A 144179-nucleotide genomic window follows, 5' to 3' on the forward strand; every position below is an offset into this window, starting at 1 on the left:
ATCCACCACCACACCAGAGTAGGGTATCACACCACAACGGTGGCCCGAACCAGTATAAATCTTGTGTCTTTTGTGTTGTGAGTTCGTCGAGTTCGTCCGCGAGATCTTAGCGAGCTAGGGCGTGGATCGGTAGGGAGGAAATCTTCGCGCGCACCCCAGTGTTAGAACCTTGAGGGTTTTGCCGGAACCCGTGATCTGACATTTGGAGCACCATGTAGGGGTGCGCCGGAGCTTCCTTTCTGTCGTTTCACGTCCAGTTGCTCCGTCGTCTCCATGGCGGACGCTCGTCGTGCTCGTGCTGAGCGCCGGGCTGCCCTAGCCACCCGCGTCGCTCAGACGTCTCCCGTCGGCGGGCCACCTCGTCGTTCTCCGTCTCCTGCCGCCAACACCGCCACCGGCCCGGCGGGGAACGAGCAGCAAGCGTCCTCGCTGCACCCCTGATGCGGCGGGACGGCCGCACCGCCACTCCATCGGTGACCCCGGCCGGTTCCTTGTCCCACGCTCGTCACCCTCCCATGGACGCACGGGCCGCACTCCTCATGGCGCACGAGCTCCTGCGCTACCGCCCGGTCGACGACCTCTACGAGGACTGGCTCGACCGCATCGCCGAGCTCGTCCGCGCCGTAGGGGGCTCTCCTGCGCCGTCCCTCTCTCCGCCTCATCCTCCGCCAGCTATAGGCGACGTAGCTCACTGAGCACCTCCACCACCTCTGCCCCAAGACGGCGCCCTGGCACCAAGGCGCGCAGCTCCACGACGCGACCCGCCGTGTCCGGCGCCCGCGCGTGATGAAAGAAGTTGCCAAGAAGTCCCTCGACCGCGAGAGAACGCTCCGCGACTCCTCGCACCGCCGCGCCAGGATCGTCCGCCGCGGCCTGCCCCCGCGCAGCTTGCCGAAGGGGCGCGTGGGCGCCAAGACCAAGCTCCACCTCCAAGGCGGGCCCCGGCGACCACGGCCGGCTGCCGCGCCTTCACTCCCGAGCTGCGTAGCGTCGCCTGGCCGGGCAAGTTCAAGCCAGATCTGCCTCCTCGCTACGACGACACCCCCGACCCCGCGGAGTTCTTGCAGCTCTACGAGCTAAGCATTGAGGCGGCCAACGGCGACGAGAAGGTCATGGCGAACTGGTTCCCTATGGCGCTCAAAGACGGCGCCCGTTCGTGGCTCCTGAACCTGCCTCCGGGCTCGATCTCCTCCTGGGACGAGATGCGCGACCGCTTCGTCGCCAACTTCCAGGGCACTCGCGACCGCCCGCCGGCCGCGGGTGACCTGCGCCGCGTCAAGCAACAACCAGGAGAGACCCTCCAAAAGTACATCCAGTGCTTCAACAACATTCGTCTCAAGATCCCCAAGGTGACGGACGAGGCCCTGATCTCCGCGTCCTCTGATGGCGTCCGCGACGTCAAGATGAAGGAAGAGCTTGCTATCCACGAGGTGCTGTGCACATCTCAGGAGTTGTTCAACCTGGCGACCAAGTGCGCAAGAGCTGAGGAAGGGCGCCTCTCCCACCTCGAGCTACCGGCTGCGGACCCGGAGGAGAAGAAAGCCAAGGCCAAGGACGTGAAGCGCAAGGGAGCAGCCGTGCTGGTGGCGGAACCGGACACCAAGCGCGGCAGAGATCAGCCCGAGTCATCCAAGAGCAGCCGACCGTTCTGCACCTTCCACAACCTGCATACCCACAACACCAGCAACTGCCAAGAGCTCAGAGCCATTCTGGAAGGACGCTTCGGCCGACGCCCCGAGCCCAGCGACCGGGGCTACGGCCTAGGGGGAGGACGTGGCGGAGGACGCTGGGACGACCATGGCCCGCGCCAGGAGTGGCGCGACCGGCCTCGCGAGGACCGCTGGCAGGATCAGCCTCACGAGGGCGCCTGGAGGGACCAGCCTCGTGAGGATCTTCCTCAAGGCAACACTGGACTCCCTCCGCTGCCAACACCGCTAAGAAGGAATGATGACCGTCATCAAGACGAGGGGGCTAGGGGCTTCCAGGAGCCACGTGCTATCGCCTGCATCTTAGGCGGAGCTCAGGCCCCAGCCTCGCAGAATATCTTCAAACAGTTTGCTCATGAAGTGAATGCAGTCCTCCCCAAGCTCGAGGCCACACGCCCGCTCCGATGGTCCCAGTGCCCCATCATGTTCAACTCGGTAGATCAGCTCAAGTGCACAGCTACCGCTGGCGCCCTCCCGATGCTTTGTTCACCAGTCACCAGCAACGTGCAAGTTACAAAGACCCTCATCGACGGCGGCGCGGGGCTCAATGTCCTGTCCGTCCACACGTTCGACAACCTTCAAGTGCCATATGACCAAGTTCAGCCTACAAGGCCTTTCTCAGGAGTGACCGACGGTTCCACCACACCGATAGGGCAGGTCCGCCTCCCTGTCACCTTCGGAGAACGCAAGAACTACCGCACGGAGCTCATCGACTTTGACGTCGTGCACATCCGTCTGCCGTACGATGCCTTCCTTGGGTACCCAGCCATGGCGAAGTTCATGGCGGTGACCCATCACGGCTACAATGTCCTCAAGATCCCGGGAAACGGCGGGATCATCACGGTCCCATGTGAAGAGAGAGACGTGGTGTGCTCCCTCGAGCGTGCCTTTCAAGCAGCAACAATCGACGACCCCGACAGCAAGGGCGAGGGCCCTCCAGAAGCCGTCCACAAGAAGAAGAAGCAGTTGCACCGGGCCGGACCTCAGGAGGGTGCCGTCGCAGCTGGAACCTCGTCAGGATCAGTGCCCGCTCCAGGGGCGCCTCCCTCCATCGCATAGGAAGGCGCGCCCGGCGCCCTTCTCGGGCAGGGCTCGGGGTCTCTCTTCTGGAGGGCCTCAGACCTTGCCAACATCACGAGGGAGGCGCTTGGGGACCACTTGGAGGCGTGCTTCAGGGCACGTTTTCCTCAGGAGGGCACAGGGCGAGGAGCGCCCACCGTTCAGGAGTTCATCACCAAGACCACGCAGGAACTGCAAGACGCAAGGGCCATGTGCGGCAACCGCCGCTCACGAGGCGCGGCTCCCCATCCAGGCGAGGATGTCGGGCTGCGCGTCTGCATCGATGTCCCAGGGCTCAATAGGGCCGCTTCTCAGGAGCTTTTCTGGCCTTCGCGCGTGGGCCGCTGCGAGGGTCCACCGCACAGCTATGTTCACATGCCTTTTGGCTTGCCGAGCGTGTTGTCCGCCTATCAGCGCAACTTGCAGCACATCCTGGCGGCTCAGGAGGCCAGGCACCACGCCGTCCTAATAGAGATGGAGACGGTCCTCAAGGAACCACCTGAGCCCCCAGAGCCTCCCGAGGCTCAGGGCCCCGGTGGCTCGTGAGGAGCAATCCCTTCGCCGCGTACCTTCAGCTACCCCAACTCTCCTTTGCCAACAGAACCAGGTGACATTTTCCAAGTTCATTTAGCTGGGAGCGCCCCTCGGGCTGCATCATTCCCCGGTCGCGTGGGTCCGTCCCTGTGGCATGTATCCCTTTCTATGTCTTTAGCTTACCTTGTTGGGGGCGCCCCTCGGGCTGCATCCTCCCCAAGCCACTCAGGCCTGACCAAGTGGCGTGTATCTCCCTTGCATTTGCTTAAGCCGGTATGCTTTCCATGCTTAATCTACCTATGATTATTACCTGCTCGATCGCCACCCATCATGGGAGCCGCGCGTCGGCCGTCTTTCTTCAGGACCATTCGCGTGAGTAAGTTGGGCACGGCGTCTGTGCTCAGGCCCGTCCCTGCAGCGTCGATAAATCCAACGGCTGAGCTCTATCTGACGGGCCGGCCCCATTCACGTCACCTCCTGGGGCCGTTGGTGCTTGGCTTTCTCACGCGATAACCTTAGGAGATTTGTTCGGCGCAGGTTGTCTGACCACCTTGCAGGACAAACACAGCGAACAAGAACCAAGACTAGGCGCAACCCGCCTTGAGGTAGGGCCTTGTGAGTCCCGCGCTGGCTCACCAGTGCCCAGATACACCTCGTCTAGCCCTGTCGTGCAAGCCACGTGTCAGGGCGGGGCTGTACACACCCCGGGGGCTCTCCGCAGAGGAAGCCCCCCTCCCACGCACAAGTGGAAGCACCATGCTCCGCGCTGGCTGTCGACACTGCCGAGGAGAGGCTATGCCCGTGCACAAGCAGAAACACTATGCTCAGCGCTGCTGATAAACAACTAAGGGCGGCCTCACAGCCGTACCAACCTCAGGGAGCCCCAGAGCTCAGTGTCAGCCTCGCTGCAACGCCTCCCCTCGGGAGAGACGCGCGAGGGGGCTGGGCACGGGGGCTGCGCTCGGGTCATGCCCAAGCGTACGCCACCCAACCAGGTGCCCCGGACCTGGTCGTCGCGTGCCCCTCTCGAGCCGAGCCTCGGCGAGGGCAGAGGTATGGAGATTGTTTGCACGTCAAGGGGGACTCCTGAGCATCGCGACTCAGGAGCCTAACTGGTCACGTAGCCCCTCACTCCTTGGTCCGTCCTGGTCTCCGGTCGGCCCAATGGCGGTTGAGGTATGCGCGAGGCCGGGCTCTGTCGATGTAGAACATTAACCTATCCTCGCGTACTCTTCCTATAAGCTGTTTGCGCGTCAAGGGGGACTCGTGAGCATCGCGACTCAGGAGCCAAACTGGTCACGTAGCCCCTCACTCCTTGGTCTGTCCTGGTCTCCGGTCGGCCCAACGGCGGTTGAGGTATGCGCGGGGCCGGGCTCTGCCGATGTAGAACACAAAGCAGATTGGAAGAAAATCGCAAAATCTCGAAGCAAATATTACAAGACATATTGTTCTTACAATATCAAACAAAAGTTTAACGCCTCCACGAGGCCTGATGCATGCTGTAGGAATAAAATGGGAAAGCAGTCGGAGGTCACCCTGGACACCGTCATCGCCCGCAGAAGGTGCTCCTCCCTTGGTAGCGTCGCCTTCACCTGCACCGCCAGCCGCAGGATCGGTGGCATCGCCGGTCGAGGGCGCGAGAACGAAGCCGTGAAACTTCGCCAGCAGGGCCTCCACCTGACCTTTCACGGCTGCGGCGGCAACTGCGTCGCGTTCACCAGCTACAGGCTCCAGCAACTCGTCGAGACGAGCATTGGGGTCGCGAAGGTACATATGGCTGAAGACACGCGTCAGCGCAGCTGAAGAAAGGACGTGAGCCTCTGCCGCAGCCATGGGACCGATGCCCTCCACGACTTCCTCAAGCGCCTTCACCAAGTGGGGAAGCAGCTGAGCAGGGCCATCCTCGTCGGTGGTCAGTGGCTTCTCCAAGCCCTTCTCGTACAGTGACTTCAGCGCCACGCTGGACCTCTTCTCACGAAGCGAGAAGGCCACGCGGTCTTCGGCCACGACCTTCGCCTTGGCGTCAAGATCGGCCTCCCTCGCCTTCGCCTTCTGCTCCAGCTCCTCCAGCCAGCTGCGCTCCGCAGCCTGCACCTTCGCCAGCTCCCCCAGCTCGGCGTCGCGGCTCTTGATGGCGTCCTCCCGAGCCTTCATCTCCTCCTCCTTCGCCTGGCAGCCACGGGGTTTCTTCGTCGTGCTGGTCACACAGACTCTTCAACTCGTCCTCCAGCACCCGGCAGCAGTCGCGAGCGGCCTTGTCGTCCTTCAGCGCTGCCTCACGATCGGCCACAGCTTTTGCGGTGGCCCGCTTCTCCTCCTCGGAGGCCGTCGCGGCCTGGTTCAGCGTCGCTCGGACCGCCGCGTCAGAATGAAACCAGCCGGAGGCCAGCTCCAGGCGCCCGGCCACCAAGCATGGGTCCACGCCCAGGAGATCTTCCCGCAGCTGGGCCATCTCTGAAAGGACGCGCTCCAAGGCGGGAGATGAGGCAGAAGAGCCTGGGGCCAGAGGCGCAGCAGGAGGAGGAGGCGAAGTCGTTACCAGAGCCTGGGAGATCAAGGGCTCCAGAGCCTTTGGGACCTCATCAGCCGAGCCAGGCACCGGCACTTCCAGAGCCAGCGGGGCCACGGGGGCTGACTCCTCCCGATGATGCTCCTCTTGGCCTCGCGAGGGTGATCGGGCCGGGGAGGTGCGAGTGCTGTCGCCCCTCTTCTCCACAGAAGGGGGGACGGCCACAGCATCCTCCTTCCTTTTCTTCACCGAAGACATCGGCCTGATCAACCAAGGGTGAACGTCAGAAAATAGCAAGTACAAGAAGGAACAAGACGAAGCTCGAAGCACTTATTGATCCACCGTGACATAGTCCACCTTCCGCTTGGGGAGCTTGAAACCCGGAAGCTTCGGAGCTTGAGGAGAGGGCACACGGGCTCTGGGATCAGAAGACGGTGCGGCAGGAGGGCTCGAGGCGGCTCCAGGTGGTGTCAAGGCGGAGGCAGCATCTTGGGAGACCAGCGACGATCTGCCCCTTGTCGAGATGAGGGGCAGCTTCCCCCCTCCTAGCGGGTGTCGATCTCGGTGTCGTCTGGCAGGGCACGGAGGATGTCGGCCTTACTCAAGGGGGAGGTTTCTCCATCTCCTCGGGGGTATCCTCCGAGTCCACCTCCTCTTCCTCCTTCTCACGGGACTCGTCAGAAGACAGCTTCACCGGCTTCGGCGTGGCAGAGGCCCCAGTGGGCGCCGGCGGCACCAGCCCGCGCGCGTCAAAGGTCGCCTGGAGGCCACGATTGGCTCCCAGTCCTTGCAGTGGAACAAAGGAACGCAGGCGCTCAGCGGGTACTCCTGGTTGTCCCCAACCAAGAGGCGCAAGACAGCAGTCAGCTCAGCGTCAGGCAGGGCCCCCGGCCTCAGGAGAATCTTGTCTTCTTCATCAACAAGCCTCCACAAAGGACGCGTGTGCGCTTGAAGTGGAGCAACGCGAAAATTCCCTCAGGAGCATAGCCCCGGTAACTTTGGCCGCCTTCGCGTTGCCCGGCTTCAAGTCGGTCGCCATCTGCTCCAACACCGATGATGCCCGCTCGTCAGTGAGCTCTGCATGAGGCCACCCCTTGTTAGACTGGGGCGCCTCCGTCAGCAATGCCAAGTGCGGGTGGACGCACTTGGCGTCCATCATGACCCATTTGGCCCGTACGTTGTCGGCCCTCTTCCCGGTGTTCGAGATCGAGTTGGCCTTGCCGAATGTGATGAAATTGGCGCACCCAGAGACGTGCCCCTCGCTGACGCGAAGAAAGAAGAAGTGGCGCAAAAGAGCCACAGACGGCATCACGCCCAGATACGCCTCGCAATAGTAGGCGAAGATGGACAGGAGGAGGATGGAGTTGGGATGAAGATGTAGCACCTACAGCCCGTAGTGGTCAAGGACCTCATAGAAGAAGTCAGAGAAGGGGGGAACCAACCCGGCAGTGATGCTGCTCGTGAAGAAGGGGAAGAAGGTGCTTCCCTCAGGCTTCGGCACGTCAGAGGCAAGCCGAAGCTCCGTCTTCCCCCATTCGTTGCTCTCACCCGCCGTCAGCAAGCACGTGGAGGCGAGGCTCTTCTTCGAGACGTTGGGCGCGTCAAGAGCAGGCTCGTACACCGGCGACGCAGAGGGCTTGACCTTGCGCGGCGCCTGTCGGTGTCAAAACTGGTGGATCTCGGGTAGGGGGTCCCGAACTGTGCGTCTAGGATCGATGGTAACAGGAGACGGGGGACATGATGTTTACCCAGGTTCGGGCCCTCTCTATGGAGGTAATACCCTACTTCCTGCTTGATTGATCTTGATGAATATGAGTGTTACAAGAGTTCATCTACCACGAGATCGTAATGGCTAAACCCTAGAAGCCTAGCCTATGTGAATATGGTAATGAATATCCCCTATCCGGACTATGCTCTCTGGTTTATATAGACACCGGAGAGATCTAGGGTTACACAGAGTTGCTTACATAAGAAGGAATCTTCACAGCTGGTCGCGTAGCTTGCCTTTCACGCCAAGGAGAGTCCAATCCGGACACGAGTATGGTCTTCGGTCTTCATCTCTTCACAACCCATCAGTCCGGCCCATGGATAAAAGGCCGGACGCCCGAGGACCCCTTAGTCCAGGACTCCGTCAGTAGCCCCTGAACCTGGCTTCAATGACGAGGAGTCCGGCGCGCAGATTGTCTTCGGCATTGCAAGGCGGGTTCCCTCCCTCCGAACTCCGGAATAGTCTTCGGGTGTAGTAGATATATTCGGACCTGTGTATATAATTGCAGAAAATACAATATTCCACGAGTCTAATTTGTTGATAACTGTTTATGACATCGCATCACGCCTGCCCGGTTACTATTTCCAACCGTTGGCTGGCACGTCGCCCCACGTCTCAGGATGCGGTTTTACTGGCACGTCTTGCCAAGGCAGAGATCGTGTTCCCTTATTCATGGGATTTCCATTAATGCAAGTGTGGGTAACCCAACAGTTCCCTGTGTACAACTCTCTGGGGATAGGTAAGTTTCGAGACGCAGGTGGATATGCTTAGTATTTGGGGTCTTTATATAGGGTCTCAAACTCGTCTTCTTCCTATGCGCTTGCTTCTTCCTCAACCCTAGCCACCCCAAGTTCCAACCCTCGGGTTCCCATCGGCACCAGCCCTAATCTTGTCCGGATCCAGCCGTCAAGGCCGGTGGGTGGCTTCTTCTGTCACAGAGGGGGCTATTGCGAAGCTCCGCGCGGCGAGGTATCTTACCCCGGAAATCCTTCATCGGCTTCCAAACAAGCACACACGAGAATATTCACCCCACGCTATTGCTCCCCGGCAACGGCGCCAGAGAAAGGTCTTGATAACCCACAAGGTATAGGGGATCAATTGTAGCCTCTTTCGATAAGTAAGAGTGTCGAACCCAACGAGGAGCTAAAGGTAGAACAAATATTCCCTCAAGTTCTATCGACCACCGATACAACTCTACGCATGCTTGATGTTCGCTTTACCTAGAACAAGTATGAAACTAGAAGTACTTTGTAGGTGTTTTTGGATAGGTTTGCAAGAAAATAAAGAGAGCGTAAATAAAAAGTAGGGGCTGTTTAGATAAAGCCACAACTAAGTTAGTGTTCGTAGAGAGCTTTTTGTCACTAGAAAGTTATTTGTCCCTAGGCAATCGATAACTAGACCGGTAATCATTATTGCAATTTTATTTGAGGGAGAGGCATAAGCTAACATACTTTATCTACTTGGATCATATGCACTTATGATTGGAACTACTAGAGATCATTAAGGTAAAACCCAACCATTGCATTAAAGCATCAAGTCCTCTTTATCCCATACGCAACAACCCCCTTACTCGGGTTTGTGCTTCAGTCACTCACGCAACCCACTATAAGCGAATCATGAACGTATTGCAACACCCTACAGCGGGGATCCCTCACGCTTGCGTGACGCCGAGAGCACCATAGGACAGCACCAATAATAAAACATGCAACTCAAACCAATCTTGATCATCAAATAACCCATAGGACAAAACGGATCTACTCAAACATCATAGGATAGCCATACATCATTGGGAAATAATATATAGCATTGAGCACCATGTTTAAGTAGAGAGTACAGCCGGTAAAAGAGGGGTTACACCACTGCATAGAGGGGGGAAGAGTTGGTGGTGATGGCGGTGAAGTTGTTGGTGAGGATTGCGGTGATGATGATGGTGGCCACGGCAGCGTTCCGGCGCCACCGGAGGAGAGGGGGAGAGGGGCCCCCTTCTTCCTCTTCTTCATTGACCTCCTCCCTAGATGGGAGAAGGGTTTCCCCTCTGGTCCTTGGCCTCCATATCTCGCCCCTCCGAGATTGGATCTATCTCTCTGTCTCTCTCTATTTCTGCGTTCGGGTCTGCTGCCCTTTCACCGTTTCGTATAAATATGGAGATCCGTAACTCCGATTGGACTGAAATCTTCGCCGTGATTTTTTCCTAAAAATCAGCTTTCTTGCGGCCGAATTAGGGCATCAACCGCCTTACGGGGAGCCCACGAGGGTCAGGGGCGCGCCCAGGGGGGTGGGGCGCGCTCCCCTGCCTCGTGCCTCCCTCGGGCACCGTCTCGCGTGGATTTTTCTTCCCATATTCTCTGAATATTCCAAAAATAATCTCCGTCCGTTTTTATCCCGTTTGGACTGCGTTTGATATGGATATTCTGCGAAACAAAAACATGCAACAAACAGGAACTGGCACTGGGCACTGGATCAATATGTTAGTCCCCAAAAAATAGTATAAAAAGTTGCCAAAAATATATGAAAGTTGTAGAATATTGGCATGGAACAATCAAAAATTATAGATACGACGGAGACGTATCAGCATCCCCAAGCTTAATTCCTGCTCGTCCTCGAGTAGGTAAATGATAAAAAGATAATTTTTGATGTAGAATGCTACCTAGCATAATATTGATCATGTATCTAATCATGGCATGAATATTAAGACACGAGTGATTCAAAGCAATAGTCTATCATTTGACATACAAACAATAATACTTCAAGCCTACTAATAAAGCAATCATGTCTTTTCAAAATAACATGGCCAAAGAAAGTTATCCCTACAAAATCATATAGTCTGGCTATGCTCCATCTTCACCACACAAAATATTCACATCATGCACAACCCCGATGACAAGCCGAGCAATTGGTTCATACTTTTTAACGCGCTTCAGCTTTTTCAACCCTCACGCAATACATGAGCGCAAGCCATGGATATAGCACTATAGGTGGAATAGAATATGATGATGGGGGTTATGTGGAGAAGACAAAAAAAGGAGAAAGTCTCACATCAACGTGGCTAATCAACGGGCTATGGAGATGCCCATCAATTGATGTCAATGTGAGGAGTAGGGATTGCCATGCAACGGATGCACTAGAGCTATAAGTATATGAAAGCTCAAACTGAAACTAAGTGGGTGTGCATCCAACTTGCTTGCTCATGAAGACCTAGGGCATTTGAGGAAGCCCATCGTTGGAATATACAAGCCAAGTTCTATAATGAAAATTCCCACTAGTATATGAAAGTGATAACTCAAGAGACTCTCTATATGAAGAACATGGTGCTACTTTGAAGCACAAGTGTGGTAAAAGGATAGTAACATTGCCCCCTTTTTTGCGAGCTTCTTTGGCCCCTTTTTTTATTTAGGCTTCTTTGGCCTCTCTTTTTTATTGGGGCAATGCTCTAATAATGATGATCATCACACTTTTATTTACTTACAACTCAATATTACAACTCAATACTAGAACAAAGATATGACTCTATATTAATGCCTCTGGCGGTGTACCGGGATGTGCAACGATCTAGCGTAGCAATGGCATCAAAAAACGGACAAGCCATGAAAACATCATGCTAGCTATCTTACGATCATGCAAAGCAATATGACAATAAATGCTCAAGTCATGTATATGATGATGATGGAAGTTGCATGGCAATATATCTCGGAATGGCTATGGAAATGCCATGATAGGTAGGTATGGTCGCTGTTTTGAGGAAGATATAATGAGGCTTGTGTGTGATAGAGCGTATCGTATCACGGGGTTTGGATGCACCGGCGAAGTTTGTACCAACTCTCGAGGTGAGAAAGGGCAATGCACGGTACCGAAGAGGCTAGCAATGATGGAAGGGTGAGAGTGCGTATAATCCATGGACTCACATTAGTCATAAAGAACTCATATACTTATTGCAAAAGTTTATTAGCCCTCGAAGCAAAGTACTACTACGCATGCCCCTAGGGGGATAGATTAGTAGGAAAAGACCATCGCTTGTCCCCGACCGCCACTCATAAGGAAGACAATCAATAAATACCTCATGCTCCGACTTCGTTACATAACGGTTCACCATACATGCATGCTACGAGAATCACAAACCTCAACACAAGTATTTCTACAATCCACAGCTACCCACTAGCATGACTCTAATATCACCGTCTTTATATCGCAAAACTATTGCAAGGAATCAAACATATCATATTGAGTGATCTACAAGTTTTATGTAGGATTTTATGACTAACCATGTGAATGACCAATTCCTGTCATCTCTCTAAATAGATATAAGTGAAGTAAGAGAGTTTAATTATTTCTACAAAAGATATGCCCATGCTCTAACAAATATAAGTGAAGCAAAAGAGCATTCTACAAATGGCAGTTTTCTAAGTGAAGAGAAACAGGCAATCCAAACTTCAAATGATATAAGTGAAGCACATGAAGCATTCTATAAAGCCATACTCAAAAGATATAAGTGAAGTGCAATGAGCATTATATAAATCAACCAAGGACTATCTCATACCATCATGGTGCATAAAAGAAAAGTGAAAACTAAATGCAAAATACGCTCCAAGATTTGCACATATCGCATGAACGAAACGAATCCGAAAACATACCGATACTTGTTGAAGAAAGAGGGGATGCCTTCCGGGGCATCCCCAAGCTTAGACGCTTGAGTCTCCTTGAATATTTACTTGGGGTGCCTTGGGAATCCCCAAGCTAGATCTCTTGCCTCTCTTCCTTCTTCTCACATCGAGACCTCCTCAATCCTCGAACACTTCATCCACACAAAACTTCAACAGAAAACTCGGTAAGATCCGTTAGTATAATAAAGCAAATCACTACTCTAAGTACTGTTGCAAACCAATTCATATTTTGTTTTTGCATTGTAGCTACTGTAATATGGCTTTTCCATGGCTTAATCCACTGATATAAATTGATAGTTTCGTCAAAATAAGCAAACTATGCATAAAAAACAGAATCTGTCTAAAACAGAACAGCCTGTAGTAATCTGAACATTCACCATACTTCTGATACTTTAAAAATTCTGCCAAAATTAGGAAAAATAAAAAACATTATATAAAGACAGTGCAAAAAATTTCAGAACCATTTGACTTTCCAGTAAAAAATGTAAAATCGCGCACTACAGCCAAAGTTTCTGTCCTGCACCGCACAAACCAACAAGCATTGTAAACATCCTAAAGGCAAACCTTGGGACATTATTTTTATAATAAAATGGAATTGTACAAGGGGATAATTATTTTTGTTGAAAATTTTCTTGAATTAAGGTTCACAAAGTTTCCATGGGCATGAACAAAGTTCAAGGACGTCCCCCACTTTCACAATGCTCGTCTATCTCACATTCACTTTTCTTTTAGGAAAGTTTTGGGTTCCCCTCTATTTTTTTTAAACTATAAGAAAGCACTCAACAGAAATAAATGACTCTCTAAAACTTCTGGGTTGTCTCCCTGGCAGCACTTTCTTTAAAGCCATTAAGGTAGACATATAGTGCTCAATTAATGGATCCACCCGGATCCCAAGGTACATCAAAGCCAATTTTAATTAACAATGATTTGGCATTTAGTAGTGAGCACAAAGTAACATATATCAAGCAACAACGAAGTCTAACTCTCTTCCTATGCATCGGCATGCCATAAAAGAACAATTCATGCACACACAGTAAAGGCCAATGCATAGTATAAACAGTTTCTTGCAATTTTACCATGTTGGAAACATAGAGAGGTGGAGATATAGTTCCTCTCTCATAAAAATTGCAAGTAGGAGCAGCAAGCACATGCATATTATATCTATCAAAATCATCATGTGCAACGGTAAAAGGCAACCCATCAATATAATCCTTAATAAGCACAAACTTCTCCAATATAGTGTAGTCGGGAGAATTCACAAAGATAATAGGACTATCATGCGTGGGTGCAATAGCCACAATTTCATGTTTAACATAAGGAACTATAGCAAGTTCATCTCCATAAGCATAATTCATATTGGCATCTTAGCCACAAGCATTGCAAGCATCATCAAAAAGGGATATTTCAAAATAATCAACGTGATCATAACAATCATCATAGCAATCATCCTTCGGTAAGCACAAAGGGAAATTAAACAATGTATGAGTTGAAGAGTTACTCTCATTAGAAGGTGGGCACGGGTAGCTAATCCGCTCATCCTCCTTTTGTTCTTCGCTCTCCTCATCATCTTTTTCATCCAATGAGCTCACAGTTTCATCAATTTCTTCTTTCATAGACTCCTGCAAAATATTAGTCTCTTCTTGGACAGCAGAGGAGTCCTCAATATATGGTTTAACATAGGCATTAGAAGCATAATTATCATAACAATATTTAAGTATGGCAAAAATTTCAGATTTGTAAAGAGTAGCATCATACTTTTCAATCAAAGAAGCAATTTCATAAGCACCCTTAAAAGCAACAAAATCTTCTATTTGTTCCACATCATAGTAATCATATATACCATTAGCATAAGAAGCTTAGGTTTTATTATCATTAAATTTGCATGAAAAGGGAAGGTGTGGAGACTTCATCCTAGAGCAACAAGTATAATCATATCTCAAGCATAGTTGCCTAGCATACCACTTCAACATATGAATTTGATCCCATAATAGTTTCCCCTTTTGAGTCAAGCGATAATCCCTAAAGTATTCACGTTGATCCAACATGTCTCCCATAACATAATTGAATGGGGTTTTCTCAGGATTATCATAGTAGTACATAATATCTTTCACATTATGAGCATCGAGGGTTTTAGGAGGTTCCCCATCTCCATGAGTAGCAAGTAAACCTAATTTTTTTGGTATTTCGTGTTCCATATCCACAACTAAAGATAAAGAACAACTAAGAACAGCAAATAAAAATTACTTAGTGATAAAGCAAACAAGCACACACGAGAATATTCACCCCACGCTATTGCTCCCCGGCAACGGCGCCAGAGAAAGGTCTTGATAACCCACAAGTATAGGGGATCAATTGTAGCCTCTTTCGATAAGTAAGACTGTCGAACCCAACGAGGAGCTAAAGGTAGAACAAATATTCCCTCAAGTTATATCGACCACCGATACAACTCTACGCACGCTTGACGTTCGCTTTACCTAGAACAAGTATGAAACTAGAAGTACTTTGTAGGTGTTTTTGGATTGGTTTGCAAGAAAATAAAGAGAGCGTAAATAAAAAGTAGGGGCTTTTAGATAAAGAAACAACTAAGTTAGTTTTAGTAGAGAGCTTTTTGTTACTAGAAAGTTATTTGTCCCTAGGCAATCGATAACTAGACCGGTAATCATTATTGCAATTTTATTTGAGGGAGAGGCATAAGCTAACATACTTTCTCTACTTGGTTCATATGCACTTATGATTGGAATTCTAGCAAGCATCCACAACTACTAAAGATCACTAAGGTAAAACCCAACCATAGCATTAAAGCATCAAGTCCTCTTTATTCCATACGCAACAACCCCCTTACTCGGGTTTGTGTTTCAATCACTCACGCAACCCACTATAAGCGAATCATGAACGTATTGAAACACCCTACAGCGGGGATCCCTCACGCTTGCGCGACACGGAGAGCACCATAGGACAGCACCAATAATAAAACATGCAACTCAAACCAATCTTGATCATCAAATAACCCATAGGACAAAACGGATCTACTCAAACATCATAGGATAGCCATACATCATTGGGAAATAATATATAGCGTTGAGCACCATGTTTAAGTAGAGAGTACAGCGGGTAAAAGAGGGGTTACACTGCTACATAGAGGGGGGAAGAGTTGGTGATGATGGCGGTGAAGTTGTTGGTGAAGATTGCGGTGATGATGATGGTGGCCACGGCAGCGTTCCGGCGCCACCGGAGGAGAGGGGGAGAGGGGCCCCCTTCTTCCTCTTCTTCCTTAACCTCCTCCCTAGATGGGAGAAGGGTTTCCCCTCTGGTCCTTGGCCTCCATGGCATGGGAGGGGCAAGAGCCCCTCCGAGATTGGATCTATCTCTCTGTCTCTCTATGTTTCTGCGTTGTGGTCTGCTGCCCTTTCACCGTCTCGTATATATATGGAGATCCGTAACTCCGATTGGACTAAAATCTTCGCCGTGATTTTTTCCTAAAAATCAGCTTTCTTGCGGCCGAATTAGGGCATCAACCGCCTTACGGGGAGCCCACGAGGGTCAGGGGCGCGCCCAGGGGGGTGGGGCGCGCTCCCCTGCCTCGTGCCTCCCTCGGGCACCGTCTCGCGTGGATTTTTCTTCCCATATTCTCTGAATATTCTAAAAATAATCTCCGTCCGTTTTTATCCCGTTTGGATTGCGTTTGATATGGATATTCTGCGAAACAAAAACATGCAACAAACAGGAACTGGCACTGGGCACTGGATCAATATGTTAGTCCCCAAAAAATAGTATAAAAAGTTGCCAAAAATATATGAAAGTTGTAGAATATTGGCATGGAACAATCAAAATTATAGATACGACGGAGACGTATCAACAGGGGCAGGTCGTTCCTACCCCCAAATCCGGCGAGAGGGTAGTGTTTGTGTCCCACTTCCTCCATGGGTTAGGGTCTGCGCTTAACCCCTTCGTCCGGGGGCTCATGTTCTACTATGGGCTAGACTTTCACGATCTGGCCCCGGACTCTATTCTCCTCATCTCGACATTTATCGTCACGTGTGAGGCCTTCCTCCGGACTCCTCCGCACTGTTGTTTATGGCTCAAGACCTTTGACGTGAGGCCGTAGGTGATAGAGGAGGAGCAGGCAGAGTGCGGCAGCGTCACAATAGGCAAGCTTGCCAGCGCGGTTTGGTTTGAATGATCTTTCGCCAAGTCTTTCGACCTGTGGCAGCAGGGGTGGTTTTATATCAACGAGCCGCGGTGCTCCAAGTGGGCGTCTACGCCTGTGTTCCGACCCGGCCCTCCAATTCAGCTTGCTTCATGGATCAATAAGGGACTGGACTGGGGATCCGTCAATGAAGTGCAGACTCTGCAAGGTCGCATCCGAAGCCTTACCGAGAAGGGCATCGGTCTTGTGAACGTCGTTCAAGTAATGCTAGTCTGCTGGACCCTGCCATGTCAGCGGCGGCCTCTCCATATGTGGGAGTTTCATCCAAAAGGGCGCCGGCCTCTTCAGCACTTCTTCGGCACCACGCACGAAGGAATGTGGAAATTATATTTCGGGGAACGAGAGCAATGGCTGGACACCACCGAAGACGTTGGCCTTGACTGCAATCATCCTGACACTGCGGTAAGTATTCAAACTCTGAACACCTTCCATTCAAGCATCTCTTGACAAGATACTGAATAATCCATCCCTATACAGGACTGGATAAAGAAAGCGGTGTTAATCTGGTGTCCGGCGCCCCTTCCCGAAGACTCTGCGACCGCCCTGCTGACGAGAATGCTGATTCCCACACCGTACCAGGTGTCTGCAGAGGGGGGCGAGAACGGGGAGCCCGAAGGTGATACCCGCCCTGAGGACGAATTAGACGTTGTGTTCGGGGAAACTGAAACTCTTTTACCCAAGGGCAAAGGTGTGGAGGAAGCTCTCCATGGCAAAAAGAGGGCTGCTTCCGAAGATCAGGAGGGGAAGCCTTCCAAGAGAGGGAAAATGCCATCATCGGGTAGTTCGGGCCGGGCGAGCGATGCTGCCGTAAGGCTTTCTGGCAAGGACGAACCTCTGGCCAAACCGTAAGTGAGCTGGGGCACTCTAAACGTACCTCATTCTTTTCCTATTAGTGAAGTAATCATCCGACATATCCACGCAGGTTAACGCCTGGTGTTTCTCAATCGTCCTCCTCCTCGGGAGACCTTCTTCCGGAGATGATGGAGAGTGACATGCTATCTCTGGCTTCTTCGCCCAACAGGGGGGATGATACCGAGGTATCGTCCCGAAGAGCTCCTCCCCATCGTCAAGCGGTGCAGGAAACGAAGAAGGCGTTACCCGAAGGTGGTGCCTCTGTCACCCAGGGTTCGGGAATCAAGAATGACGGCCCCGAACCGTCCGGTTTACAGCCGGAGACGATTCTGGGGGAGAATAGGCAGATTCCTTCAAAGGAATGCCGTACTCCGGCGGCGGTTTCCGAAGACCCCGGGGCGCCGAAAAATGTTGACGGCCATGCTGTGGCGAGCGTCCATTTCAGAGAAGCATCGTGCCTTGATGGTTATGGTGGTCGAAAAGGTTCTATCCGCGAAAAGCGGATTGAACGAGGCCTTCTCGAGCCTTCTAAGAGGTTTTGAGGTTTGTGATGTAGTTTTGCCAATTGAATGATATTGACAGAATGTTGTATATGCAGTAGCCCCTAAGACTCGGATTGCCTTCCGAAGGAAGTGATCGGAGGATCAAAAAGATATGTTCAGTTACTAACCTTGATCTTGGAATACAGGCTGCCTCCCCTCCTGCGGCTACCCGAAATACGGAAGTGGCCAAACTGCAGCAAAAGCTAGATATTGCAGAGGATGATGTTGCATTGATCAACAGGCGTCTTGACGACTCGCAAGGTATATAGTTCGAGCATTCCTTACACCAATGTTCTTGTAATGTAGGCCTGACGCCGAAAAGGGTTTTATATGAAATGTGCATGGTTGCAGATGGTGCTGTCGCCGTTGAAGCTCTTCAGGCGGAACTAGTCCGGGACAAGGAACAAGCCCGTTGTAGTGATGTGGCTGCCGAGAAGGCATCGGCTGATCTAAGAGCCGAACAGGCAGCTTGGCGCCGAAGTGAGGAGAAAATATCCGCACTGGCGCTTGAATTGAAGAATACTGCCACCCGTTGTGAATTCCTTGAGAAGGAGAATAAAGCCAAAATGGTTGAACTTGATAAGGCCGTACGAGAGGCGATTGAAGCTCGGTCTGAATCTAGGGCAGCTCGTGAAGAGATTCGGCAGGCTAACGAGATAGCGGCCGGTAAGCCCTTTTTGCTTTAGACTAAGTTTGGCGATCCGGACTATGCTCAGCTAAACCAGGTCTGAAGTTCTCCGGCCGAATTTTTAGACTTGCCGAAGAGTTCTTTCGATGCGGCGCAATTTTACCAAGCGCAAGAGGGGTATGCAATGGAGAAGCTTTTCTGGTCACAATTTGGCGCATCAAAGCGCCCTCTGTTGCTAAATGAACAGATGTCCCAATGGGCCGAGCTTCATAGGGTATCCGGCGACGCAATGAAGAACGTCATAATCCGGTTGTGGCCGAGTGAGCCTATTCCCAAGAGCTATTTTGGCCTGGTGCGGCGTCTTGTTGATGCGGTGCCGCGTATCGATGCTGCGAAGCGGTCGGCGTGCATTGAGGGTGCACGGATGGCCTTTGCCCGAGTCAAGACATTCTAGGGGAAGATGAAGGCTGTCGATGTTGCGGTGAAGAGTCCGCCCAAGGGCAAGGACCGTAATGAGCCGGAGCATTATTTTGAAGACGTCCTGGAAGCCGCCCGCCTGATAGAGGGTCAATGCTCGAAGAACATAACGTTCGTGTGAGGTGTATTAGAATTGTAAAAGACAATTTTATAATTGATCTATTTTATATTTTTGCTCCAAAGCTTGAATTCCTCCTGTGCGGCCGTTTTTTAATATAATCTGAAAGTTTTCCAGTCGTCGGCTTCAGCCCCCTCGTAGGAAGTATGGGGGTGTTCGGAAAAACATTTAATCACTCTTTATCCAACGTCTTGGTCCGTAAAGGAGGTGATAATACGGCGAACCAGGCAATCGGACTATAAGGCGTTAACACTTTCACTTAGCAATAGGAGTTTTATGGTGGGACTACGACATAGCCCCTGGTATGTATACGGCGCATAGTGCCTTACATATGTTGATCTTAAAAAAGATCCCTCGTGTGACACGGAGAATCACTAAAGATTTGAATAGGTCGTCAAGTGGTTGACCAGCTCTCGCCACATCATGACAGTCAGTTTTCGGCTTTCTCTACTGAGGTGCTCATCCGGTCTAGGACAGGGCACAATCGCAGTAGTTCTCCCTTTACTACCCTAGCCGATAGAGCGGAACATAGGGTAGCAAGCACAGGAGCCGGGCAACCCAACTATTGACCAAAGACAATGATTCAGAGCTGATGCATATAAGGCCAAACTTGCGACGCCGAAGTACGCTATAGAGTTGTTCGGACTTTTACTAGCTACTCATTTGTTCCCATACCGGGCCCCTTGCAAGTTATGCCGAGGCGCGTCTTGTAAGGCAGCCGTTACGGCCGGACTCATTATAGAAAGAGCATGAAAGATTAGTTCAGATAAAGTTTACTGGGAGCGGAGCAATATGCCAATGATAAATATATATAAAGAGTAAAAACCACAACCCAGCTATTTGACATGCTCGGGGTTGGGAACAGAGGAGAAGGGCATGGTACAGGCTCAAAAGAAAGAGTGTGGTCTACAAAAGCTTATTTTGGACCTCCTGTCGCACGTCTGCGCTGCCCGTCCTCGGAGAGGGGAATCCTTAACGGGAGTGGCCCCTTAGGTGAGTGTGCGGATCCGAACTTCGATAGAGTCCGATGTAGATGCTGTCCTGATGGTCACCTGTTTTAAGAAATGATACAGAAAAATAAGAAAAACGGATAAAAATGTTACGGGGATTCTTGCAGGGTTGTCCATATTGTGCTTCCGCCGATGCCCATGGTATCTTGAGTGTGTAGTTATGTACGCGTGGTGTAAACTTTGCCAGTACAGTAGGTGGGTGGCGGAAGCCAAACTGCTATTTCCGTTCTGCGAGTGGTCGAACTTCAGAGGGAAAGTGTTTCTGGCCCCTGGTGTTCGGCTTGCGAGCCGATCCGTCGTCTCTATCGCCTGGTGGCCTCCTCCCCTTGTGATCGGCGTTGAGCTTGCCTACCTGCTTGAGGACCCAACAATTTCTGTTGGTATGATTAGCTGGCCTATCAGGGTGACCGTGAATCTGTCAAGGTCGGTCCAATATCTTGTCAAGGGTGGATGGTCCATCCTGGTTTGCCTTTAGTGGCTTCTTCCATTGAACTGGCTTCGGATTGTGAAATCCGGCATTCACCGCTGTGTCGCATATATTACTGCGACTGTCGTGTTCGGTTCGTTGTGGCTTACCATTGCCGTCTCGAATTTCGGAAGTGCCCGGGTCGCTGGCGTTGTTGCTTTTATGAGCGAGCCAGTTGTCTTCTCCCGCACAAAAGCGAGTCATTAGAGCGGTAAGGGCTGTCATGGACTTGGGTCCTTCCTGGCCAAGGTGACGCGCTAGCCATTCATCCCGGACGCCATGTTTGAAGGCTGCGAGGGCTTTTGCGTCTGGACAGTCGACAATTTGGTTCTTTTTGACTAAGAACCTAGTCCAGAGCTCCCTGGCTGACTCGTCGGGCTTCTGGACAATATGACTTAAGTCATCGGCATCTAGTGGCCGGACATATGTTCCTTGGAAGTTGTCTCGAAAGGCGTCTTCCAAATCTTCCCAGCTACCAATAGAATTTTCTGGTAAATTGTTTAGCCAGCAGCGAGCTGGCCCTTTAAGCTTGAGAGGTATGTATTTAATGGCATGAAGGTCGTCTCCGTGAGCCATGTGAATATGAAGGAGGTAATCCTCAATCCATACCGCGGGATCTGTTGTTCCATCGTGTGATTCGATGTAAATGGGTTTAAACCCGTCTAGGAATTCGTGCTCCATTACCTCGTCGGTGAAGCAGAGAGGGTGTGCGGCTCCTCTATGTTGGGCCACACTGTGGAGCACCTCCGGCGGACTCCGCTTACGGTTTTCGGGCCGAGCGTGGTCGGGTCTGTTGTGTCTGAATAGATAACCGTCGTTACTGGTCGGGGCATGTCCCCGCGATCTGGGTGTCGGTTTTGTTTGTCCTGTTCTACCCTCCAGGTCTTGTTGGATGTCGCAAGTGTTCCCCTGAGCTGTTTTATTCTTGCTCGGGTGGTCGGATGGGTTGGTATGGTGCTCTGCTTGGGCTGCTGCTTTGTCCAGACCAAATTGTGGTCGGCTCACCGCTTTGTTTGATGGTGGTGTGGGCTCCAACGCCCTGCCATCATACCGAGGGAGCCACCTACTCTTGGGGTGGCTTTCGTCTGGGCCACTAAGGCCGTATTCTTCGGCAGCCAGGACCTCGGTCCATCTATCATTGAGCAAATCCTGGCTTGCTTAAAGCTGCAGCTGCTACTTCCTTAGGCTCCTTGTAGTGGCTATAAGCCGGCGTTTAAAGCGTTCTTGTTCGAGAGGTTCCTTAGGCACGATAAAATCCTTACTGCCGAGGATCTCCTCTTCCTCGAAGAGTGGGAGATAATTACTGTCCTCCGAGTCTCCATATGTGGCCTGTTCATCAGGGCTATCTTGCCCGCTTTCCTGTTCCTCCTGTTTGGATTCTACCTCAATAGGGTCTTCATTGTCCGTAGTGTTGTCTTTTCTGATGCTAGCAGTGTTTTCTCTTGGGCGATGTGACTTGGAGCGGTGCCGTGGGTCCCGGTGTTCGGACTGTGTGCCAGGAGGTTTATTCTTGACTGGATCCTCCTTGTCATTGTCGAGAGCGTCGTCGAGTGTGTCTATCATACACACATCATACCAGGAAGTGGCCATCACGTGTCTAGCGGGGAAAACTCTGGCCCTGCCCCTCATCGTCATCCATACCGGCGATGTCTTCGAAGCGGGGTCAAGCGTGTTGGTTGGGTCTTCGACGGTGGCTATAGAGTGGGTGGAGGGTGGGAAGCAAAATTCTCCATCGTCTGCCGTAAGTTCGAACCGAACATGGTTCGGCGACGAGCCATCTGCCAGGGATAGGTTTTTTAATGAGTTTAGTAGGTCGCCCATGGGCGAGTGTTGGAAGACATCTGCGGCGCTGAACTTGAAGATTGATAACCGACCGAGTTCGGTATCCACGGGCTCGCAGGGTTCGGAACTCGACACCGGAGAAGAGTCCGGGGTTCTGTTGATGCAGACGCCGTACGCAGTGGAATCTGCGAGCGACTCCAACGCCGCAGAATCGGTAGCCCCCGCGATGGGGTTGAGCTTCCCATCTTCGGGGGACTTGATCTGCTCTGGATCTAAGGCCAGAGTTGCTGCAGGAGCTCTCTCCTGGATGCGGCCTGATGACAGGTTTAAGCCATGTCCGTCAGGGCGGCGGGGAGCGATTGCCGCGGTCTCGAATCCGTCGAAGATCAAGTCTCCATGGATGTCCGCAACATAGTTCAAGCTTCCGAATCTGACCTGGTGTCCAGGGGCGTAGCTGTCGATCTGCTCCAGATGGCCAAGCGAGTTGGCCCGCAGTACGAAGCCGCCGAACACGAAGATCTGTCTGGGGAGAAAGGTTTCTCCCTGGACAGCATCATCATCAACGATTGAAGAGGCCATCAAACCTTTTGTCGACGGCACAGTGGAACTCTCAATGAAAGCACCAATGTCGTTGTCAAAACCGGCGGATCTCGGGTAGGGGGTCCCGAACTATGCATCTAGGATCGATGGTAATAGGAGACAGGGGACACGATGTTTACCCAGGTTCGGGCCCTCTCTATGGAGGTAATACCCTACTTCCTGCTTGATTGATCTTGATGAATATGAGTGTTACAAGAGTTGATCTACCACGAGATCGTAATGGCTAAACCCTAGAAGCCTAGCCTATGTGAATATGGTAATGAATATCCCCTATCCGGACTATGCTCTCAGGTTTATATAGACACCGGAGAGATCTAGGGTTACACGGAGTCGGTTACATCAGACGGAATCTTCACAGCTAGTCGCCTAGCTTGCCTTCCACGCCAAGGAGAGTCCAATCCGGACACGAGTATGGTCTTCGGTCTTCATGTCTTCACAGCCCATCAGTCTGGCCCATGGATAACAGGCCGGACGCCCGAGGACCCCTTAGTCCAGGACTCCCTCAGCGCCATCGGTCGCTGGTGCGGGAGGAGATGGAATCAGATCTGAGGATTTCAGCAGCAAGGAGCGAGAAAGGGGATCTGGAGCAAGGCGAGGGGGAACAGTGAAGGCAAGCGTTGCCGAGGCAGCGTGGGGAAGCGGAGACGCCCGCGTCCAGTCAACCGCCACACGTCGACCAAGGCCGCAGGCTTTTGGGGCCCGCGGCGCTCCGTACTTGACCTTTGGCTTCGCCTCGAAGCCAAGCCGAGCGCGCCTTGGGCCCAGGGGCTACTGTCGGCGTTCTGGGAATGGGGGTCCCCAGACATGCCTACATGCGGCCCACGGCGTGGCTATGAAGCAGGCCTGTACGGCCCATCTCATCAACAAGGCATTCAAGACCCTCGCGAGGGGCCAAGCCTCGCGAGGCGGACGACACAAAACCCCCTCAGGAGCGGCCTCACCAGGCTGCCTCGCGAGGGGCGGAGAGATCAAGGCAAGGCAAACATCGCGACGTTCTCGTGACGTGAGCCATGACGACCGAGACCAGGCGGGCGCCAGCGCGCACAGTGTCCTTGTTTCCCCTTTAGTGCTAAGGAGGTTGTTGACGCTCAAAAGTGGCACGTTTATAAAGAGTGGCTTGAAGCTATGTCAAGATTAATTCAAACTTACTATTGCAAGTCACCATGAGATGGCTCTCTTCGAGAAGATCAAGATGAATATGAAGATGGTCTAAAACGGAGCTCGGATGTAAAAGTTATGACAAGTTCAGAGATGCTCATGTCGATACCAGATTAAGGAATGGCTAGAAACCCAGTTAAGATGGCTTCAAATGGAGAAAGTTTCAACATGAAAGTTGTGCGCCTCTTCAAAACGATCGATTTTGATATAAAGACCGTCCCAATCCAGGGTCGTATGCAAAAGTTAGAGCCGACACAGCGCGACCCTCCTGTGAGCAAAATATGACGCCCGGAACCAGACACATATGTGGGTATGTCTAATGAGCTGTGTGAATAATTAGCTATTTTGCGCGAGAGATTTGACCCTCAAGATGACCTCTGATGAAAAAACGTTCAACACGAAAACTGTTCGACTCGTTGAAACGGTCAAGATCGCTTTTGGACTCATTTCCATCCGAGGTCGTTTACCACCACAAAAAAGACCCGCAAGGTGCAGCCAGTTTTAGACCGAACAGTTTTCGAAAGTTCGGATAAAACCAATCCGAATTTGACTAGGGTTTCGGACGTGAATCCAAACTTTTTCCTTGCACGGGAATTCCAGCCGCCTCTTATATACCTAAGGGGTGACGGCCGATTGAACAACACACATCAATCAAATCATCTACCACTTTTTATTTTTTTATCTTTTCTCCTTAACCCTAGTTCTTCTTCTTCCTCGTTCTTCGTTTGTTCTTCTTGTTGCAGGGCGGCGAACCTCGAGGCCCTAGGGGCGATCAGGTCGACCTAGGGCAGCCCATAGCCACCGCGCGCCCTGACGGGCTCCCTCCCGGGTGCGTGGGGTTTTGGGTCATCAAAAGCGCCCGCCGGATTGCTTGCGTACCGCGCTTCCGGACGGGTCTCCTTCGAAGTGAGCTGCGGTGCATCACCCTCGGCGTTGGAGGTACACGGTGACGTGTTCGTGTGCGAAAACACTCTTTGGCGACTCCGCTGGGGACGAAGCTTTGAACGGTCTCCAGCCCGTTCTTGCTACGAAGAGATCGTCATCAAGTTGCTGCAATCTACAAAGTTAATATGAATACCCAATTCCCCTTTGTACATGCAAATAATCCATATGTTGTTGCTACATCACCTAATGAGCATAATGTATCGGCTAGCCCTAGTTTTATCAATCATGCATCTAATTATGCGCAAGGGCCGATGCAAAACAATTTTCATGCTTCAAATTCTTATGATTTTAGCAACGTACAACATATGTATCCAAACTCTCATGCATCGGCAACCCCACAAATTCATATGCTGATGAACAACATGATGGGTTTGGTTAATCAATTTGAAACACCTCATTTTAAAATTTCCAATAGCATACAAGAAAGTGTTTCACCTTTTTATTCATCGGCAACTAATTTGCAATATGTGAATCCAAACTTGCCGATGGATGGGAGAATTGGCCATGCTACTACTAGCTATTCAGCCAGTTACTCTCAACCATCATATGCTACACCTCATGTTAGTAAATTTTCAGCACCGTATGCAACTGTAGATCTTCATAATTCGGCCCCGCATCTTCATGGTCATAGTCGAATAAGTGAAAATTTTCCAGGAACACATGTGCCGTCATCAAATACTGTAGCATATAATGCATACTCTACGCAATTCAAGAATTTCGGCAACACCCATGAATCATTGCCGAAAGAATCTGAAAGTATTGTGGAGCAATCCCTTCCAGAAGTGGTTGTGGCTGCATTAAAGAAGAGCTTGGCACAAAACAAGAGAATTAGTGCTCTTTGTCTTGAACAATATGAACAGGGGTTGTTTCCTCATTATGCTGCAATAAAGGCTAGAGTTTTGCAGGAAGATGAAACTTCATCAATTGATAGTATTGGTGAGAGACCATATGGTTATACAGTAGTGCATACACCTTCACCTTGTACCGCAACATATTATACACCCCCTGCACTATTGCAAAATTTCGGCAACACCCGTGTGTCATTGCCGGAAGAATCTAAAAACATTGAGGGGCAATCATATTCGGAGTGGGATGGAATTGAGAAAAAGCTTAAAGCCAACTTTGCCGCTCGCCGCCAGAAACAAATAGAAAAAGAATTGGATCAGATAAAAGAAGCATTGCCAATTTGTAGTATCAATGAAAAGAAGGATGATTCGGAACTTGAAAGTGCTTCGGTTGAAAAAGCCGAATCAAGTAGTATATATTCCGAATCCATCAAATCCAAAGAGGCAAGCATTATTGAGAAAGGGCATGGCAAGCATAGCAAAACAACCATGCTAGATTTTTCCGAAGTTAATAGAACCTACTTCCTGCCCTATGAGTTCCGTGTCGTAGAAATTGACAAGCCTCAAGGACAAGAGCAAGTAGCCAAACAAAGTTCGGCTGATAAGGATCTTCAAGGTAATGATGCACGGAATAAAGAAAAAGATGATGAAAAGGCGTTGGAGTCATCCAAAGATGAAACTAGGTATTGTTCAAGTCACACCACCATCATGCTCTCCAACGTATTTGAAGAGGTATGCATAGCGAGTAATTTACCTATTTTCAGATTTGGTCGCAACTTCATTATTGATGCACCTATAAGAAATATTCTCATAAGTAATTTGAAAGACCAATGAAGAATGGTAATTTACTTGTTAGCAATAAAATTGTTATGGAACATATCGGTCAACCCATTGCGCCATTTATAAAGAGCGATAATGACTTATTATTACAACCAAAGCTTTCCCCGTTGCTTTATCTAAAGTTCATATCTAGTTGGGTAGCTTTGCTTATTTCGTACTTGGCTTGCACTTGGTCTCAACTGAGACATGTATGTTCTAAATATCTTTGTTTCAGAAATTTAAAGCCAAGGTTAAATTCTATTGAGAAAACCGATGCTAATATAATAACTTATCCAAAGACATCGGAGATCGAGTGGAAAACACAATGCATAGCCGAATGGGGAGATTCCAAATCTGAACCATTCGTTGCTTATCTCCAAAGCCGTTCGCATAGCAAGATCGGCTAGAAAACAAGAAGTATACCTTCAATTCAAGCATGTGTGATAAAATATTTGATTTGTTGCTGAAAAATAATTACATTACAATTCTTGATCACCATGTTAAGCCTTCAATCCATGGACGAATGTATTGTAAGTTGCATGATTCGTCGAAGCATAATTTTGAGGATTGCAACATGTTTCGTCAAATAGTTAAATCGGCCATTGAAAAAGGAAGATTAAAGTTTGTTGAGACACCAAGAGATGATCAGTCTATTCCGATTGGTCCCGATGGCAAAATGTTTTTGCATCGGCTACTTCAAGCCGATCCATTTAAAGAGAAGGTAAAAACTGCAGGTGATGGGATCAAGCTTTCAAGTAAAGAAGTTGTTGAAGAGCATAATGAACATAATCTTTAGGGCGAGAATTCCATCGAAGCTACAATGGAGACGCCAAGGACTGGGGGGCAGCAAGCAAATCCAATGATCGACGAAAGCAAACCAAAAGAAAACAAAGGTCGAAAGCACAAGTGTAAGAGATCAAAAATCACCTTCGTTGAACTATTGGAAAAATATCAAAAGAAGAGTGAAGACAAGAATGCTTATCAGCCAAATCATGCAAATAAATCAAGATCACCCCCAAGGCGCAATTATGAGGATCGATATTGGCAAAGTGAGAATTTTAACGCAACATATTCATATCCTTATTTTGGGCCGCCAATGCCAATGCCGTGGATGCCTCCCTATGATCATATAGATCCATATCCATCATGGGACAGGTATGATACAAGGGCACATTTTCTCCATCTTATTTTAGACCATCTCACCAATATTATGTAGCTCCGAGAAGATCAACATTTGAACAATCACATGTTAAAGACCGTTTCAATCATAAGGAATCGGTCCAGAGCTCAAGGAAGAAGAAAGAGGTGGTCAAGCAAGTTTACCGTGTTAAAACAGATGGTCGTAAGAGTGCAACTTCATTTGATCTCAAATGAAAAACAGCCAATTAAAGTGTTGACATTGTCTACTAAAGGCAATGAGACAAAGCAACCAATTATTGAGAGCCGAAGTGCCAAATCTGAAGAAAAGAAGTTGAGAGTGCACAAGGCCAAAAAGGAATTGCCATTGGTCAAAACAGAATCACAGCCGAGATGCCCGCTCGGCTTATCGTATTGGCAAAAGAAGAAATTACAAAAACTTAGTGCACAAGAACTTGAAGAAAGGAACATGGCATGGGTTCCCAAAGAGAGTGCTCAAAATAAGAATTATGTGCAAGCTTCCAGTACAATAAGTGCGGCAAAGGTGAAGAAGGAAAAGGGTGAAAACTATGAAGGACCAAGCCGAAGGTTTCAACATCTTTGGTCTACACATTATCCATATTCTTCAACTATGCCATTAACACCTATGCCATGGAATTCATCATCAGGTAAGATTGGTAACCCTCAATGGGCTTATTTTAATCCATGGATGCAATATAATTTTTACGTCATGAAAGGGTATTACCAAATCACTATACATTTGGTTAGTTACACTATTGTTGATAATACAAAGGGGCTGAAATATTTTATTGCTATTTCATTTGTTTATTTCGGCTATACATACTTTGGTGGGTGAATTCTACATGGACCTATGGTAATGGCCGATATTCATCTATCGCCCTAAGAATATATCTAAGAATGGCCGGTGTGGCATTCTAACATCGTCCTTAGTTTGAGTAGAGATTGAGATAAGTGCTTGCATAGAAATCTGTCAAATTGAAGCCATTGAAGATATTATGCATAGACCAATTCAACAAAACTGCAAAGTGGACTTACGTTTTGATTTGGTGTGCTTTGGCTTATTAGTTTTCAGAATTTGTGTAAAGCCAAATCATGGTTGATTTTATTATTGAGCATCATATTGACATCATGCATAATACTGATGTTAGCTTTATCTCTCTAGTACCATGGTGATTATATATTGATGATTAAATTTGTAGCAATGGCCAAGGTCTTAGTGTTGTTTACATATCTCCTTATGGTGCTATTCTATGAAGCTTCATACCGCTTAAAATATTTATGCACAAATGATCAAAGCCGAATGTGCAATGTTATTCGGTTTGGAGCTTTTTGGTGCCATAGGTGCTAATCACAATGAGGCTTTCCGTGATTCGTTATGAGTACTGCAACAAATATCCAAGGGTTATCAATGTTTTGACGAATCACTTATAGTTTATCTTGGGGTATGTCTATATGCAAAATTTACCTTGGTTGGCTTTAAAATTGTTCATATATTTAGACATGACAATTCGAAAGAATTGGCACAGCAAACATCTGGCTACTGTGTTAATCATGTTGCATTGCATTTCTCTCAATAGCCGATGCTTAGTGTCGCAACATAGGTAAGGCCGAACCGAAGTCCATAGCTTCGGCCACTAATGAAATTTTTATGCAGGCGAAAGTAAGGATTGAAGAATGTTTATTGTTGATTATCTACAAAATCCTAGCAAAGGGTGAACAATATGGTTCAAAGGATGACCTTGAGATACATATCTATGGAACTTTGTCACCGGATTGTTAATGAAGCTGAGAAGGTTTCACCCAAGTTTGCATCAGAAAGTTCACACAAGATATGGCCGATATATACTTATCGTCCTAAGAACATATAAATGGCCGATGGAGTGTTGACATCGTCCTTAGAACAAACTTGGTACAAGTTATTTTTCGGCACGCTAGCTTTGCCGAAAAACAGGGGGGCATGTGTTGACGCTCAAAAGTGGCACGTTTATAAAGAGTGGCTTGAAGCTATGTCAAGATTAATTCAAACTTACTATTGAAAGTCACCATGAGATGGCTCTCTTCGAGAAGATCAAGATGAATATGAAGATGGTCTAAAACGGAGCTCGGATGTAAAAGTTATGACAAGTTCAGAGATGCTCATGTCGACACCAGATTAAGGAATGGATAGAAACCCAGTTAAGATGGCTTCAAATGGAGAAAGTTTCAACATTAAAGTTGTGCGTCTCTTCAAAACGATCGATTTTGATATAAAGATCTTCCCAATCCGGGGTCGTATGCAAAAGTTAGAGACCACACAGCGCGACCCTCTAGTGAGCAAAATATGACGCCCGGAACCAGACACATATGTGGGTATGTCTAATGAGCTGTGTGAATAATTAGCTATTTTGCGCGAGCGATTTGACCCTCAAGGTGGCCTCTGATAAAAAAACGTTCAACATGAAAATTGTTCGTCTCATCGAAACGGTCAAGATTTCTTTTGGACACGTTTCCATCCGAGATCGTTTACCACCACAAAAAAGACCCGCAAGGTGCAGCCAGTTTTAGACCGAACAGTTTTGGAAAGTTCGGATAAAACCAATCCGAATTTGACTAGAGTTTTGAACGAGAATCCAAACCTTTTCCTTGCACGGGAAGTCCAGCCGCCTCTTATATACCTAAGGGGTGACGGCCGATTGAACAACACACATCGATCAAATCATCTACCACTTTTTATCTTTTCTCTTTTCTCTTTAACCCTAGTTCTTCTTCTTCCTCGTTCTTCGTCTGTTCTTCTTGTTGCAGGGCGGCGAACCTCGAGGCCCTAGGGGCGATCAGGTCGACCTAGGGCAGCCCATAGCCACCGCGTGCCTTGACGGGGTCCCTCCCAGGTGCGTGGGGTTTCGGGTCATCAGAAGCGCCCACCGGATTGCCTGCGTACCGCGCTTCCAGACGGGTCTGCTTCGACGTGAGCTGCGGTGCATCACCCTCAGCGTTGGTGGTACACGGTAACGTGTTCGTGTGCGAACAGAGACAAGCGCAGGCACGGAGTACCGAGGTATCAAGCAAAGGTTTCTATATCGGTGCAACGCGACCAAGACCAGCAGGACGGCAAGACGGAGGTCACCATGGAGCCCAAGGCGACGTCACCATCATAGCTTTTAGCAGGCGAAGACCGCTTTTGTCAGGATAAGCTGTACTAGATGTCCCCTTTAAAATTGGCCGTTGTTGGCTCCCTTCCCGCTCATTATTTGGGGAGAGGACCAGGGCCTATATAAGTAGAGCTAGCCACCACAGTAGGGGCAACGGGTCTCGAACTCATTCAGAGGCATCGAGTCCTCACCCACACTAGTTGGCCAAGCACAAGAACACCTCAACCTCAGGAGGCTGTTCTTCCTCTTGTACTGTTCATCATCAGCCCAAGAGGCAATCCACCACCACACTAGAGTAGGGTATTACACCACAACGGTGGCCCGAACCAATATAAATCTTGTGTCTTTTGTGTTATGAGTTCGTCGAGTTCGTCCGCGAGATGTTAGCGAGCTAGGGCGTGGATCGGTAGGGAGGAAATATTCGCGCGCACCCCAGTGTTCGAACCTTGAGGGTTTTGCCAGAACCCGTGATCCGACACCAACCACATAAATCCTGATCTCTAGCCTTCCCCAAGTTGCTTTTCACTCAAATCATCTTTCTACCAAATCCAATCCTATGAGGGAGAGCTGAGTGTTGGGGAGACTATCATTTGAAGCACAAGAGCAAGGAGCTCATCATCAACACACCATCTATTACCTTTTGGAGAGTGGTGTCTCCTAGATTGGCTAGGCGTCAATTAGGAGCCTCTGTAAAGATTGTGGAGTTGAACCAAGGAGTTTGTACAGGCAAGGAGATCGCCTACTTCGTGAAGATCTACCCTAGTGAGGCAAGTCCTTCGTGGGCGATGGCCATGGTGGGATAGACAAGGTTGCTTCTTCGTGGACCCTTCGTGGGTGGACCCTCCGTGGACTCGTGCAACCGTTACCCTTCGTGGGTTGAAGTCTCCATCAACGTGGATGTACGATAGCACCACCTATCGGAACCACGGATAAAAAATCCCCGTGTCTACATTGCGTTTGCTCCCTCCAAAATCCTCCCTTTACCTTCATATGCAATTGTTTTACATTCCGCTGCTATACTCTTAGAATTGCATGTGTAGGTTGATTACTTGATTTGTGCTAAGTTGCTAAAATCTGCAAAGACTTAAAATTGGAAAAAGGCTAGATTTTTATTTGGTCAAGTAGTCAAATCACCCCCCTCTAGACATACTTTCGATCCTACAATTGGTATCAGAGCTTTGGTCTCCATTTGCTTTCATTTCCATAGCTTTTGGTGATCATAGCCTTGGTTTCACAACCTAGGAGAGTATGGCATCTAGCGAGGGAAATTACCACCGTACAGGTCCTTACTTTGATGGTACTAATTTTGCTAGTTGGAAGCATAAGATGAAAATGCATATTCTTGGACATAACCCCGCCGTTTGGGCTATTGCGTGTATTGGCTTGCAAGGTGAATTCTTTGATGGGAGAGAACCGAACCGTGAAGCTACCGCGGAAGAGTTAAAGATGCTGCAATACAACACTCAAGCTTGTGATATTCTCTTCAACGGATTGTGCCCCGAAGAGATCAACAAAATCAGCCGTCTTGAGAATGCAAAGGAAATTTGGGATACTTTGATTGACATGCACGAAGGTACCGACTCCGTCAAGGAATCCAAATTGGATGTGCTTCAAAGTCAACTTGACAAGTTCAAAATGAAGGATGGTGAAAGTGTCGCTGAAATGTACTCTAGGCTTGCTCCATCACAAATGAGATTGCCGGCTTAGGAAGTGAAGAGATGACCGACAAATTCATCATCAAGAAGATTCTAAGAGCCTTGGATGGAAAATATGATACCGTGTGCACATTGATCCAAATGATGCCCAACTACAAAGATCTCAAGCCAACGGAAGTCATTGGAAGAATTGTTGCTCATGAGATGTCACTCAAGGATAAGGAAGAGCTTCACAACAAGTCAAGCGGTGCTTATAAAGGCTCATGTGATGCTCTCACATCATCAAGTGAGAAACAAACCTTCAATGAAGAATTGAGCCTAATGGTGAAGAACTTCAACAAGTTCTACAAGAGTAGAAGCAAGGAAAGGAGTTCCAAGTCAAGGTCCTACAATGACAAAAGATCTTGGAGTCGTGAACGTAATTGCTACAATTGTGGAAGACCCAGACACTATTCCAATGAGTATACGGCTCCTTACAAAAGGAGAGAAGATTCACCCAAAAGAAGAAGTAGAAGAGAAGAATCACCACCAAGAGAGAGGAGGAGTAGAGATGATCGTTATGAACGAAGAACCTCCCGGAGAAGCAAGGATTCGGAAAGGAAGGAAAAATCATCAAAGAGCTACACAAAGCGAAGACATCAAGATCATGTTGGCGAATGGGTATCCGGCTCCGACTCCGACCATCACTCTGAAAGAAGTTATCACTTCGACTCCAAATATACTCAAGATGAAGGTGTTGCCGGTCTAGCACTTGTGTCAACCAACTCCTACAACATATTTGACTCACCAAATGAAGGAATTGCAAGATGCTTCATGGCCAAGGGTCCAAAGGTAACACACCCCAAGTATGTTGATTTTAATAGTGATGAAGATGATTTGCTAGGAGATGATGATTTACTTGTTGACAACTCTAGTTATGAGAACTATGATGAACCTGCTATTGATAATAAAGATAAAACGAATGACGATGATAAGAAGAAGATTGAACATCTAACTAAAGAACTAAACACTCTTAAGTTAGCTCATGAAACTACCTTGGAAGATCATCGAGAACTTTTAAAGACTCATGAGAAGCTACGCTTTGAAAAGCTCAACCTTGAGCAAGAGCATGAGTTCTTAAAAGCAATCAATGATGATCTTCGCAAGAAAAGTTCTTCTTACATTGCCAAGCATTTACTCGTGTCTACTTACATGCCACAAGTTAAATCTAGCAATAAGAACAAGAAAGATTCTTCTTCTAGTAGTAACAACAATCATGCTAAATCCAATGTTGTTGCTTCTAGTAGTTCTCTTGATTCCACTAATGACTCTCTTAGCCAAGTTCAACTTGAGCAAGAAAACAGCTTATTGAAGGGAATTATAGAGAAAGGTGTTTACAAGAGTCTTGCCGGAAGTAAGCAATTTGAGGAAATTGTACGCAAGCAAGGAAGGCACTGGAAGAATCAAGGTATTGGTTTTGAACGAAAGTTCAATGCCAATGGAGTTGAGTGGGAAGAATATCAATATCCCAAGACGAAGTTTGTTCCTCAACAAGAGAAGTATGATCCTACTTCTTTCCAAGGAACACAAGCTCAAGATGATCTTCCACCACAAGACCACAAGCTAAAAGGCAAGGACAAGCTTCAAGAGGAGATTGATGCATTTGAAGAAGCTCCTAAAGCCTTGGTCAAGTGGGTTCCCAAGACTACATCAAGTTCCACTTCATCAAGTATGACTACAACGCCAAGGATTCCCATCAAGATGGTGTGGATCCCTAAGAACAAGAACTAGAGAGTTCTTGAGGGTGACTCCGCCAACATACTTCACTCATATCATTTTGGCAAGGACAAGTGCAATCAACTTCCACATCTTGCACTAGTTCAAGGAGTCACAAACCCTCTTGTTGGTAAGACAAGGGACAAAGTAACCCAATGCTTTCATGGACATCATCTTGTGTGTGCATCACTCTATGTCTATGGATATTCTTGCTCGTTCCTTGTGGGACTAACCCGTGTAGGTATTCAAAGTGAAACTCACTCCAATGGATTGCTCCTAATGATCAACAACATTGAGCATTCACATCTTCAACACCTACCTGAATTCATCATCGACAAAACCCAAGGTTAGTTCATCCCTCTTAGGGGGGATCTCACATCTAGGGGGAGCTTTACTCTAAAGAATTGAGCTATAGCAACTCTAATGGTGTGAACACATCAATGCTTTATGTAAAAGTGGTAACCCCACTTGTGCTTAAACGATGAGTATGACCTATGATCAAATGTTCTCATTTGACTCCTAAGTCAATATACTCATATATAGATGACCTAGTCATCGCCAATTGTTTGATAGATGCTAGAATTGGTTGTGCATGCTTTGCCACATATTTCATTTGTCATTTTATTGTGTGAGCATGTTGGATGCGTATTTTACTCATTCGAGGACATCCATTTGTTGTTTTGTTTGTTTGGTTTTTCTTTTGCCAAATGGATGGACAAGAATGCCTAGGAACTCCCTCTAGCTATCTATGCTTTTCTCATCTCAAACTCTATTCATGCTACATCACAAAGTTTGATCAAGTCAGATTCGAACCACTCTGTGTGAGGAGCACTCGGAGTCCCCGATTTGTCATAGACTTAAACTTCCAAAACCTCTTTGTGCATTTCAGTCTGACCGAGAAATCCATTTCGGTCAAACCGAGTTCACTAAGTTGATCTAGGTTTTCATCTCGGTGCAACTGTTTTGAACACTTCGGTCACACCGAGTTGCAGTAACCGCTTGCGATTCTGCAATCTCGGTGCCACCGAGTTGTTCCACTCGGTCACACCGAGAGGGTCGGGATATAAATACCCACGGGTGAGACTTTGGAAATTTCTTCAAATTCTCTCAGCCCGCGCGTGTCCTGCTCTGCCTCCTCGGGTCTCCAGATCGTCTCCTCGCCGCCAACGACCTCCCGCCGTTGGACTCTGCCCCCGTCGACGGAATCTGCTCCACTGTCGCCGTTGTAGCGAACACTCGCCGCTCTAGGGTAAGTGTTCGACCCCTTGTGCTGTCTTTTTCACTCCGATTCCTAGCACAAGGACAATGCGATGTTTCTTGCCACGAATGTGATTAATCTATCCAGCTAAAACTTCCTTAGGTCTAGATTGATTCGAAAATTTTAGGGTTAGCTCTCCGCAGAACTCATCTCGGACCGACCGAAATGTAGAAATCAGTCTGACCGATTCGGCTTAGGCCATTGCACATGAGCTTTTCGGTCCGACCGAAACGTGCAAATCGGTGTGATCGAGTTCAAGATTCTGTGAAACCCTAGCAATCTTGGTGCCACCGAACTGTGACTCGGCCCAAGCGAGTTCACTAGTTTAGGTTCCAAGTGTTGCTTCGGCATCACCGAGTTTGTCAATTCGGTAGCTCTGAGATCACTTCTGTAGAGAACTAAAACTAAGATTTTTGACTCAATTTGTTTTGCAAAACCTCTGTACTTTGTGATGCTCATCTACTCTACCTCATCTACAACCTATTCATAGGGTCTGCTGTCAGCAAGTTTGCAGAGATGTCTAATCAAAGTGACAGTCAGAACAGGTCAGAGGAACATGTGCAGATGAGTGAGGGCTCAGATCCCTCTAGCACTTCTGATGATGGCAGCAGGAGCACTCCAAGCAACTTGCCAAAGGCAGCCACCAGATCTAGGAAGAAGAGAACCTCAGAATCTGAGGATGAGGACTATGTGGCCACTGAGGAGGAAGTAAGCTCCAAAAAGAAGGTGCTGAAGAAGGAGTATGGCACAGCTGCTGCAAGTAAGCCAGGGCTGAACAAGAAGGCACCTGCAAGGAGGATGCCAATGTCAAAGCCAAGGAAAGTTGCCATATGTGAAACTATGAAGTTCAGCATTGAATCTGAAGAAGAAGAAGCTGGTGAGGACAAGAAGAAGAAGAGGGCAAGAACTAAAACAGTTAAAGTTCTTGGAAAGTCCTCAATGGTGAGATCATATGATGAAGAGGAAGAGGATGCTGCTCCAGCACCTAAGGCACAGAAGCTCATGGGAGATGCTATAAAGTCAGGGGCTGCTGCTAAGCCCAAAACTGCTCCCAAAGCTGCTGCTCCAGTTCCCAAGACTGCACCCAAGAGGAGTACCAGGAACATACCTGCTGAGGAGAAGAACAAGGCCCTAGTGCCTGATACTCAAGAAGAGGAAGCTAAAGCCCAAGTGCTAAGGAAGCTAAAGCCAAAGATCCCTGACCATAATGATGCACATCCTGTTGTAGAAGATATGAGGATCAGGAAGGATTCAGGACTGAGACAGTGGAGAAAGGCTGACCCATATGCTGTCAGGAGGAGAACTGTTGTGGATTATAGGTTCCACACAAAGGAACAACAAGATTTCTATGAGACTATTCTGCTTGACAAGAAGCCCATAGTGTGTGACATGAGATGGGTGGAATGGACCTACCTAAGAGAGAATGAAGATCACTTCCCAGGTGTTTATGACAGCTTTAAGGCATGTGAGGTTGACAAGTTTGTTGGCCAAAAGCTCACCAAGTGGAATGATGAGCTGATCATGCAATTCTATTCTACTGCTCATTTCTATCCAGATGGCAGAATCGTATGGATGTCAGAGGGTACAAGGGTACCAGTCTACAGTTGATGAGTGGGCTAGATTGATCAATGCTCCAGAAGCTCATGAAGATGACTTGGATGTCTATGCCAAGAAGAAGAAGGATCACAACTCAATGGCCAGCATGTACAAGGAGATTCCTGATGCAGACCTGGAGACTCACAAGTTTGGCTCTGTGAAGCACTTACTGTCAGGCCTGCCTACAATCAATACCATTCTGAGGCACACTCTGTTGCCAAAGTCAGGTGATCACAGAATGATCAGAGGACACTCCATCAAGTTGTTGCATATATTTGATGTTCCTCAAAAGTTCAAAGTGATGAGTCTGATTCTGGAAACAATCAAGAGGACAGCTGCAGATCAGAAGAGATCTTGTGGGTATGCTCCACAAATTCAGGTGCTCATCAACTCCAAGATGGGCATAGGTACATATCTATTGGACAAAGAGAATTTACCCCTCAGGCCAGACTTTGAGGACAACATTGTTGTCATGACTGAGGAAGATCCATCATCAGTGCAAGCACATGAGAAGAGAGAGAAGGCAAGGGCAGAGAAAGCTGCAAGGATGCCAACTGCTGAAGTGGCATCTCAAGTGTTCTTGAAGAGTAAGCAAGATCAGCTTGGATATCTGATACAATCCACCTTGAGGATTGAGAAGGGCTTGGCCACCCTGACTCAAAACCAGGAGAGCTTGGAGAGGATCATTGAGCAGAAATTCTATGATCTTGATGTCAAGGTAACTGAGATTCAGTCAGTGGTTGAGCAACTTCAGGAGGAAGTGGAGGAGAAGAAGGGCAAGTCTACTACAGATGCTTTTACTAGAGTGCCCAGAAGCCAGAGGTCTACTGCAGTGCCTATCCTTGACACAAGAGCTACTACATCTGCACCAGCAGCCACAGCCTCAGTGCCATCAGCTCCAGCAGCCACTCCACCAGCTCCAGCTACATCAACAGAAGCTTTCATCCTTGGAGTCATCTCTACACCACCTCATGAAGACCAAGCTTGAGAGACGCATAGCACTATGCATATTTTTAACTTTTTGGTACTTGTTGCCATAGGGGGAGAAATATGTATAGATCATAGTCTTCGAGAGAGAGAGAGAGAGTGTTGTTTTGTCTCTCTTTGCATTTTACTTGCTTGAACTTTATTGTGTGTTTGCTTGCTACATTATGTCCTTGTGAGATACTTGGATGATCATGTGATTGATCATTTGCTACCTTAATGCTTGTTTGGATGATACTATCTTTTATATCTTATATATGATCATTCAAATTACTTGGTGATGAGTGCATGCTTTTAATTTCTATCATTTTGAACGCTCCACCAAGATGTATGTGACATGGAAGAGTAACCCATGATCCTAATCGATTGTGCATTTGCATTCAAAAGCAAATTTCAAATAATGCACAAATTTAGGGGGAGCTCTTGCTTATCACATACTTCTCAAAGCGACGATGTTTTTCAATCTTATGATCATTTGTCGAAGCTTTGATCTATATGTTGTCATCAATTACCAAAAAGGGCGAGATTGAAAGTGCAACTATCCCTGGGTGGTTTTGGTAATTCCTAACAACATATAGCTCATTGAGCTAATACTATTTCAAGATAAGTATTTCAGGAAAGCTCAGTGATTGGCATGGCATGGATTAGAAAGTGGACCCCTCAAAATGCTAAGGACAAAAGATTGGCTCAAGCTCAAAGCACAAGACTCTACATTTTACTTTTAGTGATCCAAGATCACACTGAGTCCATAGGAAAAGCCAATACTATCAAAAGGGGGTGAGGTGTTGCTTAATGAGTTACTTGCTCAAAATTCTTAGTGATGTGCTCCAAAAATCCTCAACTACTTTCTCATATCCACATATGTCCCAAACCAAAAGTGAAACTAGGCCCCACCGAAACTTTCTATCCGGCGCCACTGAGTTCACTTGACATAGCCACTGCCACAAACCCTAGTCACTTCGGTTTCATTGATAGGGATCTCGGTCTCACCGAGATGGGATTGCAAACTCTCTGTTTCCCTTCGTAATGTTTCGGTCCAACCGAGATGAGCGATTGTTCCCACCGAGATTGCAATGCAAACTCTTTGTTCCCCTTCATAACATTTCGGTCTAACCGAGATGAGCGAATCGTTCCCACCGAGTTTGCCTGACCAACTCTCTGTTTGCTATTACCAAAATCGGTCCCAGCAAGTTTGTGTAATCGGTCTCACCGAGATTATGTTATGGCCTAGCCCTAAGGGAATCGGTCCCACGGAGTTGACATGTCGGTCCCACCGAAAATCCTAACGTTCACATTTTGAACTAAATTAGTCTGACCGAGTTTTCTGATTCGGTACCATCGAGTTTGGTGATTTGTGTGTAACGGTTAGATTTTGTGTGGAGGCTATATATACCCCTCCACCCACTCTTCATTCGTGGAGAGAGCCATCAGAACATGCCTAAACTTCCAACATACATTTTCTGAGAGAGAACCACCTACACTTGTGTTGAGACCAAGATATTCCATTCCAACCACATAAATCTTGATCTCTAGCCTTCCCCAAGTTGCTTTCCACTCAAATAATCTTTCTACCAAATCCAATCCTATGAGAGAGAGCTGAGTGTTTGGGAGACTATCATTTGAAGCACAAGAGCAAGGAGTTCATCATCAACACACCATCTATTACCTTTTTGAGAGTGGTGTCTCCTAGATTGGCTAGGCGTCACTTGGGAGCCTCCGTCAAGATTGTGGAGTTGAACCAAGGAGTTTGTACGAGCAAGGAGATCGCCTACTGCGTGAAGATCTACCCTAGTGAGGCAAGTCCTTCGTGGGCGATGGCCATGGTGGGATAGACAAGGTTGCTTCTTCGTGGACCCTTCATGGGTGGAGCCCTCCATGGACTCGCGCAACTGTTACCCTTCGTGGGTTGAAGTCTCCATCGACGTGGATGTACGATAGCACCACCTATCGGAACCACGGATAAAAAATCCCCGTGTCTACATTGCGTTTGCTCCCTCCAAACTCCTCCCTTTACCTTCATATGCAATTGTTTTACATTCCGCTGCTATACTCTTAGAATTGCATGTGTAGGTTGATTACTTGATTTGTGCTAAGTTGCTAAAGTCTGCCAAGACTTAAAATTGGGAAAAGGCTAGATTTTTATTTGGTCAAGTAGTCTAATCACCCCCCCCCCCTCTAGACATACTTTCGATCCTACACCGGGGATACTGAAAATTTGAATCAAGGGACTGAAGCAGAGCGCAATGCAGAGGAGGGAGTTTTGGGGGAGCGAGCTAGTGTGCTTGACACGCCGGCTATGGACTGTAGCCGACGCACCTTCTCGCGAAAGCCATAGGCGTACTATACACCGATGGTGCTCCAAGATATTTTGTACTACATCTCACACGGTTGGTGAGAATAAACTGTGTGGGATCTACTTGATTTGAATTACAAAATGGTGCATACAAATTGGTTGAAAAATCAAATATGTGTCCTTCAGTGCATGCTTAGGTCCCATGGAAGAAATGGGAATGAATTTTTCGGGGTTTGTTTGGCCTTTTTTATACATTAACTGGGTTTTCTAGGCACTTTATGTGCATAATTCGAATTTGAACTACAAGCACATGCTCTAATGCACTAAAGTTGGTTGAAAAATCACATGTGTGTCCTTGGGTGAATTTCTAGGTCCCATGCAAGAGATGGAAATGAATTTCAAACACCAGGGCACTGTTGATTGCCGGCAAAACGTTGAGATACCTGGTATTTAAATTCTAGTAAATCCAAAACTCATCTGAAATTCATGAAACTTGGCATGCTATCATGGAGCAGCATCAACATGTCGTGGTGAAAATTTTGTCCTATTTCGGCCAGGTTTGGGTATGAGCTTCTCACAAACCAGAGCTTCTCACTACAAGCATGATGGTTTCGGTAGGGAACGTACCACCTTTGGGGACGAGACGATATCTGTTGCCTCTTATTGCATTCAAAAAATTTCTAGTGTCAACATAGAACAACAGGAGTTTTGTGTTCAATCTTGGAATTTTTTGGGGTTCATTTGGCCTTTTGTATACATTAAATGGGTTTTCTAGGTATTTTATGTGCATAATTAAAATTTGAACTACAAGCACATGCTCCAATGCACCAAAGTTGGTTGAAAAATCACATGTGTGTCCTTGGGTGAATTTCTAGGTCCCATGCAAGAGATGGGAATGAATTTCAAACACCATGGCACTGTTGATTGCCGGCAAAATGTTGAGATGCCTGGTTTTTAAATTCTAGTAAATCCAAAACTCGTCTGAAATTCATGAAACTTGGCATGCTATCCTGGAGCGGCATCAACATGCCGTGGTGAAAATTTTGTCCCACTTGGGGCAGGTTTGGGTATAAGCTTCTTACAAATAAGAGCTTCTCACAACAAGCATGATGGTTTCGATAGGGAACGTTCCACCTTTCGGGACGAGACGATATCCATTGCCTCTTATTACTTTCAAAAAAATGCTAGTGTCAACATAGAACAACAGGAGTGTTGTGTTCAATCTTGGAATTTTCCGGGGTTCGTTTCGCCTTTTTTATACATTAACTATGTTTTATAGGCATTTTATGTGCATAATTCAAATTTGAACTACAAGCACATGCTCCAATGCACCAAAGTTGGTTGAAAAATCACACGTGTGTCCTTGGGTGAATTTCTAGGTCCCATGCAAGAGATGGGAATGAAATTCAAACACCATGGCACTGTTGATTGCCGGCAAAACATTGAGATGCCTGGTTTTTAAATTATAGTAAATCCAAAACTCGTCTGAAATTCATGAAACTTGGCATGCTATCCTGGAGCAGCATCAACATGCCGTGGTGAAAATTTTGTCCCGTTTGGGGCAGGTTCGGGTATAAGCTTCTCACAAACCAGAGCTTCTCACAACAAGCATGATGGTTTCGATAAGGAAAGTACCACCTTTGGTGACGGGACGACATCCGTTGCCTCTTATTGCTTTCAAAAAAATTCTAGTGTCAACATAGAACAACAGGAGTGTTGTGTTCAACCTTGGAATTTTTAGGGGTTCATTTGGCCTTTTTATACATTAACTGGGTTTTCTAGGCATTTTATGTGCATAATTCAAATTTGAACTACAAGCACATGCTCCAATGCACTAAAGTTGGTTGAAAAATCACATGTGTGTCCTTGGGTGAGTTTCTTCGTCCCATGCACGAGATGGGAATGAAATTCAAACAACAGGGCATTGTTGATTGCTAGCAAAACATTGAGATGCCTAGTTTTGAAATTCTAATAAATCCAAAACTCGTCTGAAATTCATGAAACTTGGCATGCTATCATGGAGCGGCATCAACATGCCATGGTAAAAAAAATTGTCCCATTTGGGGCAGGTTCGGGAATAAGCTTCTCACAAACCAGAGCTTCTCACAACAAGCATGATGGTTTCGATAGGGAACGTCCCACCTTTGGGGACGAAACGATATCCATTGCCTCTTATTTCTTTCAAATATTTTCTAGTGTCAACATAGAACAACAGGAGTGTTGTGTCATTTTTTGTGATTTTTTGGGGTTCGTTTGGACATTTTATGCATTAACTGGGTTTTCTAGGCATTTTATGTGCATAATTCAAATTTGAACTACAAGCACATGCTCCAATGCACTAAGGTTGGTTGGAAAATCTAATATGTGTCCTTGGGTGAATTTCTAGGTCCCATGCAAGAGATGGGAATGAAATTCAAACACTAGGGCACTGTTGATTGCTGGCAAAACATTGAGATGCCTAGTTTTTGAATTCTAGAAAATCCAAAACTCGTCTGAAATTCATGAAACTTGGCATGCTATCATGGAGCGGAATCAACATGCCGTGTTAAAAAATTTGTCCCATTTGGGGCAGGTTCGGGTATATGCTTCTCACAAACCAGAGCTTCTCAGAACAAGCATGATGGTTTCGGTACGGAACGTCCCACCTTTGGGGACGAGACGATATCCATTGCCTATTATTGCTTTCAAAAAATTTCTCATGTCAACATAGAACAACAGGAGTTTTGTGTCAATTTTTGGGATTTTTCGGGGTTCGTTTGTACATTTTTATGCATTAACTGAGTTTTCAATGCATTTATGTGCATAATTCAAATTTGAACTACATGCACATGCTCCAGTGCATATAAATTGGTTGAAAAATCAAATATGTGTCGTTGGGTGCATGCTTAGGTCCCATGCAAGAAATGGGAATGAATTTCAAACACCAGGGCACCATTGATTGCCGGCAAAACACTGAGATGCCTCGTTTTTAAATTCTAGTAAATCCAAAACTCGTCTAAAATTCATGAAACTTGGCATGCTTTCATGGAGCGGCATCAACATGTCGTGGTAAAAAATTTGTCCCGTTTGGGGCAGGTTTGGGTATATGCTTCTCACAAACCAGAGCTTCTCACAACAAGCATCATGGTTTCGGTAGGGAACGTCCCACCTTTGGGGACGAAACGATATCCACTGCCTCTTATTGCTTCCAAAAAATTCTCGTGTCAACATAGAACAACAGGAGTGTTGTGTCAATTTTTGTGATTTTTCGGGGTTCTTTTGGACATTTTTATGCATTAACTGAGTTTTCAATGCATTTATGTGCATAGTTCAAATTAGAACTACCTGCACATGCTCCAGTGCATATAAATTGCTTGAAAAATAAAATATGTGTCCTTGGGTGCATGCTTAGGTCCCACGCAATAAATGGGAATGAATTTCAAACACCAGGGCACCGTTGATTGCCGACAAAACATTGAGATGCCTGGTTTTTAAATTCTAGTAAATCCAAAACTCGTCTGAAATTCATGAAACTTGGCATTCTATCATGGAATGGCGCCCAACATGATGTGGTATTTTTCGTGTCCATTTTGAGAGAAGGCGCACTCGAATAATGACAGCCAACAAAGGCATTTTGAAAAAATAGTTGCCACTTAATATCTCAAACGTTTGTATAATTCAAAACGTGTGCATTCTGTTAACCATTCACGTGACGCCACGTGTCTTGGTTTTAATGGCTGTAGGAGGTGCCATGCGGACATCTTCTTGACCTTGACTGAACGGGAGGCGTGCGAGCGCAGTCCGGTGCGCAGGCTGACCGAAAGGCGTGCAAGCTGTCCTCCAATGCGCAGGCTCACCGGGAAGTGGGCGAGCTTTACGCTGCGCAGCCTCACTGGGAAGCGAGCCCTTCGACTTCCATGGCCGACCGCCTTCCTCTCCATTAATGGCGCCCGAGCCGCTGTTTAATACGGGCGGCCTTACTGTTCGCCTCCCATTCCCCTCCCCCCTGCAGACCTCCACCGCCATGGCGCAGAATGATCATCTGCCACTAGTCTTCAAGTTTGGTGAAGTCGAATCCGAGCCAGAGGAGATAGAAAATAAGGAGGGATGGGGCCTCATGGACATGGCCCAGAACGAGCTGGCTGCGGCGGTTGCTACCCCCGCTCCCGTCCCAGCTCCCATCCACGCACCCACGCCAGCGACCATACCCCTAGCATTGACGGGCTGGTCGCCGAGCACTATCGCAGAGCTGGAAGCCGCGGGCGTCGGCGAGGTCTCTGCGGACCCGCGCGAGCTCGTGTACATGCCAGCGCCAGCGCCCGTGCCCGTGCGCGCCCCTCCACCCACCGCGCCGCCGGCCCCCGTGCGTTTGGCTGCATCCGCCGAGCCCGTGCGCGCCCCTCCACCCACCGCGCCGCCGGTCCCCGTGCGTTTGGCTGCACCCACCGCGCCCGTGCCCGTGCCCCCCCCCCCCTCAGCGGCATGGGACGCTCCCGTCGACCGCTACCTCTCAGCGGCTGAGGGAGTCCTGGACTAAGGGGTCCTCGGGCGTCCGGCCTGTTATCTAATGGGCTGGACTGATGGGCTGTGAAGACATGAAGGCCGAAGACTGTACCCGTGTCCGGATTGGACTCTCCTTGGCGTGGAGGGCAAGCTTGGCGACCTATTATGAAGATTCCTTCTTATGTAACCGACTCTATGTAACACAAGATTCCCCCCCCCCCGGTGTCTATATAAACTGGAGGGGTTAGTCCGGAAAGGATATATACATTACCATAGTCATATAGGCTAGACTTCTAGGGTTTAGCCATTACGATCTCGTGGTAGATCAACTGTTGTAATACTCATATTCATCAAGATCAATCAAGCAGGAAGTAGGGTATTACCTCCATAGAGAGGGCCCGAACTTGGGTAAACATCGTGTCCCCCGTCTCCTGTTACCATCGATTCTAGACGCACAGTTCGGGACCCCCTACCCGAGATCCGCCGATTTTGACACCGACATTGGTGCTTTCATTGAGATTTCCACTGTGTCGTCGACGAAAGGCTCGATGGCTCGCCTTGTCCTCAAAGACAACATCACCGCCGGGGGAGCTCTGGCCCTAGGCCAAACCCTCCGGCTGGGCGGCTTTACTATGATTGCCCGTTCGGCCATTGAGCCAACGATGACCTCTCGGGCCATCGAAAACCCCCTTCGCATCGACTCTAAGTGCTCCAAGCAGATGGATCCGGCAGAGTTTTCGTCCTTGAACGAACTCCTAGATCGCATCGCCGCTTTGGGAATCGCCACAGATTACGATCGGATCAGGCCTAAAACCGATCAAGGAGAAATCAAAACCCCACCGGTCACCCACCAGATTGCGGTAGTCGAGGAGCAGGACGGCGAGTCTTCTTCTATCTCGAAGACGGACTATGTTCGGATCGCCGATCAGGAAGAGCCGGATACTCACCTGCGAAAGGATGCGACCAGCCCTCCGGACATAGAATCGAACAACGGTCCTAAACAATCAGAAGATATTCCGGAACCCGGACTGTCAAGCCCGGAAGGTCGTCAAACTCCGGATAGTCGGTCAGGTCGGGGTTCGGATTTAATTCCACCTTCCCACCCGGACATAGACGCTCTCAGGAGCATAAAATAGCAGTCTCAGGAAACGGTCCACCACTTCTGGGCCAGATTCCTCCTTGTCAAGCACAAGATAAAATATTGCCGTGACAAAGGCGCAATATCAGCGTTTTGCAACAATTGTGCGGACGAAGGAATCCTCAACGCCATCAATCGCCGCCGCATACTGAAATTCGCTGACTTAACAACCATCGTACAAAATTACAGCGCGATGGAGAGCGCCTGGAAAATTCAGGTAGCTCGCTGGGAACCGACGGTCCCAACTCAACCCCCCCTACAGGCGAAGAGGGTGCACCCCCGTGGCACGCCCAGTCCAACAGTCAAGAAACATAAAACCGCTAAGCGGCACGGCACCGTTCTGGAGGGGTGGCTCGATGGCCCATCCAAAATACATACAGCACCAGATACCGCGGCAACCCACAGCCTTAGAGCATGTTGGATACTACGACAGGTAGCCAAGAGCGGCGAGGACATCCTTATCAAGGACGCCCCAGAACAGCATCCCCCAGAAGACGACAACTCAAGAGTATTGACGGTCTTCGAGACATTGGCTTCAAACAACAAGCGCAAAAGAGCACTTCGCGAGCTCGCCGAAGTATGCCAAATCGCCGCAATAAACCCTTGGAATGACACGGCTATAACATTTAACGCCGGTGACGAACCAAAGTACAGAACAGTCCGAGTGCCAGCCGCATTAGTCCTCAGTCCCATCGTGGATGCGTTTTGACTTACCAAGGTCCTCATGGACGGCGGCAACGGACTAAACCTTATTTATGAGGACACACTCCATAAAATGGAAATAGACAGGAGCCGCATCAAGCAAAGTAACACAACCTTCCGAGGAATTATTCCCAGTCGGGAGGCGCGGTGCGCGGGCAAAATCACACTTGACGTAGTATTCGGCACGCCAGAGAACTATCGGTCCGAAGAAATAACTTTCCAAGTGGCCCCTTTCAGCAGCGGATATCACACCCTGTTGGGGCGGGATGCTTTTTCACGCTTCCAGGCCATACCCCATTACGGGTATATGAAGCTCAAAATGCCCGGACCAAACGGTATAATCACTCTCGTCAGTGATCCGGACACAGCACTCCATGCCGAAAACAAAACCGCATCCCTGGCCCTGGAGGCGCTATCCGAAGCCCTCGCGGCCGAAGAGTTAACCGCACTACGCTCCACTGTGGATAGGGACGACGTGATTCTCGACAAACGCCCCAAATCCACCTCCTTCAAACCAGCAGAAGAAATAGTCAAATTCCAGGTCCACCCAACGGACCCCAGGAAGAGAGCATCTATCGGAGCTCAACTGAACCCAACAATTGACACCGCACTACGAGAATTCCTAGACGAAAACTGGGACATATTCGCCTGGCACCCTTCAAATATGCCAGGGATCCCACGCGAGCTGGCCGAACACATCCTCAATATATTAAAGGGATTTAAACCGGTTAAGCAAACACTACGGCGCTTTCCGAACCCAAGCGACAAGCCATGAGGGAGGAGCTGGCCAAACTCATCGAGGCCAGATTCATTAGAGAAATCAAACATCCGGACTGGCTGGCAAACCTGGTGATGGTACCAAAGAAGGACAAATCCTGGCGCCTGTGTGTCGATTTCAAAGACCTCAACAAGGCTTGCCCTAAGGATCCCTTCCCCCTCCCCCGCATTGATCAAATCATTGACGCCACCGCAGGACACGACTCACTGTGTTTCCTCGATGCATATTCCGGATACCATCAAATCAAAATGAAGGAGTCCGATCAAGCCGCAACAGCATTTTTCACCCCATATGGGCCATTTTGCTTCAACACCATGCCCTTCGGGCTCAAGAATGCCGGCGCCACATACCAACGCATGATTCAAACATGCCTAGAGAAACAGATCGGCAGAACGGTAGAAGCTTACGTCGATGACGTCGCCATCAAAACTAGGCATGTCGAAACACTAATAGACGACTTATGTCTTACATTCGACAACCTCCGGGCATATGACATTAAGCTCAACCCGGAAAAGTGTGTCTTCGGCGTCCCCGCTGGAAAACTGCTGGGCTTCATCATTTCCAATAGCGGAATCAAAGAAAATCCGGCTAAAATCCGAGCTCTGTCATAGTTGGCTACACCAACAGACCTCAAACAGGTCCAAAAACTAGCGGGATGCGTGGAAGCACTAAGACGCTTTATCTCCAGATTAGGAGAAAAGGCACTACCACTCTATCGCATCTTACGGCGCACTGATAACTTCGAATGGACAGACGCGGCGACTGCCGGACTAGAGGAAATAAAGGCCCTCCTAGCGAGCAACCCAATCCTGGCCGCACCAAACACTGGCGAGCCCATGTTGTTATACATATCGGCAACACATCAGGTGGTGAGTGCCGTGCTCGTCGTCGAACGAGAACAGGACGGACACAAATTTCTGCTCCAAAAACCAGTATACTACACATCAACTGTCCTCACACCACGCAAATCCCGGTACCCCCACTACCAAAAGGTAGCATACGCGGTCTTCATGGCATCCCGCAAGCTACGACACTACTTCCAGGAGTGTTCCATCCCGGTGGCTTCTGAGGTCCCACTCAATGACATAATAAACAACCGCGATGCCACGGGATGGATCGCCAAATGGGCCATAGAGCTACTTCCATTCGACATAACATACAAGCCACGACGAGCTATCAAATCCCAAGTACTAGCCGACTTGATCGCCGAATGGACAGAGGCCGAACTCCCTAAAGAGTACGGGGCATATTCCAATTGGGTTATGTATTTTGACGGCTCCAAAATGTTGGCAGGGCTGGGAGCGGGAGTCGTGTTAACATCCCCCACTGGAGACGTCGTCCAGTATGTACTCCAGATATTATACACAGACTCTAACAACGCAGCCGAATACGAGGCCCTACTGCATGGTCTTCGGATGGCCGTATCCATGGGCATACAACGAATGGAGGTGCGCGGGGACTCGAACCTCACCATATCTCAAATAAACGGCGACTTCGACGCAAAAGATCCAAAGATGGCAGCTTACCGTAATGTCGTATTAAAAATGTCGGCTCGGTTCGAGGGGCTTGAATTTCATCACGTCGCCCGAGAAAGTAACCAGGCGGCGGATGTCCTTGCTCGCATCGGCGCTAAGCGCGACCCCGTCCCACCCAACATCTTCCTGGAAAGGCATTTTAAGCCATCTGTGGTGTGGCAAGGGGAGGGCGGAAATAATAGCCCAGATCCGAATACAACTCCAAATCCCGAACACACCGATAGTATCGGGGGCTCAGCCACCGAAATAACACCGTCGGCCCATCTCATTATGGCAGTCATTGCTCCATGGACCGAACCTTTCTTGGCCTACATTAATAGGAAGGAGCTCCCCGAAGACCAGAATGAGGCTCGCCGCATTATCCGGTGTTCGAAGGCCTACAAGGTTCACGGCGGAGAGCTCTACAAGAAAAGTACTACCGGAGTACTTCAAATATGTATCTCCGAAGAAGAGGGGCGACAACTTTTAGCATAAATTCACGCCGGCCTCGGTGGACACCACGCCGCAGCTCGGGCCCTTGTTAGCAAGGCCTTCCGTACTGGGTTTCATTGGCCGACAGCCCGAGCAGACGCACAGGACCTCGTCCAACGTTGCGTCGGATGCCAACTCTTCGCCAACCAAAGCCACATGCCCCCAACCGCCTTGAAAACTATCCCCATCACTTGGCCTTTCACGGTCTAGGGACTAGACATGGTCGGACCCCTTAAAGGGGGAAGCCATAAGAAAAAATATCTACTGGTCATGGTGGACAAGTTCACTCAGTGGATAGAGGCTAAGCCGGTCAAAACGGCTGAGTCCGGCCAAGTGATAGAATTCATATCTGGTGTGGTGCACCGTTATGGTGTCCCACACAGCATCATCACTAACAACGACTCTAATTTCACAGCCGACGAGGTAAAAACCTGGTGCACTAATCTTGGCATTAAACTTGATTATGCCTCCGTCTACCACTCGCAAACCAACGGTCAAGTCGAACGAGTGAATGGTCTTATTATGAGCGGCATCAAACCCAGACTAGTGCGGTCTTTGAAAGAATCAGACAAGCACTGGGTTGAGGAGCTCGACTCCGTACTCTGCGGGCTGTGGACCACGCCCAACCGTACTATCGGATACACACCTTTGTTCATGGTGTATGGTGCAGAGGCTGTGTTGCCCTGCGATATTATACATGACTCACCTCGAGTGCGTATGTACAAAGAGAAAGAGGGCGAGTTGGATCGGCAGGACAGCCTAGATGCCCTGGAGGAGGAGCGCGACGTCGCCAAAGCCCATTCAGCATTTTATCAACAGCAGGCTCAAAGATATCAAAGCAGAGAAGTACGGGCCAAGACTTACAACGTTGGCGAACTCGTTCTATGCCTGCCAGAGAAGAAAAAGGACAAACTCAAGCCCAAATGGGAGGGTCCCTTCATAATTGACGAAGTTCTTACCGGAGGAGCGTACCATCTTCGCGATGCATCAGACAATCGCCTAGAGCCGAACCCCTGGAACGCGGCCAGACTCCGAAGGTTCTATGCCTAGCGCCGAACTCTTTGTTAGTCTCCTTCTCCTCTATAGTTTCCATTACTTTTTCTCTCTTTTCCACCTTTATTTCTTCGCTTTAAAGCTCTCATACGGCTCAACCGAACACCGCTGGCGTACACATTTTAATATGTGTACGTCCATTATACCTGGGGGCTTCTAGGACAGAAGCTTTTTTATTCACGGAGCATCAAGCTCTTCACATATGCATTTTCTTCCATATGTACCTTTTCTTCACCATTATATGCATCGATATGACTTAAGTTTTGGCCAAGATGGGTTGCCTGGCTCCTGTGCTTATGCCCTACATTCCCGTTAGTTCGGATAGGGCATAAAGGGAGCAACTCTGCGATTGTTACTGCCGGGTCATCCGGATGTGTACCTCAGACTGGGTGAAGCCAAAAGCTAGCGTTCTTAAGGGAATATTCGGTCGGTGAATTAAAGACGTCTTTTCATCTATTCCATTGCGAACCGCCAGAAGTTATATACACTGTGATTTTCCCATCACAATTAAGGACATGTACATTAAATGCATGCACACCCAGGGAAAGGAACCCTTAACGGAACTATTCTCTCTGGAAGATGTTTCTTATAATCTCAATGTAATATAACATAGCTAGCCGGATACAACTTGTGTATTCAAGCAACTATGACCCATACGCCTAGTTTTCCAGGCATACCCCGGCCTATTTGGCCGCGACGGTATTCGAAAACACTCAGCACCTTCGGGTCCGGAGGCTGAAGCGAAAAGGTCTGCCATGACAAATGATATACAATTCAGCTAGAGTTCCACATAATGAGGAAAGTACACAGTCACTTGGGCTCGAACACTTCCTCCTCTACACCTTCCAATAGGCAGTCTAACTTACAATCCTGTTGGGAATATTTAGCGGCCACCTCTACTTGGTCACATACTAAACTAACGGGAATTTCTTCCCCATTTGACCCAAACGGTCCAACCCGGGCCATGTGATTTGGATCCAGCTTGGTATATCACATTTTCACCATGGCCCAGGCCTCTCGTGCACCCTCTCGGCAGGCCGATATCTTCCATAGTCGGATACGCCGCCGCGCTCCCTTGAACAGCTCTACGAGCTCCTCCATACTTCCTGGAGGGGAGGCGGATGGCCATAAGGCCTTGGCAACGTTCCGCATGGCCAGTCAGGCATGCTCGTGAACTTGTGACAGTCGTTGCAGCTGATCACTTGATGATCTGGATACCTCCTCTTCAGGACGGCCTGTCAATATACCTGCAAACATGACTATATCAGTCCCATTTATCTCTGAGCTACTTCAAAAATAGTTCGGACACATACTGAAGATGCCGCCCCATAGCTTCTTGTTCTCCTTCACGGAATCGGCTAGCTGGGCTCGAACATCTTTCAACTCTTCACCCAATGTAGTGTTGGAATCCTGTAGCTTGTTTTTCTCGTCTCTGACGTGGGTCAGCACACGCTCGCCTACAGCGTGTTGCCTTTTCGCCTCTTTTTCTGCCTCTTGGGCGATCTTCAGCTTCTCTTCAAGTTGATCAAACGACCCTATTATGCGATCAGCAGCAGCATTAGCACAGTTGGTACACAATTATTGTTCCTCGGTGGAGGGGAACATTACCAGAAGACGACTTCTTGACGTTTTCCAGTTCGGAAGTAGCAGCATTTAGCTGCGCCCGGCACTGCTCCAGCTCTTGGGCTAGCAAGCCATTCTTTTCTGTAAGGACATGGTCGTACAACGATCCTTAAATCAGTTGTGCCAACTGCTTTCAGTCTCGGGGGCTATGGGCATATGGCTATCCTTTTTTGACAAAGAAAACTTACCTGCACATCCGTCAGATATTGCTTCGTGGCTCTTCTAAGCACATCTCGAGCAGCTCGGATGTATGCATCGCCCGAGCCAAAGGCATTAAATGCCTCTTCGAAGAACTTGGGGTCTCGTAAAACAGCCCTACAGCATCGATGATTCATGGCGCTCTCCACCTCCGAGTTGGTGACGGACATATTTTCCGAACCCTCGGCCGAAGGGCAGTCCGGCGTCGTTCCTACACCGGCCCCCGTCCCCCCGACTGGAGCTAAATCCTGGTTGTTCCGAGCGCGACCGGCCGGGTCCCCGGACACAGTTCGGCGAACCTTTTTCCTGTAGCCAAACAAACACACAAGTCACAGTCGGATGCCGCCGCCGAAAAGCATATTTATCCGTACCTCCTCGACAAAGGCCTGGTTGTGTCTTCACCGGTCTTGCTCTTCGAAGGCTTGCCCGGTGCAGGAGCCGATCTGTTTGGAATCGCCGAACATATCCCCTGTGGAGCACGATACAGTGTGGTGGGTGAGGCAGAATAAGAGCACTCTTTTAGAAAAAGTGTTTCTTGATTATTTACATGTGAAGCGGGAAGAAGGCCAGGGTAGTCGGCGGTGATGGCCACTTCTCTGCCGTCATAGCTTGTCTGGTAAAACACTCCCTCCGCGAGCACCACGAATATATCCGGATCCTCCTCAAATCCAAGATCAAGTTCCCGGTTGTGGTTCTCCGGCTGTGGGGCGGGACTATGAAGTCCTTCGGTGACCTTCCGCCAGTGCTGTCATAACAAACAGACTCGAGATTTATCAAAAGTAATCCGGAAGTGCAATGAGTGGAATAGAGGGGTTGAGGCTTACCCAACTGGGAGGATCATACATAGAATACCCATCTCTGTGCTTAATGCGAAGAAACTCCTCTTCCTCCCCTTTAAACAGCTCGGCCAATATTTTGGCCAGTGCGGCGGGGGTATCCGGACCCTTCCGGCCATAGCGGGAGGCGTCATCCTCTCCATTATAGTGCCACATGGGCAGCCCTCTGTATTGTAGCGGCTAAACCCCCCGCATTATGGAGGTCGCCATTACCTCGATTATTGTGAGTCCGGACTGAGCGAGCATCTTTATCTTGCTCATGAGCTGGCGAACTTCTGCGCTGTCATCCTCTTCAAGGCTCCGGGGACGCCAACTGTGGCGTTTCTTCAGCAAAACGCTCACAAATTCAGGAAGACCCTTTCGAACTGGGTCAGGAAGCATGACGTCCTCGATATAGAACCATTCGGAAGGCCATTCTTCGGGTGCCTTCCTTGGTGTGCCGGACAGATATCCGGTATCAGCGATACGCCATACTTCGACTCCGCCCACTTCAAATTTTGACCCCTCGTGATTACGCGGGACAAGACAGAACAACTTCCTCCACAGCTCGAAATGAGCCTCGATGCCCAGGAATAATTCGCATAAAAGGACATAACCCGCAATGTGCAGAATGGAGGCAGGGGTGAAGTTGTGCAGCTGGAGGCCATAGTATTCCAGAAGCCCTCGGAGGAACGAATGGATGCAAAATCCAACACCCCTTAGCAGGTAGGGGATGAAACATACTCGCTCTCCCCCGGATGGATTGGGAAAGTCCTCCGCCTGAGTCTCACCATTGAAGGAATCTAGCCCCGCTCGAACGGGAACTAGATCTGCGGGGGGGAAGAAATCCCTGCGTCTGCAACTTCGTCAATTGACTGTGGGACACTGAACACCTCTCCCACTCGCCTTTCTCTGGGCCGGAATGGGTGGAGGAGCTGGGGGCGCTAGCCATGCTGGAATGGTTTCTCCTAAACAGTTTCCGGGGATTTCCTCTGTGTGGTGCCAAATTTGAGAGTTCCACTGTGCCGTCGACGAAAGGTTCGATGGCCCCTTCAATCGTTGATAGTGACGATGTCCAAGGAGAAACCTTCCTCCCCAGATAGATTTTTGTGTTCGGCGGCTTCGTACTGCGGGCCAATCCACTTGGCCACCTGGAGCAGTTCGATAGCTACGCCCCTGGCCACTAGGTCAGATTTGGAAGCTTCAACTACGTCGCGGACATCCGTGGAGACTTGATCTTCAACGGATTTGAGAACGCAGCGATCGCTCCCCCTCGCCCCGATGAACATGACCTAAATCTGTCATCGGATCACGTCCAGGAGATGGTTCCTGTTGCTGCAACGGCCTTAGAACCAAAGCAGATCGTGCCATCCGAGGCCACAGAGTCCGCGGCGTTGGAGCCGCACACGGACTCGACACCCCGCAATATTTTCGCCCATGGAACTCCGGACTCGTTTTCGGCTATAAGTTCCGGACCGGGTACGCCTGCGGACACCGAGTTGGATCGGTTATCAATCATCGAGTTCAGCGCCGCAGATGTCTTCCAACACTCGCCCTTTGGCGATGTGCTGAATTCGTTGAAAAACCTGTTCCCGATGGGGGACTCACGGTCGAACTATGTCCGGTTCGATCTAGAGGCTGATAATGGAGAATTTTGCTTCCCACCCGCCACCCACTTCATAGCCACTGTCGAGGACTTAACCGACATGCCCGCTTCTGGCTCCGAAGACATTGACGGTATAGACGACGATGCCGACAAGGAGCAAGGCCAAGACCCGCCAGTCATCAGGCATGGGACGGCCACCCCCTCATATGACGTGTACATGATCGATACACTTAAAAAGTCTCACAGCAATGACAAGGGAGATCCAATTGAGAATAAAACTCCTGAGACACAGGCTAAGTTCCGGCGCCCCAAACGCCGCTCCAAGTCACGCCGCAGCAACAATGGCACTGGAGAAAATAGTACTCCGGACGGCGTCGAAAGCAATGAAGACCCTGTGGGAGCAATATCCGAGCAGGAGAAATAGGAAAACGGGCAAGCCAGCCCCGACGAACAGGCCCTGCCCAGCGACGGTTCGGAGGACGACAACTACCTTCCGCTCTCCGAAGATGAGGTAAGCCTCGGCGACGAACATTTCATCATACTCGAAGAGCCCCTCGAGCAGGAGCGCTTCAAGCGCAGGCTGATAGCTACGGCAAAGAGCCGGAAAAAGAAGCAGCAGCAGCTTCAGGCTGACCAAGACCTACTCAACGACAAATGGACCGAAGTCCTGGTCGCCGAAGAATATGGCCTTAGTGGCCTAGCCAAAAGCCATCCAAAGCACAGATTGCTATACCAGTCCGATGACGGGGCGTTGGGGCCCATACCATCGTCACACAATGCGACAGGTCGCCGACAACTCTGTCCGGATAAGAAGGCAACTCAAGCCGAAAACCAGACCGCACCACCTCGCCGTAAAGGCAAGAACAACGCAGGTCACGACTACCCAGATGACCTGCAGTGGGACTCGGACAATAGAGAAAGACATGCAAGACCGATCTATGGATCGCGAAAGCATGCTTCGACATGCGACGATGGCTACCTATTCGGACGTGTCAAACCTCGCCACGCCCGAGCCGAAAACCGCAAAGGGACTCCTTCGGAGTTATGTCGTAGTGTGGCCCAACATAGAGGCGCCGCACACCCGCTTTGCTTCACTGATGAAGTAATGGATCATGAATTCCCCGAAGAATTCAAACCCGTCAATATTGAATCGTACGACGGGACAACCGATCCCGCGGTATGGATAGAAGATTCCATCCTCCACATCCATATGGCCCGTGGGGACGACCTCCATGCCATTAAATACCTTCCAGTAAAACTAAAAGGGTCAGCTCGGTACTGGTTAAACAGCCTGCCTAAAAATTCCATAGGCAGCTAGGAGGACTCGGAAGAGGCTTTCCTTGATAACTTCCGAGGAACATATGTCCGGCCACCAGATGCCGATGACCTAAGTCACATTGTCCAGCAGCCCGGAGAATCAGCCACGGAGCTCTGGACTCGGTTCTTAGTCAAAAAGAACCAAATCGTCGACTGTCCGGATGCGGAAGCCCTTGCGGCGTTTAGACACAGTGTCCGGGACGAATGGCTGGCACGCCACCTCGGCCAAGAAGGACCTAAATCCATGACAGCCATCACTGCTCTGATGACCCGCTTTTGCGCGGGAGAAGACAGTTGGCTCGCTCGTAGAAGCAATAGCGCCAGCAACCCGGGAACCTCCGAAATCTGAGACGGCAACGGAAAGCCACGACGAAGCAAAAACAACAGTCGCAACGACAATGAAAGATCATGCGACACAGCGGTCAACGCCAGATTCAGCAACCCCAAGCCCGGTCAGTGGAAGAAGCCATTCAAGGCGAATCGAGATGAACCATCCAACCAGGACAGAATATTGGACCGACCCTGCCAGATTCATGGCCACCCCGATAAACCAGCTAATCATACCAACAGAAACTGCTGGGTCTTTAAACAGGCCGGCAAGCTCAACGCTAAACACAGGGGGAGGAGGCCGCCAGGCGACAGGGATGACGGAAAGGTTCACCAACGAAACACTGGGGGTCAGAAGCAATCTCCACCGAGGATCAACTACTCCCAGAACGGAAATAGCAACCCGGCTTCTGCCGCCCACTCCGTACACCTACAAAATTTGTACCGCGCATACATCATTATGCACTCAAGATACCATGGGCATTGGCGGAAGCACAATACGGACAAGCCTGCAAGCACTCCAGTAACATTTTTTATTTTTTTTCCTTTTTATTTTTTTCTTCCTTCGCTATCCTTTAAAAACAGGTGACGAATAGGATAAGCATCTGAAACTGGCTCTATCGGAGTCCGGATCCGTATACTCACCTAAGGGGCTATTTCCATCAAGGATTCCCCCACCGAGGACTGGCGGTGCAGATGTGCGACAGGAGGTCCAAAATAACTTTTTGTAGACCGCACTCTCTATATCTTGAGCCTGTACTATGCTTGTTCCTCCGCCTCCAACCCCGAGCATGTCAAATAGCTGGGAGGATGGCTTATATATATATCATAAGTAATCATTGGCATATCGCTCAGTTCCCAGTAAACAATATCCGAACTAATCATCTGTAGTGTTTCTCCAACAAATATGGCTCCTACGGTTATTTCACAGAAATACCTTGGCATAACCTGCCAGGGGCTCGGTGTGGGAACAAATGAGTTGCCATCAAAAGTCCGAACAGCTCTATAGCATACTTCGGCGTCAAGTTTGGCCTTATATGCATCAGCTCCGAATCCTTGTCTTGGGTCAATAGTTGGGTTGCCCGGCTCCTGTTCTTGCTACCCTACATTCCGCTCTATCGGCTAGGGTAGTAAAGGGAGAACTACTACGATTGTGCCTGGTCTAAACCGGACGAGCACCTCAGAAGAGAAAGCCGAAAACTGACTGTCATGATGCGGCGAGAGCTGGTCAACCACTTGATGACTTCTTGGAATTTTTCGCGATTCTCCGTGTCACACAAGGGATCTTTTTCAGATCAAATATGTAAGGCACCATGCGCCGCATACATACTAGGGGCTATGTCGTAGCCCCACAATAAAACTCCTGTGGCTAAGTGAAAGCGTTAACGCCCTATAGTATGATTGCCTGTTCGCCGCATTATCACCTCCTTGATGGACCAAGACGTTGGATAAAGAGTGATTAAATGCCTTTCCGAACACCCCCGTACTTCCTACGAGGGGGCTGAAGCCGACGACTGGAAAACTTTCAGATTGTATCAAAATGGCCGCACAAGAGGGATTCAAGCTTTCAAGCAAAATATAAATAGATTAACTATAAAATTGTCTTTTACAATTTTCATACACCTCACTCGAACATTATGTCTTTCGAGCACTGACCCTCTATAAAGCGGGCGGCCTCTAGGACGTCTTCAAAATAATGCTCTGGTTCCGGTCGGTCCTTGCCTTTGGGTGGACTCCTCGTTGCAACATCGATGGCCCTCATCTTCCCCCAGAATGTTTTGACTCGGGCAAAAGCCATCTGTGCACCCTCAATGCACGCTGATCGCTTCACAGCATCGATACGCGGCACCGCATCAACCAGCCTCTGCACCAAACCGAAATAGCTATTCGGAACAGGCTCGGTTGGCCACAACCGGATTACGACATCCTTCATGGCAGCGCCGGATATCCTATGAAGTTCGGCCCATTGGGACATCTGTTCATTGAGCAACAGAGGGCGCTTTGATGCGCCAAATTGCGACCAAAAAAGCTTCTCCGTGGCATATCCATCTCGCGCTTGGTAATACTGCACCGCATCGGTAGAACTCTTCGGCAAGTCCAAGAACTCGTCCAGAGAACTCCATACTTGGTTAAGCTGGGCATAGTTCGGGTCACCGAACTTAGTTTGCAGCAGAAAGGGCTTTCCAGCCGCAATCTCCCTCGCCTGTTGAACCTCCTCACGGGCTGCTCTGGATTCCGACCACGCTGCTCTAGCCCCTTGTAAGGCCTTGTCCAGATCAGCCGTTAAGGCTTTACTCTCCTCCAGAAATTCACAACGGCCGGTAGCATTCTCAAGTTCGAGCGCCATCGTGGATATATTCTCCTCATTTGGGCGCCGTGCAGCTTGTTCGGCTTTTAATTTAGCCGATGCCTTTTCGGCAGCAGCATTGCTACGACGGGCCTGCTCCTTGGCCCAGGCCAGCTCCGCTCGAAGAACTTCAACTGCGGCAGCACCATCTGCAGCCATGCATACTCCAGCATCTAAATCTCAGCATCATGCTTATACCACAAAAAATGTATGAGGATTGCCCCGAATACATACCTTGCGACTCATCAAGACGCATATTGATCAAAGCAAGATCATCCCCTGCCACATCAAGCTTCCGCTGCAACTCGGCAATTTCCATAGTCCGGGAAGCGGCCAAGGGGGAAGCGGCCTGTGTTCAAAGTTGATCAGGTTAGTCCTCAAACGATCCTTTTCGATCCTCCGTTTTGCTTCCCAGTGGAAGCCAACCCGAGTATCAGGGGCTACTACCTATACATAGGCGCATCTTTGCAAATAAAACAAAGCCGAAAAAATTATGTCACAAACCTCGAAGCCCTTAAGTAGGCTCATGAAGGCTTCATTTAATCCGCTCTTCGCGGACGAAATCTTTTCGATCACTGTACCCATCAAGGTACGTTGTTCCCTCGAGACATATGCTTTCCGCAACATGTCCCGCAACATATCCGGAGTCCCCGGGTCTCCGGAAGCTGCTCCAAGAGCACAATCATCCTTTGAAGGAATTTGTTCACCCGTCTCCAAAATCACTGTCGGCTGTGAACCGGAGAGTCCGGGGCCTTTGTTTTCATCAGCCCCGGAATCCCGGATGGTCGGAGGCCCACCTTTGGGTACTGCCTCTTTTGTCCCCTGGTCTAAAGGGACCCTCCGTGATGACACTTTCGAGTCATCCGCCTTATTGGGCGAGGAGGTTGGAGGAGGCGTCTCTCTCTCCATCATCTCTGGGAGGAGACTCCCCGAAGAAGAGGATCGCCCAGAAAAATTCGGTGTCGACCTGTAAAAATGCATAAATGCGTTACGTATATCTTCGTTAACAACAACGGAGTGGGACACTATCAAAGTACTCCGAATTCTCTTACGGTTTGGCCGAGGGCTTGTCCCCTTGTTGGAGCTATTCAACGGCGTCGCTTTCCGAACACAAGCCGCTCGACGGTGTTATCTTGCCCTTTTTGAAAGACCGCCCCTCCCAATCTTCGGAGGCGGCCCTTTTCCTCCTGCTTGGAGAATGGGTCCTTTTCCGCCTCCGTCTTCGGGCAAGGAAAGGTCAATTTCTTCGGACTCAGTGTCTGACTTATCTCCGGAACCAAGGTCATCTTGGGTCTTCTCGCCCTCCCCTGCTGGGGCCTGGTATGGCGCCGAGGCCAGCATCCTTGTTAACACGGGAGTAGCTGAGTCTTCGGGAAGGGGAGCCGGACACCTAATCCGTTCCACCTTCTTTATCCAGCCCTGAAAAAGGATGATATTGTTGGTATCTTGCCACTGGGTATCTGACTATAAGGTATTCGGTAAACGGGTACTTACCGGGGTGTCCGGATGGTTACAGTCTAGGCCGACATCTTCGGTGGTGTCCGGCCATTGCCTTCGTTTCCCGAAGAATAATCTCCACATTCCTTCATGCGTAGTGCCGAAGAAGTGCTGAAGAGTCTGCGGCCCCCCTGGATTGAACTCCCACAGGCAGAGGGGCCGTCACTGGCACAGCAGGGTCCGACAAACTAGCATTACTTGAACGACATTGGTTATGTTGATGTCTTTTTCAATGAGGCTTTGGATGCGACTTTGCAGAGTTCGCACATCATTCGTTGATCCCCAATCCAGCCCCTTGTTAATCCATGATGCAAGCTGAACTGGGGGGCTGGGTCGGAATGCGGGCACAGTCGCCCACCTGGAGCCGCGGGGCTCGGTGATATAGAACCACCCCTGCTGCCACAAATCGGAAGATTTGGCGGGGGATCCTTTCAGCCAAACGGCGCTAGCAAGCTTGCTCAATGTAGCACCGCCGCACTCGGCCTGCTCCCCCTCTACCACTCGCAGCTTCACATTGAAGGTCTTAAGCCGCAAGCCGAAGTGCCGAGAGTTCGGAGGAAGGCTTCGCACGTGACGATAAACGCCAAGATAAGAAGAATAGAGTCTGGGGCCAAATCGTGGAAATCTAGCCCGTAATAGAACATGGGCCCTCGGCCGAAGGGGTTAAGAGCAAACCCCAACCCGCGGAGGAAGTGGGACACGAACACGACCCTCTCGTCGGATCTGGGGGTGGGAATAACCTGCCCCTCGGCAGGAAGCCGATGATGGATTTCAGCGGTCAGGTACCTCGCTGCCCGAAGCTTTGCAATATCTTCCTCCGTGACACAAGAAGCTACCCACCAGCCTTGACGGCTGGATCCGGACATGATTGGGGCTTATGGCGACCGGAACTGTGGTGTTGGAACTCGGGGGAGCGGGGGCTGAGGAAGAGGCGAGCATGGAAGAAAAAGATGGGTCTGTACCCCTATATAAAGGCTGCGCATATCAAACGTCTCCTCTTAGGCCTCAAAAACTTGCTTGTTTCCAAGGAGTTGTACCCAAGCGACGGTTGGGTTACCCACGTCCGGGTTGACAGAAATCCCTTAAAAAGGGAGGCACGATCTCCGCTTGGATAAGACGCGCCAATAAGACCATGTCTTGGGACGTGGGGGCGACGGGCCGGCTAAAACGGTTCGCAAATAATGGTCCAGCACGCGTGATGTCATATTACCAAAAGGTCGTCGGTGGATTGAACTCGTGAAATATTATATATCCTCTCCAGTTGTGTATACAAGTCCGGATACAATCATCACATCTAAAGATCAACTGGGAGTTCGGAAAGGGGAACCCGCCTTGCTATGTCGAAGACAATCTGCGCACCGGACTCCTAGTCATTGAAGCCAGGTTCAGGGGCTACTGAGGGATTCCTGGACTAAGGGGTCCTCGGGCGTCCGGCCTGTTATCCATGGGCCGGGTTGATGGGCTGTGAAGACATGAAGGCCGAAGAATGTACCCGCGTCCGGATTGGACTCTACTTGGCGTGGAAGGCAAGCTTGGCAACCGACTATGTAGATTCCTTCTTATGTAACTGACTCTATGTAACCCTAGATTCCCCCCCCCCCCGGTGTCTATATAAAACGGAGGGGTTAGTCCGGAACATATATACATTACCATAGTCATATAGGCTAGACTTCTAGGGTTTAGCCATTACGATCTCGTGGTAGATCAACTCTTGTAATACTCGTATTCATCAAGATCAATCAAGCAGGAAGTAGGGTATTACCTCCATAGAGAGGGCCTGAACCTGGGTAAACATCGTGTCCCCCGTCTCCTGTTACCATCGATCCTAGACGCACAGTTCGGGACCCCCTACCCGAGATCCGCCAGTTTTGACACCGACATTGGTGCTTTCATTGAGAGTTCCACTGTGTCGTCGATGAAAGGTTCGATGGCGCCTTCAATCGTCCATAGTGACGCTGTCCAAGGAGAAACCTTCCTCCCCGGATAGATTTTTGTGTTCGGTGGCTTCGTACTGTGGGCCAATTCGCTTGGCCATCTGGAGCAGATCGATAGCTACGCCCCTGGCCACCAGGTCAGATTTGGAAGCTTGAACTACGTCGCGGACATCCGTGGAGACTTGATCTTCAACGGATTTGAGACCGCAGCGATCGCTCCCCCTCGCCCCGATGAACATGACCTAAATTTGTCATCGGATCACGTCCAGGAGATGGTTCCTATTGCTGCAACGGCCTTAGAACCAAAGCAGATCGTGCCATCCGAGGCCACAGAGTCCGCGGCATTGGAGCCGCACACGGACTCGACACCCCGCAATATTTTCGCCCATGGAACTCCGGAGTCGTTTCCGGCTATAAGTTTCGGACCGGGTACGCCTGCGGACACCGAGTTGGATCGGTTATCAATCATCGAGTTCAGCGCCGCAGATGTCTTCCAACACTCGCCCTTTGGCGATGTGCTGAATTCATTGAAAACCTGTCCCCGATGGGGGACTCACGGCCGAACTATGTCCGGTTTGAGCTAGAGGCTGATAATGGAGAGTTTTGCTTCCCACCCGCCACCCACTTCATAGCCACTGTCGAGGACTTAACCGACATGCCCGCTTCTGGCTCCGAAGACATTGACGGGATAGACAACGATGCCGACAAGGAGCAAGGCCAAGACCCGCCAGTCATCAGGCATGGGACGGCCACCCCCTCATATGACGTGTACATGATCAATACACTTAAAAAGTCTCACGACAATGACAAGGGAGATCCAATTGAGAATAAAACTCCTAAGACACAGGCTAATTTCCGGCGCCCGAAACGCCGCTCCAAGTCACGGCGCCGAAAACAATGAAGACCCTGTGGGAGCAATATCCGAGCAGGAGGAACGGGAAAACGGGCAAGCCAGCCCCGACGAACAGGCCCTGCCCAGCGACGGTTCAGAGGACGAAAACTACCTTCCGCTCTCCGAAGATGAGGTAAGCCTCGGCGACGAAGACTTCATTGTACCCGAAGAGCCCCTCGAGCAGGAGCGCTTCAAGCGCAGGCTGGTAGCTACAGCAAAGAGCATGAAAAAGAAGCAGTAGCAGCTTCAAGCTGACCAGACCTACTCAACGACAGATGGACCAAAGTCCTGGTCGCCGAAGACTACGGCCTTAGTGGCCTAGCCAAAAGCCACCCAAAGCACAGATTGCTATACCAGTCCGATGACGGGGCGTTGGGGCCCATACCATCGTCACACAATGCGACAGGTCGTCGACAACTCTGTCCGGATAAGAAGGCAACTCAAGCCGAACACCAGACCGCCCCACCTCGCCGTAAAGGCAAGAACAACACAGGTCACGCGCCAGCGGCGCCAGTTGCCGTCCTCCCGCGCCCCGCCCGTCGATCGCGCGACGACATGATGTTTGATTTACAAGTGAAGAACATTTTGTGATGCCTTGAAGACTTCAACAACGGCATCCCGGAGGACGACAACGACAACGACGGCACGGCACGCTGCCTCCGCCGCCGCCAGAAATAGTTTTTTTGCGGTTTAATATTGTATCTCGAATTCTCGATCATATGAATAGAAATTCGTAGTGTGACTGAATGAAAGATATGGTTTGAACGAACTTGTGTTTTCTCTCTTAATGTACAGACTTTTCAAACGATTTTCTTTTGAAAAAAACGTCAATGGTTTTTAAATATAAATCACTCATCGCAAACGTTTTAGTTAGAACACCCGTATGCAAACCGACAGCTTCCCCAGCAAGCCAAGGGAAAATGTGCCGAGCAGGATTTCTGCATCCCTTCAACGCAAACGGTTGTTTTGCATGACCCGTGTGCAACCACGTACAAACAATTGGGTAAGATTTGCATATCTGTCATTTTGGGTATGTTGCCATTTCTCAAACTGGAAAGATTGACATATGTTTATCTAGTAACACTGCCATTTGTCAACCATGTAACACTGCGATTTGTCAAAATATGCAGCTACAAATCACTAGCACTATCTAATTTTTGCAACTAAAATCACTAGCACTGTTCATATGGACACCACTAGCAGGCGTGAGTTCGTGGACGCATATGCAAATGTACCATTGATTACATACAACAAGTCATCAACCCACAACGACAACGAGGATACACGTTGGATTATAGATCATTTCCAACAAAACATTATAGTAAAGTTTTCCTCACACAACAAATAACAAAGCGATGAAATGAACTTCAGCTCAACCACTCGTCAGCGCTGGAAACGCTTGCTTTGAACCAGAAGTGATTCTCTGGGAAGGGCCAGCTACTGTCAATCTCGAGACCAACGCAGGACTGATCATCCATGCTGAAGCGGCCTATTTCAATACCCATATTGGGACGGTAGGGAAGCATAGTAATGTCCGAGGTATAGATACAGTTGCTTCTCATAAATGGTAGTAATGTTGTGTCAACAGCAGCTGGATCGCCTTCCACCGTCATTGGATAGTTTTGTCCAAGGAAGAGCGAGTTTCCTCCAAGACTTTCAATACTGAACCAGGGAGAAGGTGTTGGCGCTAGTACACCAGTATCCATCCTGAATACCCTACAAAGGATGTTGGAATAGGTCCGGAGAGTGCGACCATACGAGACAACACCTGCTTCCTTAGTAACATCAGCAGTGCCCCGTATACAGACAAGAAGAGGTGATCCATCGGAATAAGTTGACAGGCGCCATTGAGTATATGGGTCCTGCTCGTCCTCATGCTCGTGAATAAAATTTTCAAGTATAGGTGGTGGAATGTTCACAGGACCATGGAAACACAAGAAGGTTAATTAGTAAAGGGAAACTAGCTAACCCGCATGCATGTGGATGAAACAATTATAATTACAGTGGAAGACAAACGTACCGAAATCATGAGGATTCCATGCAAAAACAGTGCCACGAGTGGTAGCAGCAAACACAAGACCCTCGTATTGAATTGCATCACAGTACTCATCCGTGTATAGAAACTGATTTTTGAGCAATATCCATCCAGTCGAACCATGAAGGACGGCAACAAGCTTATCGAAGATAGCGACAACATAAGCATTCCTATAACCCCAAGAGCAGTTGGGAACTCTACAAATTGCTATCTTCCGTAGACGATAGTCATCATGATCGTATTTGAACTCACGTAGAATACCAGTGTACTCAACCTCTGGGCAGTCGTCTAAGATTTTTCAAAGTGGAACCCGGTGACGAGTGTACACATTCACAAGTTCCCACTCGCAGTTGTACCCAATATAAACAACCCAATCTCCGTTTGCGCCTGCCCAAGCCTTGCCCTCAAGCGATGGCATCTTAACATCATACGTATCATTATCAAGCGGCATCAACTTACATAAGGCGATGCTTCCCTCGCCCCCACGCCAGTCAGTAGGGTCACGGCGAAGAAGATAGGGGAGATAAAACCGCTCCAGAACCCTTGGGTTCCTTGTAATGATGTTATTAGTTGAGTCGAGAATGGTCTTGAACGAACCTGCCATGCGAGGCGAGGTGATGACGTCGCACCGATCAATGAGTTCCTCCACCGCGTCATCACTCAGATCGGGGCAAGAATAACGGGGTCATTTCCGGCTTGTTCCCTCCATGGAGAAGACGATCAAACAATGGCAGAAGGAAGGGTGAAGGCAAATGGAGGAGAGAGGAAGAGCTAGCGTGCGATGACAGTTCCAAATCGAGAGGGAAAGGCGAAGAGTCGGTGGACGGTTGCCACGGTACACGAAGAGGCGCCTGGGGAGCGAACGGTTGCCATAAAGGTCACACACTGACGACAAGGGCCGAGTGAACCACATGCAATCCCATCGCACAACACACACGTCTTGTTAAGTTGAACCGTTTATGTACTCTTGTGTCAACGCAAACAGTTCATCCGAGTGAACCGCATGTCGTATATCCCACACACCTTGATCTGGCTGGATAGCACACTAAGTGGTCCTCCAGTATTCGGGAGTTGCATAATCTCATAGTCATAGGAACATGTATAAGTCATGAAGAAAGAAATAGCAACAAACTAAACGATCATCGTGCTAAGCTAACGGATGGGTCTTGTCAATCACATCATTCTCTAATGATGTGATCCCGTTAATCAAATGACAACTCATGTCTATGGCTAGGAAACTTAACCATCTTTGATTAACGAGCTAGTCAAGTAGAGGCATACTAGTGACACTATTTGTCTATGTATTCACACATGTACTAAGTTTCCGGTTAATACAATTCTATCATGAATAATAAACATTTATCATGATATAAGGAAATATAAATAACAAATTTATTATTGCCTCTAGGGCATATTTCCTTTAGCAAGGCCCCGTGCCTGTGAAGGTCTCCGCTCGTGACACTCTCACGTAATAATGAGTTGGGGATGTACACGCCCCGGAGTCTCCTGAGTGCCGCCCGCTGGCCTCACGGGGGCTCCCACCCACGTCTTAGTGGCAGCACTTAGCTCCGTGCTGGTGAGAAGACTAGTCTAGGTGCCGGACTTGGCTGTTCTTTTGCTTGCTTTCTGTAGCTGGTTTGCAACTTCTTGAATGAAATTTGGAGTTTTCGCGTTTTTTGTTCGCCAGAGTTGGAATTTTTCTCCTCTTGCTTCGCTCGCCTCTCCTGTCTTGTCCCAGGAAGAGCGGCAGTTTCTCGTCGCTCCTCCTCGCGTGTCCCGTGCGCATGGGCTAGGCAGGTGTGTATGTTTGGGCTCGCCCGCACCGCAAACACACGTCGCCGAAGCCTCGTTGCCCTAGAGCTTTGGCATCCTTAATCCTCGCGAGACGCTCTCGAATGAGCTCATGGGCGTGCGCACCCACTTAAGTCCGTGCCTCCGGGCAGTGCGACGCGGTGTACTAGCCACAACCAACCCACTCCCGGGGGCTCGCGTGAGGAAGGACGAGACGCACTGTCAAGATTTCTAATAACTCTGCAGTTGTACAATGTCTCCTGAGGCCCGACGACTCCTGAGTCGTTAAGAAGGGAACTTCGCCAGATGCTGCTGGAAAGGCGCGCCCTCGCAAAGCGGGAAACTACAGCAAGCATATCAAGCTAAGTTACCCTAACCGCACCTAGTCGGCACATGGGTATCACAGCACAATATCAAAATAATAAACATAGCATAGTGGCATAAGTGCCATGGTTCATTACACACCCAGGCGGTGTCCTGTACTTTTTTCAAATGTAGGAGAAAGGAAAGGTTAAACAAAAGTGGGCCACACGGCTGCGGCAGCTCCAGCGGTGTTTCGAGCTCAGTCCGAGTCTTCCTCCCGCTTCACCGGAGCACGACGGCAAGACGGCTCATGGCCTTCCCCGATCTGAGCCCGGCGGTGGGGTGGTTGGTCATGGCCGCCGCTGCTGGTGCTCTCGCCGGAGGAGGAGCCGCCGCTGCTGGAGGAGGTAGCCAGACGACCAGGTGGGGCAACCTACTCCCCTGGCCACACCCCCTACCCATGTGGGGCCGTGGTGGCTTGCCTCCCGATTCCCTATGGCCATAAATTTCCATTTACCCTATAAAAACACAAAAAATTCTCGGGCTTTCTGCTGCCATTTGCGATGTGAAACTTAGGCGGAGCACTTGCTCTCCAGTGGAGCGATTCTATTGGGGAAACTTCCCTTCGAGAGGGGGAAATAGAAGACTTCATCATCATTAACACTCCATTCAACGTGGGGATCGTCATCTTCGTCGGCACCATCTCATCTCCAAACCCTAGTTTATCTCTTGTATTCAACTTTTGTATCAAACCTCAGATTGGTACCTGGCATGCTAGTAGTGTTGATTACATATTGTAGTTAATGCTTGTTGGTTTAATTGGTGGAAGATTGTTATGTTCAAGATCATGATCAATACGATGAGTTTGATTAGTTCCATTAGTTCTTGAAGACATGAGAAAAGTCTTATTACTAGTAATCATGTGAAGTTGATGCCTGCTCATGTTTTGATATTATGTTCTGGGGAAAGAAGTGGGAGGAGGAGAGGACGGAGCGAGACAGGCGGTGGCCAAGATGACGGAGAGGTTCAAGGACATCTTGAAGATGGAGGAGGCATACGTGAAGCGCTCCGACACCAAAGAGGGAAAAAGGCGGAGAGGTTTAACATGTTGATGGCGGCGACCGACAAGAAGCTCAAAATCAAAGAGAAGAAGGTCATGTTCAAAGATAAGAAGGTTGAGATTGCACCGCTTAGGAGGACATGAAAAAGTTGACCTTGAAGATGGAGGATTTAGATGATGACGCAAGGATGATCCTGCAAGCCGTCCATTTCAATATGTTAAAGAGGCAGAAGGAAGAGTTGGAGGCGGCGACGGACAAGGAGGATACCAAGATGGCGGAGGAGGCAAAGGTGGCGACGATAGACTAAGCGTGGAGGCTCGGATTGCCGGTCCGGCAAGGTAGAAAATCCAGTTTTCTCATGGACTAACATTCTTCTGTGATCAGGCATGTAAAAACTATGCACTCCTTTTAGGTTGTGATTTGGGGTTGATGTGATCCTGCGCTGGTGTCATCCGGCACGCACTATGCGATCGGACAGATTTCAATATCAAATTGATTGTACTAGTGGACATTTAGGGGATAGAGTTGGACCGGCTCCCAAATCCACGTCCGCTGACTGGTCCCCCCTGTCCACGGACGGATGCGGTGTCCAATTTGGGGTCGGCAATGGAGAGGCCCTTAGTGCTAGCAAAAATGATATAAGTTGAGAGATTTGCTCCTGCGTTAAATCCTCCCTAGCAGAGCCTTCTTAAGGGCATCTCCAAAGCCGACCCTGAAACCGTCTGGACTGCTACTTGTGAGCTGCGTTGGGATTTTCACCGAAGAGGAAGGGTGAAGCAATATAGTAGCGGATAGTATTTCCCTCAGTAGAGAACCAAGGTTATCAAACCAATAGGAGATTCACACAAACGAGTGTTGATGATACCTACACACAAGAGCAAATACTTGCACCCAACGCGGGCAAGAGGGTTGTCGATCCCCCTTGTACTCGTTAATTGCAAGGATCAAATCTGATAATAGTAGATATATAAATTGCAAAGTAAAATAAAAGTAAATAAATTGCAGCAAGGTATTTAGGGTTTTAGTAATATGATTAAAATAGATCCGGGGGCCATAGTTTTCACTAGAGGCATCTCTCTGAAGAACATAGCATATGGTGGGTAGACAAATTACTATTGGGCAATTGATAGAAAAGTGCATAGTTATGACGTTATTCATGGCATGGTCATGTACATAGATTTTACGTCCGTGACAAGTGGACCGAAACGATTATGTATCTACTAATATTACCCCACTTCGAGAGCGCTTCTATGCTTGCCTCTCTAGGTATTGAGTCCATAACAAACAGAGCAATGCATGAGGTATGATGACATAATGTAGACAGAATAAAACTAAGCAATATGATTGAACCCCATCGTTTCCCCTTAGTAGCAACAATACAAATGCGTGCCTCGCTACCCCTTCTGTCACGGGGTGAGGACAACGCAAGATTGAACCTACTACCATGCACCACTCCCACTGAAGATCTAATCATCAAGTTGGCCAAAGAAAACTCATAGTTCGGAAAGCATTACATAGTTCTAACAATCATACATAATAAAGTTCAGAAAAGACTCAATTACTTTTAATGAATAATATGATCATAAACCCACAATTCATCGGATCCCAACAAACACACCGCGAAAGAAGATTACATCGAATAGAACTCCAAGGAGAATATTGTATTGAAGATCAGAGAGAGAGTGTGTGTGTGTGAGAGAGAGTGTGAGAGAGAGAGAGAGAGATCTTGCTAATCACTATGGACCCGTAGGTCTATGGGGAACTACTCACACATCATCGGAGGTGTAACAAGGTTGATCTAGAAGCCTTTCGTGATGGATTCCCCCTCAGGCAGAGTACCGACGGAGGCCCCCGTATGGGATCGCGGAAGAACAAAGGCTTGCGGTGGCGGAATAATTGTTTCGGTTCTGCTCTACTGGTTTTGGGATTTTAGGAAATTTATAGAAGTGGAATTAGGTCAAACGGAGCTACGAGGGTCCCATAAGCTCAGGTGGCGCCCCCTGGGGGCGTGTAGTGAGCTTGTGGATCTCATATATCTTCTGGCCTCCTCCTGACGCTTCCTGGGTCCCTTCTTGTCTAGAAAAAATCATCGTAAACTTTCATCACGTTTGGACTTCTTTTGGTATTGTTTTTTTGCGAAACAATAAAATAGGCAAAAACAGGAACTGGCACTCGGCACTAGGTTAATAGCTTAGTTGCCAAAAATGATATGAAATTATAATAGCATGAAGCTATCAAAATATTATAGATACGTTGGAGACGTATCACCGTGCGGTCCGGATGTGTTTTGCCATCCAACACAGGCTTGTATCAGTCCGCCGACTGGTCTAGACATGATTTTTCCAGCAAATCAGAAGCAAACTAGGAGAGGTGGCTTTGTGGGCGTCCGGACCGATGCCACACTCGCTTCTGACTGCCCTGGCCCACTCAAAAAACCCTCCCTCGCCCGCGCCCCTTTCCGCCCAAAGCGGTCAGTGCCGTTCCATAGCACCAGTGCCGCATTCATGCCGGATCAGAGCGACACGCCCTCTCACTGGCGCTTCGACATTGAAGAGGCATGTCGGCCGAGGGCGCTGCCCACGTCATTCCGGTGCAAACGACTCCTCTGCATTCAAATGATAGCACCTTGTTCTATCTCCTCCATTAAACATGTGTGGTTGTCACAGAACCTACTACGGTGCCACCAGTTTGTCCATCTGTTGCCCACCATCAACCACCCATAGCTTTCCCTGCCATCCTTCAGCTATTTAAACTCTAGCCCCAACCATAGCCGCATCCATCCTCCTCCGCTCCCTTTCTCCTCTCTGCACCATGCCCGCCATGGCCTCCCCGAGCTCCAAAACCATTTGGGATAGCCTCTCATCCGAGAAGAAGACAGAGATGCCATTGTTGCCGGCTGGCAGACCAGCAGGCAGACAAAATCCAGCGCTACGGATGTCCTAATGGGGGACGCGGTCGATGATGAGCAAGCACCACCCTTCATGCCGCATCACCATGGGAGAGGCACGTGCTCACTACACCAAAATGGTGTTGGCTTAGTGGGCCGCCTTATTCCGGTAGGCGTAGGCTGACCAGGGGTACAACCTCCGCCTTCTCGACGAGCAGTGGCACACGGAGGAGCAACTCACCGCCGACACGGCGATCGCACAGGACATGGAGGTGGTTGAGCAAGAGGCGTTGGTCGACTCCTATCGCATCGCCCGTGAAATCCGCCACGACGGTACCGCCAACATTAAGCGGGGCTAGAAGCCGCCCTCAAGGAGATCAACAAGGCGGCGGACAAAGTCTACAGCAAGAGCGAGGACGAGGATGACATTGCCAGCTCCTGCATACCCGAACCCCGCCGCCATGACTACGAAGCCGGTACGTCCGTGGGCGCCAGCGGCGGCGAGGAAGGCATGGGAGGTCGCTGATGTTCGGGTCCCAGGAAGGCCACCGCTCTTTCATTCCTACTGAAGCCAAGCTTGGCAGGCTCATCATCGTCGGCCAATTAGCCGTTGGTAGGCTATCTAGGCGGAGACGATGCTTCATTTTCTGGGGCTCATGGCCGGCTGAAGAGGGGAACGGGCACCAGCCGTCATTTTAGGCGAGGTTAGAGTCTGGTCTAGTTCAAATATGTCAAAACCATCCGGTTTTTATGGAAAATTTATCCAAGTTCAATGAAATTCGTCTGGTTTGTTTAAACTTGCATCAAATTTGTTCAATTTCATTATATTTCGATGGAAATGCAATCGGACATATGTGGCTAGCTTTGGATGACCGGCTCCCGCATCAGTGTCTGCGAATAGATCCCTAGGTTCGTGGACGGATGCAGTGTCCGGTTTATAGGTCGGGGTTGGAGATGCCCTAGGTCCTTCCTTCTTGGAGCAGTTTCAAGACCTCGTCACAGAGAACCTTCCACTTTCCTCTTGGTTTGATTGAGAGTGTATGTTGAACCGAGTTCTATCTCCGAAGTCTATCACTTGGCGTGTGTTGTTACATTTCGTTCTTGAGCAGGCTACACTAGTTATCCCTACCAACTCATGAAGATCGGTGCCGACCCGTACCAATACCTCATAAAACTTGTCAAACGTGGCACCAAGTTCCAAGGATGAAAAATACCTGGCAGAAGGTTATGTTTTTTTAGGCTCAAACTGTAGAACAATAGTTCTAAGGTATTTTCCATTAACAAAATAAATATGGTACAGATATACAAAAAAGCAAAAAGAAAAGGAGCAGTTATCCTATTCCAGCATTTTCTAATATGATCGAGCAAAAACTGTACTATGTAGTGTTCATCCTAGATGATCACTGGTCCATCTTTGCGAAGCCTCCAAGCACTTTGCTTTGATTCCGTGCTCAAGAAGTTTGAGGTCCTCTCTTGATTTGAATTTCCAACAGTTTACACTCCGAACTTCTTTTCTGAAATTTTTTCCATTTCTTTGCCCTTATATGGCCCAACACCCTTGTACTATGATTTCCAATGCAATACAGCTCGGTAATTCAGCTCTTGCCAGGAGGATATCATCTAAGAATGAAATACCAAGTTTTCTTCTGGGAAGTATAATGTGCCAGCCGTCTTGAGAGAATCCACAGTCCCAAAAAAGATGTCGTGTTGTTTCTTCCGTGTCTTCATGGCAGAACACACATGTGTAACTTTCTAGTGTGAAAGATTTCCTTTTAAGTAAATTTCTGGTGTTTACTCTATCATGCAGAAGGAGCCAGAAGAAGAATTTGTGTCTCAATCTACATGAGCTCTTCCACAACCATTTGAAGTTCTACTGTTCTTGATGTTGAGGGCTTAAGTGATGATACATCATAATGGAGGAATATTTGTTTTTCTGTCCCTTGCAACTCCAGGAATCTTTCTGGTGATCATTCCTCTATGTCTGTATTAATCTTTGTAGCTCATTGAACTGAGAAAATGCATGAGTGGAGAGTGGAGTGTTGAACAGATGGATTTGATCCTCAGCATTTTTCCAGTCATTTACTGATAAAGCATCATCCTTTGCAAATGAGACAAGTTCAGGGAATTTGTCCTTGAGAGGTTGATCAGTCCAATTATCATGCCAAAGCAGAACTGCCTAACCATTGCCCAGTCTACATGGTGAGTTAGATTTGTAATCTTCAAGCAATCTTAGGTGAGTTCTGCACCAATGGGATCCAACTAACTTGTCACCTGGCATTGTCTGAGAATAATACTTCTCCCAGATCAGTTGAACCCAAGGTAGTGATTCCTTATTAAGGAACTTCTGCACATTGTTCATCATTAAGGCCTTATTGTGCAACTCACATCCAAAATTCCAAGCCCACCCTGTTATCTAGGCGTGCAGACTTTTTCCCAGGCAATTAGTGCTGGTCCAGCCACTAACTCTCCATACTTTCAACACAGAAAGTTTCTGAGGTATTTGTTGATCTGGCTCGTGATTGATGCAGGCAGTGGCAGAATGCTCATGAAAAAAATTGGCAGGGCAGAGAAAACAGATTTTATGAGAAGCAGTCTGCCATCATAACAAAGCATTGTAGAACATCCAGACAGTCTTCTCTCTATTTGCTGACATATCGGGGGGAAATCCTCTGCTTTGAGCCTACTAGCACTTAATGGCAGACCCAAATATGTAAATGGGAAGGTTACCCTTTTGCATCCCAGGGAGTGTAAAATCTGACAACACACCTCTTCCTGCACATTTATAGGAATCATGACTGATTTGTGGTAGTTTATTTTAAGCCCAGTTTGGTTGGCAAAGTGCTTCAACAAATTATTCACTTGCTCCACTTGAATTAGACTGCGAGGCTGAATTATGATTGTGTCATCTGCATACTGTATGACAGGAAATCAGGGTTGGATGTTGATTCAATTGGTGCTTGAATTAAACCTGCTCTCATAGTTTTATTTAAAATTGTCTAAAGGAAATCAGCAGCCAGCACAAAAATGAGTGGAGATAAAGGATCTTCTTGCCTCACTCCTCTTTTACAATGAAACTGCTTTGCGGGCACCCCATTTAGTAGCACAAAAGAGACCCTAGAAGAAAAGATCATCTTAATCCACATAATCCATCTATCTCCAAACCCTCTTGCCTTAAGTATCTCCATCCAAGATTGTGTTGTGTTCAATCATATCAAAAGCTTTTTCAAAATCCAGTTTCAATAATACCATAGGCCTTTTGGACTATATTCGGTCTTACCCAATTCTCTGCTTGGCAGATTGCTGTTTGTGTGAAATTCATTGATGTGGGCGTGCTCGAATAAGATTGCTATAGGATTCCCCCGCAAAAAGGAAAAAGAAAAAGAAAGATTGCTATAGGATTCTACTTACTTTTTTTCTTTCTGAGTATAAAGCATATTCTATTTAGTTGAACACTCCGTGGTGCAGGTTTCGAGTTATCCTGTTCTCCGAAACCTGGTCCGTTGTTTTAGATATTTTTGCGCCTCTTGGTGTTACTTTCTTCTACTTAGAAAAACGGGGTGTCTTGCGTTTTCACTTTCACTCCACTGATTGGGCTGCGCGCGACATGTCAAACCAGCAAAGCTGTAGAGTTTGTACGACCTGGGTCCAGAGTCTCGACACGTTCAATCCCTTGCGTTTTATCCGAGAGGAACACGACATGTTTTAATGAAAAGAACCGGTCCTGAGAGGAACAAAAGAAGACTGTAGCCTGACATGAACAACGTATGTGGCCGCCACCATCAGTTTGCCATTCCAGAAGGGCGCCAGCACGTGTCCAAGAAGGATAGGAAACATGTACGCCATTTAGCCTGTTCCTGACAAAAGAAAATGACAGGAGTCCGAGGATACTTACAGTATCTGTGTGCTGACAGACTCCGTTCCACTCTTTACTTGCCGGGAACTTGATCAGCCCTACACATGCCACTCAAAAAACTTGGTTGCAAATCTTGGTTGACAGTTCCCTGACTGTCATAGCTTGCAAAAACGTCTTAGGACGAAGAGAGTATTTTGTAAGTAGGCTATAGAGTGGCTATAGAGGTGAAAGGAGGGAGGAAATTTTAGGGTACATTGTTTAGACAACAAGTATGAAACTCGTCATCAACTAGCGAAGCAGCATATTTAAAACTGCTAGTACTACTATATCCGAGGGATATATATACTTTAGAGCCCGGATAAATTTTTGTCGCGGCATAATTTTAACCTGCCAAACTCCTAATAACTGTATGAAATTTGCTCATTTGTATTCTGTGGACGGGAGCGACGGGGAGATGGGGGATCCGATTCGATTCTACTTGCTGGGTACCCCCACAAGGCCAGACGATCCCAAAGCTCAGTGCTGTCAATCTACTAAACAGCTTTAGTTTATCTCTCTAGGAGCTAGTTAGATCTAGGCCCCTCCTAGCTCTTGCTTTCGAATCAGGAACTCGTGTGTTTGGGGCATCAGAACGGAGCTGCAAATCGTACCGCTGCGACTGTACGCTGTCAATTGCACTCGCAGCCCTAAATGGAACGATCCACTGGTTCTGCTCCAGAGCTTACACCAACCATTTGCCGGCATAATAAAAAAAAGGAAAAAAAGTTACCGTCAACGAGGATATCGCCCTCAGGCCGTTTCTGTTGTGACAGAAACAACTGATTTGATAACCCAACACCGGTGAAAAAACATGTAGCACGATACGCAGAGGAGACTGACGCCCCATCACATTCACCGGTGACGACATGGCCAGCAAAACGCAAAGCAAAGAAGACCGGCTTCTTGCATGTATGGAAAATAAATAAAATGCCGCGGTGATTCTCAAAAGGGCAGAGACTAGACTCGCCTGAGGATATAGTTTGGCCGAAGTATATTGACCGATAGCAACAGGCGAAAACTGAAAAACACCTTTCACTTGCCCCTCGCTGTCCCGGGATCAATCCTGCGTCGGCAATTTGGCACCACAAGCTATCACTAGTAAAGGCAACTAACCGAACCACTCTACTTACCCCTACCACTACTGTTACCACCTCGCTGCATCTCGACAGGAACAGGCCACAAAGGTCACAATGATCAAATTCTCTCTATAGTAATAGCTTTTAATTTAGACAGGAGAGGGGGATGGCGAGACGGAAGATCTATGTACAGGTTCTGCAGCTTACATGCACGGTTCTAGCTTTCCTACTACCACCACCCAACACAACACAGCAGCTGAAAGAATGGATGAGCCAAAGCACAAAAGCCCCCTAAGGTTTACAAAAAAGAGAACCTCACAGGATTGTGCGGCCGTTGGTCTTTCTCTGTGCCTCCTCCCATGGAGAGGGCGGCTGTGCGGCAGACCCCATGTCCAGCTCTCCTCCCACCATCAATGCCGGTAGGCCACCGCTGGCCGTGGAGCCGCCCATGGTCCCTCCGATGCCAAGCCCAAGGAAGTCCAGAGTGGCAGGCTTGGGACCGAACAGTGGTGATTGCCCCATCATCAAATCTGGCAACCTTGGATTTGAACCTTCATAGGCGAGACCAAGGCCAAGGCTACCAGATACCATCGGCCCAGGCTCCATATCCATTAGCTGGTTATGATTATTGCTCCTTTGGTGCCATTGCTGTGGATTGCTATCAACGAACCTTCCCCCCTGTGGTAGCTTGGCCTGTGGTGAGTTGTCGATGTACCTTCCTTGTGGTAGCCTGGATTGTGGCAAGCCATCGATGTACATTCCTTGAGGCAACCTTCCTGGTGACGAATAATCAGTGAACCTTCCATGAGGTAGATTGGATGGTGGCGAGTTGACGAAGAACCTTCCTTGAGTTGGATTGGATGGTTGCGAGTTATCAAAGAACCTTCCTTGAGACAGATTTGATGCTGGCGAGTTGTCAAGGAACCTTCCTTGAGGTAGCAGCTGCTGGGATGGCAGTGAGGTATCCATGAATCTCCCTTGAGATAGCTTGGATGGCATCGAGTTATTGATGTACCTGTCTTGAGGTAATCGAAATTGTGTTGAGCTGTCGATGAACCTGTCTTGAGGTAACCGGGATTGTGTCGAGCTGCTCTCGATGAACCTGTCTTGAGGTAACCGGGATTGTGTTGAGCTGCTCTCGATAAACCTGTCTTGAGGTAACCGGGAATGTGTTGAGCTGCTCTCGATGAACCTGTCTTGGGGTAACCGGGATTGTGTTGAGATGCTGTCGGTGAACCTGTCATGAGGTAACCGGGATTGTGTTGAGCTGCTGTCGATGAACCTGTCTTGAGGTAACCGGGATTGTGTTGAGCTGCACTCGATGAACCTTCCCTGGGGCTGCTGGGATTGCGTTGAGCTGCTGTCAATGAACCTTCCTTGAGGTGGTCTGGATGGGGTTGATGAGGAGGAACTTGCAAGACCAAACTCCTTCAAGAAAGATGTGCCTGCTTGCGAAGCTCCAGCCTCAGCAGCCTTCTGCAGGAGTGCAGTCGCAGATATGTGCGGTGCTGGTGGTGGAGCAAAGGTGCCAGGGTTGCTTGCATCTGTCTGCGAGAACAGAGAGGATGGTGTACCGATTGCAAGGCAAAGGAAGGTGGGATCAACACCGATAAGATCACGCAGCGATCTACTCTGGGGAGTGGTGCTTGTTGTGGCTGATGCAAACAGCCCCGCAAATGTGCTAGTCGTCGTTGCTGGCGCAATGGAATTGGATGCACTGCTGACTGTGCCACAACTGGTGCTGCTGCCATCTGTACCAATGGCATCCGAGGGCGAGGGGAGGAAACAAGGAGGCATCGGGGTATCATTATCTGGCAAGTTGGAGTCTTCTAGTTCAGCGACATTGTACTTATCAGCTTCCTGGAAGCAAACATCTTCATCTCGCTTATCTTCCTCCTCTTGCTTGATATCCACAATTGGCTCCACAACCACCACTGGCTCTGTAACATATAGGCACAGTACGGAAAAACAAGTCACTCATCATTGTTGCCTAAATGATCATAAGACTAGCTAAATTGGGAAAGAAACAAGACTCATGTATTCCTTTTCTTGTTACAGTAATAACAAATAAAGATGGATTTAGGGAGAATGACTTTGCTATAAATCTAACATAGTCTATGAATAGATAGTAAGACAAACACATTGCAAAATGCAAAAGAAGCATACCATCCAAATTTCGCACAACTGCCACCATTGGCTGCTGCTCCTGTGGCGTTGGAGATGGCGGCGTTGGAGATGGCGGCGACGGAATCCGCTGCGGCTGTGGCTCCTCCATTGCTGCCTCAACGTGCTGTGGCTCATCCACCTCGGCCACGGCAGAAGTCTCATTTTCATCTTCTCCCCCCTTGCCCCCCTCATCCTCCTTTTCCTTGTGCTTATCCACATTCTCCTCTTCTTTCTCCTTGTCCTTGTCCACATTCTCCTCAACCTCCTCCAAATCAGGTGGCCGAGGCGAAGGCGGCGCCGGAACAGCGAGCACTCTGCCGGTCTCCTCGACGAGAGCGCCACAGAAAGCGCGATGTGTCACGAAACTGTCTCTCCTGAATCAAGCCAGCACGCCGACTGATGAATGAAACAAAAGCACAAACATTTGCCCCTCAAGGGAAGAAAAAAGGGAGCACCGAAATTGGGGGGAACCGAGCTGGAAGCAGTACCTGGTGAAGAGTGTGCCGCAGTCACAGCGATACTCGCGGGTGCCGCAGGTCTTGGCATGAGCCTTGAGGTCGGCCTGGACGGCGTAGCGCTTGCCGCAGCGTGGGCAGGCCCATCGCTTCTCGCCGTGCTTGCGGCAGAAGTGCTTCTTGATGCCCGTGAGGTCCCCGAGCGCGCGGGCGGGGGAGTGGTGCACGCAGCCGGGCTCCGGGCAGACGTAGACCCTCCGGCGCGGCGGCGCCGCCCCGGGGCCGCGCTGCCGCAGCCGCCACGGAAGGTTGTGCCCCCGGCGGTGGAGCTGCAGGTTCTGGTCCCTCTGGAAGCCCTTGCCGCACACCTCGCACACGAACCGGTTGGTCGCCATGAGCGTCCCCGGCGACAGCGCGATCACCTCCGCGTCCGGATCTGCACAAGCACACGGAAACCGACCACCGTCAGACCAACAAAGCTCGCGCGAGCCGCGTACCAACCACCCCGCAAAACCCGAAGCGCGCGCTCTCGCCTGGCGTCCCGGGGAGGTTCCTCTTCTTCTTGGGCGGCGCCGGCGTCGCGGCCGCCTCCGGCTGCTCCGGCTCCGTCGGATTGGGCGGCATCCCCGGTCGATCTGGCGCCGTTGCGGCCGCCGCTCCGCTCAGCTCACAGCCCTCCAGCTGCCCCTTATCGGCGCCCAGACCCGCGTCAGCGAACGGAGGGCGCGGCGGCGGTGGACGGAGGATTTTTTTTCTCTCTCCTCCTCTCTTCGCTTCTTCTCTGGCTGGCTGGCTTGGCTTGGCTTGTCTTGCTTTCGATTGGGGGTTGGGGGTGTGGGGAGATGGATGGGGGTCAGAGCGGCCGCGGCATCGGGATGAGGCGGAGGCGTTGGCGTTGGCGTTGGCGTTGCGGTGCTCGCTCGGGCGGGGGGTGGGGTGGTGTGTACCGCGCGGTGCCAATCCGGCACGTTGGCTTTTGGGTGCGGGGTGGGTAGCGTCCCCTCGCCGCCGTCGGATTCCGCGCCGTGATTCGTGCGCACGTGGTCTCGCCCTGCCGTTTACTGCCCTGCGGGGACACCCTTTTTGGTGGCTAGCTTGCCCCCTTTTAAATCCAGCCCCACACCCCGAGAAAAATCGCCCGTGTCCAATCGCCTCCATCACTGTGCCGTCTCCCCCCTCAATTCCACGTACCTACGTATGGTCGACCAGCTGATACCGCCGCAAGTACTGTACAAGTACCAGTACTACTGGTACTGTACATTTACGTTATACACCAATGAGATGCTGCTACACACGCAAAAAAAAGAGAGAGAGATGCTGCTACTACTACTTCTACTTGGTCCCTTGGGAAAAAAAATGAAAAATAGCTGCGATGCTACTGCTTGGTCCCTCAGAAAAATGGGATGCTTTCTGAGAAGAACGGATTTAATCGTCAGGTGAGCGAAGATGTCTGCGGCTAGGACGGAAAAGGAGGGGGAGTCGTGTCGTGTCCAGCGAAGGGAAATGGAAGCACGCGGTGGCCAGCGGTTGGATCTCCCCGGCCGGAGTCGATAAGGGCGGAAAGCGATGCTGGCCCCAGCTAAGCTAGCGCGGCTGCTCAGAGATCGCCGTTATCCACATGGCGGTGGGGGTTGTCGTGTCGCCCCGCCCCCCGCCCTCGCCTCGGGCCACGGCACGGCACGGCAGGCAGTAACGGACGCGCTCGCCCGCGCGCCACCGCCAACGGAAGCCGCTGCGCTGCGGCCATACGTACGCGCGACGGCGCGGGCGTACGTATTCGCGCGCAACGGACTCGAATGAAGTCGGCGAGCGAGCGTATTCCCCCACGCTGTCGAGGCGGACTAGTCGCCTGCGACGGGCTGACGGGGGCACGGGGCCCCTTCTCCCTCTGGCGACTGGGGCGGATAGTAAACTCGTGAGCTAGAGCTTGTTTCTTGCAAAGGTGGACTATCAATAAAAAAGGTTCACTTTTACGTGTTGGTAGCTGTTGTTTTTCCGCCTAGGTTTCGTGTCGATGGGGGAGGATATTTTAGGTGCCGTCGCGTAGACCCACCTCCTGCGTGGTGTGTGTTGGATCTATCACCGCGTACGGAGCCAAAGCAGGCAAGCGACGGTGACACTTGCCAGCAATCCCATGGAAATGGGTGCCGTTTTGGTGAACGTTTTTTTCTGCTACTACTTCTTTTCGCGTGGGCAAAGTGCAGGCGTTTCTCCTGAAAGTAAATCTTTTCAAACCATATACACTGATAAGTACCCCTCAAATATAAGAGTAGTGATCTAAACGCTCTTATATTTCTTAGAGGGAGTATATTGTTTGACTTTTATGTGAAATGATCTTCTACTCCTTTTCGTAGGGGGAAGTTGCATGTGTTTCCCTAATAAGTACCCTTTCAAAAGCGCAAGGCTAAATACTTTTAGATTTTGTGTGAATTTACATTACACTCCTTTCGGTGAGAGAAGTGTAGGCATTTTCTCTAATAAACATTATATTTGTACTAGGAAATTGCATGTTGCAACGGAGGCATACATATTAGAGAGAATTCCTTATTTGACCTTTCTTAAAATTTTCTTTCCTTTTTGGCCCAAATTTTTGTATTTTTCCTTTTCTGACACTCAAACTTCATTTTGTTCCCTATGTGACACTTCCGTTAATTTTGACCTGTAACGGTGTTAAGTTTAACCCGAAAAGACTGTTTTACCCCTAGTGTTGTATGTGACCAAATTATTTACATGCACACATGCATTTGATCACCTCGATGTGTTGAAGCTGAACACGTACATGCAAGCTAGCAACCAAGTAGGCAGCTTAATTGATCTACAGTACATAGCTTACAGTACGTGCACTATAGCCGTGCGGCCGGCGAGTTGCACCAGTTAGCCTGCTGCAATCCATCTATTTGTTTTGCGTTCGTTCCAATGAGAGAAGTCGCTACGTTCCGAGACGATCAGATTAATCGAGCAGAAGCTAGTCACGTACGTACGTCTACGTAAAAGTTAGGCCAGAATCGATTAAGCTGCCAACCTGCTAGCTTGCACGTACAGTGCTGCTACTTGAAAATCAATCAAGCTGCTTCCGTGTGCTAGCTTGCACGTACGTATTGTTTCTGGAGGATACGAGCTACACTTGTAATACGATGTACAAACACGGCCGACAGCCTCGGAGCCGTCGTGCATGGGAGGTGGCAGCGGCCTCGGCGCACCCACGCACGTCGGGCACAGGGACCTCGGCCCCAACACGGATACATGGAAGAGCAATAGACCTATATACGCACACGTACAGGAGGTTATGTTGTGTTTTAACTCCCAACACAGATTTTTCCGTAAAAAAATTGAAAAAACTCCCAAGGCAGATCCCTCCCCCTCCCCCTTTTTGTTCTGTTCGTTCATGCCCCTTCTCTTCTCTTTTCTGGTGACATATTACCATCAAGGGTAAAATTGTCATTGCATGTGCCAGTTAACATCATTGGATGGAAAAATAGATGAAAGGGTCACATAGAGCACAAAATGAAGTTTAAGTGTCAAAAAGGGAAGAAAATAATTCAAGGGGCCAAATAGGGAAGCTAATTTTAAGAAAGGGCCAAATAAGGAATTCTCTCTACATATTATGGCAAACAACTTTAGTTGTCTGTGTTTTTCTACGCGGGGGGGGGGGGGGGGGGGGGGAAGGGGGCTTTAATAGCTGATTTAATTAACACTTAATTGCTTAACCTAAAAGGTATTATTTTTGCGGGGGATACTTTAGTGGCCGTTTTTTTGGTGGCGGTTCAGGCGGTCTTTAGGGAAACCGAGGGAAAAAACAAAGGTTTGAGAGGGGGGATCAAAACAGGAAGAGGGGAGGACGTACGAAGGTGTTTGGACGAAAGAAGGAGCAAAGGGAAGTGATCCTTCTTTTCATGAAAGTGTAGGCGTTTCCCCAAATAAATACCCTTTGTTTAAGCATATCCATAATTATTTTAGATATCTTCCATGAACTTGCATATTTCCCCTTTAAACCTTGTCGTGGAAAAACAAATTGGGTGATGTGCTACCGAGCGGTATGTTGTAACCATTGGATAGCAATGCACTCCCACCCCAAATGTATCTGAGGTGTGATTAACCGTTTCTGTTTTTTCATGTGCAACTTTGAATGCAACTTTTTGGTATAATACGTCTACAAAACTATAATATAGACATATGATGTTAAATTAGTTCATAACATAAAAAACAATAATACCATTCAAATATGCCTAATTCATATATTTTGGTGTGTATTAGTTCAAAAACGTGCATCAAAGACCATGAAATGTCAAGTGCGCCTTACATTTTCTTCCAAGAAGTAAGAATTAATCACACTCATGAACATGAACATGAACAAAGTCCTAGACATCAACAAGGTTTAATAGGATTGATATGATAGATATATCAACAAGTGCCTGTGAAGTGAGCTGGTGCTGGGGTTGGATAGAACTCTGAAGTTAAGTGTGCTTGGGCTGGAGTAGTGTGAGGATGGGTGGCCTTTCGGGAAGTTTGACCACGGAGTGCGATTTGACTTGAGATTAAGCATATTGACCCGAGATTAAGCCATAGTGCCCCGAGATTAAGAAAAATTTTGAAAAAAATATTTCTGAAAACATTTTGAAAAAAAATGTTAGTAATGGCGCACTTCTATGTGGTGCGCCATTACTAAGTCAGATAGTAATGGCGCACCGTGTGATGTACTAATGGCGCACCGTGTGATGTACTAATGGCGCACTGCCTGGTGCGCCATCGCTCTATTGGCCACCCCAAAGGCCCAAGGACAACACATCAACATGGAAAGTGTAACCGGCTTGGAGTACACAAAGGAAGCTGAATTCGAGAAGGACTCCCAAGACAACCAACTCGCGAATCTCAACATAAGGCGGCCAATACCCACCAAAGAAGGGGCCTATCTCCCACGCCATAATTTAGCATATACCATCTAGATGCATTCTGGTGCCTATCAGTCGACTTTTCATGTCATGAAAATAATCCTGACAATACTAGGGCAGAAGGAATGTAGAGGTAATCGTATCTAATGAATGATGCAATTGAGAGTACGCTCAAGGATTTATACAGATTCAGGCTCTACGGTGGAGGTAATACCCTACTCCTGTGGTGCTTTCTTGGTGCAAGGTACAAAAGTGTGGAGGTTCAACCCTTAGCAAGGATCTTGTTGGGGAACGTAGTAATTTCAAAAAAAATTCTACGCACACGCAAGATCATGGTGATGCATAGCAACGAGAGGGGAGAGTGTTGTCCACGTACCCTCGTAGACCGAAAGTGGAAGCGTTAGCACAACGCGGTTGATGTAGTCGTACATCTTCACGATCTGACCGATCCAAGTACCGAACGCACGACACCTCCGAGTTCAGCACACGTTCAGCTCGATGACGTCCCGCGAGCTTCGATACAGCAAAGCTTCGCCGGAGAGTTTCGTCAGCACGACAGCGTGATAACGGTGATGATGATGCTATCGACGCAGGGCTTCGCCTAAGCACTGCTACGATATGATCGAGGTGGATTATGGTGGAGGGGGGCACCACACACGGCTGGGAGAGATCAACAGATCAACTTGTGTATCTAGAGGTGCCCCCCTGCCCCCGTATATAAAGGAGCAAGGGGGAGGGCAGCCGGCCCCTTGTGGGTGCGCCAGGAGGAGGAGTCCTCCTCCTAGTAGGAGTAGGACTCCCCTCTTTCCTACTCCTACTAGGAGGGGGAAAGGAAGGGGGAGAGGGAGAAGGAAAGGGGGGCGCCGCCCCCCCTCTCCTAGTCCAATTCGGACCACAGGGGGAGGGGCGCGCGGCCTGCCCTAGGCCAGCCCTGTCTCTCTCCACTAAGGCCCATAAGGCCCATTATTTCTCCCGGGGGGGTTCCGGTAACCCTCCGGCACTCCGGTTTTCTCCGAAACCACCCGGAACACTTCCGGTGTCCGAATATAGTCGTCCAATATATCGATCTTTACGTCTCGACAATTTCAAGACTCCTCGTCATGTCCGTGATCATATCCGGGACTCCAAACTACCTTCGGTACATCAAAACACAAAAACTCATAATACCGATCGTCACCGAACTTTAAGCGTGCTGACCCTACGGGTTCGAGAACTATGTAGACATGACCGAGACACGTCTCCGGTCAATAACCAATAGCGGAACCTGGATGCTCATATTGTCTCCTACATATTCTACGAAGATCTTTATCGGTCAAACCGCATAACAACATACGTTGTTCCCTTTGTCATCAGTATGATACTTGCCCGAGATTTGATCGTCGGTATCTCAATACCTAGCTCAATCTCGTTACCGACAAGTCTCTTTACTCGTTACGTAATGCATCATCTCATAACTAACTCATTAGTCACATTGCTTGCAAGGCTTATTGTGATGTGCATTACCGATAGGGCCCAGAGATACCTCTCCGACAATCGGAGTGACAAATCCTAGTCTCGATCTATGCCAACTCAACAAGTACCATCGGAGACACCTGTAGAGCACCTTTATAATCACCCAGTTACGTTGTGACATTTGGTAGCACACAAAGTGTTCCTCCGGTAATCCGGAGTTACATAATCTCATAGTCATAGGAACATGTATAAGCCATGAAGAAAGCAATAGCAGTAAACTAAACGATCAAGTGCTAAGCTAACGGAGTGGGTCAAGTCAATCACATCATTCTCCTAGTGATGTGATCCCGTTAATCAAATGACAACTCATGTCTATGGCTAGGAAACTCAACCATCTTTGATCAACGAGCTAGTCAAGTAGAGGCATACTAGTGACACTATGTCTATGTATTCACACATGTATTATGTTTCCGTTTAATACAATTCTAGCATGAATAATAAAAATTTATCATGATATGAGGAAATAAATAATAACTTTATTATTGCCTCTAGGGCATATTTCCTTCAGTCTCCCACTTGCACTAGAGTCAATAATCTAGATTACACAGTAATGATTCTAACACCCATGGAGTCTTGGTGCTGATCATGTTTTTCTCGTGGAAGAGGCTTAGCCAACGGGTCTGCAAACATTCAGATCCGTATGTATCTTGCAAATCTTTATGTCTCCCACCTGGACTTGATCCTGGATGGAATTGAAGCGTCTCTTGATGTGCTTGGTTCTCTTGCGAAATCTGGATTCCTTTGCCAAGGCAATTGCACCAGTATTGTCACAAAAGATTTTCATTGGTCCCGATGCACTAGGTATGACACCTAGATCGGATATGAACTCCTTCATCCAGACTCCTTCATTTGCTGCTTCCGAAGCAGCTATGCACTCCGCTTCACACGTAGATCCCGCCATGACGCTTTGTTTAGAACTGCACCAACTGACAGCTCCACCGTTCAATGTAAACACGTATCCGGTTTGCGATTTAGAATCGTCCGGATCAGTGTCAAAGCTTGCATCGACGTAACCATTTACGACGAGCTCTTTGTCACCTCCATAAATGAGAAACATATCCTTAGTCCTTTTCATGTATTTCAGGATGTTCTTGACCGCTGTCCAGTGATCCACTCCTGGATTACTTTGGTACCTCCCTGCTAAGCTAATAGCAAGGCACACATCAGGTCTGGTACACAGCATTGCATACATGATAGAGCCTATGGCTGAAGCATAGGGAACATCTTTCATTTTCTCTCTATCTTCCGCAGTGGTCGGGCATTGAGTCTGACTCAATTTCACACCTTGTATCACAGGCAAGAACCCTTTCTTTGCTTGATCCATTTTGAACTTTTTCAAAACTTTGTCAAGGTATGTGCTTTGTGAAAGTCCTATCAAGCGTCTTGATCTATCACTATAGATATTGACGCCCAATATGTAAGCAGCTTCACCGAGGTCTTTCATTGAAAAACTCTTATTCAAGTATCCTTTTATGCTATCCAGAAATTCTATATCATTTCCAATCAGCAATATGTCATCCACATATAATATCAGAAATGCTACATAGCTCCCACTCACTTTCTTGTAAATACAAGCTTGTCCAAAAGTATGTATAAATCCATATGCTTTGATCACACTATCAAAACGTTTATTCCAACTCTGAGAGGCTTGCAAAAGTCCATAAATGGATTACTGGAGCTTGCACACTTTGTTAGCTCCCTTTGGATCGACAAAACCTTCTGGTTGCATCATATACAACTCTTCTTCCAGAAATCCATTCAGGAATGCAGTTTTGACATCCACTTGCCAAATTTCATAATCATAAAATGCGGCAATTGCTAACATGATTCGGACAGACTTAAGCATCTCTACGGGTGAGAAAGTCTCATCGTAGTCAACTCCTTTGAACTTGTCGAAAACCTTTCGCAACAAGTCGAGCTTTGTAGACAGTAACATTACCGTCAGCGCCAGTCTTCTTCTTGAAGATCCATTTATTCTCTATGGCTTGCCGATCATCGGGCAAGTCAACCAAAGTCCACACTTTGTTCTCATACATGGATCCCATCTCAGATTTCATGGCTTCAAGCCATTTTGCGGAATCTGGGCTCACCATCGCTTCTTCATAGTTCGTAGGTTCGCCTTGGTCAAGTAACATGACCTCCAGAACAGGAATACCGTACCACTCTGGTGCGGATCTTACTCTGGTTGACCTACGAGGTTCGGTAGTAACTTGATCTGAAGTTTCATGATCAATATCATTACCTTCCTCACTGATTGGTGTAGGTGTCACAGGAACCGGTTTCTTTGATGAACTACTTTCCAATAAGGGAGCAGGTACAGTTACCTCATCAAGTTCTACTTTCCTCCCACTCACTTCTTTCGAGAGAAATTCCTTCTCTAGAAAGTATCCATTCTTAGCAACGAATGTTTTGCCTTCAGATATGTGATGGAAGGTGTACCCAACAATCTCCTTTGGGTATCCTATGAAGACACACTTCTCCGATTTGGGTTCGAGCTTATCAGGTTGAAGCTTTTTCACATAAGCATCGCAGCCCCAAACTTTAAGAAACGACAACTTTGGTTTCTTGCCAAACCACAGTTCATAAGGCGTCGTCTCAACGGATTTAGATGGTGCCCTATTTAACGTGAATGCAGCCGTCTCTAAAGCATAACCCCAAAACGATAGCGGTAAATCAGTAAGAGACATCATAGATCGCACCATATCTAGTAAAGTACGATTACGACGTTCGGACACACCATTACGCTGTGGTGTTCCGGGTGGCGTGAGTTGTGAAACTATTCCGCATTGTTTCAAATGAAGACCAAACTCGTAACTCAAATATTCTCCTCCACGATCAGATCGTAGAAACTTTATTTTCTTGTTACAATGATTTTCCACTTCACTCTGAAATTCTTTGAACTTTTCAAATGTTTCAGACTTATGTTTCATTAAGTAGATATACCCATATCTGCTCAAATCATCTGTGAAGGTGAGAAAATAACGATACCCACCGCGAGCCTCAATATTCATCGGACCACATACAGCAGTATGTATGATCTCCAACAAATCTGTTGCTCGCTCCATTGTTCCGGAGAACGGTGTTTTAGTCATCTTGCCCATGAGGCATGGTTCGCAAGTACCAAGTGATTCATAATCAAGTGATTCCAAAAGCCCATCAGTGTGGAGTTTTTTCATGCGCTTTACACCAATATGACCTAAATGGCAGTGCCACACATAAGTTGCACTATCATTATCAACTCCGCATCTTTGGCTTCAATATTATGAATATGTGTATCACTACTATCGAGATTTAATAAAAATAGACCACTCTTCACGGGTGCATGACCATAAAAGATATTACTCATATAAATAGAACAACCATTATTCTCTGGCACCAAACAAGATCCAGATATAATGTTCATGCTTAACGCTGGCACCAAATAACAATTATTCAGGTCTAAAACTAATCCCGAAGGTAGATGTAGAGGTAGCGTGCCGACCGCGATCACATCGACTTTGGAACCATTTACCACGCGCATCGTCACCTCGTCCTTAGCCAATCTTTGCTTAATCCGTAGTCCCTGTTTCGAGTTGCAAATATTAGCAACAGAACCAATATCAAATACCCAGGTGCTACTGCGAGCATTAGTAAGGTACACATCAATAACATGTATATCACATATACCTTTGTTCACCTTGCCATCCTTCTTATCCGCCAAATACTTGCGGCAGTTCCGCTTCCAGTGACCAGTCTGTTTGCAGTAGAAGCACTCAGTTTCAGGCTTAGGTCCAGATTCGGGTTTCTTCTCCTGAGCAGCAACTTGTTTGCTGTTCTTCTTGAAGTTCCCCTTCTTCTTCCCTTTACCCTTTTTCTTGAAATTGGTGGTCTTGTTGACCATCAACACTTGATGCTCCTTCTTGATTTCTACCTCCGCAGCCTTTAGCATTGCGAAGAGCTCGGGAATTGTCTTATCCATCCCTTCCATATTATAGTTCATCACAAAGCTCTTGTAGCTTGGTGGCAGTGATTGAAGAATTCTTTCAATTACACTATCATCCGGAAGATTAACTCCCAGTTGAATCAAGTTATTGTTATACCCAGACATTTTGAGTATATGTTCACTGACAGAACTATTCTCCTCCATCTTGCAGCTGTAGAACTTATTGGAGACTTCATATCTCTCAATCCGGGCATTTGCTTGAAATATTAACTTCAACTCCTGGAACATCTCATATGCTCCATGATGTTCAAAACATCGTTGAAGTCCCGGTTCTAAGCCGTAAAGCATGGCACATTGAACTATCGAGTAGTCATCAGCTTTTCTCTGTTAGACGTTCTTAACGTTGTCAGTTGCATCTGCAGCAGGCCTGGCACCCAGCGGTGCTTCCAGGACGTAATTCTTTTGTGCAGTAATGAGGATAATCCTCAAGTTACGGACCCAGTCCGTGTAATTGCTACCATCATCTTTCAACTTTGCTTTCTCAAGGAATGCATTAAAATTCAACGGAACAACAGCACGGGCCATCTATCTACAGCAACATAGACAAGCAAAATACTATCAGGTACTAAGTTCATGATAAATTAAAGTTCAATTAATCATATTACTTAAGAACTCCCACTTAGATAGACATCCCTCGAATCATCTAAGTGATCACGTGACCCAGCTCAACTAAACCATGTCCGATCATCACGTGAGATGGAGTAGTTTTCAATGGTGAACATCACTATGTTGATCATATCTACTATATGATTCACGCTCGACCTTTCGGTCTCAGTGTTCCGAGGCCATATCTGCATATGCTAGGCTCGTCAAGTTTAACCCGAGTATTCTGCGTGTGCAAAATTGGCTTACACCCGTTGTATTTGAACGTAGAGCTTATCACACCCGATCATCATGTGGTGTCTCGGCACGACGAACTTTCGCAACTGTAGCGACCTGACCTCAAACGGTCAAGTCTCTGTGCTTCAGTGTCATCCCTGGATCGGTAATGCCGACACACACAATACTCTAAGGATTTATAACAGAGTAGTAATCACACACTTATTACATCGAATGTCTCAGAAGAGAACTTATTACAATAAATATGGCTTAAGGCCATCTAATACGATAACAGCGGAAGGCTTGGAAGATAAAGTGAGTCCATCAACTCCAACGGCATAGCTGAGCTGCACGGCAATGACCTAACGAACCTTACTCCTCGTTTGAAAAGTCTGCAACATAATACGTTGCAGCCCAGAAATGGGTCAGCACATGGAATATGCTGGCAATATAACACAGTAGAGCAAGAACAGAATAATGCTATCACTACATGCATATTTGGCTGGTGGAAAGCTCTATGGTTATAGTTTTGCGAAAAGCCAATTTTTCCGTACAACAAAGGAATAAGTTTTATTTTAACTATCATGGTAGTTGAAACATCATTGAGAAGGTTCCTCCAACTCAATCCCAATTAAAAGTAATTATCAACCCAACAATATTAATTTAGAGTGATGAGATACTTAGGATAATCCAAGTACTAGATACTCAAGATGTCCATAACCGGGGACACGGCTAACCACGATTAGATTGTACACTCTGCATAGGTTTGCGCACTATTCTCCACAAGACTCGATCGCCTCCGTTGGATTTCTTGCACTACATGGTGTTTGAGAAACGGATGACCGAGACACAGTCTTTCAGAAACATTAACTCTTTACTCCGGGCAGACCATACCAACCTACATCCCTCTACCTGCTGATCCACCTCTTCAAGAGCTCATGCAACCTACTCAACTATGCTAGAGCCCATAATAGCTTGTGGCTGCACACGGAAGTTTCTATCATGAAAATATCTCAGTTCCCTTTGAGCCTGGGTGGCGGACCTTAGGATTATCACACGGGTACTCCGGGATATCCTAGGACAACACTGGATTCTCCAGGTGCTCGACAAGCAATCCACCCAGATGTGTATTAAAGTTGCCACCTTAAGTTGAACCATTAATTAACAATCTCACATTTGTCATGGATTCACTCACCCAAACCACGTCTACGAGCATAGCATAGCAAAATAAGCAATACGAAGAAGTAACTCCCAAGGGTTTGAGAATAACAGGGCAATAAGTTCTACCTCATCAACTACTTCTTAACCCACATGTTAATCACATCCTAATCATGCAATGTTTGAGGATTGGAGCTAATGCGTAAAAACTGGGTATGAAAGAGTATGATCAATGTGTTACTTGCCTTGCCGATGATCCGCAAAACCTAGGGACTCGTAGTAGCACGCTTCGCACTCCGGGAATTCTATCGCAAACAAACAATAACATACATAAGCAATCAAGCAAAGAAGCACGGGTAAATCTCAAATAAGAAGAACTAACCAGAAAGTTCAACTTAAGAACTTCGGTTTGCAAAAAGAATCAAATCAAACGGAGCAACGAAACTCAAACTGCGAAAGAAACAAGATCCATTTACTAATCTGAACTAAAGTCAAATTTTACAGTACCAAAATCATGTTCAAGTTGATTAAACAGAAAGAGGGTTTCGAGACGAAGATCTAGGCGCTTGAATCGCCTGATTCCGATAAACGAGCGAAAAGATAAACTGACACAAAAATCGGATCAGAAATCGCGATCGAAAATAATCGCGGAAAATCTGAGAAAAAAAACCTGACGAACAGGCTAACAAACGAGCGTTCGTTGTCTTTAACTAACGAGTGAAAATCATTCGTTAAAACAAACGCACGGACGAACGTCCGCTAAATAAACTAAACCGAGAAAAAAAAATAAAACCGATCAATCCTAAAAAAACGAACCTAGGGTTTTCTAAAAAAACCGGATCGGTTTTAAAATAAAACCAAATGGCGGCAACGACGGCTTATACCTCCGGCGAGGTCTGGCGAGGCGAGGTGGCTCCGGCGAGGTGGGATGCGGCGGCGGGGTGCGCGGGCGGCGGCGGCAGGCGGCGGCACGGCGCTAGGCGGCGGGGCGGCGGGCGGCGGGGTTCGGGTGGTGGTGAGGGGGTCCGGGGGCGGCGTATATAAAGGAGGGGGGCTAGCTTGGGGGAGGGGGCAAGGCGGCGCGGGAGAGTCCTGGTCGGACTCGGCGTCGCGGGCGGCGGCGGTCTCCCGGTCGGGGACGAGGCAGACGGCGCGGCTGGGCTGGGCCGGCTGGCTGGGCTTTGGCCCAGTCGGTGAAGAGAAGATTTTTTTTTAAAAAAATTTCGTCGAAACTTAATAAATCCTAGAAAAATAAACAAAAATCTAAAAATACCAAAACAAATTTTCACCGTCTAAATAAAATATTTAGAACAAGATGAACATTTTCTTGGCCCTAAAATGCAAATTTGAAAAACATGCAATTTTTCTAATTCAAATAAAATAGCAATAAACTCCGAATAAAACAAATATTTGATTTTAATTTTTTTCCTCCAATACTTCATTTATTTTGGAGAAGTCATATTATCTCCTCTCATATATTTTAATATGAAATATTTTCGGAGAGAAAAATAATTAAGACCAAAATCCTCGTTTCAATATTTGATAGAATTCAAATATGGAAACAGTGAAATCCCCAACTCTCTCCGAGGGTCCTTGAGTTGCTTAGGATTTCGAGGATCGCGAAAACGAAATGCAGCAAAATAGGTTAAGCTCCTTGCGTTTCGAATCTGCATAACTCTGTCTCCAATTACATAGGTTACCTCCTTGCGTTTCGAATCTGCATAACTCTTCTACCTGGACTGAGCTACCTTCAGTCTATCTCGGATCAACTCAACCTTATCTTCAGACTCCTTGATCAAATCTGGTCCAAACAACTGTCGGTCTCCAACTTCATCCCACATCAACGGTGTTCTGCAGCTTCGTCCATACAGGGCTTCGAACGGTGCCATCTTCAAACTGGCTTGGTAGCTATTGTTGTATGAGAACTCTGCGTAGGGCAAATTGTCATCCCAACTAGATCCATAATCCAGCGCACAAGCTCTCAACATATCCTCCAGAATCTGGTTGACTCTCTCGGTCTGTCCATCTGTCTATGGGTGGAATGCTGTACTGAACTCCAACCTTGTCCCCAAAGTCTGGTGCAGCTGATGCCAGAACTTTGAAGTAAACTGTGTTCCTCATCTGATACGATGGTCCTCGGAACTCCATGCAGACATACGATCCTGGTCATATATATCTTGGCCAACTTCGCACTTGTATAGGTTGTTTTCACTGGGATAAAGCGAGCCACTTTGGTCAAGCGATCAACTACTACCCATATAGAATCATATCCTGATTTGGTCCTGGGCAATCCGGTGATAAAATCCATGCCAAGTTTATCCCACTTCCATTCGGGTATCGGCATAGGCTGTAACAATCCTGCTGGCTTTTGATGTTCTGCCTTTACTCTCTGACATACATCCCATACAGCTACATACTCGGCAATATCCTTCTTCATACCAGTCCACCAGAAACGTTCCTTCAAATCCAAATACATCTTGGTGTTTCCGGGGTGTATCGAGTATGGTGAGTCATGAGCCTCCTGAAGTATTAACTTCCCGATCTCTGTGTTATTGGGCACATAAACACGGTCCTCAAACCATAAGGTGTCGTGCTCATCCTCATGAAAACCTTTGGCCTTTCCTTTGCTCATTCTCTCTTTTATCTTGGCAATCTCTTTGTCATCCTTCTGAGCTTCTCGAATCTTTCCTAACAATGTAGACTAAACCTCCATTGTTGCAACAAAACCTCTAGGAACAATCTCCAATCGAAGTTCCCTGAGATCCTCTGCTAACTCCTTTGGCAATCCCGTGCTTACTAGGGTGTTAGCATAACTCTTCCGACTCAAAGCGTCTGCTACGACATTGGCCTTGCCTGGATGATAGTGAAGCTTCATGTCATAATCCTTTATAAGCTCCAACCATCTCCTCTGCCTAAGGTTCAACTTCTTCTGTGTGAAAATGTACTTCAAACTCTTATGATCCGTGTACACATCACAACGATTTCCAATAAGGTAATGTCACCAAGTCTTGAGCGCATGCACTACTGCTGCTAACTCCAAATCATGCGTGGCATAATTCAATTCGTGCGGTTTTAGTTGTCGTGAGGCATACGAAACAACTCTTCTGTCCTGCATAAGCACACTTCCAAGTCGTAGGCGAGAGGCGTCGCAATACACTTGGAAATCCTTGCGGATATCCGGCAGAATCAGCACTGGGGCTGTAGTCAAATGTTTCTTTAACTCCTGAAAACTTGCCTCACGTTCTTCCGTCCATTTAAATTTGGTATCCTTCTTCAATAACTCCGTCATTGGCTTTGCAATCTTGGAGACCGTATATTCATACAACCTGTACCATGTGGTGAATGCTGTCTTTGGTATATCCTTCTCTCGAATCTTCAGCTGGTGATATCCTGATCGCAGATCGATCTTTGAAAACACCTTAGCTCCTTGCTGTTGGTCAAACAAATCATTGATCATCGGCAGTGGGTATTTGTTCTTGATCGTCACCTCATTTAACGCACGATAATCAACGACCATTCTTAGAGACTTATCCTTCTTCTCAACCAAAAGCACTGGGGCTCCCCATGGTGATGAACTCCGTCGAATGTAACCTTTCTCCAATAACTCCTTGATCTTCTTGTTAATCTCCTCCAGATCATTTGCGGGCATCCGGTAGGGTCTCTTTGATATTGGCCTTGTACCTGGCAATAGCTCTATCAAAAACTCGATGTCTCGATCCGGTGGCATGCCTGGTAACTCCTCTGGAAAAACATCCGGGTAATCCTTCACTACAGGCACTTCCTCCTGAACAACTCCCGTGAGGGTATTTACTTGGATCCTCCTAGGCACATGCCTAGATACATACTTAATCCTTTTTCCCTCCGGGGTGGTGAGATAAATCGACTTACTAGCATAGTCAATGCTTCCTACATACTTTGACATCCAGTCCATGCCTAATATCACATCCAATCCTTGCTACTCCAAAATTATTAGGTCTGACGGGAAAACATGGCTACCAATGGTTAGGGGTATCTGGTCGCACCATCGACTAGCCATATACTCTGCTCCAGGTGAACTCACTAACAGAGGGGTCCTAAGGGTTTGGGTTGGTAGTTTAAACTGATCCACGAATCCCCTTGGTATGTATGAATGCGATGCACCGGTATCAAACAGAACAAGGGCAGTAAAAGACTTAACCAAAAACTTACCGATAACCGCGTCTGGCTGCTCTTCAACCTCCTCCACATTAACATGGTTCACTTGTCCTTTGTTGAATGGATTGGGCTTCTTCCCAGCACTCCCATTGCCGTTTCCATTCTTCGCTTCAGGGCACTCCGTGGCATAGTGTCCAGTCTTCCCGCACTTAAATCAAGTAATGTGACTAGATCTCTCTTGGCGGGTGTGGCTGGATTGGAGCGGTTCTGATTGTTGCTTGTTCCGTTCCCAGTCCCATTCTTAGAACCATTGTGGTTATGTGAACTTCCTCCGGTGTGGTTATGACCTCCATGGTTATGAACAAGTCCTCGTGAGTTCGGGGTTAGACGAGGTTTCTGCTGAGCTCCTGAGTTATACCTCCCTTGCCCATACTTCCTCTTACGGCTCTCAATCTGCTGCTGCTTCCCTTCAATCATAAGAGCCTTATCTACCAACTCCTGGTAGTTGTTGAATGTTGCCACCATCAACTGCATGCTCATCTCATCATTCAACCCTTCCATAAACTTCTCCTGCTTTGCGGCATTTGTGGCCACATCATCAGGGGCATAGCGAGATAACTTGCTAAACTCATCCACGTACTGAGCTACAGTGCGGTTCCCCTGGCGTAAGTTGCGAAACTCACGCTTCTTTATATTCATAGCTCCAGTTGAGACATGGGCTGTGCGAAAAGCTTGCTGAAACTGATCCCAAGTGACGTTGGCTATGGGGAAAGTGGCCGTATAATTCTCCCACCATGAGGCTGCTGGTCCATCCAATTGATGTGCGGCAAAGCGTACCTTCTCAGCATCTGTGCAACCTGCGGTGGTCAACTCCCTTCCAATACGGCGTAGCCAATCATCAGCAACTATAGGCTCGGTGCTACTGGAAAATACCGGCGGCTGCAACCTCAGAAAGCGAGCTAAGTTGTCAACTGGAGGCGGGTTGTTGTTGTTGTTATTGCCTTGGTTCTGGACTAACAATTGCATCAAGGCATTCTGTTGCTGGATCAACTGAGTAAGCTCTGGCGGGAAGGCAAATCTGGTGTCACGTCTCGGAGGCATCTGGTGAGTTTGGAGGGGAGAGATTAGAATAGAAAAGGGGTCTAGCGAGAAAGCACTACCCATATGCACATGAGACAAACACAATCATTTCACTCAATCAATCAAGCAAGGCATACAAATGGTCTAGAACTATCGTTGAAAAGTGCTCAACTACTACTATATACATGGGGGAATACTACTAATTATTTGGTGGTCATCTAAAAAGTTTGATCGGTAGAGGACTCCATAATGTCTGCTCCAGCTTCGTCTTCAAAGTCATCTTCACTGGGGTCGGAGTCTGTGTCGTCGATGACGATGTAGTTCTCCGGGCAAGTGGAATCGTCGTCCTCTCCTCCTGGCGCGGGGTCTCCCATGAATATTCCGATCTTCTTTATCAGGTCGTCATTCTTCTCCAATAGTGTGGCAATTTCCTCCTCATATCCATCGCGTGTAGACTTAAGTTCTTCTTCCAGCTCGATGATCCTTGTCTTCACCTTCTTCAAATCTATCATGTCTGCGCACATCTGATTCTCCTGCCGTCGAATGTGCTGATTTAACTCCTGGATGAAAGCTGCAATGGATCTGTCCTTCTTGGTGCTGATCATCTCCCATTGCTCATCTCGGCGCCCACATATCTGGTAAATAGTGTCCTAGAGATCCTTGTTGTAGACTTCTCCAATGCGTCCCATGGTAATGTGGGCTGCCATGCTCTTGCCTAGACTCCAGGTGGGTGCTTCAAAAGAAAATTCTATGGGCTTAGTGGTTGGCGAGAACGTCCTTCCTGGAACTAGAACTTGAATCATCCAGAGCTCCTCTTCTGGTAAAGTGGCGTCGTAAGTCCCTGTGAAGCTTGGTATTCCGATGTTCAGGTACCTAGTGACTTCCTTCAAGTGGCGTCCAAAGGGTGTGTCTTCATCCGGTTGTGCAAACTTGTTCTTTGAATTCGCCATCCTAAAGAGTAGAAAATGGAGAGGAGTCAGAAATGAGTAGGGAAGAGTGACCTATGGCTTATCTTAGTGGTCGTGTCCTACACTCAGCGTGTGCTCTCATACCATCTTGTAGCGACCCGACCTCAAACGGTCAAGTCTCTGTGCTTCAGTGTCATCCCTGGATCGGTAATCACTACAAAAAAAAGACACATCCGTGACATTTTGGGCCGAACGAATTTTTTTTTCTGTCATACATATGACACTTCTATGACGATAATTGTGACAAAACCCGATATCATCATAGATGTGGTGGGCTCCTACTTCTATGACAAAAAATCATGACAGAAAATGGGCTTTTCGTCCTGGGCGGGCCGGAGACGCAGCTGCATGACATTCTTTGGGCCGTCCATGACGGAAAAAACCGTGGTAGAAGCGAGGGGGAGGAAAATTTTGGGGAGTTCCCGGTTACGGTGGGAGGTCGGGGGTCGGGCGATGCGCGTTTCTCTCGTACACGTACGCGCGTGTGTGCGAGGCGTTGGCTCTAACTGAACCCGAGCGAGGCGTTGGGCTCTAACTGAACCCGAGCGATTGCACCGCAGGCTACGCGTTACTGAACCCGAGCGATCGATCGATGGCTGTTAACTGAACCCGATCGAGCGATTCCTTTGCTACTGCTGCTAACTGAAGCCGATCGATTGGATGAACAGTGAGCGTTGCGGGGGAGGGGGGGTTGGATGAACAGTGAGCGGTGGCGTTGCCTCTGGATGAATAGTAGAGGTGGAGGGGTGCCCGTGGAGGGGTGGTTGAACAGGACCCCGTGGTCTGGAGGGCTGGATGAACAGTAGACGATGGAGGGGTTCCCGTGGAGGGGTGGTTGAACAGTAGCCGGTGGAGTAGCGCGCGGTGGAGGCAGATGAACAGGAGCCCGTGGACGCTGGAGGAGGTCGACGGTAGCCCGTGGAGGCTGGAGGAGGTTGACGGTGGAGATGAACAGTATCCCGTGGAGTCCCATTTTGCGGTACGCCACACCCCTCCCGATGAACAAGACCCCCGTTTCGACCGTAGGAGGTCCGTTTCATCCGTTTTGCGGTACGCCACACCCCTCCCGATCAACAGGACCCCCGTTTCGACCGTAGGAGGTCCATTTCGTCTGTTTTGCGGTATGCCACACCCCTCCCGATCAACAGGACCCCCGTTTCGACCGTAGGAGGTCCGTTTCCTCCGTTTTGCGGTACACCACACCCCTCCCGATCAACAGGACCCCGTTCCGAACGTAGGAGGTCCGTTTCCTCCGTTTTGCGGTACGCCAGGCCTCGTTTCCATCGCCTGTTCCGTCCAAGCCCTCCCGATGAACACGAACACGCATTCCGTTCCGACCCAGCCGGTTGGCTCCCACGCGTTCCGTTGCCTCCCGATGAACACGACGCATTCCGTTGCCTCCCCATGAACACGACACATTCCGTTGCCTCCCCATGAACACGACGCATTCCGTTGCCTCCCCATGAACACGACGACGACGCTGTTTCTCCGTTCGGACCCAGCCATGTACACGAGCCCTGGCCGTACGTATATGCGAGTAGGCGTTCGAGACCCCGCCCGTATGTACACATACGTGGCCGTATTTTCTTTCTTGCACCCTGGCCGCTGTACGTACGTGTACATGCTACGTGCGCGCCTCTACTACGACACGTGCGCACCTCTACATCCACCAGTATATATGTACGTACACGTTTGCGACCAGAATGACAACGCTACGTACGCTTCGACTAGGTGGGTCCCGACTGTCAGGCACTTCCTTGCGTGCGAAGATGTAGCTGGTGGGTCCCAGCAGTCAGGGGGAAACGTTTTTTTTCGCGAAATACGGTGGCCCGTCCGGTGGGTCCCCGCTGTCAGGTGGAGGAATAATTATTTTGCACGTAATAAGGAGGCACTTCCTTGCTGCGGCCGTGGACCTAGCTGTCAGCCTCTCCACGTATAGTCCACGTCTGATGGAAGCCGTTCCTTGACCACGTTGACCACGCCGCGCCGAGAGCACCAGGGCGGTGGACGACAGCGAGGCCTAGGAAGGGGACGACGCGGAGCCGGGGAAGACGCGGCAGTGGATGCCCACGCGTAGAGGAGTACGAGGGTTCACTGGTTCGCTGCGGTGTGAGGCTGCCGTCGCCGCAGAATAACAGGGGGTGTGGGTGAGTAGAGGGATGGCCTGGCCAGCGGTGGGAGTAGTAGGGGGCGGTGAGGCCTCTGCCGCATCGCAGCCGGCCACGGGAGGCAGGAGCACGAGGCACGGTCGGCGCTGGTTTGGGCGGCTGGAGCAAGAAGACCAGAGGTTGAAGAAGCACTACGGCCGTTGGATGGACATCGTACGGTCACTGGAGCTAGAATCGTGCATATTGACTAAGTTGACAAAGCCCTCCGTCCCCGTCAACTTAGTAGGCCCACAAGTCAGCCTGCCACTATACTGGGTCCCAGCTAACAGGGGGAGTATTCATTTTTTTGTGCGTAATAAGGAGGCACTTCCTTGCGTGCGAAGATATAGCTGGTGGGTCCGAGCTGTCAGCGGTGGTAACGTTTTTTTCGCGAAATACAGAGGCCCTTTCGGTGGGTCCCTGATATCAGGTGGAGGAATCATTATTTTGCGCGTAATAAGGAGGCATTTCCTTCTGTGCGGCCGTGGACCCAGCAGTCGGCCTCTCCACGTACAGTCCACTTCAGATGCATGTCGGTCGTTGACCATGTTGACCAGGCCGCGCCGAGAGCACCAGGGCGGTGGACGTCGGCGAGGCCTAGGAAGGGAACGACACGGAGGCAGGGAAGACTCGGCAGTTGTTTCCCACGCGGAGGGGAGTACGACTGAACGAGGGTTTACTGGTTCGTCTGTCATCGCCGGAGAATAACAGCAGGTGTGGGTGAGTAGAGGGATGGCTAGGCCAGCGATGGGAGTATGGTGGGGCGGTGAGGCCTACGCGGCAGCAGAGCCGGCCGCGGGGAGGAGGGAGGAGGCAGTCCCGCCGGTGCTTGTTTGAGCGGCTGGAGCAGGAAGAGCAGAGATTGAAGAAGCACGACGGCCGTTGGATGGCCATCCAACAGTCACTGCTTGTGCGTCAACCTTTTTTTAGGAAAGCCTCAAATCTGTGGAAAACATCATACAACCCATCCGCCATTATTTCTAATAATTTACAGCCCATTTGCTAATTATTAAGGTTTTTTTGGAGCCCATATTATTTTTGTTAGCATTACAGCCCATATTGTGGCCACGGTTAAAAAATTATACGAAATTTTGCATATTTCGGTGCGTTCCGAACTATTTTTAATCCTGAAATTTCGACTCACATTCAAACTGATTTTAAAAATAAATGTATATCAATATAAAATCCAACAAATTCTCCACGCATAAAAATTTATGTAATTTAAAATCTCGAAATGAAAAAAAAGATATTTGAAACTAATTGCCGGTTTGATGTGTTTTAAAAATGTACAGCCCATTTCTCATTACTGATGGGCCATTTTCTCGGCCAGCCGAATGAAAGCTCTCCTCGTCTTGAAAGATTTGCAGCCCAACAGGCCTGACAAAGCGACTTACTTGGCAAATCACAAAAAAAACTGGGCTGTGGCCGTGGACCCAGCTGTCAGCCTCTCCACGTACAGTACTCTTTCGATGGAATGTCGTTGACCACGTTGACCACGCCGCGTCGAGAGCACCAAGGTGGTGGACGACGGCGAGGCCTAGGAAGGGGACGACGCGGAGCCGGGGAAGACGCGGCAGTGGATGCCCACGCGGAGAGGAGTACGAGGGTTCACTGGTTCGGCTGCGGTGTGAGGCTGCCGTCGCCGCAGGGCCTGGCTAGCGGTGGGAGTAGTAGGGGGCGATGAGGCCTCAACGGCAGCACAGCCGGCCACTGGAGGCAGGAGCAGGCGGTCTCCCCGGCGCTGGTTTGGGCGGCTAGTGCAAGAAGAGCAGCGATTGAAGAAGCAGCAGGACCGTTCGATTCAAATCCAATGGTTACTGCTGCTAGAATCTTTTGTTGACTAAGTTGACAAGCCCTGCGTACGCGTCAACTTAGTAGGCCCACAGGTCAGCCTCCCAACCGGTGCGCCACAGATGTCAGTGGGAGGAATCATTTTTTTCGCGTAATAAGGAGGCAGTTGATTGCGTGTGGCCAGGCCAGCGGAGGGAGTAGGGTGGGCCGGGGAAGCCTGCGCGGTATCACAGCGGGCCACAAGAGGAGGGAGCAGGTAGTCCCGCCGGCGCTAGTTTAGGCGGCTGGAGCAGGAAGATCAGAGATTGAAGAAGCACGTCGGCCGTTGGATGGACATCCAAGAGTCACTGCTGCTATAATCGTGTGTTCACTGACAAAGCCTTGCGTAAACAAGTCAGCCTCGAAATCTGTGGCGTGTACATCCCATTTGCTATTATTTTTATAATTTTTACTCATTTTCTAATTCATATAGAATTTATTTCAGCCCGTTTTCCATTTTTAGAATTGCTGGCCATTTTCTGGTCAGTACCAGGGTCAAAAAATTAACTAAATATGTGGGAAATTTTGAAAATTCACAAATTTTTGCTGGGGAACGAAATATTCTTAATCGAAAAATTAATAGCCATACTAAAACAAATTTAAAAATAAATTAGTACTATGTCATGTTAAATCCAATGAAATACGTATAAGATATCAGTGAAGAACAAAAACAAAAAAAGAAACTTATATCCCATTCTGCTATAATTTTTTTTTAATTTTCAACCCTTTTTGATATTACTTTTAACAGACATTGATCATACTCTTAAGCCAGGCCGGAATGCATCCCTCCTCGTCTTGAAAGATTTGCAGCCCAGTAATTCAGAGAAAACAAATAGGCCTAGCTTGGGTATTCTTCAAAAAGAAATACTGGGCTACCTATTTTCCCAAAGAACTGGTGCATGAGCATTTAGCTTTATTTATTTATTTATTTACTTATTTATGTTTAGGGGACCATGAGCATGTACCTGGGACGGATTCATGTGTGAGCCTCCCTTCTAGTTAATTATGGGCTTCTCTATTGGGCCTTCATCAGTGGGCTGCATGTTATCAACAAGTGGAAAATGTGTTCCGTACGAAAAATAGTATGCGCTACGTACGGTACGGGGCACTAAAGGATCGAACCGTGCAACGACTTCCAAAACATTGTGTTTGTCGTTCTGACAACACATTTATTCAACCAACAGACGAAATATACTACTGATTGTACATTGAAAACAGCAGCATCAGCAACCAGGGCTGGGGGTGCAACAGAAGCAGTAAGCAGGCCAGAAGAGTGAAGACGCAGCTCTCTCTTCCAAACCAAACATCAGCCATCATTACAAAAGGGCTACCAAAAAAGAACAAGTGTATGCATCAAACTAAATAAAGATCCTACTACACCAAGTGTACGCATCTAACTAACTGGCTCAGTTAGACGTTACTATTTATTAAGATGTGGAGATTGGCTGACGGCTTGAACCAGATGGGTGCCTGACGGGGTAAACTCCAGTCAGCAGGTCGAAGTTTGATACTTGCGACCCTCTCTCCTACTTTGGGCTACAGAGCGTGGCGGCACATATCAGGGTATGGTGCATGCAGAGACGCATGGTACGCTGTGTACACACAGTTTTGCCTGATGAACGAAACCGCGCTGCCATCATGATCCTTGCCGTCGGTTATCTCCTGGTTAATCGGATAATTCAGTCCGACAAACAGAGAGCGTGTACCAAGGCTACTTACCAGCCTCCAGTCAAAAATTCCTGAAGGCCCAGAGAAGCTGGGATCCTGCTCAAAGACCTTGCAGTGACTGTGATTGTATTCCGCGAAACAACACGTCCGGTACGTGCGAACGATCATCAATCTTTCGCCGTCGTCTGATCGAGCCAGGAACCACCTGCAACTGCCATGCCGCTTTTCTTTGAAAGGTTCTGGGATTAGGAAGGGTAGGGACACCAGGCGGCCTACAACATCATATCAAGTTGGAGTCAAATAAAAAAGGGCTCTTGATTTAGTCAATCTTAAGAATAGCATGTTATGAGCATGAATATTTTTTCAACAAATGTTGACAGTAATATAAGCAAGCCATCATGATATCATAGGAAAGTAACATACTGCTGTAACAGCCGTTTGTAGCGATGACTGGAGTAGGCCAGCAATACGTCCAACCATAGAAGGAGTCGACAGCGTAAATGAAGCCCTTATGTTCAATGGCATCAGAGAACCATGGAGGATGTATGATCCTGCGATGGACGTGCAGATTTATCCACTTACCGTAGTGACCTGTCAGATAGGCGAGACCGCGGTTGAAGAACGCAGTTAGCCTGAAGTCTTTATAATTCGCAGATCTTGTGGGCACTTGGCAGATTACAACCTTGAGCAAATCAAACTTGGTATCATGTTGGCTACTGTAAGATTCCGAGTATTCTGGGCCGCGGTGCCAAAGCAGTGCAGTGTTAATCGAAGGAAGGGGGATCAATCGCCGGGTGTAGACCTCCACGAGCATCTAGCTGCCACGACCGTCGACGAGCACCATCCAAGACATGTTCATGCCGACCCAGTACATACCGTTAATGTAGTTGAGGCTGACGGGGATCGGATCGTAGTCAAGGGGGTTGATGCTCGCCACCCTACGATCGTTATGCTGCATGACACACCGTTTGTGAAGATCATGCGGCATCAACAAGCAAGGAGCTGGCTTAAAAGCTCCGGCCTGAGGGCTTTGAGTAAACGGTACAACCCCGACGAGCACGCGGCGAGCGGCATGGTACTGAGATTGTCCACACACGAAACAATGAGCTTGATTACCTCTGTGGGGAGCGAATTCCAGCCACTCTTTCGGCGGACGCTGCTCGGTTCTGCCATTGTTAGTGCTTGGGTTTCGGACGAGGGGGGAGGTGCCTTAGCGGGGATGGAAGATTGGACGAGATTATGTGCGGACAAAGATGGAGAAGCGAATATGTGCTGCGGGAAGTGGACAGGTGATGATGACTACAGCACGCCGCTTGACTTGCGAGACACATACCAGCAGCGTAGGGTCATGTCGATGCCAGACAACTTGCTTGAGTGATCACAGTACTGGTACTCCCTATAGTGCTATGCCCTAACTTGCTTGAGTAGAGTAGTAGAGTAGGACTCTGCTCTACTAGTAGCACCGGAGTAGTATATTCTAATCTAAAATAGTTACAAACTTCAATGCCCGAGCGTGGAACGACTACGAACCGTGCTCAAAGACCATGTCTACGTGGTGTTTGGACATGGGTGACAACCTCAATGCCAACGGTGCTGCTCCCGTTGCACCGAATGTGTTTCTGTCCTTCCTGTTCGAAATCATGGTAGAATTCATGTTTCTACTCTGTATCCTACTACTATGCTAGTCCACATGATTAGTTTCATCTCTGTTATAGCCGTCATGATTTATTTTGTGCTTATTCGGATTAAATCTCGTAGTAACTTGCTCATATATTCAACTGGCGCAACGTCCCCTACAGCCACTCCCGTTTCATGGACGGCCTGGTCGATGCCTCCAAGGAGCCCTTCGTCCACTGCTATCAGTGCCCGATGCCGTTTTGTGGCTCGCCGGCGGACATGGTGCATCACCTCACGGATGCGTGCAGCGGTCACTGCTGGCCCTTGGCGAAGAACATCAAGTACGAGACGTGATACCCGTTCACCATGCCGGAGTCGCTGGAGGATCACCGCCGCCTGCTAGTCTCGGAGGAGGACGACACCGTCTTCCTCTTGATCGTGGGCACCGGCGAGGCCCGCGCAGGCCGCCGCCCCGTCTCTGTAATGTGCGTCAGGGGCGACGCCGCTGACGCTGACACTGACACGAGGCCGATGTACGGGTGCGTGGTCAGTGTTACTACCCCTCCGGGTCGCGTGGGCGGCGACACCGGCCTCATCGAACGGACTTGGACTCTGGGGAGCTGGGACTATCCCTCCAATGTGGACTTGGAAAACCCATGGCATCCTTTACCCGCCGACGCGGTGCACGGGGACTCCAAGGAGGTTCACCTGGACATACGCATTATCAAGTTAAATGTTGATCATTAGTCTTCGCTCAATGTAATCCGCTGTCTAAGCATGTGGAGACTTCCATGCAGGATCTTGCTCTATTGGAGTATCGCGCATGAATAAAAGTGTATCCGTTTATGGTTTAGTCTAGAATCTTCCATGTATGAATTTTTACTACAGTACTGGTGAAAGACTTACGATGAACCATTTCTTACATCTCCTCTGCCCGCTTGCAAGTCATCCTGATTTAATCCCTCCGTCTAGGTGTATAAGGGCATGGTTAATATTACTTAATAGTATAGCCAAATGTTGACTATAAGAAAGTGCCATGTCATCTGTAGCCAACATGTATAACAATCGATACTCAAAAACTAATTCTTAAAGATCATTTCTTGCAAAGCACAATAAGTGTTATTTCTTCACAAGTTTTGGATGCAGGTTGAACAGTTGAACGCTTTTGTTTGCAAAAGATACCTTTTTATCTATTTCACCCGGATGTTTGTGAGCTCTAGAGATGAAATAATATCCGAAGAAACCTATCGATACCCGTTACACATGAGATGACCCCCACATCCTTTGTCAAAATAAACAACTCCCCGATCAATGCATTTCACTCTTCGGTGCAACGCACGGGCACCTTACTACTATAGATTAGTACGACCAAAAATTGAACTAACATTATATATAGTATGATAAATGCTGATGCATGTCACCTAAAATTATATCATTCAAAACTATGTTCAAATACGAATCCAACGATATAGTTTTTGTTGACATGCACTAACATTTTGTCAGTTAAATCTTCAGTCAAATTCAATGGGGGACTAATAAACCACGACCGATGTAGTACAAGTGTAGAGGGCGGCGCTGCACGGGAGTCTCACCTCTCACCCCACTCGTGGCGCGGCAGTAAAGCCGTCATATCACAAAACCCAACCACTCCCAGTAATAAGTGGCCTGGTAAAATAAACGGACAAGCAACCATCACATCTCTCCGTCTTTTTTGCATTTCATCTCTCTGCATTTACTTTCTCCGGTTCATCTCGCACACTCGATCCCTAGCTACTACTCCTAGGGCCAGTTCTTTTGGCGGCTTCCCCAGCTTTTCCCACAAGACTAGTCACAGTGGAGAGTAACAATAAGTCGCCTCACTCATTTATTTGGGCTTCTAAACTACTACTCCGTCCTGGTTTATTCCTCACCATTGTAATTTGTGCTAAATTTTGACCAAAGATTTAACTGGTTTATTCCTCACCATTGTAATCCCTCCGTCTAGGTGTGTAAGTCATCTTACGAAAACCAAATAATCCCAAAACACTTAGGCACGGTGCATTAACTTCTACTCCGTACCTCGTTTCTTGTTTCTTGACATATCAACCAATAAGAGATAAAGAGTGTGCATGCTTTTAATGACTTGAGATATCAAACACGACATGCAGTGGTTAGTTCATTGCATGAAATACTATTAATTAGCAAATAAACATTAACGTTTCTCATTTTCTCCTCCTCCTTGGTCACGGTGCACAACCTAAGATGACTTACTCACCTAGACGGATGGAGTAGTGCATGTGACATGCACTCACATTTCATTAGTTAAATTTATGATCAAAATTGACACAGATTACAATGGGGACCAATAAACCAGGACGGAGGTAGTAGTTATGGGATTACTAATCTAGAAGCCTAAAAGAACTGGCCCCTGGTACTCCTACTAGTAGTAGTACTCAAGTTGGAATTCCAATTGCACGACACAACTTGTTAAGCAAAAAACTCGATACAGGGTGTAGGAAGCGGTTTGGGAATTTGCATGCCTTTCCAACCAGTGAGATACTCCGTACAAAGTACGACAGAGAAATAACCACAGAGAAGGAAGCTAAAAGTAAACAATCAAACGAGCATTTTTGCATTTGTGTTGCATTGAATCGTTTCACAAGCTTGACTAGTGCTGTTTTTCTACTTTTACAAAAACCGCATCGTAATGTTAAAACGTGCATTTGCACGTACATAAGTAATAGTAGTACTCCCTCCGTCTAGGTGTATAAGTCTTCCCTCCTTCTTGGTCACGGTGCACAACCAAAGATGACTTATTGACCTGGACGGAGGGAGTAGCACAGTCTGCAAGCATATATCGAGAGAGACGTGTAGTGCGATAGTATATAGTAAAGTTTGTGCTATATGCACGTACTTGCAAAATGCGTACGAATACACAAGGTTTCCAAACTTTCCCTTTTACATACTTAATTAATGACGCTAAAAATTCCTGAACGTTCGGGATTTATCATTTGCATCCCAAAACTAATGAGATCGCCTTACGAAACAAAAATTATACTCCTCCTAAAAGCCACGACGCTCGCAGGAGCGCTTGCGGCGCGCCACGAGTGCCCTGGTGCGCGGCCGTTTCCCAGGGCACCGACACAACGCCTCTTCCTCAGCCTCGCAACTCGCGAGGTGCTGATTGGCGGCTTGCCAGCGGGCGAGCGCGATCTCACCGCTGTGGTGATCCGGCGCCAACAGGTACTCCTCCTCGCTGGAAGCGTGCACCCGGTCCACGTACCGCCAAGCGTAGATGAGGCGCTTGGGCCCGACTGCACTCAGGGCGTCGGCACGGGCATCCTCCACCACCCTCACGGCCCTCGCACGAGCCTTCTGCCAAAGAGCCAATTGCCTGACTCTCTCGGACGCGAAATAGGCCTCCCAGGCAGCTTGTTCCGCGGTGCGCTTCTCTTCCTCGGCCTTCTTCTCCGCCTCTATTTTGGCGCGCTCTGCTGGAGGCAAAGCCTCCCACAAGGCGACATCCATTTCTTTCCAAAGCTCCTCAAAGCTGGGGGGCTCGACGGGCGGCGTGGCGTTCTCCTCGGAGCGGGGAGCCGACGCGTCCTCTGGCGCGCGTGCTGGCGAGATTGGGAACACCGACGCATCCACCTCGACGCGTCGCGGCGAGGAGCGGAACACCGACGCGTCCTCCTCGACTAGTGGCGGCGAGGAACGGAACGGCGACGCAACGCATAGCGGTGAGGAGCGGAACACCGACGCGTCCTCCTCGACTAGTGGCGGCAAGGAACGGAACAACCACGCGTGACCGTCCGCGCGGTGCAGCGAGGGGCTCCTAGGGCTTGGGAGGGGCGATGCCATGGTGGTCGACGTGAGAGGGAGGGGGAGGAGATAGCGATGAACGTGAACGTGAGGGGGAGGAGATAGCGATGTCGTGGGAGGCGCAGTATTTATAGCCAGCAATGGCACACCTACGTAAGATATGGACTGAGCTGCACTGACTTAACTGCAGGTCCAATTGCGTCACTGACATGTGGGCCAGACCCCTGTTGGGCCCATATGCCAGTGACCCAATGCACCTGCAGTTAAGTAACCGCTACGTGGGCATATTTGTTGGAGTAAATTACGGGGGAGCAAAGGGGTGGAAATATTGCTGGTCACAACGGATTGGACGAGCGTGGGGGGAGGAGAGTCATGCATGCAGATTTTTTCACATGGGGTGGAGTGGTGGGACCGCAGGAGGGAGAAGGAAGTTTGGCAGGCATATTGTTTCCACACATGGAGAGGAAAAGATTTGGAGACGAACGGGCTTCCTGCAGGTATGGGGAACGGTGCATAATAAGTCATCTTGCATGCCGGGCTAGGTATAGTCTCAAGTCATTAAAAACATACACGCCCCACACATGTTCATATTTCAAGGTGCACTAAATTATTGCATGCGATGATTAAGGCTGGCCATAATGGTGGTATCTTAGCTGGTATCATGCACACGGGAATAGCAAACATGCTGATGTGGCAAAGAATTAAAGAAGAGAGGGGGTTAGAGTAACTAGTGTTCATGCATGCATTGGTAAACACATTTTTTTTGTGAAGAACGACAGCACTAGTTGAGTACTTTTGCAGACTTCAAAAACTATTCCACCGCCTCTACTATCTTGCTAAGAGTAGGTGAAATGTTTGAATCGAGCCCTTTAAACTAGAAGGGAGGTAGTGGTACTCTAAGGGTGGTCATAGTGGGGAGTAACTTAGATTAGTAACATGCATATGTTACTAGTCTATGTTACTACCTCTATAGTGCATAGTATCATAGATTAGTATCATAGGTGGTCTCATTTATTGCCATGCATGACACATAGTAGCATCACATTTATTATGTTACGGTATCTACCTATGTTACTATAACCATCTCTCTCTTCTTTAATTGCCTACCACATTAGCATGTTTGCGAGTCCCAAGTGCATGATACTAGTTATGTTACCCCCACTATGGCCAGCCTAATAGCTAACCTTGTTGTGATGACAAGATAGGACATGGCACGCACCTGGACGGAGGAACTAGTCTGCATTGTGCATTTAAGTTTTGTCTGAAGTCAACGTCCCTCTACTTTCACCAGACTTATAGAAAAATGTGTCAACATTCACAATGTCAAATCAATATTTTTACACTCATTATAAAATGTAGTTCTTATACTCATTATAATCAGTATTGTAGATATTGATATTTTTAGTATAAATTTGGTCGTGGGATTTCATTGATGCCTGTCAAAGCGTGGAGGAAGCGGAGCTTAGGGCTTGCATTGCCGGTCTCGACATAGGTATTTCTCTTCATAATCCTGTAATTTTAGAGACTGATTGTGCTTTTGTGGTAGCGTCTCTTGCATCGGGGGACTATGACAGGTTTGCTATGCGTGACCTGAAGATGAAAGCGTTGAGCATCTCGAAGTTGATCAACAATCTTCAATTGTCAAAGATTAGCCGTTCGGCCAATAAGGTGGCACACTTAATCGCTAAGTATAGCTTTGACAATAGATTAGATGGTATTCTTGTAAATAACGTACCACCCTGTGTGGTGAATATTGTATCGAATGAGTGTACTGGTGTGGCTGGTTAATTAATATAAGGTGGTGTTCAAAAAAAAAGTATAAATTTGGTCAAACACTTTGCAAACAGTTGACGGGAGTAAAAAGGACCAGAGGGAGTACCATGCATGCGGAGTAGGCAAAAAAAAATTGCTTGTCTAAAAAAAAGGAAAAAAATGCTCATTTATAGCCGGTCGAAGTCTCAAAGGGCGCGACCGCGCGAGGGAGGTGAAGGTCATGGGAGGCGTGACGTTTGACGAAATTAAGTGAAGTTACATCCACGCGCCGGCATGGCGCGCGAACAGGCAGAAGCTATACCGTCAGGCCTACGATATGGGTCTAGTAGACATGACATCTAGTGGGTCCCGCATAGTTCTCGAGAACTCTTTGGGGGCTTGCAGCCGTGTATCCACCGGGCAAGCCAACAACCCCACGCCGTTCGCACGCCCTACTCGTCCCCATCTTCTACCTTACAACAGTTCGCTCCCAGTCGTCTCGTCCTTTCACATTTGTTCGCTCCCAGTTTTTTTTGCGGGGTACAACAGTTCAACTTCTCCCAACCCTCCTCCAAAATCCATGGCCTCCCAAATCTCCATGGTCGCCACTGAGTACCAGGTTAGAGCCATCACCGGCGATCAATTCATCGTCATCTACACACATGGATCCGAGATGGTGAAAGCATGGCTTGCTCGCTTCCTACGCATGTTCAACAGTTTAACGGATCAGTGGGTCGCTGGGCTAGATGTTGAGTACACCACAATCCTGGGACGAGAGAAGGATCTAAAGGATGAAGAGAGGAAGAAGCCCGCCGTGATCCAGGTTTGCATACATAACGTTTGCTTGGTCTACCACATATGCCATGCCGACGTTGAGTGTCAGGATTTTAAGAACTTCCTCAAGGACAAAAGAGTGAAATTCGTTACTGTAGGCTTTAAGAACGACAGGGATGTCCTGCGTCGGATAGGTCTCGTTGTAGGCCAGCCCTTCGATCCCCAGAAGGCAAGCCTGGTGTCCTCCTCTCAACCTTCAATGCTGACCCTGGCAGCAGCCATGATTGATCCTTCGTACGCTAAACTGAAGAAACCTCATCACGAGTTTCATCATGCATGGGAGTCAAAGACATTAGATGAAGATCACATCCTGTACGAAGCAATGGATGCCTACCTTTGTTTAAATATCTACAAGGGTTGGATGAAGAAGCAGAGCCCAGTGTCCGGTTCAAGCAAAGAAGCGTCGGCGAAGAGGAAGAGGAAGAGGGACGAGGACGAAGTCGAGGACGTGGACTCGGACTCCGAGTAGGTGGCAGTGCCGTCGGTCATGCTGGTTCTACTGCAGTGTCAAGCGGACTAGTTGCTTAGTTTATTTTCAAGGGTGTGTTGTGCTGAGGCCCCAGCAGAACTATGTTTATGTTCTTTCTCGTTATTTGAACTCTTTAGTACGTACGGTAGTACTAGTACTATGTCTTACTACTGTTCTTCTTGCAGTTGGTACTACTGCTCGTATCTTCGTGTTCCTACTGTACTTAATACGTTCATACTAGTAGTATAATTTGGGTCAGTCGATTTGTGAAAGAAGTTCGACGGAGCGAAGGAAGAAGACGGCAGAAGAGGTGGAAGAAGCCCTTCTAGCCATCCATGTTGCATCAAACGGCTCAGATGAGTCGACTGACCCAAATTGCTCCTTCAGATTGCAGGATCCACGTGGCATTCAAGGTCTTGAAGGTAGATTCTGCGTCCGCACCCGGTTTGCGGGCTCAACGCGCGCGCGACCGTCTTCCGCTGTGACAGCCACCATGCGCGCCTCCTCCGCGCGGGCGGAGATGACAATGACACACTAGTTCCTCCTCGCAGGCGTGTTGGAGCACGCGCTCGTCCTTCTCTTCGTACGCTGCGTGCATAGACGCAGCTCCACCAGCTGCTCGCGTGCTTCGCAGCGCGGCAGCATCGCGAGGAGGGACTGCAGACGACGTGAGCGGGCGAGCCTTTGGCTTCATGGCACAGGGATGGCGGCGACACGGCGGTGATGGGCGAGAAATTGTTGGCCGGAGCAGGCGGGCGCCGGCATGCGCAACGGCGGCGGCGCCATATCGATGAGTGCGCGTGTGGGAGCTTACTTTAGTTTTATATATAAGGTTGGTTAAACTTAAAAGAAAACCATACTAGAACACGTAAACATTAGACTTAGGCAGCACTTTTATTAGTTAGTACCACAACCACGATACGGAATCTTGTGCAAGCGCGTGAACCGCGGCCGCGCGGTCGATCGAACGGTGCGTCACCGTGTCGCGCTCGAAGGACATCCACCGAACCTTTTTGTGTGTGTGAAAACAATCCTCGAATATTACTCAACTTTTTTCCTGTGAAAGTTCTTGACGCTGCAATATTTCCATATATTTGAATTTAGCTCCAGTTCGTGTTTATTTGGATTTGGACGTTTTAGGTGCGCCCTAGTTTTTTTAATACTGATTTTGTGTGTGTGACTGAGAGAGAACGTCTGTATGTGTCCATATGTGTGTTGTGGCGGAAGGGCAATGTGGAGACGGTGTGCGTGTGATAGAGACATAGGGAGGTGTGAATGTGCAAATGATCATGCATGAGTGAGACATAGACAGATGCTAATACGTTGTGTATACATGAGAGAACGGTCTTCTAGTTTACTTGTGTGTGTGTGTGAGAGAGAGAGAGAGAGGGAGAGAGAGAGACAGAGAGAGGAGCATCCGTAACACAACAACCATCTCTCTCGATTCGTCCATCCCTCGCACGGTCGCATGCAACACATGCATCAACGAGCACATTTTGACACCCTCACCTGGCCCCTGCCCACCTCAGGGCCCGCACAATCTCATCGTGAATACCCATTTCTCTCCTTAGGTTTGTTTTCTCTCAATATCTGACACACACACACAGACACACGCAGCACAACACACACACACACACACTCCCCCGAGCACACAATTCATCCCCATCCAAGGTTATACGGCGACCACTCTCGCTTGTGCTTCTTTGCACCCCAACATGCACAACACCTCAATCTTCAAAGAGGACATCGAGCAGATCGAAGACGGCGACCACACTACGCTAGAGAATGCGGGGTCATTTGGAAGCAGGGTGATGTGACGACGGCTGACTGACTCCTCCCCCCACCCTCTCTCTCTCTCTCTTGCACAAAGTTACCAATCCCTCTCTCCCCCGCACAAAATTGTCAATCCCTCAACCCATGAGATCCTTCCCCTCTCGTCCATGTTTTTCCAGCTCTCTCATCAAACATGTTGTCTCTTCTCCTTCCACGTATACAGAATCCAGATGCACACGCATCTCATGTATATTACATGTATCCATCTTTCTCACAGACCTAACTTCTTCCTCTCTCTTTCTCTCTCTATCTCTCTCTGTCTCGTTAGATTCGTCTCCTACTCTCTCGTCCACATACATACAATCTTTCCCACCCTATCTGCTCCATCTTCAAAAGCTCTCTCTGCACGTTTCATTCACACATTGGGATATGTCAAAATGTTGCTTCTATAATGCCTGATGTAGAGTTATGGTTGTTTTTGTTGCATCCTACAAAGTAATAACTATGAAATGCATTTAGATTCTCATTTGACTGGGATTATGTGAGTTTGAGCATGTTGTGAAGTACTATAGACCTTGTATACATCTTGGGATTCAACAATGATTGTAACTATTGAATTGTATAGACCATTACATTCGAAGTCAATAGCCTAATATATTTATTTCACAATTTCAACAAATGATTAGTTCACAACAAACTAAGAAAACAAATGTGTACTCCCTCCATTTTTATTTAAGTCCGCGTATTAGCATTGGTCAAAGTCAAGTTTTGTAAACTCTCAGAAAGCTTATAACAAAAAATATTAACATATACAATAACAAATAAATACCATTAGATTGATTATTGAATGTACTTTCACATCATACATATTTGTTATGGTAAATGCTTATATTTTTCTATAAACTTGGTCAAACTTTAGGAAGTTTGACTTCGGTCAAACCTAATATGCAAAGTTTACTACTAATACTCGCTAGTTGCTTAGCCGAATCACTCAACACGCCACACGGGGAGTCCAGTGTCACAAAATTTTGAGGTCGGCGGGAAAATCTCCCGCGACCCTGATTCGAGCAGTGGGAAGTTACCATCATAGCCTTCGGAACAGGCCTACGGATGACGCTTGGTAGGGGGCTGTTTTCGTAACTTTAGGTTCACCCTACCCAGCCAACCCCACCCGGCACCCAGAGTAGTACACCTGAATACTCCCCATTTTCTATCCCCATCGCAAAATAGACTTCTCCACGGCACCGCAGCCTTCGTGCTCCTCCCCTTTACATCAGCGCACTCGTCCACCGCAGCGCATCCGCCTCATCGACGACCTCGTACGCCGCACTGGAGCCGGTCCACCGTCATCGTCGTACACGGAGCCTCTTCCCCGTCATCGTCTTCTACGGTCTCGGATCTGCTTCCCGGAAGCCGACGCCAAGCGCAGAAGTACCACCGTCGTGGACAATGAACTGACTCCCCGTTGCTGACCATGACTCACAGAGGCCGCCGCGACCATCGTTCTCCTCCTTGATTGGTAATGTGTGTATTGAATCACTTAGCAGTACATGTGCAGTTCCAATTTTGTTCATACCTACCCTTCAAATTTCCTGGGTGCTATTGTTCACGTAAAAGTAATTGGTTATAGCCTCCATTTTCCAACAAAATATCAGCTTGTAATTGTGCGTCACTCCTGTATCGCGCTAGTAGAGAAGAGAGTAGAGATAGCAGAGACGTCGGGAAAGGATCGCGCGCGGGGGAAAAAGCGGCCGGGCGTGCGCTAGTTTTGGCGCGCGGCGTCCGGCGCGCTTTATAAAATCCAACGCCCTCCCACCGATCTGTGCCTTGCCACCGCTCTCTCCCCGCTCTGTGCCTCGCCACCGCTCTCTCCCCGCTCTTTTTCGCCTCGCCGCCGCCGCGCCACCATGCCGTCGAGTCGCCGGGAATCTTGGGGATACCGCGGCGTCCGCGCGCGCCCCTCCGGCGGCTTCTCCGCTGAGATCCGGTTCCGCACGCGGGATGCGCCTCGGCCTCGGCAATTTCGACACCGCCAACGAGGCCGCCCGCGCGTACGACGCGGCGGTGTGGCGCCTCCGGTGGCCTCATAGAACATTGAACTTCCCCAACGTGCCGACGCGGGAGCGGGCGCAGGAGCTCGCGCCTCTGCCGCGGCTTAGGGCGCTGTGGCGCCAAGACTTCCCGCAGGACATCATCAACGAGCGCGAGTTCTACGTGCAAAGGAGGGCGGAGAGGGATAAGAGGAGGGCGGAGCAAGCCGCCTATCGCGAGGACAAGCATAGGCGAAAAGCGGACGCTCAATTCAACATGAGGCTAGGAGCAGCGTCGCCCTGGGAATCCGACAACGATCGGTATCTTCATGCCTACAGTCAGACGTCGGAGGAGGACATCACCAAGGAGGAGTCGGACGACGAGGAGTTGTTGAATTATCTTTTTTTATCTATCTATGCTGAGAACTATCCTCTACTCTCTAGTATCTACTTCTTGATCTCAGCACTGTAAACGCTTTTTTAAAGCACCGCGCATTGCGATTCTGTTGGAGATGCTCTTACATGGCAGACGAGTGCTTTAATGTTGCCCACAAGATGTGCGAGTATTACTAGTAGTATATTTTTCTTGCCATGTTGAGATTTTAAAACCACGAGTGCAAACATGCAGAGGAGCAATGAAGACCAAACACGGGATATTCGGGACATCTTCAAGGAGCGTGGCAAGTTAAAGAGGAGCTGCACCGAACCTGTAAAACGAGCTTTGGTAAGTAACACCCTTTCAATTACTTTCGTGTAGCCTCGTGTTCTTCGATGTGTATATGTTGTAGTTTCTGTTTCTCTTAAGCGTGGTGTTCTTCGATGTGTAATAAGAAGAGTCTTAATCGTCCTAATGCGTTCGTTTTTAGCTTGATGTAGGAAGTGGGTGTTCTCACCTTGTAGTCTGTTTTTTTCCTTTTGAATTCACTTCTCCGAGTTCTGTTTATCTGGCTTCAACTAAATGGATCTAGGTTGCTCTGAGTAATTATCTAAAAAGAAGTAACTTCATGTCAGGATGCAGTTCCTGCGAGGAGGGAAGTATGGTCAACCTCGAGATCATGTTTCCAAAATGAGGCTGGATTACACACAAGGTGCCAGTTCCCTAATGATGCTGGATTAGACACAAGGTGCAAATTCCCAGATGATGCTGGATTACACACAAGCCAGGTGGAGTCGTCAGCTATTTGTGTCCTCGTGGCATTAGTAAAGGCTGAAAGAAAGCGTGCAGCAGCCCTTGAGAATGTAGCTGAGTTCCTGAAGAAGCGAAAAGAGCAATCTGATGCTCTCTTCACCCAAGCCAAAGAAGAGATGGAAGAAGCCAGAAATAAGCTAGCAGAGGCAGAGCAGGCTAGGCGTCTCCTGCTATCTAAAACTGTTGTCAATACAAAATTTCCTTCATAATAGCTAGGTTCAAATGTTTATCCAGTCAGCATGCCTGTTGTGATGTCCGTGCATCTACTGATGTGGCACAAAATGTTTTTTTTGGGTCATGTAATAACAACAATTACTTTCCAATCAATAACAGACGAAGCATTGGACATGGTATAGTTCACGCGCAAGCCCGACATTCCAAGTTCAACTTCCACATCAAACTCATGTTCACAGATATCTGCAGATTCATACATAATGTCCACAACCATGATTCACTTCAAAGCCAAAAAAATATGAGGAGAGTTATAAATAAAGAAAATCCTCTACTAGTTCCTGCTACCAGTGCGAGCACAACAAGTCAAGACCATGCGTAAATTAATTATATTTTAGTCATTTTTTGTGTTCTAAAATGCCTGCCGGCTCGCGGAAGGACGTGTTGTTGGCACACGCGCGGATTCAATGAAGGCAGGCGGGGCAGTCTTAAGCTGGTTGCACGCGGCGAGGAGGCGTGCTCAGCCGGGCCTGCAGCGAGTGCGGCCCTCTTGGCCGGCGCGCCGGTTCAATGCCTGCGCTATGAGAGGTCGCGTCCGTGTCAGAGCAATCACTCCCTCTAGTCCTTTTTTGTTTGGGTATAACAAAAATCTCGTTTTCCATTCACATTTTACAAGTAAAATTCGTGGACAAACTTTGACCCAAAGTACGATGGGGACTAGTAAACCAGAATGGAGGTAGTAGTTTTTTTAATCAAAGAAGGGTTTCCCCTTCCGATTTTCATTACTGAAAACCAGCATCTAAATCTAAACCATAGTATTTGCCCTAGAACTACCAGGTTCAACATCTCGCAACATAAACCCATACAACCTCCATCGCAAAAAAAAACCATACAACCATAAGCCAAGGAGGTACGTAGTACTATGAATTCCATTTTCGCTCCATACCAATCGTTCTAAAAACTACTTACTACTTATAACGCGCCATTGAAAATCGGAACTCTTAACCCCGCTAAAAAACGATATTTTAAACGTGGCTACTCGATCTGTGGCAACTGGCGAGCCACTGCGCTCCAAGTCGTTCACCTGTGGTCCCGACCATCAACTCCTACGGATCAAATTATCACGCGAGCTGACTATTCCTACAAAGGTGCTCCACCACGTACCCGGTACCCGCGAATGCAGCAATCGTGCACCTAGGGTTTTAGGGTTTATTTGTTAACGTCGCCTTTACATAACACTCATGTGTGCGAGACATCGAGAGGCCGACTGCATGCGTGCGCCTCTTCTCTTCGTATATGTACTCCACCGTTTGTCTGGTGTCCAAAAAATTATAATAACTACTAGCAATGTGCCAATGCGTTGCCACACGATCAAAGTAGATTAATACATATTCACCGATTTGATAGAAAAAAGTCTAGTTTTGAAATACGTATATCACTAAAAATATGTTATGTTTCACTCAAAATATATTCCTTTGGCGGTTTTGATGAGATAAGGGAGGAATGTTGTTGGTTTCAAGATTCGAGAAGTGGTATATGTCTAATTTCTACTCTTACTAGCAAGATGCCCGTGCGTTGCACGGAACATCAAGATCTTGTGGGAGAAAAGGATGAACGAGGGAAGGCCTTATCTGCAAATGTGGTGAAGAGTGCGGGTAAATTGCCATATTTTCCTTCCTATCCGTCAGATATAAATCGGACGACCTACATTGCAGGATGGCAGGCCCACCATCATCACCAGCTCTATTTTTTATCCCTACTCTTATAAAAAGCATTGTCGGTGATGATCGTGTGCCTGCCATCCTGCAATATAGGCCGTCCGATCTATATCTGACGGATAGGAAGGAAACTATGGAAATTTTGCAAAAAGATACCCACACCCCTCTCCACATTTGCAAATAAGGCCTTCCGTCGTTCATCCTTTTCCCCCACAAGATAAACTACTCATACAAATGCATCTTGATGTTCCGTGCAACGCATTGGCATCTTGCTAGTTGTTGCAAAAAGCCCATGTGTGTGTGAGAGAGAGGGAGAGTGGAGGAGGACGGAGTGCATGTGTGACAAAGACACAAGGAGTGTGTGTGCGATAGGTATCAGCTTAAAATGAGGCGATAGTGTGTGTGTGCACGATCGAGAGGGCGTGTCTCAAGAAGGGAAGAAAAATCTACATAGATACAAGGAGCGGGAGAGAGACATGTATGCGATGGTGGAAGCACGAGTGTGCGGGTGTATAAACCTATCTAGAGGCTAGCTAGTCGATAAATTTTTGTGAGAGAAATACGAGTCGGGGTGCGAAAGCGAGAGTTTTGTGTGTGTGAAAGAGAGACGGCAGTCGGGAAGGGGAGTGGAAGCAGGAGTTGTGTGTGTGTGTCTGTGAGAGAGAGAGAGAGAGGAGACGGTAGTCGGGGTTGTTTGATCGGTAAACAAATGAATAATGTCAGTCTGGGATGGAGACGAAAAGGAGACCGCAACAAATGTTGTGTCTACAGGAGAGAGAGAGATTGTAATTTTAGTGGTATGAGTCATATGTAGAGACGTGTAGGGTGTGTGAGAGAATCCCATAGAGAGAAAGACAAAGTGAAAGACGAGTGGAGACTGTGTGTGCGGCGGTGAAAAAGAAAGCTTAGGTACCGAGTGATACCAGAGAACAGTAGAGACATGAGAGATAATGAAAACCGTGTAATGTATAATGATAGGGAGAGTGTGACACTTCTCAAGGGAGACGTCGAGAGACCATGTTTGCGAGGATAGGAGAAACATGAAGTGAGCGTGCGGGTGAGCTGGAGAAAAGAGAGTGATAGCTACCTGAAGGAGCATGCATGCGAGAGAGATGGGCGTGAAAGGAGTGAACAAAAAAGGGATTCAAATATTTGAATTCGAGATGATGATACATGTAATCCATACTCGAACCAAAATTGATCTATCAAACATGCATAGTCATATGAACTCACACACATCTATGTTATTTAATATGTAGATATTACTGATCCATACATTTTAGTAGAACATAATTTGGTTAAATTTTTTCGAATTCAACCTTAAGATTTCGAGATCGTTGTATTTGTAAATCATATTATACATATAAAGGATCAGAATTCTTTGTTGTGCTTTTGAAAGTATATATAAAAAATGATGTATATAGAATGTAATTCCAATTGAAAATGGATCCCGCCCGAAAAAAATAGAATACAAACGGGATTCGAATTGAGTTGGCACGGTAAACGTGCACTCTGCAAAATTTGAACGAAGCGGGGAAAGACGCAGTAACCGCCCGAAACCAAAATCTGCGAGATGGAAATCACTACTGCCTATCCCTGCCACGCAAAGCCTATCTGCTGGATTTCTATAGGTTTCGATAGGGGTAGGTTTGTAATTTCACCCAAACGTGACGTAACCGCCTCTCACCCGGATTCATACATGGTGGGCGCCAAAACACAGTGTGTCCTCGGCCGAAATCGACTCCCTCCCCGATTCATATTCATACATGGTGGGCGCCAAAAACAAACTCTCGTCGGCAAATATTCGGTGGATGCGAGATTACCGTCCTATCCCCAACCGACTAATGTTGCGGTGATGTAGTAGAAATTTGAAACGGGGGCTAAGTTTGTAAATTTCCTCGCATTTGAGACAAGCGCGCCCTGAATACATGTTTCCCCCTTCCTCTCTACCTCCCTTTTCCCCATTCGTACTCTGTGGGCGCCAAAACACCCTCTCCACCCCACCCTCCTCCGTCCGCCGCCGTCCGCCACCCCATCCACCGCCGTCCTCCTCCACCATGCCGGAGCTGATACCCCGACGCCGCCGTCCATCACAAGAGATCGACCTCTCTCATCCACGGCTTCGGACCGGGATCCTAGCATCCCGTCCTCTCGCTTCATCCCCGCCGTCGTCCACCTTGCCGGCGCCGCTCCTACGACCGTCTCGTCCACCGCGCCCCGCCGCCACCGTCTACCCTCCTAGATCTGCTTTCACACCGCCGACATCCATCGCTCGGCAGCACCGTCAAATTCTCAGCAGATGCGTACACGACGCCGCACCAGAGGCGGTACTCTTTCGTATCTGCTCAACTTATTTATCACAGCAAGAAAATAGATCGCCACTGCTTTACTCTAATTTCTTGTCTTGGTTGCGAAGTTGCCTTTGTCCGGTTTGCACCTTCAGATCCGCCATGGCACGCTCAACACTATACTCCCAATGCTTATGGTTTTCCCCTTTTATATTCCACACTAGTTAAATCACAGTAGACTAAATTTCAAAATTGGGTCAGTCGATTTTTCAGAGCTCGCCGGACGAAGAAAACTCGACGCGGGTGGGGGTTGGGGCGGGGGTGGGGGTGGGGGTGGCGGAGGAACACAGGCGGTGGGGGCCAGTGGTCCGGCCGGCGGCCCGTGCGGTGTTCTGTATGGGAAGAATCAGAGACGAGGAAGAAGAAGGGTTAGGAGACGTAGGATCTTCATCCAACCGCCTGAAATGGTCGAGAGACAGCTGGGAGTTGCATTCTTAATGCGCTCTGGTTCATCATGTGTGGGCACTGCGCAACCAACATTTTATTATCCAAAATCTGCTTTCTCTTCTTTACGACGTTCCTCTTCCGTTCTTCTTTAATATGTACTCTCTCCGTTCCTAAATACAAGTCTTTGTATAGATTCCACCATAGACTACATATGGAGCAAAATGAGTGAATCTACACTCTAAATTGTATCTGGATACATCTGTATGTGATCCATAGTGGAAATCTCTACCAAGACTTATATTTTGGAACAGAGGGAGTATGATAGTAGTATAGTATGTTCCTTGTACTGAAGATGAGCAGGGACATTTGCAGTGTAGAGGTCTATACGGTCGGTTGTGATGGACACTTTGAGCCTCTTTGATTCGTAGGATCTTGTAAACATAGGAATAGGATTTGTAGTGGCCTGCCCACTTGAATCCTATAAGAATAGCAAGGAAATGCGGGGAGCTGTGTCGCCTTTGAGAGTTACACTGATATTAACAGTACCACACCTTCACTTGAAGAGAGCTGGTATCCGAAGCCTTTCTAGCCGTACCGGCAATACTAGCACATATATTCCAGCAAGTTCCACTTTGCTGATTTTACTCTGATGCTTAAGGTTTTCCCGTTATATCTACACTATGATCTATGTAGCTGCTTTGTGTCGCACTAGTAGCAGTCCACTCTTGAAGCTAAACACTGCAATGACTTACAAAATTGGCACCAAGGCATTGAGTGCCATTCTGGATGCAATGAAACTCATACGCTCCCCACCTGTTGATTCTTGTTCAGAATATGATCCTAATGACTATTCTAACCTCGAGGAGTCAAAGGCAGATGGCCTGTCCTGTTCACCCATCAAGGTGCCTGTTCTAATTTGGCAATGTTTTATTGATTGCGGGTATCTTGCATATGTTGTCTTGCATTTCTTCTACTTTGTTGCACCGCCATCTGCTTAGTTTACTCATCATATATGTCGAGATGCCATGCCCATCCATTATCAATACATATTCCATCTGTCATCATACCATGTTTTTCCACTCAAATGGTGTTCTTGTGCATCAGACATCAAAAAGGAAGAGGGTGATTGCCGAACCTGAAGGAGCACCAGCAAAGTCCTTGAAAAACATGGTGGTGCCGGAGAAATCATACAGCACCAAACTTATATTGGTTGTACAACCAGTGACACAAAACGTAGGACCGACTCCAGCAGACTGTACCCATACTTCACTGGCCACACCACTAGCCCCACCACACAGGACCTGCACTCCAGCAAAAGGTATACCAATTTCATTTGCCATAGCACCAACTGTACCACAGAAAAATCCCACTCCAGCAAAAAGTACAGCAAGTCCACCGGCCGAAGACCTATCCCAACTGCAGAGACGGCCAATTCCTACAGATTGGAACCCCATTCCATTTATTCCCAGTTTAAAAGACAATGCTTTCAATGTTGTTAGGGACTACGTGCATATATTCCCATCATGGGAAGATTATTGTGAAGACAAACACCATTTTCACATCTTCCTGTCCTACTTACGTGTAAGTGCTTTTATTCATGGTTATTATTTTCCTGTTTTCTGCTGATTGAACACATCAATGATTTACATTACATTGTTGTAACTAGGTGAGGGTCAATCTGGATAGTCATGACGAGCAAAGCTTGCTTGTGATTTTCAAGGAAGCATTGCAGCAGTATCGGTGTTACCTGAGGAAATCACACTTTGATGGCAAGTCTATAAACGAATTTCTGGTGAAGTCTCCTGTGCTAAATTTAGAAGACATTGAATGGAAAAACCTTGTTATGCACTGGTCTTGTTCCCAGGATGAGGTACTGTCTATGAAATCACATGACAATTTGAACTTCTACTTTTCCACATGTGCCTTATGGATCTTTTTTGCAGGAAATCTCCTCGAAGAAGAATTCCGGTTTGACAAGAACGACAGGATATCGCAAATATGTTGCCCGCTGCTTTGCTCTTGTTAGTACCTGTTGTCCTGTATCACTATACTTGCATACATACCTGGTTCATTATGTGACAGCAGTATGCCTGATAGCTTGCTTATCAATTGTTCGCTCCAAATTATCTGATCTGTATGAATGGTTACATTAGTGTAGGATATATCCAATGCCAATGTTTTTTTAGCTCTACATTGTTCTTGTAAGTACATGCTGTCCTTTATCAGTGTACTTATAATGACAGGTAGTTGTTCATGTACCATCACTCTGCAGCTTATTTTCCTTTGCCCTCCATTTTCTACACATCAGATCTATATTTACTCTTAACATAAGGTTGGTACTGAAGAAGTTTAGCTGTGCATTGCTCTTGGCTGTACCTTTTGCCTGTATCGCTGCACTTACATTTATAGCTACTTGGTTATGTAGCATCACTCTTCATCTTATCTTAAATATTCTCCATTTTTTCGTATATTATCACATCTATATTTACTCTTAACAAAATGGAGAATAAAGGCAATGCTTTTGAAGAAGATTCTGTGGTAAACTTCTGGAATTGCCCCCCCCATCAGCATGGCCTTTATAGAGCCTGTCTTCACCAATAATGTAAGTTTGTCCATCTCAAGCCTTCAAACTTTGTTGTATATATTTGGTTAGGCATGACTGCAACAGCTGTTTATTTTTGGTGTTTGCATCAAATTGCTTGTTTAAAGTTTATTATGTAGTTCATAAACAAAAGTTTGTCCTTTCTCAATTTAAGTTTTCAGTTGTACAACCAAGTTCCTTCTTCATACAATATAAATTAAACTATACAGAGCAAGTGATCTTCTTTTGCACTGAAAGTATGCTTCTGTTCTTCATCCGTAATCCAGTAGTGTGGTGAACCTACCCACTACAGCACAATGTCATATTCTGCAATGTCTTAACTATGAATAATGTCATATCATTCTACTATTATTTAAACCGTCTCTTTATTTGCCAATCTGAAATGGTATAAATTGACAGCACACTAACCATTGATACTTATGAGTTCTTGATCTGTAATCCAGTGGTGTCGTGAAGCTGCCAACTCCTTCACAATGTCATTTCCTGCCATGTCTTGACCTGAACAATACCATATTGTGTTAATGCAATTTTAAACTGTGTCACTTTATTCGTCAGTAAGAAATGTGATGAATTGTCAGCACTGATACTTTTATGTGCAAAACCTGTCATCTGTCTGCTTGTTTATCTTTCAGAATGAGGAAGATATAAGTGTTGAACAAGCGTAGTCTCATCATCTTGCTCAGCTGCTTGCGCTGCAGCTCCCTAGCAGGGCTAACCTTTCTTGAACTCTATTGAAGTGCTGTCGGTTTTGTATATTATTTTGTCGGCGTGTTTATTTGCACTAGTAGCGATCTTTGATGCCCAGTGTATGTAATCTGCTGTCTGCTTGTGCTTTATTATCATAGTGGCGAACTTTGATGCCTAGTGGATGTAATATGCCGTAATTTCTTTATTGTGTAGTCTAGGTTTTTTTCTTATTCACGATGCTGCAGTTATTTTACTGTATATATATCCTATCTTCGCAGTAAACCGGCCAAACCGTAAAATTACGGTACATAATCGGGCCGTCATGCAATCACGATGTAGGTTGGGCCTGAAACGTGCCGAACAGCTCACGGGCCGGCAGCAGCCTGAAATGAACCCCGGCCCATGATTGTGCGAATCAAATCATGGGCTTTTAACAGGCCAAAATTGTCTCGGTCCCTGTTTGGCCCAATCAGATATCGACTGCGAGCAGGCCGGATGCAAACCGGGCCGTAGTTAGGCCCAACTATATGACGGGCTTTTAACAGGCCGAAATTAATATAGGTCCGAAATGTTAAACGGGCCCTTAACAGGCCAAAACTAATATCAGGCCGAATTACTAAGTGGGCCTTTAGCAAGTGGGCCCAAAAGCATAGTGTCCAGTTGACGGGCCGAATCTGATATGGGCCATAATTGAGCCCAAAGCCTCTTAAAGGGCCGGACCTGATCTGGGCCGTAATTTGGCCCAGAACATGGTAGGCTTTTAATGGGCCGGACCTCATATGGGCCACTATTAGGCCCGGAGCGTGGCAGGCCATTAATGGACCGGATCAAATATGGGCCGGCATTTGGCCCAAAACATGGCAGCCAGTAATGGGCCGGCCTACTAGGGTCCTCAAAATCTTGTGGGCCTACAGCTGGGCCGGCCCATTAATGTCGGCGAAATCTCATGGGCCTTTAGCTGGGCCGGCCCATTATGATCCGCAAGAATCTTGTGGGCCTTTACCTGGGCCGGCCCATTATGGCACACAAAAATCTTGTGGGCCTTTACCTGGGCCAGCCCATTATGGCCCGCAAAATCTTGTGGGCCTTTAGCTGGGCCAGCCCATTATGGTCCGCAAAATCTCATGGGCCTTTAGCTGGGCCGGCCCATTATGGTCCGCAAAATCTTGTGGGCCTTCAGTTGGGCTGGCCCATTTAAACTTGATGGGCCGGTCCACGTGTCAACATATCATAGGCGCGTCTCGCCCATTGGATGAGTGACACCTGTGCCAACGCGGACCTGACACATGTCTCCTCCAGCCAATGATGATTTTACACGTGGAAAATCCCCATTGGTCGGGGCTGTTAGCGGGTTATCGGATCCAAAACCCGACCCGATAGCTTAACGGCGTTCCGTTACGGTGGATGCCACGTGTCGGTCACCCTTGACGAAAGCACTTCTGTGACGCGCGATTTATCGTCATGTAAGTGGACACTTCCGTGATGATAATTTTGGTAATGTCATGGAACACTTCTATGACAGCACAGGTATGACTATCTTGATTCTGTCATAAATTTGTCATGGATGTACATGCATGACAAAAAACGCGACCTACTGTGACAAACATGTATCATCACGGAAGTGTATTTTTTTGTAGTGAATGCTGACACACAAAGTACTCGAAGGATTTATAACAGAGTAGCAATCACACACTTATTACATCGAATGTCTCAGAAGAGAACTTATTACAATAAATATGGCTTAAGGCCATCTAATACGATAACAACGGAAGGCTTGGAAGATAAAGTGAGTCCATCAACTCCAACGGCATAGCTGAGCTGCACGACAACGACCTAACGAACCTTACTCCTCGTCTGAAAAGTCTGCAACATAATACGTTGCATCCCGGAAATGGGTCAGCACATGGAATATGCTAGCAATATAACACAGTAGAGCAAGAACAGAATAATGCTATCACTACATGCATATTTGGCTGGTGGAAAGCTCTATGGTTATAGTTTTGCGAAAAGCCAAATTTTCCCTACAACAAAGGAATAAGTTTTATTTTAACTATCATGGTAGTTGAAACATCATTGAGAAGGTTCCTCCAACTCAATCCCAATTAAAAGTAATTATCAACCCAACAATATTAATTTAGAGTGATGAGATACTTAGGATAATCCAAGTACTAGATACTCAAGATGTCCATAACCGGGGACACGGCTAACCATGATTAGATTGTACACTCTGCAGAGGTTTGCGCACTTTTCCCCACAAGACTCGATTGCCTCCATTGGATTTCTCGCACTACATGGTGTTTGAGAAACGGATGACCGAGACACAGTCTTTCAGAAACATTAACTCTTTTCTCCGGGCAGACCATACCAACCTACATCCCTCTACCTGTTGATCCACCTCTTCAAGAGCTCATGCAACCTTCTCAACTATGCTAGAGCCCATAATAGCTTGTGGCTGCACACGGAAGTATCTAGAATAAAAATATCTCAGTTCCCTTTGAGCCTGGGTGGCGGACCTTAGGATTATCACACGGGTACTCCGGGATATCCTAGGACAACACTGGATTGTCTAGGTGCCCGACAAGCAATCCACATAGATGTGTATTAAAGTCACCACCTTAAGTTGAACCATTAATTAACAATCTCACATTTGTCATGGATTCAGTCACCCAAACGACGTCTACGAGCATCGCATAGCAAAATAAGCAATACGTATAAGTAACTCCCAAGGGTTTGAGAATAACAGGGCAATAGGTTCTACCTCATCAACTACTGACCAACCCACATGTTAATCACATCCTAATCATGCAATGTTTGAGGATTGGAGCTAATGCATAAAAACTGGGTATGAAAAGAGTATGATCAATGTGTTACTTGCCTTCCTGACGATCCACAAAACCTAGGGACTCGTAGTAGCACGCTTCACACTCCGGGAATTCTATCGCAAACAAACAATAGCATACATAAGCAATCAAGCAAAGAAGCACGGGTAAATCTCAAATAAGAAGAACTAACCAGAAAGTTCAACTTAAGAACTCCGGTTTGCAAAAAGAATCAAATCAAACGGAGGAACGAAACTCAAACTGCGAAAGAAACAAGATCCGTTTAATAATCTAAACTAAAGTCAAATTTTACTGTACCAAAATCTTGTTCAAGTTGATTAAACAGAAAGAGGGTTTCGAGACAAAGATCTAGGCGCTTGAATCACCTGATTCCGACAAACGAGCGAAAAGATAAACTGAAACGAAAATCGGATCAGAAATGGCGATCGAAAATAATCGCGGAAAATCCGAGAAAAAGAAAAACTGACGAACAGGCTAACAAACGATCGTTCGTTGTCTGTAACTAAGGAGCGAAGATCGTTCGTTAAAACGAACGTACGGATGAACGTCTGCTAAATAAACTAAACCGAGAAAAAAAACCGATCTATCCTAAAAAAACGAACGTAGGGTTTTCTAAAAAAAACTGGATCGGTTTTAAAATAAAACCGAACGGCGGCAACGACGGCTTATACCTCCGGCGAGGTCCAGCGAGGCGGGGCAGCTCCAGCGAGGTGGGCTGTGGCGGCGGGGTGCGCGGGCGGCGGCGGTAGGCGGCCTGCGCGGCGCTAGGCGGCGGAGCGGCGATGGTAGTGGCGGCGCGAGCTAGGCGGCGGCGCTGGCAGCGGGGTTCGGCGGGCGGCTGGGTTCGGGTGGTGGTGAGGGGGTCCGTGGGTGGCGTATATAAAGGAGGGGGGCTAGCTTGGGGGAGGGGGCAAGGCGGCGCGGGAGAGTCCTTGTCGACTCGGCGTCGCGGGCGGCGGTGGTCTCCCGGTCAGGGGACGAGGCGGACGGCGCGGCTGGGCTGGGCCGGCTGGCTGGGCTTCGGCCCAGTCGGTGCAGAGAAGATTTTTTTTTTAAATTCGCCAAAACTTCATAAATCCTAGAAAAATAAAAAAAAATCTTAAAATACCAAAACAAATTTTCACCGTCTAAATAAAATATTTAGAACAAGATGAACATTTTCTTGGCCCTAAAATGCAAATTTGTAAAACGTGCAAATTTTCTAATTCAAATAAAATAGCAATAAACTCCGAATAAAAACAAATATTTTATTTTAATATTTTTCCTCCAATAATTCATTTATTTTGGAGAAGTCATATTATCTCCTCTCATATATTTTAATATGAAATATTTTCAGAGAGAAAAATAATTAAAACCAAAATCCTCATTTCAATATTTGATAGAATTCAAATATGGAAATAGTGAAATCCCCAACTCTCTCAGAGGGTCCTTCAGTTGCTTAGGATTTCGAGGATCGCAAAAACGAAATGCAGCAAAATATGATATGCAGGAATGATCTATGTATAACATTCCAAATTGAAAATTTGGGATGTTACAGCAACGGCGCATACTCAGGGAGAACACTTATACCTTGAAATTTAGTGAGAGATCATCTTATAATGCTACCGTCAATCAAAGAAGAATAAGATGCATAAAGGATAAACATCACATGCAATCAATATAAGTGATATGATATGGCCATCATCATCTTGTGCCTTTAATCTCCATCTCCAAAGCACCGTCATGATCACGATCGTCACCGGCGCGACACCTTGATCTCCATCGTAGCATCATTGTCGTCTCGCCAACTATTGCTTCTACGACTATCGCTACCGCTTAGTGATAAAGTAAAGAAATTACAGGGCGATTGCATTGCATACAATAAAGTGACAACCATATGGCTCCTGCCAGTTGCCGATAACTCGGTTACAAAACATGATCATCTCATACAATAAAATATAGCATCATGCCTTGACCATATCACATCACAACATGCCCTGCAAAAACAAGTTAGACGTCCTCTACTTTGTTGTTGCAAGTTTTACGTGGCTGCTACAGGCTGAGCAAGAACCGTTCTTACCTACGCATCAAAACCACAACGATAGTTCGTCAAGTTAGTGTTGTTTTAACCTTCTCAAGGACCGGGCGCAGTCATACTCGGTTCAACTAAAGTTGGAGAAACTGACACCCGCCAGCCACCTGTGTGCAAAGCACGTCGGTAGAACCAGTCTCGCGTAAGCGTACGCGTAATGTCGGTCCGGGCCGCTTCATCCAACAATACCGCAGAACCAAAGTATGACATGCTGGTAAGCAGTATGACTTGTATCGCCCACAACTCACTTGTGTTCTACTCGTGCATATAACGTCTACGCATAAACCAGGCTCGGATGCCACTGTTGGGGAACGTAGTAATTTCAAAAAATTTCCTACGCACACACAAGATCATGGTGATGCATAGCAACGAGAGGGGAGAGTGTTGTCCACGTACCCTCGTAGACCGAAAGCGGAAGCGTTAGCACAACGCGGTTGATGTAGTCGTACGTCTTCACGATCCGACCGATCCAAGTACCGAACACACGGCACCTCCGACTTCAGCACACGTTCAGCTCAATGACGTCCCACGAGCTTCGATCCAGCAAAGCTTCGCCGGGGAGTTTCGTCAGCACGACGGCGTGATAACGGTGATGATGATGCTACTGACGTAGGGCTTCGCCTAAGCACTGCTACGATATGATCGAGGTGGATTATGGTGGCGGGGGGCACCACACACGGCTGGGAGAGATCAACAGATCAACTTGTGTATCTAGAGGTGCCCCCTGCCCCCGTATATAAAGGAGCAAGGGGGAGGCCGGGCGGCCCCTTGTGGGCGCGCCAGGAGGAGGAGTCCTCCTGCTAGTAGGAGCAGGACTCCCCTCTTTCCTACTCCTACTAGGAGGGGGGAAGGAAGGGGGAGAGGGAAAAGGAAGGGGGGGGGGGCGCCGCCTCCCCTCTCCTAGTCCAATTCGGACCAGAGGGGGAGGGGCGCGCGGCCTGCCCTAGGCCAGCCCTCTCTCTCTCCACTAAGGCCCATAAGGCCCACTATTTCTCCCGGGGGGGGGGGGGGGTTCTGGTAACCCTCCGGCACTCCGATTTTCTCTGAAACCACCCGGAACACTTCCGGTGTCCGAATATAGTCGTCCAATATATCAATCCTTATGTCTCGACCATTTCAAGACTCCTTGTCATGTCCGTGATCATATCCGGGACTCCGAACTACCTTCGGTACATCAAAACACAAAAACTCATAATACCGATCGTCACCAAACTTTAAGCGTGCGGACCCTATGGGTTCAAGAACTATGTAGACATGACCGAGACACGTCTCCGGTCAATAACCAATAGAGGAACCTGGATGCTCATATTGGCTCCTACATATTCTACGAAGATCTTTATGATCAAACCGCATAACAACATACGTTGCTCCCTTTGTCATCGGTATGTTACTTGCCCGAGATTTGATCGTCGGTATCTCAATACCTAGCTCAATCTCGTTACCGACAAGTCTCTTTACTCGTTACGTAATGCATCATCCCGTAACTATCTCATTTGTCACATTGCTTGCAAGGCTTATTATCATGTGCATTACCGAGAGGGCCCAGAGATACCTCCCCGACAATCGGAGTGACAAATCCTAGTCTCGATCTATGCCAACTCAACAAGTACCATCGGAGACACCTGTGGAGCACCTTTATAATCACCCAGTTATGTTGTGACGTTTGGTAGCACACAAAGTGTTCCTCCGGTAATCGGGAGTTGCATAATCTCATAGTCATAGGAACATGTATAAGTCATGAAGAAAGCAATAGCAGTAAACTAAACGATCAAGTGCTAAGCTAACGGAATGGGTCAAGTCAATCACATCATTCTCCTAATGATGTGACCCTGTTAATCAAATGACAACTCATGTCTATGGCTAGGAAACGCAACCATCTTTGATCAACGAGCTAGTCAAGTAGAGGCACACTAGTGACACTATGTTTGTCTATGTATTCACACATGTATTATGTTTCCGGTTAATACAATTCTAGCATGAATAATAAACATTTATCATGATATGAGGAAATAAATAATAACTTTATTATTGCCTCTAGGGCATATTTCCTTCACTTCCCTCTCATCTTACATGGAGTGCGTTAGGAGGGGGTACATTATGATCTAGTACTAATGATGCTCATAGCTCAGGTGTGGCCGAATGTTACCTAGCATTTACTACTGGTAGCTATCATATTTAACTGGATTATACCGTCGTTGGGTAACTGCCATCATTAAGGCATAATGGGTGAGAGACATCCTAGGTAGCTTCCGACTGATGGTCTAGTGGGCTGCTCCCTTCGTCTTCCTAGCCGATTGTTAGCTCTCGGTGGTCGGCCGAGTCGGTATCCGACCATAGGTTCTTAGCGTGGTCTTGAGCTTCCATCCTTATCTCTGATGGGCTGATGATGGTGGTGTTGGAAATATGCCCTAGATGCAATAATATTGTATTATTTTATTTCCATTATTCATAATTAAGAGTTTATATTTCATGCTATAACTGCTATGATCCTAGAATATGCGATTTAGTGGAAAACTCATATGGACGTGTGAAATGCTAAACGGTAAACAATAGGTTCCCGGTCTCGCCTCTAAGGCTGGCTCAAGTGTTGTTGGTGATCACGTTTTCCGGATCTTAGGATATCATTAAGTGTAACGATAGTCCTAAAATAACATTGAGGGTATGACGTTAGAAGAACGATCATATTAAATCGACCCAATACTTGACTATTATACTTTGTGATTATATCATCTAAAATCATCTGTTATAACACGGAGTGTTAGCATGTGTTTTAGTTCCTCAGACCATGAGAGTGCCTTGGTCACTTGCTACCAGACGGTGGGCTTTGGGCTTGCTCAAACGTCATCTGTAACAAGGTGATCATAACGACAACTTTCAGGCTCACCAGAAGGTTTGACAAGTGATCGGATTGCTCGAGAGTGGGATTTGCTCCTTCGATGATGAAGAGATATTCTTAGGGCCCTCTCGGTGTGACAGCATCCATAATCGTCTGGCCGGACGCAGGTGACCACGTCACTGATAATCCCCAAGTGCAAGGAATCATCGTAGCAATTTTCAAAGGTGGAAGTGATAAGTATGGAGTGTCGAACCCACAAGGAGCTAAAGGTAAGATCAATATTCTCTCAAGTCCTATCTGCCACTGATACGACTCTACGTACACCGAACGTTTGCTTCCATCTAGAAATGAGAAATAAAACTACGTTGTGCGTATGAAGAGGATAACTTTGCATGATACCGGAGAACTAAAATATAAAAGTAGGTGCTATTAATATAAAGTTAGAATATATTACTATATATTATAAATAGCGAGTGTGGAATAATGATGGACCGGTGTGCGGAATTGTCCTAGGCAATTGTTAACAAGATCGGTAGTCGTCATTGCAATCTTATATGAGGGAGAGGCATAAGCTAACATACTTTCTCTCCTTGGATCATATGCACTTATGATTGGAACTCTAGCAAGCATCCGCAACTAATAAAGATCATTAAGGTAAAACCGAACCATAGCATTAAAGTATCAAGTCCCCTTTATGACATACGCAACAACCCCCTTACTCGGGTTTAAGCTTCTGTCACTCTAGCAACCCACTACAAGCGAATCATGAACGTATTGCAACACCCTACAGCGGGAATCCTTCACGTGTGCACGGCACAGAAGGCACCATAGGACAGCACCAAAATAAGACATACAACTCCAACCAATCTAGATCATCAATCAACCCAAAAGACAAAAGAAATCTACTCAAAATATCATAGGATGGCAACAAAACATTGGATCATAATATGTGGCATAAAGCACCATGTTCAAGTAGGGGATTACAGCGGGGTGCGGGAGAGTGGACTGCGTAAAAGAGATGAGGATGGTGATGAATATGGTGATGTTGATGAAGACGATCACCGCGGCGATGGTTCCCCCGGCGGCACGCTAGCGCCACCGAGAGAGAGGGGGAGAGAGTCTCCCCCTTGTGCTTCTCCTCCATGGCCTCCCCCCTAGATGGGGAGAGGTTCTCCCTCTAGTCCTTGGCCTCCATGGTGATGATGGCCCCCTCCGGGATCCTCCTCCATGGCCTCCGGTGATGATGGCCCCCTCCGACAGGGTGCCAGAGAAGGCCTAGGTTGGTTTTTCGTGGATACAGAGGCTTACGGCGGCGGAACTTCCAATCTAGGTTTATTTCTGTGGGTTTTGGTATTTATAGGAATTTTTTGCATCAGTCTCACGTCAAGGGGGTCCACGAGGCAGCGAGAAGGTAGGAGCACCCTCCCGAGGGTAGGGCGCGCCCCACTACCTTGTCGTCGCCTCGGGACTCTTCTGGTCCAACTCTTGTGCTTTGGGGTTCTCTTTTGCTCCATAAAAAATCACCGTAAATTTTTAGCCCATTCCGAGAACTTTTATTTCTACACAAAAAATGACACCACGGTAGTTCTGCTGAAAACAACGTCGGTCTGGGTTAGTTCTAATCAAATCAAACCAAAACCATACAAAATTGTTGTAAACGTGGCATGAATACTTCATAAATTATAGATACGTCGGAGACGTATCAGTCACGGGGATGCCGAAACACGTCAACGAGAAAGAATAACAAAACTAGTAACGAGAGCAATGGTATAGTAGCACGGTGATGACTTATGGGGATACCGATGCACACCGAGTTTTGTAAAGTATCGTGAAGCAAAGGTAACATCACATGATAACTAAAGGTTCACTTGAATATCATTCATGTAATCATCGAGACCGACATGGATGTCCATGGTTCCGTTATCGGTCATTGAACGAAGGGGTTTCGTTCATGTCTATGATTTACCGAACCTACGGGGTAGCAAGCTTATGGTAATCATGATCTATGAGTCTTAGTGGAGCAGGAGTAATGAGAATATATTTGTGGAATTGTTTCATTAATATCCGGAATTGTTCCAACTTCCAAGAGGTTTCGAAAGCATTTCGGGGTCAGCGAAAGGGTTTCGGTGAATATCGGGACATATCGGGGTCACCGTATTGTATTGTTACTACTAATGGTAAAATGACAGGATTCGATCATATTAGTTGGTCTTACTTTCTCTACATTATGTCATCATGCTTCAAGCATTACTCTATTTGTTATGGACTTAATACCTAGAGAGTCAAGCATAGAAGCGCTCTCGAAGTGGATTAATTGTAGTACATGCATAATCGTTTCGGTCTACTTGTCACGGACGTAATGCCTATATACTGATCTGAAGGAAATAAGCCCTAGAGGCAATAATAAAGTTGTTATTTTATATTTCCTTATGCATGATAAAGGCTTATTATTCATGCTAGAATTGTATTGATTGAAAACTTAAATACATGTGTGAATACGTAAGCAAATACCGTGTCCCTAGTAAGCCTCTACAAGACTAGCTCGTTGATCAAAGATGGTTTAACTTTCCTAACCATAGACACGTGTTGTCATTTGATAATGGTATCACATCATTAGGAGAATGATGTGATGGACAAGACCCATCCGTTAGCTTAGCATATTGATTGTTCAGTTTATTGCAATTGCTTTCTTAATGTCTGATACGTTCTTTTTGCATCATGTTTACCTACTATTATTTATGAATTTTTTATGTATAATAATGCTTTTTGGAGTATTTCTAATGCCTTTTCTCTCATAATATGCAAGATTCACACAAATAGGGAGAATTCCGGCAGCTGGTAATCTGGACCTGAAAAGGCTACGTCAGGCCTACCTATTCTGCACAACTCCAAATGAGCTGAAACTTTACGGGGAATTTTTATGGAATATATAAGAAATATTGGAGCCAATAAGTACCAGAGGGGGCCACCAGGTGGGCATAACCCACCTAGGCGCGCCAGGAGGCCCGGGCGCGCCCTGGTGGGTTGTGCTCAGCCCAGCCCACCTCCGGTGCCCATCTTCTAGTATATAAGTCATTTTGACCTAGAAAAAAAATAAGGAGAGGACTTTCGGGATGGAGCGCCGCCGTCTTGAGGTAGAACTTGGGCAGGAGCACTTTTGCCCTCCGGCGGAACTTCCCCCCCGGAGGAGGAAATCATCATCATCATTCTCACCAACAACTCTCCCATCTTGGGGAGGGCAATCTCCATCAACATCTTCAACATCACCATCTCCTCTCAAACCCTAGTTCAACTCTTGTGTTCAATCTTTGCACCGAAACTATACATTGGTACTTGTGGGTGACTAGTAGTGTTGATTACATCTTGTAGTTGATTACTATATGGTTTATTTGGTGGAACATTATATGTTCTGATCCAATATGCTATTTAATACCCCTCTGATCTTGAGCATGATTATCAATTGTGAGTAGTTACTTTTGTTCTTGAGGTCACGAGAGAAATCTTGTTGCAAGTAATCATGTGAACTTGATATGTGTTCGATATTTTGATGGTATGTATGTTGTTATTCCCTTAGTGGTGTCATGTGAACGTCGACTACATGACACTTCACCATATTTGGGCCTAAGGGAATGCATTGTGGTGTAGTTATTAGATGATGGGTTGCGAGAGTGACAGAAGCTTAAACCCTAGTTTATCCGTAAGGGACCGATTGGATCCAAAAGTTTAATGTTATGGTTATAATTTATTCTTAATACTTTTCTCGTAGTTGCGGATTGATAACCCACAAGTATAGGGGATCGCAACAGTTTTCGAGGGTAGAGTATTCAACCCGAATTTATTGATTCGACACAAGGGGAGCCAAAGAATATTCTCAAGTATTAGCAGTTGAGTTGTCAATTCAACCACACCTGGATAACTTAGTATCTGCAGCAAAGTGTTTAGTAGCAATGTAATATGATAGTAGTGGTAACGGTAACAAAAACGGTAGCAAAAGTAATATTTTTGGTGTTTTGTAGTGATTGTAACAGTAGCAACGGAAAAGTAAATAAGCGAAGAACAATATGTGAAAAGCTCGTAGGCATTGGATCGGTGATTGAGAATTATGCCGGATGCGGTTCATCATGTAACAATCATAACATAGGGTGACACAGAACTAGCTCCAATTCATCAATGTAATGTAGGCATGTATTCCGAATATAGTCATACATGCTTATGGAAAAGAACTTGCATGGCATCTTTTGTGCTACCCTCCCGTGGCAGCGGGGTCCTAATGGAACTAAGGGACATTAAGGCCTCCTTTTAATAGAGTATCGGAACAAAGCATTAGCACATAGTGAATACATGAACTCCTCAAACTATGGTCATCACCGGGAGTGGTCCCGATTATTGTCACTTCGGGGTTGCCGGATCATAACACATAGTAGGTGAGTATAGACTTGCAAGATAGGATCAACAACTCACATATATTCATGAAAACATAATAGGTTCAGATCTGAAATCATGGCACTCGGGCCCTAGTGACAAGCATTAAGCATAGCAAAGTCATAGCAACATCAATCTCAGAACATAGTGGATACTAGGGATCAAACCCCAACAAAACTAACTCGATTACATGATAGATCTCATCCAACCCATCACCGTCCAGCAAGCCTACGATGGAATTACTCACGCACGGCGGTGAGCATCATGAAATTGGTGATGGAGGATGGTTGATGATGATGACGGCGATGAATCCCCCTCTCCGGAGCCCCGAACGGTCTCCAGATCAGCCCTCCCGAGAGGTTTTAGGGCTTGGCGGCGGCTCCGTATCGTAAAACGTGATGAATCCTTCTCTCTGATTTTTTCTCCCGAAAGTGAATATATGGAGTTGGAGTTGAGGTCGGTGGAGCGTCAGGGGACCCACGAGGTCCGCGCCCTAGGGGGGCAGGCGCGCCCCCACCCTCGTGGACAGGGTGTGGGCCCCCTGGCGTGGATTTTTCTTCAGTATTTTTCTTATTTTCTAAATAGATGTTCCGTGGAGTTTCAGGTCATTCCGAGAACTTTTGTTTCTGCACATACATAACACCATGGAAAGTCTGCTGAAAACAGCGTCAGTCCGGGTTAGTTCCATTCAAATCATGCAAGTTAGAGTCCATAACAAGGGCAAAAGTGTTTGGAAAAGTAGTTACGACGAAGACATATCAACTCCCCCAAGCTTAAACCTTTGCTTGTCCTCAAGCAATTCAGTTGATAAACTGAAAGTGATAAAGAAAAACTTTTACAAACTCGGTTTGCTCTTGTTGTTGTAAATATGTAAAGCCAGCATTCATGTTTTCAGCAAAGATTATGACTAACCACATTTGCAATAACTCTTAGGTCTCATGTTTACTCATATCAATGGCATAATCAACTAGAGAGCAGTAATAATAAATCTCGGATGACAACACTTTCTCAAAACAATGATGATATGATATAATAAGATGGTATCTCGCTAGCCCTTTCTGAGACCGCAAAACATAAATGCAGAGCACCTTTAAAGATCAAGGACTGACTAGACATTGTAATTCATGGTAAAAGAGATCCAATCATAGTCATACCCAATATAAATTAATAGTGATGGATGCAAATGACCGCTACGCTCTCCAGCTAGTGCTCTTTAATAAGAGGGTGATGACTCAACATAAAAGTAAATAGATAGGCCCTTCGCAGAGGGAAGCAGGGATTTGTAGAGGTGCCAGAGCTCGGTTTTAAAGCAGAGATAAATAGTATTTTGAGCGGCATACTTTCATTGTCAACATAACAACCAAGAGATGGCGATATCTTCCATGCTACACACATTATAGGCGGTTCCCAAACAGAATGGTAAAGTTTATACTCCCCCTCCACAACCAAGCATCAATCCATGGCTTGCTCGAAACAACGAGTGCCTCCAACAAGCAACAGTCCCAGGGGGAGTTTTGTTTGCAATTATTTTGATTTAGTTTGCATAAAGCATGGGACTGGGCATCCCGGTGACCAGCCATTTTCTCGTGAGTGAGGAGCGGAGTCCACTCCTCTTGAGAATAACCCGCCCAACATGGAAGATAAGGGCAGCCCTAGTTGATACATGAGCTATTCGAGCATACAAAACAGGATGTTTATTTGAAGGTTTAGAGTTTGGCACATACAAATTTACTTGGAACGGCAGGTAGATACCACATATAGGAAGGTATAGTGGACTCATATGGAATAACTTTGGGATTTAAGGGATTTGATGCACAAGCAGTATTCCCGCTTAGTACAAGTGAAGGCTAGCAAAAGACTGGGAAGCGATCAACTAGAGAGCGACAACAGTCATGAACATGCATTAAAATTAATAAACATTGGGTGTAAGCATGAGTAGGATATAATCCACCATGAACATAAATATCGTGAAGGCTATGTTGATTTGTTTCAACTACATGTGTGAACATGTGCCAAGTCGAGTCACTTAAATCATTCAAAGGAGGATACCACCTCACTATACCACATCACAACCATTTTAATAGCATGTTGGCATGCAAGGTAAATCATTATAACTCATAGCTAATCAAGCATGGAAGGAGCAACTATAATCTCTAATTGTCATTGCAAACATGTTTATTCATAATAGGCTGAATCAGGAACGACGAACTCATCATATTTACAAAAACAAGAGAGGTTGAGTTCATACCAACTTTCCTCATCTCAGTCAGTCCATCATATATCGTCATAATTGCCTTTCACTTGCACGACCGAACAGTGTGAATAATAATAGGAGTGCACGTGCATTGGACTAAGCTGGAATCTGCGAGCATTCAATAAACAGGAGAAGACAAGGCAATATAGGCTCTTGGTTAAATCAACAGTAATGCATATAAGAGCCACTTCAACAATTTAATGATGGTCTTCTCCTATAGACCCCCAAAGAAAAGAAAAGAAATAAAAACTATTTACACGGGAAAGTTCCCAACAAGCAAAAGAAGAACGGGAAATCTTTTTGGGTTTTCTTACTACTACTACAGCAAGAAAGTAAACTTAACTAAAAGTTACAACTAATTTTTTTTGTTTTTCTTAAGGTTTAGCAAACACACAAGAAGAAAGCAAGAAAAAGAAAATAAACTAGCATGGATATTACAATGAAAGAGTATGAGCACCGACATCTAGCAATGAGTGTGTGTAAACATAAATGTAATGTCGGTGGGAAATACGTACTCCCCCAAGCTTAGGCTTTTGGCCTAAGTTGGTTCATTGCCACGGATGGCCTGGCGGATATCCATAGTTGTAGCCGGGGTTGTACTGAGATGAAGAAGACTCTGATTGCCACTGGCTGGAAATCATCTCCGGATCCCACTGGTAATTAGACTGTCGTGGAGGCTCAAATTGTGGCTCCGGCTCCGTGGTTGGTGTAGGGTTCCAGTAGGCGTAGATGGCCGCCAACGGAACGAGATACGGACCTGTAGATAAATTAAACAAGGAAGGAGCAGGCAAGATAATGGTCTCAGGGTGATGTTTATCAAAGAACAATTTGTATTTAAGCGCCCCTTCCCTATTCTTAACAATAAAGTCATGCGCTACCATACTCTTATAATCTAAATAAGCATTGGGCAGCAATTTTTCTTCTTTTTCATAATGCCTAATAGGAATGTTATAATGTGCAGCAAGGCGTGAAGCATAAATACCTCCAAAGATGGGGCCTTTTGTACGGTTCAAACTTAACCGTTTAGCAATAATTCCGCCCATACTAACAGTGTTATCGCGGAATAAACCATGGAACAAAATGATAATATCAGGAACACTAAGGTTTCCACAGTTTCCACGACCAATTAAGCAACGACTAGCAAATATGGCAAAGTAGCGTAAAACAGGAAAATGTATGCTAGTGATTCTTGCGTCGGAAACCTTCCTGGTTTCCCCCACAGTGATGGTGTCAATAAAACCATCCACATCTTTACGATGTGGTTCATCTAAACTACCTCCAAAAGGTATTTTGCAAACCTTGCAAAATTCATCTAGTGGCATCTTCTTAAAAACATCATATAAATGAAACTCTACTGAAGGAGGTGATTCCTTAGGATAATGGTAGAAGTTTTACACAAAAGTGTTGGTGAGTAAGAGATACTGATTGCGTTGGTCGCGGAGGAAGTCGGTGAGGCCTGCATTCTCAGCCAATTCATAAAAATCATCATAAATCTCGTCTTCTCTCAAGAAATCATCGGAAGGCCATTCACATGGCCGAACCTCCGCGGTGCGAGGCAAATTATATTTGGGCCTCTGTGCTTCTTCATTCTGCTTTTCCTTCGAGCTTCGGCTCGATGAGCCCCTCAAAAATCTCTTCATTATTTTCTGAAAAATTCTGAAATTTTTAGTAACTTCAAATAAAAGTAAACCAAACTCAACAAAATTGATAGCAACGACTCCTACAAGTGCCTAGAGCCTATACCATGCATTAGAACTACTTGGAACCATATAAATTTGACATGCAAGCTCAAGAACATGGTCACCTAGGCAGCACAAATTTGCAATGAATAGAGCACTAGAACAAAAACTAATTGGACCAATGGAGGAGTTACATACCAAGGAACAATCTCCCCAAGCAGTTTTGTGAAAGGTGCTTTGAGCAAGGAGATCGAAAATCGCAGCAAAATGAGCTAGAACTCGTGCTTGAGCTGGATATTGGTGTTTGTGGAAGGAAGAAGAAGTGTGTGGGTGCAGGAATAAATGGAGGGGAGCCACCGTGGGCCCACGAGGCAGGGGGCGCGCCCAGGGGGTAGGGCGCGCCCTCCACCCTCGTGGCCAGGTGCTTGCCCCTCCTGCTGTGTTCTCAGTGCCAGATATTCTCAAATATTCCAGAAAAAATCATATTCCATTTTCAGGGCATTTGGAGAACTTTTATTTTCGGGGTATTTTTATATTGCACGGATAAATCAGAAAACAGACAGAAAAATACTACTTTTACTTTATTTCAACTAAATAACAGAAAGTAGAAACAGGCTACAGAAGGTTGTGCCTTCTAAATTTCATCCATCTCATGCTCATCAAAAGGAATCCACTAAAAAGGTTGATCAAGTCTTGTTAACAAACTCATTCCGAATAACATGGAACCCGAGAAATTTCGAATAACACTATGTTACCTCAACGGGGATATTCACATCCCCAACAATAAGAATATCATATTTCTTCTTGACAGTTGGAAGAGGAAATTCAAAACCTCCAAAATAATCGATGGAATTTTTCCAATAGAATTGATACTGTGGACTTGAGGTTGTTTCCTCGGAAAGTGTACCGTATGCTCATTACCATTAACATGAAAAGTGACATTGCCTTTGTTGCAATCAATAACAGCCCCTGCAGTATTCAAAAAGGGTCTTCCAAGAATAATATACATACTATCGTCCTCGGGAATATCAAGAATAACAAAGTCCGTCAAAATAGTAACATTTGCAACTACAACAAGCACATCCTCACAAATACCGACAGGTATAGCAGTTGATTTATCAGCCATTTGCAAAGATATTTCAGTAGGTGTCAACTTATTCAAGTCAAGTCTAGGATATAAAGAGAGAGGCATAACACTAACACCGGCTCCAAGATCACATAAAGCAATTTTAACATAGTTTCTTTTGATGGAGCATGGTATAGTGGGTACTCCTGGATCTCCAAGTTTCTTTGGTATTCCACCCTTAAAAGTATAATTAGCAAGCATGGTGGAAATTTCAGCTTCCGGTATGTTTCTTTTATTAGTAACAATATCTTTCATATACTTAGCATAAGGATTCATTTTGAGCATATCAGTTAATCGCATACGCAAAAAGATAGGTCTAATCATTTCAGCAAAGCGCTCAAAATCCTCATCATCCATTTTCTTGGATGGTTTGGGAGGAAAAGGCATGGATTTCTGAACCCATGGTTCTCTTTCTTTACCAAGTTTCCTAGCAACAAAGTCTCTCTTATCATAACGTTGATTCCTTGATTGTGGGTTATCAAGATCAACATCAGGTTCAATTTCTACATCATTATCATTACTAGGTTGAGCATCATCATGAACATCATCATTAGCATTTTCATTAGGTTCATGTTCATTACCAGATTGTGTTTCAGCATCAGAAATAGATATATCATTTGGATTCTCAGGTGGTTCAGTAATAGGTTCACTAGAAGCATGCAAAGTCCTATCATTTTTCTTTTTCCTCTTTTTAGAAGGGCTTGGTGCATCTATATTATTTCTTTGAGAATCTTGCTCAATTCTCTTAGGGTGGCCTTCAGGATACAAAGGTTCCTGAGTCATCTTACCAGTTCTAGTAGCCACTCTAACAGCATAATCATTTTTCTTACAATTCATTTCATTGAGCAAATCATTTTGAGCTTTAAGTACTTGTTCTACTTGAGTGGTAACCATAGAAGCATGTTTACTAATGAGTTTAAGTTCACTCTTAACATTAGCCATATAATCACCCAAGTGTTCAATCATATAAGTATTTTGTTTTAATTGTCTACCAAAATAAGCATTGAAATCCTCTTGCTTAACCATAAAGTTATCAAACTCATCCAAGCATTGGCTAGCAATTTTAGTAGGAGGGATTTTAGCTTTATCATCTCTATAGAGAGAATTTACCTTTACTACCTGTGTCGGGTTACCAAGACCATGAGTTTCTTCAATAGGTGGAGGATTGAGATCATATGTTTCTTCAACAGGCGGTAAATTAAGACCATGTATTTCTTCAATAGGAGGTAAATTCGTAACATCTTCAACTTTAATACCCTTTTCTTTCATAGATTTCTTTGCCTCTTGCATATCTTCAGGACTGAGAAATAGAACACCTCTTTTCTTCGGAGTTGGTTTAGGAATAGGCTCAGGAATTGGCCCAGGAGCTGGCTCAGGTCCAATTATTTTCATTTGTCAACATATTATTCAATAGAATTTCAGCTTCATCCGGTGTTCTTTTCCTGAAAACAGAACCAGCACAACTATCCAGGTAATCTCTAGAAGCATCGGTTAGTCCATTATAAAAGATATCAAGTATTTCATTTTTCTTGAGAGGATGATCAGGCAAATCATTAAGTAACTTGAGAAGCCTCCCCCAAGCTTGTGGGAGACTCTCTTCTTCAATTTGCACAAAATTATATATTTCCCTCAAAGCAGCTTGTTTCTTATGAGCAGGGAAATATTTAGCAGAGAAGTAATAAATCATATCCTGGGGACTACACACACAACCAGGATCAAGAGAATTAAACCATATCTTAGCATCACCCTTTAATGAGAATGGAAATATTTTAAGGATATAAAGGTAGTGAGATCTCTCATCATTGGTGAACAGGGTTGTCGGATGTGGGGTTCCGGCAAACCCTTAAGGTTCGAACACTGGGGTGCGCATGAAGTCTCTCCCTCCTACCGATCTACGCTCAAGCTCGCTACGATCTCACGGATAAACTCAACGAACTCACAACACAAGAAGACACGAGGTTTATACTGGTTTGGGCCACCGTTGTGGTGTAATACCCTACTCCAGTGTGGTGGTGGTGGATTGCCTCTCGGGCTGATGAGGTTGAGCTGTTCTTGTGCTTGTGAACTTGTGGCGTGCGGATTCGATGCCTCTACTGTGGTGGCTAGCTCTACTTATATAGGCCCTGGTCCTCATCCCAAATATCGAGCGGGAAGGGAGCCAACAACGGCGGGCAAATTTGAAGGGGGACAGCTAGTACAAGCTATCCTGACAAAAGCGGTCTTCGCCTGCGAAAAGCTCTGGGGTGACGTCGTCTTGGGCTCCACGATGACCTCCGCCTTGCCGTCCTCCTGGTCTTGGTCTCATTGCAGCAATATGGCAACCTTTGCCTGATGCCTCAGTACTCTTCGCCTGCGCTGGCCTCCTTAGCACCAAAGAGGAAATAGAGACGCTGCACGCACTGGCGCCGTTCGTCATGGCTCACGTCACGAGAGCCTCGTGATGTTTGCCCCGCCTTGATATCTCTGCTCCTCGTGAGCCTGCCTAGCTAGGCCAC

General features: G+C 47.5%; 1 protein-coding gene across 1 annotated transcript; it reads right to left on the minus strand.

The window, feature by feature from the left end:
- Positions 1-76385: 76385 nt before the first annotated feature.
- Positions 76386-79966, minus strand: LOC109740814 (uncharacterized). Its single transcript, XM_020299863.4, has 4 exons — positions 79425-79966; positions 78925-79327; positions 78437-78810; positions 76386-78210 (listed from the first exon to the last, which is right to left on the minus strand). The coding sequence occupies exons 1-4, from the start codon at positions 79513-79515 to the stop codon at positions 76586-76588; spliced, it is 2493 nt and encodes an 830-aa protein (XP_020155452.1). The 5' UTR covers positions 79516-79966; the 3' UTR covers positions 76386-76585.
- Positions 79967-144179: the final 64213 nt, after the last annotated feature.

The sequence above is a fragment of the Aegilops tauschii genome, chromosome 2 (genome assembly GCF_002575655.3).
Source record: "Aegilops tauschii subsp. strangulata cultivar AL8/78 chromosome 2, Aet v6.0, whole genome shotgun sequence".
NCBI classification, from domain to species: Eukaryota; Viridiplantae; Streptophyta; class Magnoliopsida; order Poales; family Poaceae; genus Aegilops; species Aegilops tauschii.

What these genes read in the sequence shown, in the direction of transcription:
- LOC109740814 (XM_020299863.4), bottom strand. Translation starts at nt 79,515, where the DNA reads ATGCCGCCCAATCCGACGGAGCCGGAGCAGCCGGAGGCGGCCGCGACG. An exon ending in GAACCTCCCCGGGACGCCAG is followed by an intron (nt 79,328 to 79,424) that starts GCGAGAGCGCGC and finishes GTGCTTGTGCAG; the next exon opens with ATCCGGACGCGGAGGTGATC. An exon ending in TGCGGCACACTCTTCACCAG is followed by an intron (nt 78,811 to 78,924) that starts GTACTGCTTCCA and finishes GGCTTGATTCAG; the next exon opens with GAGAGACAGTTTCGTGACAC.